A 134,345-nucleotide genomic window follows, 5' to 3' on the forward strand; every position below is an offset into this window, starting at 1 on the left:
GCATCCCAGACCGTCTAGTTTCTGCTAGGAGACACCCAAGGAAGGAGAGCCTGGTGGACCAGGCTCTTGGTTCCACTGTCAAGCTGCTCTCACCGGTAGAATGTTTTTTCTCACTTTCACTCAAAATCCTGCCTGCATGTCACTTAAATCCATTATTTCCTGTAGTATGGAACCAAAAAATAACAGGCCTTGACCTTCTGTGTGACGTTCCCTCAGGTATATGAAGTAAAACACATGCTCTGAATTTAGAAGTTCATCTCAGCTGCCATTCCAGATAGGGCTGTGCTGAAAAATCTCCTGCCCAGAACCCCAGACAGTCCATGCCATCAGTGCAGGGTGGGATGGACCAACAGCCTCAGGCTATTTCCAGTGTTTCCACCAGCCAGTCTAATCTTTCATCCTGGTTTAGCTGATGGGGACAAAAGCCACAGACAGTTTGGAGCAGCTTCTTCTTCACAGCTTCCCAGAGATGGATTCTCAGACACACATCCTCTCACAATTTACCGCTCCGTCTTTTCTATTCATTTGGCCTACTTTAAAATGTTTTAAATTGCACACTTCTTTTGGGAAAGGAACAAACTGATATGATTGTACTCTGGGCCACAAGAGACTCTAATATGCTACAGGAAAGACTGTGTTTCTATCCTTGGCTACAAATGTCCTTGTCTTGCCTGCTTGCTCTTGTGCTTTTAAATGACAAACAAAGCCATGATGCTGAGGATGCTGCGTGCTGCTGCAGCTAAAAGCCGCAGTGTCAAGTTAGGGAAAGCTGGTATAATGCAGAGAAATCAGTAGGGAAAGCTGTTCGTAATGTGGTGGTAAGCATTCTCTTCTGCTGCGGTTGTGGATCATTAAAAACACCATGACAGGGGCTGGAGAAAGCTGTCAAATGGCAGCCCCATGGAGAAAAAAAGACTTGATTGGCATGGTTTTATTTTATTGTTACTAAGCAACAGTACTAAAATAGCTAAAGTAATTCTACCACAAATAGAAAGCTGAGTTGTAGCATACACCATTGCAAGGCACAATCTATCTATAATAGAAACATTGGTAAACATTATCTGATCTTTTTAAAATTTATTTTTGTCTGTTGGTTGAAACTGCATCCATAAAAATTCCATAATAGAGTTCTTTCACATTGCTGAGATAAGTTTTTCTGCAATTTGTTGGATGGAGGATTAAGATGGAGGTGTCCTCCGTGCACATAGAGTGGGGCAAAAAAGTATTTAGTCAGCCACCAATTGTGCAAGTTCTCCCACTTAAAAAGATGAGAGAGGCCTGTAATTTTCATCATAGGTATACCTCAACTATGAGAGACAAAATGGGGAAAAAATCCAGAAAATCACATTGTCTGATTTTTAAAGAATTTATTTGCAAATCATGGTGGAAAATAAGTATTTGGTCAATATCAAAAGTTCATCTCAATACTTTGTTATATATCCTTTGTTGGCAATGACAGAGGTCAAACGTTTTCTGTAAGTCTTCACAAGGTTTTCACACACTGTTGCTGGTATTTTGGCCCATTCCTCTATGCAGTTCTCCTCTAGAGCAGTGATCTTTTGGGGCTGTCGCTGGGCAACACAGACTTTCAACTCCCTCCAAAGGTTTTCCGTGGGGTTGAGATCTGGAGACTGGCTAGGCCACTCCAGGACCTTGAAATGCTTCTTACGAACCCACTCCTTCATTGCCCAGGCGGTGTGTTTGGGATCGTCATGCTGAAAGACCCAGCCACGTTTCATCTTCAATGCCCTTGCTGATGGAAGGAGGTGTTCACTCAAAATCTCACGATACATGGCCCCATTCATTCTTTCCTTTACACGGATCAGTCGTCCTGGTCCCTTTGCAGAAAAACAGCCCCAAAGCATGATGTTTCCACCCCCATGCTTCACAGTAGGTATGGTGTTCTTTGGATGCAACTCAGCATTCTCTCTCCTCCAAACACGACGAGTTGAGTTTAGACCAAAACGTTCTACTTTGGTTTCATCTGACCATATGACATTCTCCCAATCCTCTTCTGGATCATCCAAATGCTCTCTAGCAAACTTCAGACAGGCCCGAACATGTACTGGCTTAAGCAGGGGGACACGTCTGGCACTGCAGGATTTGAATCCCTGGTGGCATAGTGTGTTACTGATGGTAGCCTTTGTTACTTTGGTCCCAGCTCTCTGCAGGTCATTCACTAGGTCCCCCGTGTGGTTCTGGGACTTTTGCCCACCGTTCTTGTGATCATTTTGACCCCACGGGGTGAGATCTTGCGTGGAGCCCCAGATCGAGGGAGATTATCAGTGGTCTTATATGTCTTCCATTTTCTAATTATTGCTCCCACAGTTGATTTCTTCACACCAAGCTGCTTGTCTATTGCAGATTCAGTCTTCCCAGCCTGGTGCAGGTCTACAATTTTGTTTCTGGTGTCCTTCAACAGCTCTTTGGTCTTGGCCATAGTGGAGTTTGGAGTGTGACTGTTTGAGGTTGTGGACAGGTGTCTTTTATACTGATAACAAGGTCAAACAGGTGCCATTACTACAGGTAACGAGTGGAGGACAGAGGAGCCTCTGAAAGAAGTAGTTACAGGTCTGTGAGAGCCAGACATCTTGCTTGTTTGTAGGTGACCAAATACTTATTTTCCACCATGATTTGCAAATAAATTCTTTAAAAATCAGACAATGTGATTTTCTGGATTTTTCCCCCCATTTTGTCTCAGTTGAGGTATACCTATGATGAAAATTACAGGCCTCTCTCATCTTTTTAAGTGGGAGAACTTGCACAATTGGTGGCTGACTAAATACTTTTTTGCCCCACTGTAAAACTTCTCTTTATTATTGAACAATAATGGTTTTTATGGCCATGGTCCTCCTAAAATGTTTATATATATATATAAGTCCTATTCTGCAAAGGTTTCCCATTACTGTTAATTAAAGATTTCCTTATTTCCAATTAATTCTATTTTACTTCTTCCTAATTAACACAAGTGTATTTTTAATAGTCCCGTAAAGAGCTTCTCCTCTTTGCCCCCAAATCAGTTTCTACTACTGAATGTTTTGTCTTGTCTTGCAGAAGTAGTCTGTCCTTCCTTCCTTCCTTCCTTCCTTCCTTCCTTCCTTCCTTCCTTCCTTCCTTCCTTCCTTCCTTCCTTCCTTCCTTCCTTCCTTCCTCTAAAAAAGGTGATTTATGCCTCCTCCTCACTATAGGATTGGAACTGGTATGGAAACAAGGATAAGCTGCTCTCCAGCAGGCACTTAACAGGCTGTTCACCCTACACATTCTCACCAGCCTCATCAGGAAGAGTTTAATTAAAGGGAACTCTGGAAGGTTTCTGTGCCTCTCCACAAAGGTGCTGCAATTGTGTTTTCTTAGCATAAAAATAATCATAGACCAGATAGAGAAAAAAACCACACAGAAAACATTGGAGTTAAGTAAACTGACAACATTAATGATGGATACTTCGTTACATCTTAGTGAATAAAGTTAATACTTTCCTGTATAGGTGTGACACTGAAAGTAAGCTTTTTGGTTTAAAAAAATCAAGTGGAAAGTGAAGTATGAGATCTGCTGGGACTTTAGAGGGTTACTGCCAATTATAATAATGTTAACTATGGAATTGATAGGGAAATAGTCTGACATGACATTGGGCAAATTCTTAAGCTTTTCTCACCTTGTAGGCAGCAAAGGAAATGAATGAAAGAAAGAATAAATGAATGAATAAGGAGGAATGAAAGGAAATGTGAGTGCTTTGTTTGGAAGGGTTGGGGGTTCCCTTTGCACAAGCATCCTGCCCTGAAAACAACAATGCAGGACTGATATTTTGTAAGCATTTGATAGGAATCCATGCCAAAAGCTAGGAAGATTTCCCCTCTGAGAAATGCACATCCATGCCACATTTGGTACACCAGGAATTCTTCTGGGACCAGCAGCCTCAATCCCAGGTGCGGAAAATGTTCCACTCAGAGGATCAAATTGAACAGCATACTGGTTCCCTCAATCTTGCCATCATTACACCCCTAGTTCTCTTTTAACAGGCCTTTCAGTCATTTATGGACTGGGCAATGTGACCCTTTGAAATGGCAGAAACTGGAGAATCATCTGTGATTTTCCTGATCCACAGGTATGCAGTAAAAAAGTCTTTTCAACACTGATGCAAAGGTGGCATTCAATTTGGCAATGTGTTGCTCTAGAGAGGCCCTGCTAATATTTGTCTATATATGTACCACTTGTCCTAGATTTGTACAGTACAGGCACACATGGCTTCTGAAGCATTCTTAAAAATAACAGAATGTCACAGAGGAGAAGAATCCATTTCTAATCACTAACCATGTCATAGTCCAGTATTTAACAGGAACACTTGATATTAACAATCGCAAGTGTACTGCATACAGCATTCTCAACCAATAGACGTCAATGATTCCAGCACCAAATAATTTCTGTTGGAATTCTGGCATGCAGAACATTTCTCATACTGTAAAACTGTTAGCTTAAAGGACAGAAATCTGGATCCAGGCCAACACATGGACAACACTGCAATGTAGTAAATTTTAAAACAATTTTAAAATATTGGGAAAAGCCCAGAATTTACCTCTTAGACCTCTACCCTGACACTTCCCCACACTCCCATTTTCTGTGATTATGGAGGAGTTGTATGATGTGAAATGAAATATTTGATCTAGTTATTCTCTGCTAAAGATGTGAAGCCTGTGAAAGTTACAGATCTGATCTCCCATTGTGGTTTTTCTTGAACAAAATGACTCCATGGTTTTGCAGTAGTTACCACTCTGGAAAAGGGAGCCCTTTTACCACTTCTTATTGCCAACATTTCCTTGAGGGTTTGTGGAAGAGCAGGCTGCTTACCAAAATTGCAGGCCCCTGTGCTGCCTCCTTCCCCTCCTATTGGAGCTTTTCCCCAGAGGCAGCACAGCAGAAGTGCCCATAAAGCTCCAGCCTTGAAACGGGTGTGGGAGGAGATGTGTGTTTTGGAAGCCCTGCAGGCACCAGCAAACAGAGTAAAGTAGCTGAACAAAAGAAGGTGTTTTTCCTTCAAAGGGAGAGAATGGTCCAGAGGGGGAAAAAGTATAGAGGCACAGCATGGAAAAGTGCAAGTATAAAACTACAACGTGGAAAGTTGCAACTACTCTGCATGCTGGCCAGTAACGGAGAAGAAAAAAAGCAGAAGAAATTCCAGAGAGAGAGGAATTAAAGCAGAACAGTGTTTGCAAAAAGAAAACATTGTTATATTATTATACAGTATTGTAATAGTAATAGAATGGTAATAGAGTATAGTAATTATAATTGTTATAGTAATTGTAATTAATTAGTGCAGTAATATAGAAATAATAGTAATAGAATAGAATATAGGATAGAGGCAATAGAAAACATTCACATGTAAATTTCATATTTCACTTTTGTATCTTGGTTTTTGCAAAATAAAACATCTCCCCAACCCTTATAGGGAGATACAAAAACCTACCTGTCCAAGGGCCCAGTGTTTTTGTGGATCTTTTAAGTCTGTGTCAATCTAATTGGGTACAGCTTTAAAAAAGAACCCGTGACAGTGTTTAGTGTGTTTTATGACAAAGATCTAGAGACAAAAAGTAAATACAGTAATATACGGTGGGGCTAGCTGTCCACCTCATGCAAATTCTAGCCAACCACCACCAGAAGAAAAGAATTAATATTTTTGGAATCTACTTGCTGCCCTCTAGCGGTCATCTAGAATTTGCCGTCCAGACCTGATAGCCCTAAGCATTAGAGACCTAAGCCATGTGTGCAGTGCCAGGTTGCCCTTTCATGACCATGGACCACCAACCATTTGAGGGCAGGAACAGACTACACCATTCTCTATGGGCCTCAGCTCAATATGAATGCGATCTCCAACTCATGTTTTCCTGCTCTGTATTGAAAGTAGTATCTTCCAGTATTTCCATAATTTTTGTGCTGGGTAAAGCATTGCTGTCCAGTTTGCCAGGAGTGATTCGATTGGCTATTGTGCATCCTTTCATCTGGTCAGTAGTTGCTGCTATGAAGCACTAATCTCTGCTACAGCCACCATTACCAGTGATGGTCCAGTAGCACGGTTGTTATTTGCCTAACATGCAAAAAGTCACTAACTGGAAACTTGATACACATTTTTTTTTAGAATAGTATATTTTCCCCTTAAGTTACCCACTTTTTCACTGGGCTTTATAAATCTAGAGTTTTCTTTTCTTTTTTATTCAGCTCCCAAATAGCCCAGATTGAAACTGCAGTACTTATTCATTTGATCTGTTTGGTAGGTGGTGTGAAATTGTTCTACCTCAAGTGATAGGAAAAACAATGAAATGGTGCACCATTGAACTTGTTAAAAGACACACACACACACATATACCCTGTAAGGTCCATCCACAGAATTATTAAAATTCTGATGGGTGCCAGGAATCCATGTCTGGAGCCATCTTAGTTATGAAATACATTATTCAGAATGGTCCTGCTTGATATTTAACTTTTTTTTCTTGCCATCTTGCCTGGCTTTAATACTGCTGTGCTTTGGATTTCTTCCATTTGATTTTAATCTAAAGTTGTTAAATTAAACACTTTGGAAAAATAATTTTTATACCAGGGTATAAAGGATGAAAAGAAATGTTATGAAGAAGTGCCCCTGTAGGACTGCAGTGCCTAGCCCACTTTGGCTGTTCTTAAAAGCTTAAGTAAGGTTAGGCCTGGTTAGTATCACCAGGAAATACTCAGCCCATAGGGTGCACTGGGAAGTAAAAAAAAATCCCAGAAGAAGGAAATAATCAGATGCTTCTGTATGGTTGCCACTAGTTCTACTTATACATGTCCTTGAAGTCACCAGAGCCAAGCCTGACTTGAAGGTGACATGCTGTTATGAAGAAATGAGAGACCTGGTACAACTGCTTGTGTACAGCTATATCCTTGGCTTCATTTCCCTTACCTGGTTTCTCTACTTCATCCCAACATGAGTGGGGGTTCCACATCTTGGAAGAATGAATGTTGATTTCGTGGCTCTCCATGCTTTCTGCCAGCCTCCCTGGGGAGCCAGGGGGGAAGGGCTCAAGGTCAGGACCGACAGTGGGGAACAAACGCGCTCTAGGATTCAGGTTCGTCTGTAAAACTATAGAGAAAGAAATGCTTATTTAAGAAACCACATCTCCCAAATGGCAGGATCTTCTTTGTGTATCATTTGTGAGATTATCTATGGCACTCTTCAAAGAAAGACGCAGGAAAAACCTACTGTGCCATCCCATGGAGAGCCAGTACCAGCTCCTGTTGGAACTGCTGCGATACTTATACCTCTGAAGCCATGTTGCTTTAGCTATGTTCAAAAGTAGGCTTCAAGGCAGCTCTACAGGAGACCCCAGGTATCTATAGAGGAACCACCTCCCACAACCACTCTTTGAGGACAAAAAAAGCATGGAAGATTCATTGAACAAAAAAGAGAGTAACACCCAGCTGTCCCAAGAATACAAGGAAAGACATGAAGAAAGTGAAGAAAAGAAAAAAGAAAAGGGGCAGAACTTCAGCTGCAATGCTCAGGGATCGAACAAGACTCTTGAGCTGAGTACCTTGGAGGCTATGGCAGAAGGAAAAAGGTGGTGCCTGCAAGACTCTTCCTCCTCCTGTGGATTGAAAGCATTGCCCTGGATTTTCTCTCCCGTAAGGTAGCATCATAGCTGCCAGCTGAAACAGACATCCCCAATGATAAACATGAGGCTTGTTTCAAGGGAATTCCAGATGCTACCCTATGTTCAGCAGCCAGGAGGCCATAGATCTTAATCATTTATCCAGGCTAACAGATAATTATTGCAGATAGTTGCATATCTACTGCTTCCAACTATATTCTTATTGCCATTGGGGCTATACCTAAATTGCAAGGGGGGTTCTGTAGGTGGGATTGCATTGTGACTAGACAGTGCTACCTTAGCCAGAAGGTCAGAAGGGTTTAGCTGGGCTGGATAATAATTAATATAATAAAACTCTGCCTGCTGTGATAAAGGCATTTTTCATCCTAAGGAAATCCCCTGGGCTGATTCAGCGTTAGGCTTAAGAAGCTGAAGCCTCTGGTCCTGTTTCCAAGTCTGCTGAAGCCTAGGACCCTGGTGCTACTCCAGGCTCTTGTCCCTATGTGTTCCCTTACCTGCTGCAGGTGAGAAAATCAGGGGAACATCACAAGGTCACAGGCTATGTCCACAGTTCCCTTGCAGGCAAATTGAATGAAGAAACTCTATGTCCTTTATACACCAGACAAGAGCAAAGTCTAAAGAGCTGTGTGCTGCCCCTTACATCAATTACACAGTCCCCCCACCCCCTTCTCAAAATTCCTTTAGTTAATTGCTAACTTCTACATCATCCAGAGTTATGGAATAAAATGATCTGCTTGCCATGTTGGTAAGGTACAAGCTGGGTCCAAACTGCCCAGGATACTAATCTGGTCCTGGCTGTAGGACGCTCAAACTACCTTTCTAAGTGTAAGCATGCTTAAGCCTCAGAAATGAGCCTTGTTGTTGCTTCTCAAAGGAACCCATGTCAGGTGGGCTTTGGAGATCTAACAAAGTATTTCTGCTTAATTTTCAACACAGTAAAGCAGTGGCAAGGAACCTTTTTTGGCCGCTGGCTCACTTGAAATGTTGATAGCATTTGTGGTGGGTTCACAGAATAGCAGTATAGAAGGCATGGCCAGTGATAAAATGTCCATCTACCAGACAGCAAACCAGCACTCTAGTATACTCTAAAGGATCTAGAGGACCTTTGTGGGGCTTATAAGCAGTCCTGCAAATATATAGCATGCTAGAGGTTGATGTTTTGTTTTTTATCATGTAATCTTCCCATTTTAATGATTTTGTAGCAAAATAATTTTTAAAAACCCAAGAAGACATGGAGCTTGATAACACCAAGAAATGCGTCTGGAGTAAATTTAGTGCCTGCAAGGACAACATAAGCTATTCCTGAGATAGTGATTTTAATGGTACGTTATACAGAATCAGGATAACAGTTTGCTTTATATACCAGGTGTACACACTAGGAATGGTCTGGCCTAATAATAGGAAACAAACAGATGTAGATGAAATTCATGTAAACATATATAAAATCTATCCAGTATGGCATGTCCTATGGTGAAGCGGGCCACAGACATTGCCATACAAGGTAGAGACTGTTAAGACAATATAAATAAGAATATTTTTTCTCACTACTTTGTACAATGTTTCTCTTTTGGTATTTGCATTTACCTACTATTTTAAAAAATTATTATTATTATTTCTGATCAAAACAGAGCTCTTTTGTCTTTAAGCTATGTAGCAAAGAACTGCAGTTTGTTGGGTTTTTAAAATCACATGAAAATTGGAAGGAGAGTTAACTCAGTAGCCAAGAAAGGACTTCAAGCTTAATATTCACCCACCTGGCGCCCTTCACAAAGGACAGGGAATTTATTCTGGACATTTAAAGACTGCCAAGACAAAGACATCTGCTCTGTCAAAGTAACACAGATTCCATTTAGATCAGAAGTTGGCAAGCAGTAGCCTGCCATTTGATATTATAACCCTACTATTCCCTTGCCTTGTTCATTGGCATGGATTATTTCTTTTAACTAGTCTGTTTTTGTATCTTTAATAACAGCTGTAATCTGCTGTTTAAGGTTAAACATTAAATATGTTTAATATGCAGAAATGAAGACAGTTCTTCCAAGTCATTGCTTGCCTGCATTTAAGAAATACCTTGTAAGGTTGCTCCTTGTTGTGAGCTCCAAGTGGTGTGGAGTTTGGCTGTAAGGCATACCTACTTTAGCTTTCCAATAGCTTTCCTAGATAAATCAATTCAAGGAAGTTGCTTAGCAAAATTAGACCAATTACATGTCTTTGTTCCATTGGAGAAGAAGCAAAGTACAAGCAGGAAAGAACATATAGATTGGCCTTGCATGATAGAATATCAGTGGGCAATAGGTGGTTAGGCTGCAGCTCCAAATTTTCTCAGTATTGGCCATGCTGGCTAGAGCTGATGGGACCTGGAGTCAAAGAACATCTGGAGAGTCACCTCTTCCCTACATTTAGAATGGCTTTGCATGAATGGCCCACTTCTTACACAAATGATTTTAACATCGGTTTTGGCTTAGCAGTTGTTGAATTCAGCTACTATGATTTATAAGCTATGGCTTCTAGATAATTGTGATGAGTGAACCTAGTCCATTGTGGTTGTTTAGCAAATCGTGGTTCCATGGAGTGCCAACTCAAGGGTATATGGTGTGCTCAGGCCACATTGACTGATGGCACCACTTCCTGTTGACGAGATTTGCATTTTTAGAAAGATTCAGTACAGTGTTTCTTAAAGTTGTGGTCCTAGGACCCTTGGGGGTTCCCCAAGACCCTCTCAGGGGTCCGCAAAATCAAAATTATTTGCCAGCCTATGTTGAAAAATAATACAATATTAAAATCCATCCAACAATCATGAGAAGTAGTAGCAGCAGCAAACACATCAATTTTAATTTTTAATACAGTAAATATCAGTAAATATAACCCATACAAACAAAAGCTCTTTTAGGGCCCTGAGAGAAAAAAAAAAACTTTTAAAGGGGGAAGGGGTCCTGAGAGAAAAAAAAATTAAGAAACACTGATTCAGAAGAATGGGCAGCATTGGCACCCATTAAGCTTTGGTTTGTGCACTGGATCTGTCTGGGATCATGCAACCCCATCCAGAATTAAAACAGTAAATTCCCAGATCCTGGTGGCCCCAAAACCCAAAGTCACTCAGTCTTGTCAGGGTTGAGCCAAAGCCCACCCAAACTCCTACAGCCTCCAAGCACTGAGACAGGATATCAACAGCACTGCTTACTTCACCAGGGGTGGAGATATACGGATGGGTATAATCAGGATATTGATGATACCCCACTCCATGGCTATGGGCACCTCACCCAGTGTGATGGAATGGAATTATGAAGGCCAGACTCAGGGAGAAAAACATTTTCTTTCATCTCCTGAAGCGAGAGGGAGAGATAAGAGGATGAGGCTAGCACCTCCCTGAGGAATTCACAATGTTGTGGCTGGCATTACTTGGGAACTGGGGTTTCAGTCTGGGAAGATTCTTGCTAGAGGTTGTAGCTATTAAACATTGCTGGACTGAATTTACATGGTCTTTGGAGTTCCTCGGGCTAGGCCTGACATCAATCTTTATCAGGATAGCTTCCCCAGGCATGGCCATCTCCCAGCCTCCTTTGCAACACCCAGGAGAAGTTCAGAAAGGGCTGCTGCATGACCAAACATCTTTGACTGTGCATTGCTAGTGCATAGGGATAACTTGACTAGCCCAGGAAGCACCAGTCTGCCAGTCCTGTCCACTAAGTGAGAGGGCACATTCCATGCTGTTGCCTCTCAGGAGCCTAAAAAGCAGATTGTGGCAATTTATACTAACTATAATGCTAAGTATAGAATGAATGGTGTGCGTTCCTTCCTGGCCATTTGGAGTAGAGCATTCCTTGCTGGCCATTTTATCTGAAAATAGATATGGCAGAGCTACAAAGAATGCAAAGGAAGTCAGCTAAAATGATGAAGAATAACTTCCTTATCAAGGAAGATTAAAGTGTTTGGTGCTGCTTAATATTGGGAGTTTATAATTTACGATACGATACGATACGATACGATACGATACGATACGATACGATACGATATGATATGATATAGAGAGCCAGTTTGGTGTAGTGGTTAAGGCATCAGGCTGGAAATTGGGAGACCATGAGTTCTAGTCCTCCTTTAGGCACAAAGCCAGCTGGGAGACCTTGGACCAGTCACTCTCTCAGAGCCCTAGGAAGGAAGCAATGGCAACCACTTCTGAAAAAATCTTGCCAAGAAAACTGCAGGGACTTGTCCAGGCAGCCTCCAAGAATTGGACACCATTGAATGTATTGAAAAAAAAGTTGGGAAACAAAAGAAAAAGTGTTAGGCATATTAGAGATGTGTAACTTTATTTTAAAAACAGACAGTGGGATGGCTGGTGTGGGTCTTCCGGGCTGTGTGGCCGTGTTCTGGAAGTTTTGTTTCCTAACGTTTCGCCAGCACCTGTGACTGGCATCTTCAGAGTGCAGGAGCACAGACAGGAGCAGTTCTCTCTGTGCCCAGCTGGGCACAGAGAGAACTGCTCCTGTCTGTGCTCCTGCACTCTGAAGATGCCAGTCACAGGTGCTGGCGAAACGTTAGGAAACAAAACTTCCAGAACACGGCCACACAGCCCGGAAGACCCACACCAGCCATCATATGCCGGCCGTGAAAGCCTTCGACAATACACAGACAGTGGGATATTCCCCCTTTTCCATACAAGAATTACTCACTGAGTAATTGCGAGTAGATGTTGCCATTGTTTTTTCTGCACTGGTGCCATCCCTTTTCTTCCTTCCTTAGATTTAGGGCAGGCCAAAGAAAGTACTTTCAACAGTTCGCAGTTATGAAATTCCCTGGTGCAAAAGATGGTATAGACAGTGGCTTCAGCACGATTTATTTAAAGAACACTAAACAAGCTCAGTGCTTGCAGAACAAACAGAATCTCCATGTTCAGAGGCAGTCTACATAGGAATATCAACCGTGGGGGCGGGTGGTTATCTTCAAGTGCTAAGAGAGGGGTTCCAGATACATCTCGTTGCTCCCTGTAGGAGTAGGAAATAGCTTTCCCCAACCTGGTGCCCTCCAAGCATATAGCAACTATTCCTTCTAGATTATCCAGTCACAGCATGGCTATGCGGGCTAAGGATGCGGCACAGGCACAGTTGGGGAAAGCTAACTTTGATTCTTGATCTGATTCAATGGGGCTTTTGTGGTTTTCATCCTTATCATGTTCTCCACTCTTGTGTACTAAAAACAGGTGGTTTTGTTTGTGGAAATGGAAACCAGCAAGCTGGGTACACATCATTTTACAGACCTGCAGGTAGAACCCAGTCAATTTTATTAGATCTGGAAGCAATTCCAGTGGTTACAGTGTGAGGGAATTCTCCAGAAGACATTTTCTTATAAACATCAGCTAATAATCTTGGTTATGTCATTTAGGATTAAAACTTCATCTGAAAATCAATATAAATCCTAAATATGTTTTCTAGAGGATTTCCTTCATCCGGCTTAATCCAGTGGGTTTTGGAAGATTCAGATATAGAAGCCAACACAGGGCTATGCAAAAATCCAGACCACTAAATTGGCACAGAAAGATACAGAAAACTATAACTCAGATGTCCAGATTTTTGCAGTCCAGATCTGGTAGCCCTCTAAAAAGAGAAAAAAAATGAACTCACCACTTATTTTTCTAACAAATGGACTGAAAGCAAAAAACCATACACACACACACACACACACACACACACCATATATAAAAACAAACAGCTGGGAGTTGGGGGGAATCCCTCCTCCTCCCATCACTTAGCTGATAATCCATCCAGTGAATGTCTTCAGTGTTGCCCCTGAAAGTATTAAACCCCCCAAATCTCCCTGAAGTGCATGCTTTGAAAACACCCTCCCTTTAATTGATCATTATCTTCAATCTCTACTCTGACAGAAAATTTTCCATCCACGTGAGAAGCTCGAAATCAGCAACTAAGATTGACTGACTGCTAAAACTGACAGCTAATGGTATAGATATTCTATGTAGTCATATTGTATGTATATATGCTTCCAAACACTTAATCTCTTTTGCAAAAAAAAAAAAAAAGGCACACACCCTATATTTTTATATAAATGAAAATATTTCTAAAAGGAGATTTGGGTTAAACTGGGCTAAAACCTAAAACCTATAGCTAAATTAAAAATAATTGGGGGGAGTGGGCATATTATAAAAAATGAAAAAAGGAAATCTAGCATATGGAAAGCATAACAAGGTTCCTAAATTAGCAAGCTCTTCAGATAAATATTTCATTATATTATTATTTTTTAAAATTTTCTTCCTTTTTTTTTTTTTTTTTTGGTGCCTTCGAGTCAATCTTGACTCCTGGCAACTGCTTGAAGAAGTCCCTGCAGTTTTCTTGGCAAGGTTTTTCAGAAGTGGTTTGTCCTTGTCTCCTTCTTAGGGCTGAGAGAGTTGGGCCTAAAGGGGGTCTAGAACTCACAGTCTCCTGGTTTCTAACCTGATGTCTTAACCACTGCACCAAACTGACTCTTCTTCCCTTTTAAATATCCTTTAGTTAGGGCTACCAGATCTGGGGTGCGTAGCTTGGCTGAGAAGTGGCTAAAAATACAGCTAAAACACACTAAATAAAACAGCACTTGAAATACATGTAAGAAGTGTGCATTTGCACATATATTAAATTCCTTTTTATCACATTATTCCATGGTTTATGTTATCTGTGTGCATGATTTTGGAAATATCCTATTCTTTATCTGGTTTATATCACATATGCTTCATTATTCCATAATTGGATTGTTCTTTAGATTTTGGAGGCAATTTTAGGCTTTGATCTGTTCTCAGATGCAGTTACCTAACTAGACACATGCCTATTTAATTCACAGCTTTCTTCGCAGGAATAAGCAGCATCTGAAAAAAAAAATATGAAAACCATCTTGAAAAGATAGTCTCACTGAGTCTGTGAAATAAATGGCTGTGTGCAAAATTAGAAATAAACAAAAGACTTCAGGAAGAGGCATCTGGTAAATATGTAGGCATAAAGACAGAATGTGTGAACTGAATCATGATGCTTTATTCAACAAACCATATTCAAAACCATTTATGGCTTAGTGTGATATTTGAACCCAGGGAGGAAAGAAGAACTTCTGTATATATCCAATTGATACAATCTACCACCATGGGCTACATAAAGATACTTTTTCCTACTTAAATTATTCTAGACATTGCTGATAGGTAATTATGGCTAATGGGAAAGACTGGATCCAGTGGCATGGGGTGGGGTCAAACCAATCAGTCTGACGAAAGTGATGTCCCACTTTCTCAGTGTAAGCCCCACCCCTTTTGTACACGCATTGTGATTCTGCATGCACACCCAAAAGGGTTGCAATGCTGCTTTCATTACTTTGACAAATATCGACTGGATCTTCAGAGAAGTCGTGCTTAGAAATATTCAGGCTTACCCCATGTAGAGGTTTTGAACAATTACTATAAGTGCACCATCCATAACAGAGCTATGAATCAAAGTTTTGTATTCCATGTTGACACCCATGTGAGATTCTTCAAATTGCTCCAACCATCACAATAATAATGAATAATGATGTATTTCTGTAGAGGTTTCAAGACACTGGCATGTGGTGGCACTTGGAGGATGTCAGAAGCCTCGCAATCAATTAGCCTATCCTGCTAGCTTGCTTGCTTCATTTCTGCCATTACAAGAGAAAGGGGGTGTGGGGAGAGATGAAGAGTCTCTGAGCTTTCGCCTTATCTTTCCCTTTTGTCCTTAATAGGTCCATAAGCAGAACGGCGACCTGAGCAAAGTTGGGAGAAAGAGGCTTTTGCTGTGACGTGGGCGTTGTCAACGTGGAGATATCTGCTAGAAGGGTCGCCTCACCCATTTGAAGTTTGGACTGATCATAAATACTTAGAAACCTTATGATCCCCGAGGAAATGGTCTCCAAAGCAAGTCAGATGGACTCAGTTTTTCAGCTGGTTTAACTTTACGCTGAAATATATTCCCAGGAGAAAAAACTTCCTACTTGATGCCCTCTCTAGATTGCCTCAGCACAACAGCCAGCGGGAAGAGGTGGTGGCTGCGGTTTTTCCCAGCTCCAACCAGGGGTGGTAGCTATCACTAGATCGCAAAGCAAGCAGCAGAGGGAAGAGCCTGAGGGGAAACTATTAAATGAACTGAACTGTAGTTTAGAGAAAGATGAATGGTTTCAAAAGAATAGAGAATCTTTAACAAATGAGAAAGGGGCGTGGTGGCTAGGAGACAAATTGTATGTCCCTGCTGATTCCAGAAAGGTGATCCTAGAGCGTGGCCACGACAGCAAAACAGCCGGGCATTTTGGATTTGTAAAAACGTTACATCTCCTGTGGAGACAATTCTGGTGGCCATTCATGAGAAAGGACATAGCGGACTATGTATCCACTTGCCCCATGTGTGCAATGGCCAAAAGACAAGGGGGCAAACCGATGGGTTTGTTACAACCAGTAGCAGATCCTGAAAGGCCCTGGAAGCAAACTGCTATGAACTTTATTGTTGAATTACCCAAGAGTAAAAAGAAAACGGTGATTTGGGTGGTTACAGACTTCTTTTCAAAACAAGCACATTTTGTAGCATGCACATCGATTCCTTCAGCAGGGAAGCTGGCCAAAATGTTTATACAACACGTCTATAGACCACATGGGGTCCCTGACAAGGTCATTAGTGATCGCAGAACCCAGTTCACCTCAAAGTTCTGGAGAGCGTTCCTGAAATTGATTGGGTCAAGCCAGGCTCTGAGTTCAAGTCACCAACCCCCAGACAGACGGAGCCAGTGAACGCCTGAACTCTGTGTTAGAACAATATTTAAGGTGCTTTGTTAATTACAGTGGTACCTTGGTTTACGAACTTAATTCGTTCCATGACTCTGGTCGCGCCCCGAATTGGTCGCAACCCGAAGGAAATTTCCCCATAAGGTTCAATGTAATTACCGTTAATCCGTTCTGGCGTGGAGGACAGGGAGGCGGCTATTGCTTGGAGGGAGAGTCCCCCTCCCTATGACCACATGTCAGGGGCGGAAAATGGCCACAGACCACGTGTCAGGGGCGGAAAAATGGCCGCGGACCACGTGTCAGGGGCGGAAAATGGCCGCGGACGTGTCAGGGGCAGAAAAATGGCTGCGGACCACATGTCAGGGGCAGAAAATGGCCGCAGACCACGTGTCAGGGGCAGAAAAGTGGCCGCGGACCGTGTCACGGGGGGAAAATGGCCGCATATCCTGTTCGTACCCCGAGGCGGAGTTCGCAAACCGAGGTAAATGTTTGTGGCTGGAGCTGGTCGTAACCCGAAAAGTTCGTTAACAGAGGGGTTCATAACCCAAGGTACCACTGTACCAGCAAGACAACTGGGCAGACCTCCTGCCATTTGCTGAGGTGGCGTATAACAACGCTGTGCATCAAAGCACCGGGTTTACCCCATTCAAAATTGCTACCGGCCAGGATTTTGTACCAATCCCAGAACTTCCCCAAAAACTTACTCAGGTGACTTCAGCAGATGAGTGGATTAAACAAATGGCAGATATATGGCCAGAAATTAACAAGGCATTACAGGAGGCAAGAAAGGACTATAAAAAATATGCTGATCGCAAGCGATCACCTGAAAAGGACTAGAAAGTGGGGGACAAAGCATATTTATCTACTAAACACCTCAAGTCATCACAGCCTTCAAAGAAGCTAGGACCAACATTTGTGGGGCCATTCACCATAGAAAAAGTCATCAGTCCTTTTAACCTTTAACCTTTCGGCTAAGCCTACCAAAAAATCTCAAGAGAATTCATCCAGAGTTTCACTGTAACCTCCTAAAACCCTGCAAGGAATCATCACAATGGCAGCCCACCCCACCACCTCCTGACCCCATGATGATTGAGGGGGAGCAACACTTTGAAATAAAAGAAATATTAGATGCCAGAAGACATATTGGAAACATTTTCCTAAATCTCAATGTGAATGGGTAGCAAAGAAACATGTGAGAGCACCATAGCTGCTTAAGGACTTTAACAAGAAATACCTGAACAAACCAAAGTAGCTAGTGTGTAAAAACTGTATGCGTATGCATATACTGTATCTTCTCTCTCTCTCTCTCTATTCTGTTTCAGGTCCTCAGTTCCGGACAGTGAACCTGATCCTTTTTTCCAGAGGGGTGGCATGTCAGAAGCCTTGCAATCAATTAACCTATCCTGCCAGCTGGCTTGCTTCGTTTCTGCCATTACAAGAGAAAGTGGGGGGGTAGAGATGAAGAGGCGCAGATGGACTATTATCAGTTTCCCAGGAATGCCTGAGGTCATACCAACATGAGACCATGAGAAACTCAGGGGCATGTGCAAGAACGGTTATGGGACGTCAAGTGGGGAGGTGGAAGGAAAAGGGGGTAAAGCTAAGTTTGGCGCACGCAGGCTCTTTAGTCTCAGCAATGCTTACAACTGTACACTAATCTCTCAATAAATGAATTCTTCTTTCAGCCTTAAACAGTTTCAATTGGAATTGTTTTCACTGGGATCTGAGTCTTGCAGTTTCTTACAGAGGACTTTATAAACTAGCAGGAGGAGTCTGGCCAAGAGAGCTATGTTTCCCTGCCAGCAACAGTCACAATCATTAATCCACCCATCACTCATTGACTGGGCCAGACTAAAGTCCTCTCCTAGAATGGAAGGCTGCACAGACCCTTCAGACATTGTCTTCTACCCACCCCCAGCATGCTGAGTCAAGGGGTTCTGGGAGGACAGCTGTGCCAGTCTTTGCTGCATAATGTCTTCGTGTATTCTTTTAGGCTCGATGGCATTCAACTATCACATGTTTTGTTTGCATTGTTCTTGGCATAAATATAATCGGGAAGGGATGTGGTAGTCCTTTCATAAAACAATATCCCTTCCAAATGCAGGTGGGAAGTTGCACAGCCCTTTGTTTCTGCAGGAAGAAAGATAATTTTCCACTTCCAGTCTTTGAGGGGTGATTCTTTACATGCATCTGGAGGTAGCACACATTCATGAAATGTCTGTCCATGTCTCTACTTAGCTCTGAAAGGGATTGGTGTAGGATTGGTGCAGTGTTCAGCACTGTCTATCAGAAGCAAAACTGCCAAGGGATGAGCAAAGCTAAGCTTAATCCACAAAGTGGTGAGAGCAGGTGGTGCTCTGCACATATGAGGGAAACCAACATACCCAGGAGAAGGAACTCCAAAATCACACTTGGAAGAAAGCAGTGGCAACCCACTCCTGAATTGTTGCCAGGAAAACTGTATAGACATGGCTGAAACATTTAGGTAAGTTTGGATACTAACTGTTGAGACTACTATTGGAAAGCACTCTTCTAGTTACTGGAGAAGAACACTGAATTTTGATGAGTAGATCTCAAGGTGATGAAGTGACCAGACCAAAGCCACAAGGAAGTCTGGTCCCTGATGGTTCCAATATTTACAGAAGAACTCCTCATTTTTCAAGTATACATGTAACTGAGGCATGGAATATGACAAGCATGAACCAAGAGACACTTGAAATTCTTAAGGGAAAAATTAGTGTGCTAAATTGGATGTTTTAAGTAAAAGCAAACATAGATGCACCAGAATGGGCCATTTTAAGTTAGATGATTGCACAATATACTTACTATTCAGGACATAAGGCCATATGAAGAAATGGAATGGCAAAGATAAAATTAGATCGCTCCACTCCCAGCAACTGATGGACCCGGATGGGTTTCAGAGGGAGCTGGGGATTATTCCTGATGATCTGCTTCATGGTCTGGCTGAGTGCTTAGCCATTGCCTGGAATGAAAGGGCAGCCAAGGCTTTAGATCAGAGCATGCCCATGCAACCTCTCCCCTCTCATGGATCCCGTCACTCTCCATGGTTTACTTAGGGAGGAGCTTAGGGAGATGAAACGGTAGAAGAGATATCTAGAGCGTCAGTGACGGCTGACGTGGGATGAACTCGACTAACCATGGGTGAGAGCCGCTATTAAGGCCTGGCTTGTGGCGGTAAGGGCAGTGAAGCATCAATACTTCTCTGCCCTTATTGCGCCCACAGAAAGCCACCCAGAAGCCTTGTTTAAGGTGACCCAAGCCCTCCTGGGAAAGGAGAACTCAGGTTTACTTGCAAGGCCATGCAGAGGAATGTGCAGAGCATCTGATGGACAAAATCGCTCAGATTCATTCCAAGCTGGACTCCAGCATTAATACAGGTCCAGTAGAGGTGCCCAGGGCAGAGTCTTGCCCTGTTCTGGGAATGGTTTGATCCTATTGGGCCTGAGGAAGTGGACAGGGTCCTAGGGACTATGAGTTTAGCCACCTACTCCTTAGATCCATGCCCATCCTGGCTAGTTAAGTCTACCCAGAGGGTGTCATGTGGCTGAATCCTAGCAATGGTGAATTCTTCTATGACAGAGGGGGTTGTTCCATTGTTTCTTAAGAAGACAATGGTTTGCCCCCTCCTCAAGAAGCCATTGCTGGATCCAACTGTGCTGGACATTTTTGTCCAGTGTCTAACCTCCCTTTTTGGGGGAAGGTTGTGGAGAAGGTGGTTGCGCAGCAGCTTCAATGGGCTCTGGATGAAGTAGATTATTTGGACCCCTTTCAGTCAGGTTTCAGGCCTGGGTATGGGACGGAGACAGCATTGGTCACACTTTTGGATGATCTCTGCCAGGAGAGGGACAGGGGTTGTCCTGGCTCTTCTTGACCACTTGGCAGCTTTCAGTACCATTGACCATGGTATCCTTCTGGATCAGCTCCGTGGACTGGGAGTGGGTGGCACAGTATTGTGCTGGTTCACTTCCTTTCTGTGGGGTTGGCACCAGTCAGTGTTGGTTGGGAGTGGCAGATCCTGCCCTTGGCTTCTACTTTGTGGGGTTCCGCAGGGTTTGGTACTCTCTCCGCTCCTATTTAACATCTTTATGAAGCTGTTGGGTGAGATCATCCATTGCCAAGGGTTGAGGTATCATCAGTATGCTGATGATACCCAGTTATATATCTCCACCCCAGGCGAATTAAGTGATGCTGATGACATCTTGTCCCAGTGCCTGGAGGCTGTAGGGATCTGGATGGGGAACAACAGGCTTCAGCTGAACCCTAGCCAGACTGAGTGGCTCTGGGTTTTGGGGCCTTCTGGATCTGGGGTTTTACCACTTTTGGTTCTGGATGGGGTTGCACTGCCCAAGACAGACCTAGTGCCCAATATGGAGGTCCTTCTAGACTTGCGGCTCCTGCTCGAGGAGCAGGTGGCAGTCGTGGCTAGGAGGGCCTTTGCGCAACTTTGTGTGTGCGCCAGTTGCGCCCTTTCCTGGACTATGAGGCTCTACTCACAGTTACTCATGCCCTGATCACCTCTGGAATGGATTGCTGTAATGCACTTTACATGGGGCTGCCCTTGAACAGTATCCAGAAGCTTCAGCTGATGCAGAATGTGGCTGCATGGACAGTTATGTGCACCCCTAGGATGGCATACATTATGTCTCCACGAGCTGCATTGGTTGCCAGTTTGCTTCTGGGTGCAATTCAAGGTGCTGGTTTTGACCTTTAAAGCCCTACATGTCAAGGGACCAGGTTATTTGAGGGACTGCCTCTTCCCAGTTATATCCACCTATCCCATCTGGTTGAGCAGGAGGGGTATGCTGCAGGTCCATCTACTAAGGAGTTACAACTGATGGGACCCGGGCAGTGTGCTGCTGTGGCCCCCGCCCTCTGGAACATCATTCCCCCCAAGGTGAGATTGGTCCCATCCCTACTTGCCTTCTAGAGAGCCCTCAACACAGTTTTTCTATCAACCTTGGGGGTCTCATGGTGAGCCCGCAAAATGTTTGTGTGATGTTACGTGACGGTTGTCTCTCCCACTATCTTGAGGGTTTTTTTCCCTGTTTTTGTTAGTGTTTTATGTTTATTGCTTTTTTATGTATTGTACACCACCCAGAGTCACATTTTGTGAGATGGCGGCTACATACATTTGTTAAATATATAAATAAATAAATAGGCAAGAAATATGCAAATTACTGAAGGACTGTGGGAATCCTCCTGCAGCCAACGTTCCTTCTTACAAAGGAAAATAGAGTCATTTATGGAGAGATGCCAAATGAATAGGTTGGTTTCAAAAAGACAGAGGGCACAAGATAAGATGAATAATAGAGAGTAAGAAAATATATGAAATTATATTTGCATTATTGACTGTGTGAATAAGTCATGCCAAAATTGTAGTATTTTAAGTTAAGTTAATGAGTATATTAGAATGCCTGATTACTTTTCTGAGGAATCTTTACATTGAATAGGAAGCAGCTATAAGAACTGAGTTGGGAGAAACAGTGTTTAGAACAGTTAAGGGAGTTAGAGGAAGCATGATGTCTCCACATTTGTTAAACCTGTAAAATGAATACAGTATATTAAAAGCAAGATTGACAAAGATGACAGCTGGAATCAACACTGAAGGGCAAACCAGAAACAACTTAAGATATTTTGGCAATGCCACTTGATTAGCCTGAAAGTAAATAAGTCTTGAAAAAGTGCATTGTGAAAGCAAACATGGGTTAATAGTAAATATTAAAAAGGCAACGCTAAGGTCAGCCTGCAGGCTAAGCAAACTTATAGTTTACCATGAAGAAATCAAGGTGCTAGATTAATTTTGTTTCTTAGGTTCAAGAATCCGTTAAGATGGACAGGGTGCTGTGAAAGTAAAGAGAAAATTCATCCTAGGAAGTAAGGCAATAAGACAAGAAGTGTAAGGATATTTCAATACAATGAGAGTAACAGAAGATCAGGATAGTTAAAGTGTGAAAGCTGAACTCTGAGAAAGGGTAAATCCACACAGCCTTCTTGCCCACTAATCATGTCCAAAAGCCACTGTCTGTACTCATCGCCTACCTGCAGGGGAGGTAGCCCAAGGATGTCTTTAGGAATTCCACCCTGGAAGTGGTATTTTCCTTCTGATCCCACCTCCAGACACTGGGTGGGCAATGCTGGCCATGTTGATGTGCATGAAATGATGCTATTTCTCAGTAAACTTGTGGCTTCAATCTCCTTGGCTGGGAGAAAGACCAGCAGTCTGGCTTCCACAGAAGCCACTTTTTTGCCTTTTTTAAATGGGTTGGCCCACCCAGAGAGTACAAGACCCTGAAACTGAATAGCCTGGTGTTGGCTCCAGGCATGTAATTGGAAGGGTAGCTTCTGCAGCCTGCCCAGCACAGAATTCTTTCCCCTGCTGCGGCTTCCAAGAGCCCTGCCTCCACACTTCCTTTCCTTGGGTCATGCTCCTAGGGAAGTTTATAGCCCCCATGCTGATCCTCACAGCTAGCCTCCTTTTTTCAAATTCCAGTTCTTCAGTAGCCCACACTGAGCAACTGCACAAATCCAGAGAACCACTTGATGGCAGCCAAAGATGATGGCATCTTTGCTGCCATCTAATGATCAATAGACTGAATGGCTAACTCATACTTTCAAAGATTTTTTTTAAAAAGTTCAATGGGTTGACAATATAACAGGAAAGAGAACAAAATGCAGTGCATGGAATAGCCAGAGTATGTTATATGCCTATAATCCATCTTTTCATGTGCTGGATTATGTTGGGCGGGGTTGGGACTTCAGATGAGGGAGACACCGATTGGGGCCCTTAGAAGGCTGCATGTTAAAGATGTGTGGAGAGCATCAGAGCACTAAGGGTGCATTGTGGACCCAGCAAAAGGTAGGGCAACATCATTTTCTTCTGGCTCAGGATGGGAGAGGAACACAACAAAGCAGCTCTGTGGATATAGCCCAAGAGAAAGAAGACAGATGCCTCCAAATTATGGATTTGGAGATGTTAGTAAGAATACTAAGAAGAACCAATCAATGGGTCCTAGATGAAATAAAGATTGACTGCTCCCTTGATGTGATGATTACTGGGCAGAAACTCACATACTTTGGGCTTGCAATGAGAGCAAGGGGGAGAGAAGAAAAGCAACTATACTTGGTAAGGCTGAGACAAGTAGAAGGAAAAGACAATAGATAAGGTGGATGGACGGGTCAAAGAGATTGTAGAGATGTCCTTGGAAGAAAAGGTGGATGCCAAGATGGCGGGTATCTGTCCATGCAGTCTCCAGGTTTTGAGTCTCTCTCAGTGGAAAACTAACTTGCAATTAATAAGTCATGAGTCATTACTCATTAACTATGAGGAATTTAAGGATCCTTCTCTCCAAACACACCCCAGATACACATGTAATCACTATTTGATAATCCCACAGCCTTCTTTGCAGAGACACTTGTGATATCCATCAGCATATTATATATGAAAGGCAAGGTCCTTGAACAAATTTAGTTCCTATTTCTGCTCTTTATTTCAAGGAGCTGTCATCATACAAGCAGCACCTGCATACCTACAACAACTAAGAATAAAAGATGTTCAAACAAACTTTATTTACCCAGATCTCATTCCACTGACAGGACAAACAGTTAAACACTGACAGCTGGACAGATGGAACCATGCTGATAGCCATGAGGACATGAAGTTTGAGCAATAACACAAAGCCAAGGAGCAGCACAACTCCACATTTTGTTATAGGCCACACAAGCAGTTCCTGCTCCTCAGATCTGCTCCTGCTGAGAGGCATCGGATGGTGGGACAGAACAGGAGTCCTGAGGAGCACAGCAAAATGGGACAGATTTAGAGGCAGGAAAAGCAATTCAGAAATCTCCACCATCAGCCTCTCAATCACCCGACAAAGTGAATATTTTGCATAAAAACTTACGTGACAGTAAATGTGCACTTGCTAAAGTATTTTCAATGATGATCACGTCAGACATTTTTTCTTGATATGAGCATCTGTATATCACAGGGAGGAGAGCAAAGACCACCTAGAAGCTTGCTTAGGTGGAACGTTCCACCCCACCCCATGCCGGGAATTACCACCCACTGTTGTCTGGGAAGGATCTCTGAAGCAAGAGGGAAGGAGGCAGGTCTCCCAAGGCTATTTCAGAAGCTTGCTCAGGTGGATTCTTTCATCCTCCTCAGAAGACCATTATAGTCACTTTCCTATGGAAAGGATCCTAGAAGTGTGCTTGTTTATTTATTTTTAATATGTATTTTTATTTAATACATAATTTATCACTTATAATTGTTTATACTGCTTTTTGTTATCCTGAAAAGCAGGATAATACATAACTATAATAAACCCATTTGTGGGTTTCACAAATGTCTGCTAGCATGGAAACCTGAAACATCACTCTCCTACGACTTATTAAATTCCTCCTCCCATATTCATTCTCCGATGGTTTTTGAATCCTTAAGCTGCCTTCTTAAGGACTATCCCAAATGCTCATAAGTTGCTCATCTAGATGCTGAAAAATTCTTCTTCAGAGCCAAGATGTGGCTCTTGTGTGCCTCCATTTTTGTCAGAATCACATGCCAAATTAAAAATAGATGCTTGAGACTTCTACAAAAGGCAAAGAAGTCAACCTTGGCACATGAACCTGTATCAGGCTGGAGATGAGCAGATTCTAATGACTTGATGACAAACATACCCTGGACTCATCTCTATCCGTCTCATTGGGCAATGACTTCTGGGGAGTGTGGATGGCCTGTAAAGAGAATCAAAACTGAGTGGATAAAGCAGCCTTGATTGACACTATGTGAATAAGTGCAAAACTTTCCCATCAAACTATACAGGATAATGGGGATAGCATCTTCCTGTGCCAGCCAGCCCCAGCCTGGCATTCTCCAAAAGTGCTGGGATTGCAACTCTCAAAGGTTTGGGCCATGTTCCGGATGTTATTGAGGGCATCAAGTTGGAGAAGCTTCTATTGTACAGTTTTGTTTTGAAAATATGTTCTGGACTGCATTTCTGAATGCCCAATTGCTTTCAATTGCAGTATGTGACACGGCCATATTTTGTAAACCAATCTGAGATGTGATTGTATGGAAAGCAGCATCTGTCAAATAAATAAATAAGCAACCAAGCATATACAGATTCATCAGCTGCTACTGATTCTTTTTAACCGGAAACCCTTGCAGGCATGGATCCCAAACTGTTCTGAATCTGAGTGGGCAACCAGATGCTTGCGGACATCAATGTGCTCATAGGCCTCTCCCATAGCAGCAGCTATCTATCCCACCTGACTTAATTTTTCAAACGATTTTTAACTGAAAATGGAATCAAAAGGAAGCAAGCATGCTGCAAAGCAAAGCATAATTTTCAAGCACCATCTTTATTTCTAAGTGTGTCTCTTGACCCTGTGTAAACCCCACAGGCCTTTTGGCTCAATGGAAATGGTGAGCAGTTGCAGCTCATTCTAAGGTTTGAAAGTGCATTTCTACCTGTGCGAAAAGAAGGCAATGGTAAGCTGGGGTTATAGAAAGCACTCTGGGTAGCTAGAAGGTTTGATGGCTAGCTTTTTGCTAAATGGACATTTTTTTTACTGGCCAGGCCCACCATGGAAGCCATTATATGACTGGGAAAATTCTTTCCATGGCAGCCACTTTGTGAAAATGGCTTTAAAATTTCCAAATGAGCCCACTGGCACAAAAGGCTTAGGTATGGCTGTGTTAAATGCAAAGCTTTGGATCCTTTCCATTCTTTGAGCTTCCCCCTCCCCAAAGAAGAGAGGTTCAGGGCCTCAAGGGACAGAGACTTACCATGTAATTCCTCACTTTGGCCTCTGACACCAGTGGCCACAGGCATCTCCCCCCTGGCCCAAAAGCAAATGGGTAGCCCAAAGGGGGCTGACTGCCCCACTGTCCTGACAAATAGGTCCTAGTTGCACAGGGTCAAGAGATACTGAGTTCAGGATCAGGGCTGTTGTCACTGATGGGGAGGAGAATGGCACAGCTTGAGTATAGTGTGCAAGACCACCAATCCAGCAGGCTCAGTTAACCCAGTTGCTGGGCTTGTTAACGGGTGTCATCCTTGCCAACTGAATCTGTGGACTCTGCACATCCCTTGGACCCAGCCAACCTCACCTGAAATTCTGCTTCTCTCTTGGCTTAATAGGTTCCCCCAGTGAAACATGCCTGCTTTCAGACAGCCAAAGGGCCACCTGTGAATCTCACCAGGCATGGCGGGCTCTTGGCCCAAGGGGACTGACTGGTACAGTTACCTTCTTGGCAGGCTGGATCTCCTCTGTGGATTTGGACTGAGCTTTCACTCCCGGCTTCTGAGGGGAGCTGGACTGCTCCTGGAGCACATCCCAGGGGGGAAATGTACTGTTAATAATGTCATCTTCCTGCGCTGAAATCTGCATAATGCCTGATTCAGTACAGCCACTTCTGAAAAGGTTGAGGACGTCATCACTGGTGTCCCTCTGCTGAAGCCACTTCTATACAGCCTGACTCTGCACCACTGCATAGGAATCATATTAGGAAAGGCTATCTTTGTGGGTCTACCCTATTTTTAGTTAATGGCCTAGAAAGTGAGAGATTCACACCATGCCCACATAATTCCAGGGTTCAGATGAATACCATAGTAACATAAAATCCTGCCACATGGAGCCATCTCCTAAGCCACACACAATACAAGTGAATAGGATTAGCAGCGTTGGCTTTACTGCACTGGAATTTCTCACGAAAGCTTGGGTTAGCATGGTCTCTCTTGAATTGCCATATAAGGTGACCTGCTGTAATGTGGCTCCTGACAAGCAGCCTTTCAGCTCAGTGTGAATGACAGCAGCAGTTAGGTACATGTAATCTCTAAGGTGACTTGCACAAACACATGTAGCATTACAGAGAACACTGGAGCACATCTCTCAGCTTGCACAATATTTAACTGGTGGACACCATGTCCAAACTGTGTCCTGAGTCCCAGGAACCCTGATCATTACATAAAGAAAATTGGGATATGACTAATGGTTCACATTTTGGAGGTATCTGAGGCAGCCTCTGCATGGAAACAATTGTATCATCTAGTAGATAGGAACTGAAGGCTGAAGAACTGTAGATGACTTGACAGAAAGTCCAACAAGTGGAACTCAACACTCCATTAGTCCTTGTCAGTGTCCTTGCTCCTATACTTAGCTGATTAAAATTTAGCAATGCAAGCTTCCTAGGCCATCCAACTATAGTCCTAGTTTTCAAAGACAGCACCAATAAATTAATCTTATTTCTGTTTGATGCATGAAGTTTTAGCTCATCTAGCTCCAACATGGGAGAGGCTCCATGTCCTCATTATTTTTAAATTATTTTTTCTCTAAAGCTGTAAGGTTAGTATGCTGCGATGCAGAGCACCTTCTCTATTTCCAAAAACACCTCTGGATGACCGTAATTTTGGAGATGGCTGCATTTTAGATATGGCTGTTGCCTACTATGACATTTGGAAGCATGCTCAGAAAAAAAAATGGGGACAGCAAACAGCATTCTGGGAAAGGAGATGGAAAGCAAGGAAGTGACTTGCTTGTGTTACCTTTGATGGAATGTGTATTTGTGCTCTGTTTGTATCTGTTTAATTGGTTTGCTTGTTAAGTTTTCATATCTGCTGGTTTGTTTTATGGGTGTGTAGTTTTTCTTAAAATCACCAGTTTGCTTTCTGTGAACCATCTATGTGATTTGGCCACCTATGCCTTGTACTCAATTTCTTTGGCCAAGTTACTTGGCCAAGCTCAACATTTCCCTTTTATTAAATGCGCATTGGGAACAGAAAACAATTTAGTTTTTATGCTTTGGAGCTTAAAAGCTTAAGCCGACTGTTGGGTCAGCTGCAGTGTTAGATAGAAATACCTAGAACACTATCTGTATTCCAAATATGTCCATTAACCTAAAAATGTGGGAGGTCATATTTTACCTTGGTTGGCAATGGACTTTTAAAGCCCAAGGAAGTGATCTATGCCAACCCTCATGTGTGAGATCATATTTTACTAGTGACACTTGAGATTTAACCTAGGAACTTTGGCATGTTAATCACATTTACTCTTTCGCTGAGTTCAACTGCTTCCCAAATGCACTGAAACATGGAATTGATCCAATTATAATGGTTTTTGAACAAGACAGTAGCTCCCTAGTAGATTACACTGAGTAGGAGCATGTTACACAGCTAATGACAATAACCCATCTTTGGAAAAGACAACTGGGGATCTATCTTTTTAGATATAGCTTGTGGCATCAGTGAGACCTGATGAATATCTACAGTGTTGGCAATACAGGAGCAGTGGCTGTGATGGGAAGATTTATCCTGAAACATAATTTTAGGCCTCCCAAGTATCACATCTTTCCTGAAATACCTTTGAGTTCAGTTCCATGGCTCTTCCCTGGTAGATAATTTTAAGATCTCTCTCTGATCAGACAGAAAATTCTGCAAAGAAGAGGCAAACCATTGGAGACATCATCATTTTCCATGATCTATCTTGCTTTCAGGGACAGGCACAACGCACTTAGGAGGGGAATTAGCCTTGTGGCTAATTGGAATGTTAGCAGAAGAGGAAATAGAAATTAAACTGCCTATTTTCTCAGCCAACTTCTGTGCATTGTGAGTCTGGAGAATGCCATTTCCATACAACGGAAGTGCCACTTTAGGTAAGCTCACTCATAACACTTCAGTGCACAGCTCAGTGCTCATCACAAACCAGTTGTGCTGTGACTAAGACACCTTTTCTGTCACCTCTTGGAGAGTGAGGTTTGCCTTACATTGCCAAACCGGGTAATGGGGAAGACATAAAAGGAGACTTTTACTGCATATTCATATACATTATTCATCTGAACATGTACTTTTGTTTTAAAAGAAGGAACTGACCGCTTGCCAAGTAATAAGGTTGAGCTTTTAAAAAGCCACATTTAGTGTGTGACCCAGCCAGGAATCAGTCATGTATGTCCCATTGGTTTATAATATAAACATACATGCCATATTAATTTGTATGGGAAAGTTAAACACAGAGTTAGCTCCCAGTGGGGGGGGGGGGAGGCTTAATTTTGATTAATATTTCTACCACTGTAAACTCTGCCGCCTTCTTTATCCACGAGTCTTTTAATTAAAAAAGAGGTTTTCATGACAGAATGGGAGGGAGGAAAACTTATTGATAGCAAGCCCTCAGTGGAAAATCAGAGAGAGAGAGGGAAGGAGGGAGGGAGGGAGAGAGAGAGAGACACTGCCCTATCTTTAGAGTGTTCAAATATGAGGAGGAACTTAAACAGGCTACTTAACCACCCATCATGCAGTTGCATGATTCCCTGGCTGGGAATATGTTTTGAAATCAAGCATCCAGTCGTTCAAAATACTGTCTTTTGGAGGGTCGTCATGATGGCATCAAGGCCGTGAATGCATCTCTAGGCCCTGCAGTTCTGCGCACGGCCTGACTCCTCAGGCAGAAGCTCGCTCGCTCCTACGTTCTTCCTCTTTCCCATTCGTTTTCTTCCTATGCCAACTGCTCCTACAGGAGCTTCCCTCTGTCAGTGCTGTTTGTGCCTGGGGATGGTGGTACGGTAGTTGCACCCCAACATCCGGACAGCCCCACCTGGGAAAGCTGCAACAGAAGGAAAAGTCTAAGTCTTCTTCCGTTGGCCGCGGGGAGGAGGAAGAATCGCGTTAGAAAGGGGCCGGACAGCAAGACCTCCACAGGGAAGCGAAACCCCACCGAGACACGGGGCTGTCCCGAGGCTCCCAGTAGCCCAGTAGTTAAATACAATCCAGTAATTAAGACGTCGGGCTAATGACAGCAGCACGGGACTCCATGATGCGGAACAGGGGTCCAGTCAACCAACCCGCCCGGCAGCAGGCAGCGCCGCTCTGGGTAACGAAGCCGCTTCGTGGACTCGTAACCTTGCCCCAAGCAGAAATCCCCGCCATCTGGGTGCCGCGGCGCCCCCTAGTGCTGAACTGCAGAAGCGTCAGCGCACTGGAGCTCTGCACTTTACAAACTCAGCGCCCCCTACCACGCAGCGCTCGGCTTGCACGGTGAGCGGTGCTAACTCTCGAGAGCACGAATGAATGGCCCTCCCCCTTACAAGCAAATGTGAGGCCCGCGGCAGCCATCCCACCCTTGCTTACCTGCCTGAATGCCTGCTGCAGCTTTCAGCGGCTCCCGCCGCCCAGGACACAATCTGCAGTGGCTTCTCCCGCGCCCCCGCCCCCATTCAGATGTTGAGGAGCCGACATAAGCGGTTAGGGGCAGCCAATGGGGAAACAGCTGCTTCCGCCGCCGTTCTAGGCATGCGAAGCAGCCCCTCCTCCAGCAGTTCAGTCTTCAGTGGGCAAAGGGGTAGTTGGACGGTTCGGATCCCGCTCCTTTTTCCCCCCCAATCTATTTCAAGTTCAGTTCAGAACATCCCCGTGGTTCAAGGATAGAGTAAAGGATCCAGGGGTGTGTGTGTGTGTGCAGCCAACCACAAGGGTGGTGCTTCCAACCTATTGCTCACAATATCCAAAATGACTTTTAAAATGATTACTCACAGCTCTTTCCATACCCTGAATCAAGATTTAACAGAGATCCTTGTGTCTGTTTCAGAAAGAATAATTTGCAAGTTCTACAAAGCAAAGCTTACCTAGGCCACCTTGAACTTGGTAGATGTGGATTCCTATTCATATGTATTAAAATATATGAATTTGGAAGCTAATGCTATTTGGGACTCAAAGTTCCATTGCCTCAAGAGGAAGCATGGATTCCACAAAACCTGCGTCCTTACAATTGAACAGAAAATTGTGTCTCCCTTGTGGGTTTGTATGTTTATGCCAAACCATACCATACCTTCCACCACCAGCTGAAACCCCAAAACACAAAAACTCAGGACTGAATCAGCAGCGTATCTTACATTTTACAGAGACCGAAAATTACAAACTATATACAGGCAGCATCACCACTAGCCACAGGGTTGCAGTTGCCACTGGAGCAGCCATTGGCAGTTGTTTTACAACACAGAGCAACACCATACAATAGTTTGGTACAGCAAGTGAGCAATACTGGCGCTTCACTGCCCAGCCAGCATGGGCAGTTCCACGGAGTGAGAGTCGGCCAGAACATTAGGAGCACACATGTCCATTCCTGAAGACGGCCCGAGGATCCCAAGAGCTAGATGGGGTCTAGCTAGGCTTCAACCTAGACCAGGGGAGAAGTCTGTGAGAGGCAGATCATGATACTACAACAGATATTGAACAGGAAAGGCCTGGCTTCACTGCAAAAAACATACAACTGAGGGACTAGGATGGGGTGGGATTCTCATGGAGTAGATCACAGGGCAGATTTCCCAGCAGCACCTGCTGATGATGAACTTGATATTTGCAGCTGTGAAGAAGGAGAAACCTGGGGTTGTGACTGCTCCTGGGTCTGACACTGAGAGGTATCAGCATCTGCCGCCTTGAGTGTGCAATTCTCAGTGGCAGGGCTGGATGGGGAGTGGATTGTGCAGGAGACACCAACTTGTTCAGGCACCTGAAGGAAATCAGGCAGTATTAGATCCTCCTTGGACAGTAGCCCACGCTGGTCATTGACCCTGCAGTTCTGTGCACGGTTCAGCAGCTCCATTAGCCCTAGGAGAAGAGAAGTAATTCACTGTATCTAAAAACTTAATACCATGGTAAGAGGCCATGTACCCTTCTGGATGTTGCTGATCTGCAATTTAAATCATTCCTCATTATGAACCTGGAATTGAACAACATCTGGACACCCATGTGATACCCAGCCATTCTTCGTACTGTCACTCTACAAAGTCAGCATTTAGCTCTTTTAATTTTACTACTATCATAAAACTTATATTAATTGCTTATGCCTTTAATAGTCATGGTTTCCCTACAGGAATCCTGAAGAGGATGCTAAAGACATGGCCAGGTGCTGACTGTGGAACAAATCACAAAGTGCTCATGTGCAAGTTCTAAGTTAAGCTAAAAAAGAAGAAAGCCAACCAGTTTCCACAATATAATCTTGAGCATACACCCAACACTTTCAAGGAGGACATCAGGAGGCCAGTGCCAAGAAAGACAAAAATCTCAGGAAGGAACTTAACAAACAGTTTCAGAGAGCTGTTAGAAGAGATAAGAAGCAGTATAAATAATATCTGTAGACATGAAAGATGGAAACAGACATGGAAAAACAAGGAAAGTCTTCCAAAAGATATCTGAACTCAGAAGGAGGTTCCAACCTTGAATTGGTAGGCTAAAGGACACCAATGGACAGATAGTAACTGATTCAAAAAAGTTCAAACAAAGATGGAAGGAGTATACTGAAATACTGTACAGTCCAGATGTACAGTATAGATACAGAGATGTCAACATCCAAGATGCCTAAGAAGACATGTCCTACTTAAAAGAACCTCTAGTACTAGAAGATGAAGTTAGATCAGCACTCCAATCATTACCAAGTCAGAAGGCTACAGGAACTGATAGAATACCCACAGAAATATGGCATGCTACAGGGAAGACTCAATAAAAGTTCTAACCAAGCTAAGCTAGCAAACGTGGAGAACTACACAGTAGCCAACAGATTGGAAGAGCCCAATATACATTCCAATATCAAAAAAGGAGACTTAACAGGGTAAGCAAACTGTCATACAATATCCTTAATTTCACATGGTAGCAAAATAATGTCTAGGTTCATCCAATTCAGATTAGAGCCCTTCATGGAAAAGGAGATGCCGGATGTTTAAGCTGCTTTAGAAAAGGCCAAGGACACAAGATATTGCTGATGCATGCTGGATAATTGAGAAAGCCAAAGAATACCAAAAAGAAGTCAGTATATGCTTCATCAATTATAGAAAGGCCTTTGATTGTGTTGATCACATCAAGCTGTGAAATGTGCTTATAAAAATGGGAATCCCAGAACATCTCATTGTGCTTGTGTGAAATCTATATACAGGTCAGGAAGCCACAGTACAGACAGAATATGGTGAAACAAACTGGCTCCAGGTTGGCAAAGGAGTGAGACAAGGCTGTATACTCTCCCCTTATTTATTCAACCTATATGCTGAATATATATTAAGGGAAACTGGATTGGAAGAAGATGAGTATGGTTTTAAAACTGGAGGAAGAAACATCAATAACCTGCACTATGCTGATGACGTTATTCTAATAACCAAAAATGCAAAGGATTTGCAAACGCTAGTAATAAAAATCAAGAGCACAGTGAAAAATGGAACTAAGGTTAAATATAAGGAAGACCAAACTAATTACAACAGGTACCACAACCAGCCTTAGAATTGACAATGAAGATACAGTATTGACGTAGTGGATACCTTCTGCCTTTTAGGATCAACTATCAATAGTAAAGGAACAAGCAGTCAAGAAATACACCGCAGATTAGCACTTGGAAAAGTAGCCACTTAGAAAAATTATTCAGATACTATGATGTGTCTATACTTACGAAGATCAGAATAGTGCAGGCAATGGTATTCCCCATGATACTCTATGGAAGCGAAAGTTGGACTTTGAAAAATCAGGATAGAAAGAGTATTGACACTTCTGAAATTTGATGTTGGAAAAAATTCCTGAGAATATTGTACCATGAAAACAAATGGATCATCGAACAAATCAATCCAGAGTTCTCACTTGAAGCACAATGACCAGGCTCAAATTATCCTACTTAGGACACATTGTACAAAGACCTAACTATCCAGAGAAGGCTCTAATGCTGGGAAAAGTAGAAAGAAAGAGAAGAGGACGACCAACAGCAAAGTGGATGGACTCAATTACACTGGCAATGGGTCCATCATTAGAAGACCTGAAAGACTAGATTGGGGACAGATTGTCATGAAGAAAAACTATCTATATGGTTGCTGAAAGTTGACACTGACTTGATGGCACATAATCAGTGATATTTAATAAATTTTGAATATTAAAAAAGCGGGGGTATTAACTTGTGTGCCAACAGTGGCCCTGGGACAGGAAATAACAATTAAAATTAGTTTGGTGGCAATTTAATCTGTATGACACCTCCATTTTTCTTTCCATTTCTTTCCTGCCTTTCTGACCATCTATTTCTCAATAGGCAATGTGATGGTTAGTACTGAACTTGAATTAGGGAGATGTAAGTTTAAATTCCAATTTAGACATTAATTTCACTCTGTGGCATGAACGAGTCATTGCATGTCAGTTTAACTTTGCTAACAACAACCAAGTCCATCCTCCACTTTTTATTTTTCAGCCCACCTCTTCTTCAACAGTAAGACCTTCAAACCAGAGATCTGATGTGAAAAAACAAGCTGGAAAATGCTCAAGATTATTCACCTCATCCAAGAATTTGCTTACTCTTAGCAAGCATTATGCTGTATGGAGAAAGGCAAGGAGTAATACAGGATATTGAAAATCTGACTTCCTGACACTAGAAAATTGGGTCTTCTCTTTGGCTTCTGAGATTTCCTAGACATTGCTTTAAAGGCTGTACTTATAGCCATTAAAACTTTTTAAAGGAAAACTGAGGTTCCCAGGATGTTAAATTAGGTCTTGAATTCCAAACTTAGGATTGGATCATGTGAATGAGGTAAATACCAATGTGGCTGAAAACCCATTTTTTCAACAAACCTGGAACTTTATCTTAGGACCCCTTTCTTGCATTTGCACAACTCAGTGGAGAATATCTGACCATTCCTGGCATCTCTCTCTTATCTAGACAATGTTGCTTCTGCTTATATGTCACTAAACAGCAGTAGTATAAATAGCCCTGTTTGTGTTACTGATTGACATTTTCTTTCTTTTACAAGCAATAGACACATCTGATCCTTTGAGTGTAGCCTAGTCAGAATTAACTTCCAAAGGATCTGAGAATCTGATGCCAAATTGACCTCTACCTTTTATAAGGAGTCTTTACCTTTTAAAGTCTCCTTTGAATTGAGCTCACCTCCTGGTGACTTAATAGACGTGGCTGTGCCATTTTTTGAATAACAGTATAGAAGTAATTTGCCTCTGTCTTTTTCCAGGATGTTCTCCAACCTCCCAGTGTGGGCTACAACCCTAGTATTATTGCCTGACAGTCTTTTGGCCACATTTAACTAGTGCCAATCCAGTTTACCTTCCAAGCCACCTGCTTATCTAGAATTATCTACCTATTACTTACCTACTCCTTATCTACCTATGATTAAAACTTTAAACTCAGTGGAAATGTGTAGATTCATACCCATATACATAAACAATACAATGTGCTACGGATTCTGGTTTATTAAACCTAGGTTTTGAGGTCAGTCCCACGTGTGCTACCTGAACAGCAAGCAGTACCACAGCATCCATATGTGATGGGGGAATGGAGATGGGAAACTATGGTGCCTATTAGTAGCTGTCCAATTTATGACAGCATGTGTTCCTTTACAAGTGCAAAATAATCTCTCTCACACACACTGATCCAGGATAAATGGTTAGTCTAATACTGGAGAGGGGAAATACACAAGCCTTGAAATCAAAAGATTTCAAAGCATTTCATATTGGCTGACTCATGGTGAATAATTCTAAAATCATAATGCCATTCAAAGTTGCATACATTCATAGTCAAATAAAGATTCTTCTGGCATCTGAGTGATTAGCCAATTTATCGTCCCATAAGTTTTCACAAGAAAGCTTCAGAGACTCTGGGCTGCTCACAAAGCACCTGTTTGTGGCCTTTGGCAGGATAACGGAGCTCTCCTATTCAGCTGCAGCTTAGGAAAGGACATGTTTGCTTTAGGGAGTTCTCAAGGCACTATGTGCAGACCCCTCTATATTTGCCTTCCAAACTAAAGTGCTCCACAGCTCGACTCTTTGTTAATTTGCTGCTAGCAACTGTACTTTATAAAAATATACCCAAATTAGCATGGCTTGGTTCTGCTTTATTTCCTAGAGCTACTAATTTTCTAGAGAGCCATTTTGCTGTAATGGTTAAGGCACCAGACTAGAACCCGAGAGACTTCTAGTCCTGCCTTGGGCATGAAGACAACTGGGTGACCTTGGGCCAGTCACTCTCTCTCAGCCCTGGGAAGCAGGCAATGGCAAGCTACTTCTGAAAAAAACTTGCCAGGAAAACTGCAGAGACTAGTTCAGGCAGTCCCCAGGAGTCAACACTGACTTGAAAGGTGCGCGCGCACACACACACACACACACATCCTAATCTGTAAGCAGCATCCCCTTGACTTCCCCAACTTTATTAGGTTACATGCAGAGACAGAGATGATTTACCTTCCATATCATATGTGTGGCGGTTCTGATTACTCTTGAAAGGCTTGGTAAAAGAACAGGACGTCTCTGGGAATGGGTCACTTTTGGATTCTGTCTCCACAGTAATGTCATCCTAGAACCATAGTGGGAGAAAGCCAGACTCAGAAAATGATCCATTTGTACTCAGGTCACAACTACAACCTAGGCATAGTGTATCACAAAGGGAATGGCAACATCATTCCTAGCCTGGGATAATTAGCATTATCAAGAAGAATGCTAGAGTAGGAATAGAGTTGTTGTATGCATTGATGTATTTTAAAAATTATGGAACAGTCATAAGATTCCCCCTGAAGCATGAACCAACCCTATTTAGTAAAAACTTTATTGCCTTTGTGGTCAGTGCTCACCTCAATCTGCTCATAAGAAGCATCTACTACCCCATCAGGTTTTACTTCTGCAATAAAAGAGATGGCTGTTAGAATCTCTGGAGGAAAGAAAGTTGCTTCAGGTGGCTGCATGAAAGATGCTGATCTATGACTTAAAGGACAGCACCAGTCAACAGAAGGAAACATTGTATATGCCAGCATAGCCGAGACCAGGAAAATTGTGGATTAGGAGTACCAAGTGGGAGGAAGGAAAGAAAAGCAGAGTTACCATTTTTATTCCACCAAGATTCCCTTGTATGAACCCATTCAGCAGGTCTACCATCTTCCATCACATTTTCTCTTTTCTTCCATTCAGCTTTTATAAGCATACATTTTTAAAACTATCTTGTTTTCTGTCAGAAAAGTAGGTAACAATCTCTGTGGTCAGGGTCTCTATGATGTGAGACTGGGGGTTATTAATTAGGGTGAACATGGAAGAGGGAGGAGGATGGCAGGATATCCAGTGGAATTTTCCTCCATAGGAGCCGTGATCATTATGGCAAACTTCCCAGCATGTAAGCAAATGAATGCCACACACAGGGAAGATGCCTCTTGTGCTTATACCAGTTGACCTGCTTATGTCAAATGGTCTACACCTAATTTTCTCCAGAAACAACATCACTCTGCACTCAACACTGAGCAGATTAATAGGGTAAGTTGCACAACATTTTAACCATTGCTTATGGTGAATAAATAAGAGCACCTATTCACTAATACTGGTGGGAAAGAAAAAGTTACAAAGAATATGTAGTCATCCCTTCTTGGGAACCATCTTCAAATCATTCTCCCTAGGGAAAAAAAGTTCTGTCTCTAGCTGTCTACAGTAGAATTAATCAGGCTTAGGTGTTACAATTCTGCATAAGTAACTATGTCCCTTTGAGCATTACATACCTGCATCTGAATCCAGCACAAGCTTCTGAGCAGCCACTGCGCTAACCTTCTCTTCCATCTTCACAGTTTGGAGTTCACCAGACTGCAGGGAGAGAGCAGAGTTAACAGATAAAAAAGGCCAGGCTTGCCCAGGGGGAAGGAGAAGAACAGGCCCTCCAGGGAATGGATAGCCCAAACAGTGGTATACACATGTCCTGCTAGAGTGGGTACTGCTTTTCAACAAGAAGCTCTACAAAAATAGTTGTCTGGAAGTAGTACCTCATTAAAAAACACGGACTCAGAGAGCTTGGGCATTTTCTTCTAACCTAGAGAACAGAAGCCTACCAAGAACCACAGCCTAGGTAGCCGTCTTTTTAGTTTCATAGCTCTTACTCCTGATAAACTAGAAGCACTGTCTTTAATGCAGACCAAGAAATGCAGAAAGCAACTGGGAGCAAGCTGACGATTCAAAAGTAGGCTGCGATGTCATATTGACAAATCCCAGCTAAGATTAGTCAAGCACTATTTACACCCCCCATTTCAGGATTGTTCTCACCCGTCTGAGTGACACCCGTCTAACATCTAGGCTGTACTTCTCCAAAATGGGCTGCAACGCTTCTTGCAAGTTTTTACTCGATTTTGCCAGAATGCGGACTGTCTTATTGATAGGTGTAATTTGCAGCCTGTAAAAACGAAGGATCAGGTTGAGGACAGATTGTCCTGGAGAAAAATCTATCTATGTGATTGCTAAGAGTCAACATCAGTTTGATGGTACATCATCATAATTAAAAAAGAAATCACACTGTAACTATATTAAATGGGCATAACACACTACATATGTGATAGCCAAATTGTAGCCATCTTGAGCATCTCCTCAATCCTTCCTGAATTCTACATGCTTATTTACAAACCGTGGTAAGTACAAAGGAAAATGAGAAAACAGCATAGGAAGGGGGCAGAATGGCATCTCTAATTTCAGGTGTATATATGAGCACAGCAGGAAGAAAAACCCTCATGTAGATCCGCTGGAATGCAACTGCCTGAACTGAAAAGGGTATGACTGTTCCTGGATTGTGATCTCTGACGTATTTATAGTGACACAGACATTGATGCTAAAATGATCACAAACTCAGGGAGAAATAGCTTCTCATAGAGTAGCATAGTTAGTAGCTTTCTATGCTGTCAATTTCCAACCACTAAAAGCTTTTCTAATTTGCACCTACCAGAAATGTGAGCATCCCCTGGTGTGGGTCCTCAATCCACGTGTGAGACATCTTAAGTTATTCCTAGCTGTGATGCCTATTGGTCACTTGAAGCTGGTGAGGGCACAACCCTTCCCTCCAGTCCCCAAGCACTCTTCTGCACCACTATTCTTTTTCCCCCCTCTTCCCTGTGGAAAGTATTGGGAGGTACACATTTTCTTATTTTATAAACACAGGTTCATTCCTTTTTTAAAGCTATGTACCTCCATAAGTCTGTCTGCTGTTCTTTAGGCTTGGAAGTTGGAGAACAGACCTATACTCTCCTGCTTTGCCAGGCACAGTAAAGAGGAGAGGCAAGTCAAGGCATCTGCCTTGTCCCAAAGCCCCATCCCTATGCCAGCCTTATATGCCATGCTGTGATTGGTAGATGGCTTCCTGCTGACTTCTGTGCGTGAGAGGGCATCAGAATCAGTGGGTTTAAGCAACCACTTTGCTTAACATGCCCTACACACCTGAAATCAGGACACCATCATTTGTTGGCAAGCCAAAACAGAGATAATAGATGCGTGATAGAGATTGGCAATGGGAATAGAAAATTTTATGCTAGTAGTACAGGGTGGGGTTTTTTTGGCCAACTCAAGAACAAGTGGATAGCACTTTAATTTAGCAGTCAGGGAAGACTCTAAATCTACTTACTCAACCATCAGTACCAACATGAAGGATAGGCAACTTAATTCAGCTTTTAGCTCAGCCAATTATACAATCAGTAATGACTACTATTGAACGATGTATGCCCCCAGACAGCAAGGGAGAGAATTTGTTTTATTCTGAGTTGTAAGTACAAATGGGTCACTCTTCTGGGGTAGGAATTCCCAGCCTCATCTTAAGGAAGTTGAAGCAAAGTCAACCCAGAACAGAAGGAGTCCTCAGAGAACACACTCACTCAAAGCTGACCCTGGTCTCCAGCTTCACCTCCTGGTCCATCAGTACTGAACTGTCCTGGTTCAGTGCTAGTGGCTTCTGTGAAAAGCCAAGGAAATACAGTTACATCAGTACAGTGCAAAGAAAGAACACTCCTGTAAGAATGTGCACAGATATGCTTGCTGATGTATGATACGATTCTGTAATACCCACAGAATAAGAAAATACACTATTAAGCTATTAAGACCAAAGATGCAATTCTGGGAAGAGAGCTCTGAAAACAATCTGCAAATTATCCAGGGGAGAGATTTTTTTTTTTTTATCGTGGTGGGATGGAAATGTGCATAAACAACAAAGAAATAAATAAAATATTCTTAACCAGGAATATTTTGATACTACAGTAATATTCTTTGAAAACTGAAATTGCCTAAGCTGATTTCACCTAATATATGCACATTCTGTAATCAGTTGTGAACTGAAAATTATTTGCCCAATATAAATATGCCTTGGAAAAACTTTATGTACAATCAGCATGGATATCTGAACTATACCTTTGGATATCTAGATAAATATATTTTTCTCTAACACTTTGCAAAGAGGAAAAACAATAAAGTGTAGCAAATTAATCCTAGACAAAACCAAGATTCCTCCTGAAATGAATTCAGTTTGATTTGGAGGATGTTTATTTGTTTTGCTTGTTAACAATGTGGGATATGAAAATGCTTAGAAAATACTAGACAACCTGTGATCCATTGGGTCATAGTTTCTGAGATATTTCGTTACCTAAACAGAGAAACAGAATGACCAAGGGCAAAAAAGCAGTGGGAGTGGGAGCGACCTCTGGCTTCCTGCCGGCTTCCCCACTGACTTTCCTTGTGGGAAGCTGGCAGGGAGCATTGGAAATCACCATCACTTAACTACAGCTGACTGTGGCAGTCTGTGGGTCATCTCTGCAGAGATAGCTCCTTACCTAAACACAGTTATCATGAAAATTAGGGGCCTCAATGTTTTTAATTACTTGTTTATCATTATAAAGAATATGCTTAAATTATTAGCCTTTTTTTTGTACTTTGGATATTTTTAATGGAAAAATGGATTTGGCCTTTGTAAACTAAATGACAATTTGATTTTAAACTTGATTCAGTATTGCGGCTTTGATTATAACTATCCCCTCTCCTGCTTTCTTGGATTATATCCAAAATATTTCACATCCAGCTTTTGACTTGTCTTTTCTGCACATCTGATTTTCCCTTCTACCGTACATACAGAGGTACAAAATGCTGTGGGTAAATGAACTGAATTCATCAAGGCCTTGAAATCCAGGCAAAACTTTAAATATAATACTGAAGTGAGAGGAAGAGACTGAGATAGCAAGTGTGGACCCACACACAGATAGACATATGTATGCTAAATTGTTTATACAAAGTTACTTATTTTATTCATTTGCATTAATATTAAATGTGTACATTAAAAAACCCCAGAAAGCTAAAGGTAGTAATTTGTCTAATGTTTCTAATTAAATTCTATGGTAGAACTGGAACTTAAAAAAAAAAACTTGCTTTATTCCTCCAAAAGAGAGAATTGTTGAGTGACTTAAAATATTAGAAGCATATACAATAATCAGTCCAATGAAGAAAAAATATATTAAATTTGTAGATTTGAATATAGGATTTGGGCTACAGTATTAGTGGCATATTTGAAAACTATGTTCATTATACTTAAAGTTTAAATCCTGAATAGCAGAAATAAACTGTTAGAATTCATACAAACTGTTCCTACAAATGCTGTCTGTATGATCTAATAAACCTGTAACCACTTTTCCATAAATTCCATCAAATTCAGTGAAATCCACTTCTGAATATTTATCTTGCTTATTTAAAACATTTTTATCATTCATGCTAATTTTTACAGAATTCCTGGAATGGCTTAGTCCACACACCCCTTTTTAAAGAAAAATTATCTGATTTCTGCCTTTTTCAGCTCCTCTGACTAAAAAAAACTGTTGCTGTTTACAGTACAGCAATTGAAAGGCTAAAACTTTAATTTTCCAGTTTTAATATTTCTGTTTTCTTAATCATTGTTATAAATATATAGTATATGCCATTAAATGCCATTCCCTTTCTCTCTGAGGCACACACTCAGTTATGTTGTCAATCATATTTGTATTCTGCCCTTGAGTTTGGCTTGGTGTGATGTGCAGATACTTCTGCTGAGGGGGTGCCACGGGGGGGTGGGGAAGGAAGTGGAGGAAGTCCCAGGTAAGGAGCGCAGGGGTGCTGCACAGGGGTGGGGAAGACCCTGGCAGGCTGCCTGCAAGTTGGTGGATGGGTTGCATGTGGGGAAAGAAGTGTAGGGTGCGTGTGAGTGTAGTGAGGCCCAGAAAGGAGGTGCTGGTGGGTGTGTGCATGAGTGTGGGAGCGCAGGAAGGCTGGGGAAAGAGGTAACAGAGAGGTCCAGAAAGGAGAGTGCTGGTGTGTGTGTGCATGAGTGCAAGTGCAGAGAGGCCTGGGAAGGAAGGGGTGGGATGTGTGGGTGTGGGGGTGTGTGTGTGAGAGCACAGGAAGACCAGGGAAAGAGGTTGCAGGGTGTGTGTGAGCACAGAGAGGCCCAGAAAGGAGGGTGGGTGGGTGGGTGCATGTTTGTAAGTGCAGGAGGGCACGGGAAGGAGTGCACGGGGGCATGCATGTGTGTGTGTGTGAATGCAGGAAGGTCTGGGAGGGCAGTGTGTGTGTGTGTGTGTGTGTGTGTGTGTGTGTGTGGACAAGCACAGGGAGGCCCAGGAAAAAGGGCACTGGTGGGTGCCCATGTGTGCATGTGCAGGGAGGCCTGGAAAGGAGATGCGACCTTCCCTACTGGCTTCCCCACTGACTGTGGGAAGCTGTCAGGGAGCATTGGAAATGAGGTTCAGGTGACCATGGCTGATTGCGGCAGTGTGGGGCACTGAAGCAGCAGCAGCGTAGCAGCACCGAAGCAGCCACAACTTTTCCAAATTTATTCCCACTGGAGTAATGGATTCTGGCATTCTGTAAGTTAGCCCGTTTGAGGTATCTTGCTTCAAAAATTGTTGACCTATGACACACCCTTTCACCCAATTGAAGGTTACAAACAGATAAACAGACATGAGAGTTCTAGCAGTATATAGACACAATATCTCTAGTTAAAAGGGGCTCCGGTGACCAATCTTCACAAGCCAACTGGGCAATTAGAAGCTACAGCACAGATACTGCTGAACGAAAACACCCTACTACTCCCAACTAGCATGGCCAACGGTGAGGTATACTAGAAGTTGTAATTAACAATCACTGAGGGCCACACATTTGTTAGCCCTATTGTATAGGACTAGAAAATAGAATTTGCTGGGAAGCTCATCCAACAACCAGGTGAATTCCCAAGCCAACAGAGAATAATCAAACCCAAATCCCAATTTCTGCTCAATTAAATTAGATAAAGTAGGTAAATATTGCATTTGGAGATTGAGATTAAGAGTGCACTAGCTTAAAGTGAGTTTGTAGCCACAGTAGATTTTCTGTTTAGAACTTTTGAAATCATGACTTTAATTATGTTACCTTGCTATATATTGAGAGAGATTACAGATGCCTCAATCTAAATTTTACCTAGAAAAATCCCTTTTTCTTAGGCTTCTGAAGTACTATTCTTTCAATAATGTTTCCCTTTTATCTAAAATAAATTGGACCTACCTTTTCATTTCCCATAAGGTAGATCTTTACTTCAGGCAAATTGAGGCCACGGCGCTGACAAACTCCAGCCAGCACCTCCTGGATAGAGAGGCCAGAACGTACTGGAGCCAGAGATGCAGTCCCATCAGGCAGGTAAATACAACAATACTTTTTGGGATGGTTCTGATTGTCAGATTCTGAGCCAGTCAGACTCTTCCTGTGATTCTGCAGAGAAAAGACTTAATACATTCAGTGTCACAGTCTGAAAGCTCAGTCTCCACAACAGAAGGTTACTTGAGACCAAAGATCAGTAATATTCTATATGTGTCAATGCATGCGCTTATGGTAGATGTCAGTGTGCATGTGTGAATTTGCTGAGGCTTTTTCTTTTCTTCCTGTTCAGTTGGAAGACCTGAAAGATCAAGTTAGGGACAGATCATCATGGAGAAAATCTATCTATGTGGTTGCTAAGAGCCGACAACAATTTGATGGTACATAATCAGTCAAAACTCTTCTCTCAGTTGTTCTATATAGAGAGAGAAAATGAGATGACGGTAGGACTTTGGGCCACAAAAAAGGTACATTTTTAAAGAATATTCGTAGGTGGATTTTTGGTGACTTAAAGCAACACAATGTAGAAAACTTGCACATCAAGAAGGAAATCTGATATTATAGAAAGCCTGATGTATCGAAAGAAAAGTCCAGATATCCCTGCTTTGCATAGTGACCAATAACCTTGCTTGAAAGAACTCAATAAGCATGCAGGGAATTCTTTCCTATTACTTCTCAGCTATGATAAGTACTAAAAGCAAATAATACTGAGAACACTTGTATCAGCCGACAGATAATAATTCCTTTATAAAGCCATTTAAGCCAGCAGCTGGCACCAAATCTTGAGGCAATGAATCTCATGGTAATTGTGCTTTATGCAAAGATGTACGATTTTTCCCTTTGTTTTGAGAACAGAATTCATATATATGCTCCTTTCTTTCCACCAGCTTGAAGTAATTGAAGTAATTATCACTTTGCGTGAGATGGGCAGCTATAAAAATACTATAAATAAATAAATAAATAATTCTGCCAGAATTCTGCCAACTCAACCTACTGTATCTCTTGCTGTAAAAACTGTAGAACTGTCAGAAGATCTGCTTATTAGCTAGGCAATCAGAAGCATTTGTTTTCACCTTCAAGAGCTGCCCCACTCTGTAGGCAAACTTATTACTATGAGCTTCCGTGAGCCTAGAGTTGGGGATGTGAGTAGAATGTTTCTTCATTTGCATGGTACACACATTCACATTTACTGTACATATACATGCTTCTAAAAAAAAACAACCCACAGCCAAAGAGCATATTCTTTTGTTCCTAAGGAGCTATTTATTTGGAAAAGGTCTTGATAGTGTACAAGGCTCCACCTGGCATCTTTGGCCATTCCAGAAACAGCTTTGGACCTGCCTCACTACATAAAATTAATATGCTTGGAAAGCAGAGTCAGCATCTTTCTTGCTCCAAAATGCATTTATGTTTTTTCTGAAACTGGAACAATGCTAAAACAACAACAACAACAACAACAACAACTCCTCCTACTCCTCCTCCTCCTCCCCCCATTGCAGCATATGGATAGCCTTTTTTCTGCCATACCTCCTGGGGCTCAGGGAACAAGCAGGGTGAACAAGTAGCAAAGAAATCACTGGCAGAAGCAGGAGTTGCAGCCACAGAACCTGGGAAGTACATCTTACCTTGGGGTGGGGGAGGGAACAAGTGGACTGAGCGGATGACAGAAGAAGCTGCTAATCAAGAAAGATGGGGTGGGACCTGCAGGAATACAGGCAGCACCTGGCAACCATGCCCCTGTCCTGCCACATGCCCTTTTGCCATCTGACACTGTGACAGTGAAAGTGCTACCACTGCTGCATCCTTCTTCCTTGCCTACCTGGAGCATGGATTTGTGGATGGCTGCTTGGCTGGGATAACAGCAGAACCATTCAGGTCCAGGCTGACCCCCTTCCTGCCACTGCTCCCACCTCCCTCCATTCATTGGGGCCTGACTGTAGAAAATCTGTGGGTATATAATTTCATTTGGGAGAGGGAGCCAGGGAAATTTCCCGTCATAACAGGAGCACAGAATTTTGGGCAACTGACTAGAATGCACAAAACATGTGCTAGAAACATGGAGGTACTGTCTGTGTGTATGTGTGTGTGCGCACGCATGTGTGCATGAAGGAATTGTTATTATGGGAAAAGCTGCAATAGCTCAGGGCAGAGTACTGACTGAATGATGATTAGCACCCTCCTAATAATCAACTGGAGGGAACACTGACTGATTTATGGTGATCTCTGTGTCCCCCTCAGTATTTCAAGGTCAGCAACTGATAGTCAGTTTCCCGATGATGTGGAGGGATTGGGTTGGGAAACAGAGTGGGAAGATGCTATGTCAAAGAGCCCAAAGTATTCTCCCCTGGATAATTTCATTCTCCACTCTTATTTTATTGGCCATGATGTTCAGAAGGAAGGGCTGCTTTCCCACCAGTTGAAAAGCAACAACTTTTCAACAGTTTCAAGGCAGGGCAACCTTTCAAGAGGCTACAGCCATGAAAATACCAGTATGCTTTCAGTAGCAATCACAGAGATTTCTACATTGTAGAGAACTCCTCCACACAGCACAGTCATAGCCTATTATAGATAGAGTGTGGGGGCTGGGTAGAACCTATGGTGTAACAGTCATGGCATACTGTTAAGCAAGAGCCAAGCGCCCACATTGCAACAAACAGAGCAGAGAATATTTTTACAAGCTGCAGCTCAAATTCTAGCTAAACTCCAGAACCACTCACCTCTGCCTGCAAGCCACTGGTTGCATAAGATGATAGGAAGCCCAGGTCCAGGCTAGCTGAGGAATTCAAAGAGCCTTGGGACTCACGCCAGGGGGATGGCCCCTCACCACCATTTCTCTCCTCTAAAACAGGTAGTTAGCAAGGAGTTAGGACTTTGGAGAATACTTGGCCAGTTATTAATTATTCCTGTTCTGTCAACCTTCTTCATTAAATTGATCAACTGTATCCCTACTTTCAACTTTGAACTCACCTCCCCAGGGACGGTCCCTCCGGTCTCCTTTTCGAAAGGATCTCCGAGGACTCCTCCCAGCCATGTTACCGGCTACTTCCACTCCTAATGGCAGCGATTTCCCTGCTTTTAGTTTTGTTTTCTAAAAGAAAACCAGAGAGTACAAGAGCTCTAGATCCATTGGACCTGCTTAAGGGGCATTCCTAAATTCCTCCAAATCACACTATATTCTACACTGGAAGTAAAGGCTTCCCACCTTGCTATGTTCAGTGGGTGGGCTGCCAGTCTGAGAGCTGGACTTCAGTTCTGGCAAGGGCTGCCCTTGGCTTTCTGCCTTTGCACATGCTTGATACAATGGAGACTTGACAAAACGTGCATAGCTGTCAAATTTCATCAGGTTGAAGATCTGAAAGAAGCAAAGTTCAGTATCATTAGTGTTTCAACAGCAGAGCCCCCTTGGCTCTTAGGTGAGTTCGCCCAAAAGGAATCAAATATTCTGAATAAGAAGAATACTTAATTACTAATTGGGGAGCAAATTTACTATACTACCATACATATTATGTCCCTTATAATGGCATATCAGCTAGCAGAAGTGGGCTCTTCTCACCTGAAGTTGTTGAACATGAAACATGTCAGGAGTGGGAGTAGACAACATTTCCTCACCAATCCAGGCCTGTTTGTCAATGTTCACTGGGTTCACTGAATGACTTGACAGAAACTCATCATAAATCTTCCTAGCCTCCTGGGCCAGCTACGAAGAAAGTATGCAGAATGAGAATCACAACACCATTATAGCGAAGAACAGAAATATCTAGAGCAGCTGCAGTAATCAACATTGCTTGTATTTTCTCCCTAAGCACAAGATACAGGGAGAGAGCCATCTGGGTGCTCTATTCATCTCATAGGTTGGTGTGTTTTCAGTGGTTCTAAACGAACAATAGACAAATATGAATGCTATTCATTTGGGTGAAGAGTTAAGTGAGAGTCCCTTCCTTCCTTCCTTCCTTCCTTCCTTCCTTCCTTCCTTCCTTCCTTCCTTCCTTCCTTCCATCCATCCATCTCTCCCATGCTTTAAAAAAAGGCAATATTTGAGCCCATATGGATATGCCAATAAATTTGAAAATATGGGGGCAATAAAAATATCTGTAAATCCAAGACAACTTAAGTAGGATTTCCAATAACAACAGGGAGAAATTTTAATACTCTGCACTGTATCCCCCCAATGATAAGGAAAAGGAAAAAAATAGTTAAAACATTGAGGTTTCAGTAATGCATATATCTTACAGAATTTTTTTTCTTGGTGAAGAATATGACTTCCCTAAATAAAAAATTATATAATCATCACTATGGTCTTCCTCCTCCTCTTTATTTTTGCTATTTATATAAAGTTCTGCTCTATATAGTTGGAGGCTATGGGGCATTCTATTATTCCTTGACACCTTGCTGTCTCTCATGAAACCCAGGGAATTGTAAATTGTACACAAAATTTGGTTTTATACGAAACAGTCTTCATTTTAGAAATTATATTCTAAATCTCATAATATAAAGATCAAACAGACCTCATACATTTGTTCAGATTACATATATTTTCTTAGCACACAATGAGTCCACTTATAGTGCAAAATTTGGTCTTCTCCTGGTTAACCTACATATGGCAGAATTCTTACCTTTTGGGTGCTCTTAGCTGGGATCTGCTGAAATTGTTCACAGGCTTGCCAAAAATATACATTCTCAGCGCTAAATTCCTTTTTCAGGAACTCCTGGAAAGAAGGAAATAAGGATAATTCCCTATCTATGGCAACATTGTCACAAACCAGAACCCTAGGACAGCCAAGGGGGAATCAAGGGATTCAGGCAACATTAAGCCAAGCCTAATTATTATCTTTGCCAAAAGTGCAAGATCACCAGGCAACATACAGTAAGTTGTGTTGGCTAGCAATATAGCCATCAGTGAATTCAGCAAACAGCTGTACTGCCTAGCAAACCAGGAGAGAAGGTCTGTTTCAAGGTTGGAGAGGAGAGAGACGGCTACACAGTTTCAGATTGGTATAAAAGATATAGGTCTAAATAGCTCCAGATATGTGCCATCTCAGAAGGGGGATAAAAAGAAATAATAGTAAAAACAGAAGAATGTGCAGTGAAAAATCAAAGGAAACAGAAAGGTGATATGGAACTCACAGTGAAGTATGCAACACCATGTTGGTCCTGTAGCAGCGTCTCAAAGGATTCAGCCCAGCGGGCCACAGAATGCCCCAGGGAAGGAGTAACACTCTGAGTGCATGGTAGACTGTTCACACTGTTACTACTACCCCGGTTGCCAGAGCTGTTTAATTCTGTGAAGCAGAGAGAGGTTTCAGGTCTTTCAGAGGCCTCATATGTGGAATGATGCTATGAATCTGGGTCTGCCTAACATGGCAATTACTGAAGTCCAGGGTCAGCCAAAATGTTTTTCTATCTGAAATGGCACCAGCTCACCCCGTGGACAAAGCCAGTCAGACTACTAGCTGACTCTTAATTCAATACTGGTTATGGGACAGTGTCCCTGAGTGGGATCTTTGGAAACATAGATAAAGTAGTGAGGCATTTCTCTTGCTGGGGACACTGAATGCAGATAGTTAATTTCCCAATGTTGGAAATCAGATATTTTAAGTAGAATCTCTGAGAGGCAAGATGCCTTGTCTCCCATCTACCAGGGAGCTGCTCAAAATCACCAGTTCTACCTGCTAATAGTAGCAAGGAATTAGCATCCTGAAGGAACCTCACGGATGAAGGAGAAAATGACAAGGTACCTCCATTTCTCCCAGAAACTATGTTTGCAGTTAGCTGATTTCCCACAAGTAAACAAGTAATTTTGAACAGAATAACTGGGAGAAGGGAAACCTTATCCTTGTCCCTCCCAGCAACACTGTGCAGAGCACTGGTTTATTCTTATCACTAGTGGTTTGTTCATTCTGATCAGCTCATTACAAAAACAAATTTCTAGCTTGATAGCTTCCTATTGCTAATGGCAGTAGGAAACCAGGGGTCTGTTCCCCAGTCAAACATCCTAGGATAGTTTGGCCAAACATTTGTTTTACCATCCAATCCCTGAATATTGTTTTGTATAGTTTAAAGTGCTGACATCAGCTACTATGAGGTGGTATAATGGGTAATTCCCTCTGTTATTGTATTTATCAACCTCCACATCAAACATATCCCCTATTAGCCAGCAAAATCCTGTGGTCATGATTATACACTGTCTCCATAATTCTAATACCATTCCCCAAGTCACATGTCCCACCTACCTCCATCTGATACAGCCAGGCCCTGCAAAAGAAGGATGAAAGTGATCAGAGTATTATTTCAGAGACAGAGATGAACTCAAAAAAGGCACCATCCTTATCCTCACTGTCATTATGATATTTACATCCAGGCTTTCTGCTTGTATAAGCACACCATGTAGTTAACAATGTCAAAACAAAATACATTTAAATCACAGCAATAAAATCAATACAATTAAAATCACAATTAAAATCAGGACAATTAAAATCAGTTTAAAGCTTGATGAAATAAAGCATTTTGGCCATTCTCCAAAATATTGAACCAGTGGAGGCCAAATTCTCCTCCCTCAGAGAGAACATTCCAAAGGAGAAGGCCCTTTCCTGCTTACCAGATAGTCAAGCTTCCCACAGAAAGGGCACCTTCAAAAGGGCCATTTCTGCTGATCTAAGTCATTGGACAGGTTAATAGCAAGAGGTGTGGCCCCTCACAAAATCAGACCCCAAGCTATCTAAGACTGAAGGTAAACACCTTAAATTGTGCCCTGAAGGTCACTGGCACCCACTGCAGAACCTTCAATGCAAGCATCATGTCATCATCGTACCTTGCAATTCTTATTTTGTTTATTTATTACTTATTGTATTCCATTTATGTGGTGCCTGTTTGCCAAGCAACTCTGAGTAGCTAATATAAAAATCCAGTAAAGGAAAAAAAAAATAACACAAGTAAACCACATATAAACACCTATAGTGCTGGGGTCAAAATCTGCCTCACACATTCTGATGGCTCACACGTGAGCCACTGATGGCCCAGTTCCTGAGGAAACTCAATTAACAGTCTGGATGCCACATTTTGCACCAATGGTGGTATCCAAAATGCATATAGTTTCTGTTCCAGTATGAGATACCTTACATATTAGTTAGCTAGATACAGATGCAAATATAGGACAACCATCTGTTCTGTCAAAGAACAGCCTAACCATGCCTCATTCCATCTCCCAGGTACATGTTTCTAATATGGAAATCTTCTATAGTTAGGAGAGTCTCCTACAAGCAGTATAAAATGGGTAAGACGGAAGGAATGACATAAGCAAAAGAGGGTCTCTTCCCAACTTTATTTGAAAAAATAACCCACAGACTTCATTTTACTCCATTTTTTCCTGACTCACCTCAAGTGAAATTAATGCAGATCCAGTGGAAATCTCAGCCCAGATTTTCTTTTATATCAGGGACTTTTGTGTGAAAGGGCCATGCACAAGAATGAGAGTCTCCACAAGAATTTGACAGGCTGTGGCCAGAATTACAGTTCCACAGCCTAGTCCAAGGTACAAAACCTCTGCCTATTGGTGGCTGTACTGTATTCCTTTAGGAATAAACTATACATATAAGGGAGGGAGGGTCACCTTTTTCTTTAGTTATTTCTTCCAAACTCTGTTCTGCTTTCCTACGCAGTGTGCAACCACAGAAAGAACATATCAGTTTTGCCAAAGGCTGAACCAATAGGTTGCAGATTACTAAACTGGGTGTATTTTCTTGGATCTAGTGGACTATGAATGATTATCAAATCCTATTAAAGCAAAAATCAAACTCTGATTTAAAGAAACCGTAATGAATACCTTTTACTTCAACTGGATATATTCAGTGGAAGATAGATGAGAGCTGAAGGAAAGTACCATAAACAGCTGCCAATGGCAGAAAGAAGGCTGGATGTCCCACATAATTGAATAGCACTATAAAAGCTATAAAGATTAGCTATTCTTTTGGAAGATGCTGTAGCATCTAGGATAGTTCTTTACCTCTAATTAAAATTAAAATATATAAAGCTAATTAAGATTAGGGGAAAAGATCAAAAAAAGTTTTTTTTTAATTGAGATGAAACTAAAAAGCAAGAAAAAGTGTTCCTTTATTCCTCTCATACCTATGTTAGTTTGAAACTTTGCCATAGAAAGTCTTTCTTTGATGGGAAATTGATAGTAGTTTGATTTTAAATATCTTTTTGAAAGTAAGATTTATTTCTGATGATGAATAAGCATTGCCCCTATAATTTGCTTCATTATAAGTTATTATATCAGAAAATTATTTCCAATTATTTCTTAATTAGTTTGTTCCTTTACTTGTACCGGGATGAACTGAAAGGTTTGTGTGTTTTTTTCTGATGCTTTTGGTGTGCTTATTTCCCTACAAGAGAAACCATTTCTCTTTCAAATGTCCTCCTTCAGTCATTTCTCTGGAACCAGACCTTTGGTTGCTCTTTTTAAAATGTGCATTTCAGAGATAAATTCATCACTTGTCTTGTTGACAACTTTCTCCTTTACATTCTGAGGGCACAAGAGGATCAAGAATGCTTGATTTAGTTGAGGAAATATAAGAAGAGAGAAGGTGACCATCTAATGCTGGAATTCCTGATTTTAAGGAAACTAAAACTGAGGGTAGTAAAATGTGTATCATGGACTTTTTAAAAAGGGATTTTAATACACTTTAATGATAAGTAGCACCCCATGGCTGGAGAAGTTAATAGGAAAAGGTATTTTTAGTATCAAAAAAATACTAAAATTGAAGAGAGTAGAAAAAAATAATAAAAAGCTTTCTAAAGATTTGAAAAGAAATAAGGAGACATTAAAAAAAAGAAAGAAGAAGGGGAGGGGAGGGGAGGGGAGGAGGGAAGGGAAGGGAAGGGAAGGGAAGGGAAGGGAAGGGAAGGGAAGGGAAGGGAAGGGAAGGGAAGGGAAGGGAAGGGAAGGGAAGGGAAGGGAAGGGAAAAGAAAATTACAGACAGTTATCTCAGAACTGTTGATCTGAGGACAGGGAAGCCACATGAGCTGAATTTAGCAAAGGATGCTAAGGGGTTTTTTTGGTGAAGTTCAAAATAAAAGGAAAAGAATTGGCACGCCAGCCATTCCAAGGTAATTCTGTTTTCTCCCACAAAAAAGTATGTGGTCAAGTAGAGAGGAATGGGCTCCCTTTCACTGGATGTATTCAAGTGAAACTAGATAACCATCTGCCTAGGAGACATTAATTTGTAATATATTTCTGTTGCGGTCTTGATTTGGAATATGTCAGCTGCCAAAATTGGTGTTATACCAATTTACGTTGTAATATATTTTCTTTTTTCATCATTTAAACTTTTCATTAATATAATCAGTTGCATGTTTAATATATTTCCATCGATTATCATTTGTAATCATTACAATGCATATTCTTTTATTATCATTTCCAGCAGGGGTCCCAAACTCGCAGCCCGTGGGCCTTATGTGCCACTCCCAGTCATTTTTTGTACCCAGTAACAATCTTTTGTTTGTAGGCACTGAGGAGGCTGCCCAGCAAGGCCAAGGTGCTAGGTGGCACGAAGACTCCCCGGCTGGGCCACAGGAAATGCCACTCCAGGCAAAGAAGCAGCATGGCAGTGCCACATGCCTCCCAGCAACAGGGCTCCTGTTCAGCTGGCCCACGCAGTTGGCACTTCTCACACCACCCGCTGGGAACCCCCACCTGCTCTCATGCTGCATGGCAGGGGCTATTTCTGAGGTGGCACTGGGGTCTTTGGGCAAGGGCTATGGGGAGGCAAGGCATGGCCAGGGGAGAAGGGCTGGGAAGGTATGGCTGCCCAAAGGAGAGAAGGAAGAGGCAGCTGAGAAGGAGGGTTGCTTCTGGCTGCCCTGCCACAAGGGTCTTTTTGCTAGGCAAAGACAGCAAACAAAGAAGCAAGATCCCTCTGCTTGGGCAAAGGAAGGAACAAAGGACTGCCAGGCAAGAAAGAGCAAGTCGAAAAAGACTGAGGCAGAAGAAAAAAAAATAGCAGGATTTTGGCAGCTCCAGGATGAGATTCCTAGATTGTATAATCTCAGATATGATCTTGAACAAAAGATTATGTATAAACGCAGTATTAAAACCAAATATAGGTGTTCTCATTAATGAAAAATGCCACCACTTAAATGACCAAAGTGTAATGGCTCTGTTGCACGGCTGTGTCTTATATAGCTTTGTTTCATGATAAAGTTGTTTTTAATTCAAGATACTCCTTCTTCTTTATTTTAAGTAAAAAATGAAGAAGAAGGAGTATTACATATGTCATTAAATATAAATATATTAATGACATACGTGATACTCCTTCATTTTAGACTCACTAGAAATGTTAGTGTCAGTGTATGAAAAAGCTTCTGTGTTGCAGCCCTTGGGCTAATGAACTGTCCTCATGTGGCGCTTGTGATGACTTTAAGACTCCTGCTTTAAGGTGATCTTATGGGAACTGTCTGATTTGCTATGCTTTAAACGTTCTGTATATAACTTTTGGGGGGGGGTCTTTTACAATAATGTTTAATTGCTATTTCAATAGATTTTTATTTATTTTCTTTTTGAGCAATCCTGCTTTACTGGTCACCCTCTATGTAATCACATGAGCAAACAGAAATAGAAGGAACACAGAATCCATATTATGCAGAGGATTACCCAAAACCTAGCCTAAGGACATAGGTTCCCCACCCCTGACCCATGCTAAAAATATTCTAGTTTGTTAACAATGCTGCTGACATAATTTGCACAAGTCATCACAAGATTCCTAATAGTTAGACTTCTGTGGAGGCATTTCTTGGCCACATACAGTATTTCTAAAAATGATTAATGGAAGCTGCATAGATGGGACAAGATTAGTATCTGGACTGCAAAGATCTGAATTACCACTAGATGGTAGTGAAGAAATGCAGAGAATACTAACTCCTTATTGCCATCTAGTGGTCTTCTAGATTTCTGCAGCCCAAATATGGTAGGTAGGCCTAGTGATATCCTTGTCAGCGCCAAGGAATCCAAACTGGAACTTGAAGTTACACTTCCATTGAAGCTCAAAGCTGTCTTTGCAGGAACTGCCCTGAATCTGACCTAACACTAAATGTTCATGGACATTCTCCAGAACAAACTATATGATAGAACTCCTTATTTTGATCTCAGTCCAATAAATCTGTGCACGAACCATGCCAGAGAAATTTCCGTAATATAACACCATGTGAACATTATTGGTCATGCTTCTTCCTATTTAGCCCAGCCAAAGGCAATACAGTACTATTTTCCAAATAGGAATCTGATTTCGTGAGATTAATTTACAGTAATTTCCATCTAAAAGGAGTCATCATTGCACAAGAGGGTCCCCAGACAAGTCAGCCTAACCTGCAGCAGCTTCTGCTTTGCTCACAGCCAGAGGCTCCTGCATTCCATGAGGTCGGTCCATCTAATCATCTGATTATATTCCTCCTTTCCTTTTTTGGCTGCCAGTCATACTTAGTTGTGCAACCTGATAACAGAAGAGTCACGCCTGCCAGGTTCTGCTTCCACAGCAGATTGCGCGGTGTAACCTGGCAAGTTTGAAAGGCACTGTGATTTCACAGGAACCCCTCAACGTGACAAAAGCACGCCCCAGCTGGAGCAAAGCAACAGCTGCTAAGGTCTCACCCTGAAAGAGCCTTTTCTCTCTCACATAGTTTACAAAGAAGGGGGCAAGAGCACGGGGCAACAAACACAAGAGTAGCCCACCCTCCCTACCACCGCAGTGGTACAATCGAGCTAAATGCCTCCCTCACAAATCTTCCTACACCTTGGGGAACCATGAAAATCAGAAAAGGTCTCTGGAAGCTGCAGCTGGCCTACGCTTCCCCCTGGAAGGAAAGAGCACCCAAATGCCAGGAGCAGATTTTAGGAAGGAGCCCTTTTCATCAGGAAGAGAAGAGCAGCCCCAAACCTCTCTCTCTGATTCGAGCTGCAGCTGCTGGCCTCGCCATCCCCCAGTAGTGGCTGAAGTATGCTCACTCACCATTCGGCCATTTTGGACACCCAGATGTTTGGGTTTTCCCAGCATGCCTCTCGTGCAGATGTCACAGGTAATCTTTTAAACCCAGGACCATCAGGCTGGGAGCAGCCCCTCCCTGAGGCTGCAGCACGGCCTTCAGAGCATCCCCGGCAGGGAGAGAAAGAAGGACTGGAGCTGCCTCTGCCACGCTCACAGTGCAGCATTCACTACTACCTCTTTTCTCTGCCACAGGAAGTGTCACCATGGAAACCAAAACCACAGCTCAAAATGGGGTTTGGAAGAAAGAGACTCCTTCCTCGTGAGCACAGCCCCACCGACACCTCCAGACCAAAGCTTTGAAAACGGTCCAAGGCTGCAGCCAAAGTCTCCTTAAAGGATCCCACGCCCTGATAAGGGACCAGGAGCATCAGGGGCTGGAGCCAAGGAATTTTTCTGGCACCCCCAGACACAGCCCTCGGGGGATGCAACGGACAAAGGCAAGCTCCAGCAGACACATTGAAGGCGGAGGAAAGCGCGAAGGCAATCGGCTGACAGGAACCGTGGCACTGTCCAAAGTCAACACTCCCGAAGATGAGCGTCTCCTATTGTTCTTCAGAGGCTGCAACTATGATGCACACAGGACAACCCTGTTGGAACAAAATTAAGGCCCTAGGTGGAGCCCCTAGTCTAGTTTGTGAAAAAGGAGTGGCTGACTTTTGTTACAATGTCAGGTTTTATGTATTACATTTTTATTATCTCTTCCTCTAAAGAGTGCAGCGTGGCTTAGGTGGTGTCCCCCCATTCATTTATCCTTATAACAACCCTGGCAAGTTAATTAGACTCAAGAAAAAAAGTGAGCCAGGTTTCATGGTTGAATAAAGATTGGCACCTAATCCCCGAAGTCCTAGTCCAGTGGGTGGCCCAGTGCCGCAGTAGGTCTCACTGGGAAAGCTGCCAATCTTCAAGCTAGTTTTGAAACCAGGTGCAATTTTATCTGGCTTCTGCTACAATTCAAATTAAAGCTAACATAAAGAGAACAAGCTTTGCCTAGTTTTACTTGTGATAATATTTGTATGTACTTCATATAAATGTTAATGAATTATTATCTCATGCACTTTCTGAAAAAACAACTATTTGTTTGCATCCATTTATTCCTCAGAGCCAAGAAGAAAAGTCACGATCTCATCAAGCTGCACCTAATCAAGCTGTACCTAATGCTGGCCTGGTATCAGAAGAATGTTGCAATTTCCAAGAGTATAAAAGCTGAGGCATCCCAGCTTTTGTGGGCATCCATAATCCAATGCAAGATTGTGAAATGAATGAGACTATCTGAATATGCTGCAAATTCTGCTGTGCAGCAAAGGTTGATCAACATTACACCTATCTGGGGCAAATCAAAAACGATGCCTCTAAAAAATTACAATCACATCCAAATGATGACATATATATTGTGACATCATTGCGCAAATGGTATAACTATGGAGTGATGTCATGATACCTGATGCAAGTACATACGTAATTTGTACAATGAAGTCATTTGTTCCTTTGCTCCCCTGTGCAGATACCATGCAAATAGCATTGCAGGTCAGAGCATACAGAGGAAGGTATTGTACTGTGAACAACTCAGGATGGCCTGCAGTGTATAAAAAGAAAAACATTGTTTTCAATGGCTAAACTTCTAAAATCAAACTGATCATGGGCAACCACTGTTTAAATACAGAACAGAATCCACTAATGCCATATTAGTTCCCTATGGTAAGAGATATTGTCCAATAGGAAACAAGAGGCTGCTGTTCATGCATCCACCAACACAGATGGGTTTCACCTATGCATTATAGTATCACTGGACAGAGCAGGCGGTATAAGAAAGACTGATCCATTTTAACTGAAAGTGCTTTCATAAGCTTGGGGTGGCTGCAGCCTAAGGTAGACTCTGTGATTATATGGTTCATGCTCTTAGCCTATTTATTTCCCTCTATTCTTGTCACATCTGCTGCAAACAGATGCCACTTGATCCCAAATGGGTACACTAAAACCATTCCCAAACAATCAGAGAAAGAAACAGCAGCAGGAATTAATTCACTAACAAATTTGTCTGAATTTTTAAAGGTTTGGACAATGATTGTGGGTGGTTCTCTCTCACTTGGCTATGTGTTGTACCTATATATAGTCCTTCAGCAAGCACTTAGTATTCATGCTTGATATTCCAGCAAATGTTTAGAGTATGTACTGAATTCATTTTTAGAACTGAAGCAATCAAGTGTTTTTTTTTCATTATTTTAGTTTCATTATATTTTCTGAACCTATTAACTTGGATTACATCTTCCACAGAATATCAGAGCCTATATGCATGTTTGTGTGTGTATTTGTGACCTTCTCAACACACTTCACAGTGTGCTATTTAGAGTCTTACCAGATGAATGAAGATCTTTGAAGTGTGATCGTTGTGCTTAGTGAATTACCCATGTAATGAAAGGCCATTTGTTGTGAAGATTTAACAATGATTACCCATGTGTTACAGGTTTACTCTGGATCGCACCTCCTGTTGTTTGGGAAAGGTGTCCTTCTATATTCATAAACTGAGGTAGTGAAAAAATATGATATTCAGTCAACATGACTGTTGTTTGAAAATGGGCATTAAATCATGTTACTATTTTTATCATGCCTATGATGTAACAGCTATTTTATAAGCAGTAGCCTCCCTTCTATTTTTTAAAAAAATATGGCAGCAAGTAGGATTCCTTTCCTTTATACTGTAAAGTATACACTATATTGTATACTGAGAAAGAGAAGAGGTTGTCCTAATTTCAGGAAGGGCATGCCAGTGGCTGGCTGAGAACAAGATCAAGTAACTAGTAGTTACTATTAGCATGTAGTTCCCTCCCAAGGATTATAAACACAGGGTATTTTCACCATGGAAAGCTGCCTGTTTTTTTTTTTTTTTTTTAATAAAGATCAGCTACTCCTGAATACACTATAAACATTATTTTGTATAAAAGAAACAGGTTGGTTGAAACATAACTACATACCATAGAATACTCTTACCCAAATCAGTGCTTTACCAATTTTTTGGATCTCAACTCTCATACTCTATTCAATTTTCAGAGATAGCCCTAAAAACTCACTTTCCTGGCCTCTTCCTCTCTATCACACTTAACATTTGCAATCTACTGTGTGTTGTGCTTACAGGTAGTCCTTGACTTACAACCACAATTGGGACTGGAACTTCTGTCGCTAAGTGATACAGTCATTAAGTGAGTCGTGCCCGATTTTACAACCTTTTTGGTGTGGTCATTAAGTGACTCACTGCAGTTATTAAGCAAATCACATGGTCATTAAGTGAATCTGATTTCCCCCATTGTCTTTGTTTATTGGAAGCCCCCTGGGAAGGTTGCAAATGGTGATCATATGACCCCAGGACGCTGTAACTGTCATAGATGCATGCTGGTTGCCAAGCACTCGAATTTTGATCACATGACTGTGGGATTGCTGCGATGGTCGTAAGTGTGAGGACCAGTCGTAAGTCACTTTTTCAGTGCTGTCGTAACTTTAAACAGTCGTTAAACGAATGGTTGTAAGTCGAGGACTACCTGTATAACAATCTCATCTTGCCCCTTCCAGATGGGGGTGAAATATATTTTCCAATAATATCCTTTTAAAAAACAATTAATCTGCATCAAGAAAAAAATAGTTAACCAATTAATTTCCATGGAAACCATCAGAGGAATCTTCCAATCTATTATCATTCCATTTGCCAATCTGAAGCTTCTGACCAAATTTTTCAGAATAAGGAACTCTAGGGTCATTTCATATTCACAGAAATTTAACAGCAGAATTTACTATAATTTATCAGAGATATATTGTTCTGTCATGCAAATGGAAAAAGATAGCCACCTTTCTAGATTTTTATGTAGTCAAGAGATTATGATCTGCATTTTCATGCCATTTCAATTTGTGTATCTATTCTTTCTTTAGTATTTTTACCATATAAATATCAAAATTCAGACCACTATCACTTTGCAGCCATAATCATGACACTTCCTAATTAATCATCAGAAGTTTAAGCTGCATTTGGTAGTCTATCCATTTCTCTTTCTGCCTCAATTATTTATGTAAGCATGAAAATTAAAATGCTTACTTAATTATTATAAGGTAGAAATAATATTGGCTAAACAATGTACTGAAATCTGGAGTGTAAGTTGCACCATTATTGCTAGCATTGCTAGCACTGGTTTAGGGCTATCTAAGTGGAGAATTCCTTCCTTCCTTCCTTCCTTCCTTCCTTCCTTCCTTCCTTCCTTCCTTCCTTCCTTCCTTCCTTCCTTTTTTCTTTTTCCAGCTAGTAATAAAAGAGAGAGAGAGAGAAGTTGGAAGCAGATTCTTGTTCTTCAAGAGACAAGGGCTTCTGGAGAGTCTAATTGTACTTCCTGTCCATATTCTGCTTGTTTCTCAATGTGTACCTCTGCAAAAAACAGCCATGCAGCTGTTGCCACCACTTCCTTCAGCCATTCATTTCTGATTCTTTCTCTTTACAGGATAAAATGCTGCCCAGGAAAAAGCTTCTTGCGTAGGGTTGGGGGGTGGGGATAATGAATTGCAGCACCACTTGAATTACAGAGCTAGGAAGGTAAGTCAGGCCAGCCATTTTACCTTCCCCATCATCCCACTTTATTATTCCTGTAGAAGTTTCGGGAAGCCTGAATTGTACTTTCCACTCCCACAGCTGCTTCCATGCTTAGAGCTCTCTCTGCCATACCTCTCTGTGCCTAGACCCTGGCTGAGGAAAGCAGCCTAGTCTCCAGCTCTGGATGCCAGAGCACAGAGTTCATCCACAATGTCCCGTAGAAAAAGTCTCTTATTCTTAGGAATTACTAGGGCACTATAAAACAAAGCTGTTTCCTATAAAGCAAAGGAGACAAAAACATGTGCATGATGCACCAAGTAAAGATTACTTAACACAAAAGTTGACTGAAATATAGTGAAACTTACTCAGGAAATACTTCCTGGTCTTCCATGAATTCAGATCTCCAAAATCTGGTAGATTGTAACCTAAAGTACTGAAGGAATTTGCACTGATGATTTGGCCAAATTGCTATCCATTATCTTTGAGAAATCCTGGAGAATGGGTGCATCGCCACATGTCTAGAGGAGAGCAAAGGTGGTCTGTATCTTCAAATATGGTCAAAAAGAGGATCCAAGAATTACTGAGCAATCAGTTTTGCAATAATATCTAGGAAAATTCTAGAGCAAATTATAACACAATGAATTTGTCAGCACTTTGAAAACAATGTAGTGATTACTAGAAGTCTACATAGATATGTGAAGAACAGATGTTGTTTGACCGATTTCTCATTTTTAATTGGGGAACTTCCTTAGTATCTTGTCAGAATGTTGTGGACATAATATATATGAGTATATATATGATATCAAATACTTAGCTAGAGTGTTCATAACCTTCTGATCAGCAATCTAGTTAAACAGGGGCTGGGTGGCATGTCTATATAAGCATGTTATACACACAAAACAGGGTGGGACAGTTAATTTAGAAGACAAAAACAAAAGAAAATTTATTTTGGTTAAAGAAGTAGGCTAAACTTAACAAATTGAAATGTAATAGATATAAAAGCAAAGTTCATTTAGAAAAAAAAACTAAATGCACAGATATAGGATGGGGGATACCAGACTTTGTAATAGTAAGTGTAAATACTGTTCTGAATATGAGTCAGCAGTGTGTCATAGCCACTAAAAAGGCAAATACAGTTTTAAACTGCATCGGTAGAATGATAGTTTCCCAACCACAGGAAGTTACAGTTACACAATATTATGTATTAGCCAGACTCTCCCTTGAGACCTGTGTCCAGTTCCGATCACAACTTTCAAGAAATTCAGACGAACTGGACCAAATTCATAGGACAACAAGAATGATCAAGGAACTGGAAATTACATCCTACAAAGAAAGCTGAAGGAACTGGGGATGTTTAACTGTCAGAAGAGGACTGAAGGGTCTATGACAGCACTGGAAAGATGTTATGCAGAAGAACATTGCCTAGAATATTGGAGTGGGATCTAAAACTTTAAATAAATAAATAAATAAATAAATAAATATTACAGTTATTTTCTTATCATTGCAGAGAGCAAGGCATGATATAACAGTTTTAAATTACTAGAAGGCAGATTCCAACTAAACCAGATATTAGGAAATCATCTTAGCGTGCTTTAATTTTGAATTCCTGTGCTGAGCTGTGAGCTGGGCTCAGTGATCTAAGGGGCCCCTTCCAACTCCAGGAGTCAGTGAAAAAGAGCCAGAGCATGGGCTGGCTACAGCAGTTTTCCTCCGTCTTGCCTTCCCCAGAAATCTTGGATTACACCTTTCAAGATAAACAATGCACATCGATGGCATCCGGACAGAATTTTAATTACAGTTCAACATATGTAACCTAGCTTGGGGAGAGAGATCTTAAATATGGAGACCCAAGTTGGTTAATCCCCACTGATCCCTGAAAGCACTGGGTGAATGTGGCCCAATCACTGTTTCTCAGGCTTCCCTACCTCGCAGGATTGTTGTGAGGGGAAAAAATCGGGGAAACATGGAAACTCCCCTACACTCCTTGGAAGGAAGGCCCTATGCAATTTTTAAAAATGAGCATGCTTTCACAAGGAACAGGGCTGCAAATGCAACCCCTTCCATCCATCACTGCAAAACTCTGAACAAAGTAGAAAGCTGAGGCGGTGCTATTCGCGGCTTGGTCAGAACCAGCACGAGTTCCGGATCCGTAGCCGCGGCTGCCGGTTGAGGCACACCGCGGCCTCACGACTCCAAATCGCTGCCGAAAGACAGCGCGCTGAGATTAACTCCCCCCCCCCCCTCGCTTCACTTCATTTCCATGGCGACAGGCGCAGGAAGTAAACGAGACTTGAAGCTAACTCCGAGTCCCCAGGCGCCGCCACCGACTGAAACGCCCAAGAACTCTTCGCTCGGTTCTCCCGGCATATCTGGGCAAGTCTGGGGGGGGGGGCGGCTGGGGGGTCAGAACAGTTTACAGGAGGGCAGCTGAGTCATTCTCAAGGAACCGGGACGGGAGACACGCTGCAAGCAGCCTTAGGAAAAGCTGGGAAGTTGTGTGGTAAATCCCGTACACGAAGAATGACGTTTGTAGACAATGCAACTTTTTTTTTCGGGAGGAAAAACTTAGTTTGCTGGCCTTCAATTTCTACACAGTGGTTAAAGGTGCTGGATGTTTGCTGGTCTTTTCTTTTTTCTTTTCTGGAAAACCTGTGCCAGCAACGTTGTTCGTTGTCGAATTTTTATGTCTAGATATTTCCAAAGAAAACTCTGGAATTTATTACCATTCAGGGTATTTAGTTGTTATGCTGAGATAATGTTGAAGCGAGGCTGAGAGGATGTGGAGGAGAAGAGGGATAAGAGAACTTCCTTTTTCCAAGACATGAATTATCTTAATTCATGTTGAGATAGATTGAAGTTTTAAGAGATGCCACTTTCCCTTTGCTGGCTGCTACAGACTAACATGGCCCCCCTTCCACAAATGATTGCATATACTGTGCTTTTAAGGGAGTGGGTGCCATCCGAGCTCTCTCGGACTGCGCTGCACAGTTGCATCCATCTTTTGTCATCTGTTGTGTTGCCTGCCATTCAGGGCTCAGCCAGAAGCCTTCTCCTTTGCTTTATCACCCTTCTCTTTATATCAGATTGATTCACACACACTTTTGCAGTGAGTTAAATGCAGCGCAGTAGGAAAACACTACAGCACACATCAACATTCAGCCTATTAGACAACTTTTTAAAAAGCTGTTTTAAATTATGTCACGTGTATTTGTTAAAATTTAAAATTTCACACACACACGTGTGCGCATACGCACACACACTGCTCTCACCTCATCCTTGTGCTTATGCAGCCTTCATAGGCCTTCCAAAATAAATTCCTCCTCTGCCCCCTGCCTCTGCCTATGCTATATTCAGCTCTACCTTTGGAAGGAACATGGCTGTTGGTCTGAAAAATATGAGACTGAACATTCAGTATTTCCCTGGAGGGGTGACCTCATTCTAATCCCTGTTCTTCATGCCATCCTTCATTTGGTTGCAACTATAGATATGGCTATGCAGGAGCACCTGCGAATAAAGGAACGTCACCGCTGTTCCATAACAGCTCTTGGCTACCATACAGCTCGACGGGAATGTCTCACTGGGTTTGAAGGTGAGCCCATCCTGGGAAGGAACACTTTTCTGGGGCGCTAACTTTAAATGCTTACATTTAACTCCACTCCTGTGCCAGCTTCCTGAATCTGTCATGCTGTGGCCAATTATGTCTGAATGGTAGATAATTATATCAGTACAGCAGAAGCTCTAATTTCTATAAAACAAAGAGGAGACCAAAATGTAACTTTCTATATGTACCAGGAGATTGCTTTTCTGTTCTATTTATGCATTTTCAACATATATTTCTATGTCCAAATACTAATTCATGCTTTGAGTTTAAGAACAGTGTTGGCATAATACACTCAGTCAAAACTGCATGGTTCTTTCTGGGAAATTTCTCCTTGAATAAGACGGGAAAATAATGAATTCCAGGTTCTTCCTGAAGTGAACTCCTGTCCGCATAAGTGGCATGTCATCTTTATTACTTTGATAGATGGAGTGATCAAATGGTGGGACATGGAAAGTGGCCACCTGTCCTTGTGCACCAAAGAACATGCTGGCTGGGTCACCCACTTCCTTTCCTGGACACAGGCACGGCTCCTCTTCTCTGCTTCCAATGACAGCTCTGTGCTGGTGTGGGCTCCAGGTGGTACAGTGCTTGACCGTATTCTGGTAAGAGTGGTACCTCATGACACCCTAGGACTAGGAATCCAGTCATAATAAGAACAATAATAAGTTTTCTGAAATTACAAGCTATTGTACAGAAATGAGGCCAAGGAGCTATCCCCAACCTTGTGCTCACCAGTGATGTACTCACTTAGTATTCACCATACTCAACAGCATGTTTGCCACGTTGCTGGAGGTGATTGGAGTTGCACTGCATGGCAAACAGGATGTTGTAAGGTTATAGAATGATTATCTTAGGTTCTTGCCATTCAAGGGTATCTCAGTCTTGAGGATGACACCCTGGGGATTTTGGGGCACTAAAATTATCTTAGAAATCTGCCTTGGCAAGCATTTTGAAGCCATCAAGATTATGAAAACTTCTTTTTGTCTCTGAGCCATTCCTTCAACAAGACAGAACTAATCTTCTAGCTCTCCTGTAAAACTCAAGTGTTTGCTGGTCAGTCTCGGAAAATTCCCAAGTCCTTCCACTGAGACTAAATTGTGTTTAGATTGTGCTGTGGCAGTGATGCCTTCCTCAGCCCTATAACTCTGTCCTTTACATACACCTGCCCATTTTTCTCTACAGTTGGGCTACCCCATCTTCAGCTTGGCAATCAGCCTGGCTCGGCATCTCCTTCTTTGTGGCAGCAAAGGACGCCTGACTGCTTTCCCCTTGGATGAAAAAAGAGAATCTGGGCACATAGTCAACATAACCCAAAGTTTTTCTGAATGGACTCACAAAGACATTGTGTCCTGCATCACCTGTCTTGATAACCACATTTACACTGCTGGGTGAGTTTGGAAGTGGGGATAGAATGGTCTTCCCATTTAGCCAGGTTCAGAACCTAAATATTTTGTGATACCAATGATAGTTACTACCATTGGTACACCTGTCTTCCACAATCTGGTAATCTCCAGATTTTTAAGATAGGACTCCCCCAAGTTCCTGTGAGCACTTCAACAATCATATTGGCTGGAAGTTATGGGAACCATGGACAATATATGTTGGAGAAGATCAGAGTAAGTACTTTGTGATTTGACATTCTGTGTCCACTGCTGACGTTACAATCAGAGACTTATCAAAAGGGCCCCAGAACAGCTCTCATAAAAAGTAGTCTCGTGGCTACTGGATCACTATGAAGGACAATGCTGTGAGTTTCAGCACTTTTCTGAAAATAGAAGCCACATTTTGCCTGTGCCCATAAAACGCTCTGGTATGCTTCAAGGTGATTGCTGAAAAGTTTAAATGAAGCCTACTGAATCCAAGTTCATCTTCAGTTGATCATTTCTCCCCACCATTTCCAGGTATGACAAGAAATTGCTGATCTTTGACACCTACCAGACCCCAGGAAGAAAAGGCCTGACAAAGAAGCAGTGCATCTTACGTGCCCACAATGCAGCTATCACCCATTTGCTTCTGGTACGCCAGCAAGAAACCACAAGGTACAAGCAAAATGAAGGGCTTTGCCTTTTGCATATGGCCTTTTTTGGATCCTTTTGCATGTGCACATGCTTTTTGTGGGAACTTTGCCCCTGTTACTGGGAAAGTGCGGGTAGAAGGAGTTGCCTTTTCCTCTGAATGGTGTTGTCATAATGGTTGGACTACAACAAATGAAAGAGGTAGAGGTTTGGGGAAGGAAGGTGTTTACCACAAAGAGGAAATGAACAATTCAGGGTATAAATAGAACTGCTGGCAGGGAAAAAACAACTTAAAGGTATTACAATAATCTGAGAACCTTTGACACAAAAAGATTCTCCCCTGGTTCTAACAATACTGGAAATGCAGCATTTGTTAAGTGTGGGGTATAAACCAGTTGTTTGGAAAGTCCACTGACCCTTCATTCACTGTAATTCCCTGCTTCCTCGAATCACTGACCTGAATTCATTTGCAGGGTGCTTTCGGGCTCTTTTGACCAGACTGTTGGCATCTGGTCCCAGGATGGCAAGCTGATCCAGCGCCTTGGCCCCTTCATCAGTAACATAACTGGACTGTGCTATGTGGCACCCATTGGCGTCATTTGGATTACTAGTGGCGCTTCCCAGCCCACCCTTTATGAGCCACAGTCTGGAGAAATAGTGAGTGACACAAGGGTATTTGATGCAATTCTGCCAATCAGCACTAACTTATAGGCTGTGTTCAATGGATTTGTGATTACAAGGAGCCCTCTACTGGCAATGTTTGATATTACAATTGATAGAGGAAAAAAGAATAAAGAAGGGAAACTGCGGGCACTTCCCACACCATTTCACTCTCCAAATCTTCAGAAACAGTCAAGGCAATCCATGATTGTCTTCACTTCTGCCACTGTGAAGTGCTGGGATAAAAAAAGGCAAGTTTCCCTTGAGTTGAGCTTGAATCCTTGGTAACATGTCATTGCCTTCCATGGGATTTTTCCCCCTTTACTTTCTAGTCCTCAGTCCTTCAGGTCATTCATCCAAACCTTAACCAAGTCCAGCCCTGCTTAGTTTAAAAAAAAACAACAGTCACATTTGGCTAGATGCTGTCATGTGCTATAGATGAAGTGCTGAGTACAAAGAGCAAATATTACTGCCCCACCAGAAGCTGCAGCAACAAAAATCCCCTGATTCTCTACAAGACAAGACAAGGCAAGAAAGACAAGAACCCTGTCACCCAGCACTGTGAGTGCTGGCTCCTCCCTGACGCAGAGAAAAGAGGAAATGACAAAACTCTTTATCAGTTTCAAGTCTGCTTGTTATGTCTTGCCCCTTGACGGAAAGCTGCCAAGCCCTTAAGTTTGCATTTCCTTAGAGCAGTGTTTCTCAACCTTGGCAATTTTAAGATGTGTGGATTTCAACTCCCAGAATTCCCCAACCAGCATGGCTGGCTGGGGAATTCTGGGACTTGAAGTCCACACATCTTAAAGTTGGCAAGGTTGAGAAACACTGCCTTAGAGGAAGTTGAGGAGTCGGAGGGAGAGATGAGGCAAGATTTCTCTCCAATGTAGAAATGGCCACTCTACCTGCACTGCAACCAAACAGGAAATGAATTATTGGAACTGACCTGCACTACTCGAGTTGTTTTCCAACAAGTCCAGAACTTGTGTGTGAAAGTGGCCTGCCTCAATATCTTCCCACACAGAAAGATTTTGTAGACTAATCTTGGCCAGTTTGCTTTCAGAAGTCATATTTACAACATAAAACAATAGTTGCTCAAATCTGGGGGATATGCAAATAATTCCCAAATGTTTTGTTAAATTTATGGGGTGAAGTAGTATGAGATATAGACAAACATCTAGCAGGCAAAAAATGTCTGCCAGTTTGGAACCCACTTACAAACACTTTGGGCTTGTCAGGCTGCAGTAGTTCTGACCTGGATGATCCTGCAGGTCATTCTTAAACATATTGATAAGTGCCACTAAGGGATTTCCTGAGGTCAGAGGCCATTGCTGAATGATATATTGCATGCAAGAGGCTCCCAGATTAAGTTCTGGCCATGCCAATGAAAAGGATGTCAGGTATTAGATGTTTTAAAGACCTTTATCTGCCTGAATCCTGACTTTTGGTCCAAACTGGCAACGTGGGGCTAAGCGAACACATAGTCTGATCCAGTACAAGGCAGCCTTTTTTCTTAGTAGTTGTTCAGCAGGATTTTTCTGTGAAGGTTGCCCATCCTTAGGGGGCAAAATTCCACACATTAATAACTTCATCTCACTGTTTGTGAAGGATGTTTCTTGTAACAAGCATGTTTCTTGCCTCTTCTTGACAGTTGAGACCATTTTGCCAGATTGATGGTACCATATACTGTAGATGACATAAAGACTGTACAGAACCATTTTATATTGAAACATTATGATCTTCTTTCAATTGTCAGTGGCAGGTATAATTAAGATTAAATTAAACTGCCCAAGTTGTGGCTTAGCTGTTGTTCCTTTCCATTATGTTGGCTTCCTGAACAGTGTATTTTTCATTTGCTGTTTCTATTGAGTAGGTGTTTCAAGGGCTGCTTGGACCATTTGCATTGTCTTTCAGGATCTTCCAATTGCTCCAAGACATGTTGAAAGAACACTTAAAAAAAAAAAGTTAGCAATCAGAAGTATCACTTACCTTTCTGGGGTTCTCTATAGCTGTGCAACTTCATTTGACAACAGCTTTTCAGAGCATTGCCACAAATTTATTGTTTTCATTTGCTCACAGATAAAAATAGTTTTTTGCCATAGATAAACAGTAAAAGGAAGGAAAACCCATATTAAATAGCCACCTTTCTTTCAGGTTTCACAGTTCATATCCACGTTCCAGGGTAATCAGAAGGATGGGTTGGTTCTCGAGAAGCTCCTCAGCCTGCCAGACTCAAGGTATGTGATAGGTGAGTACCCCAGCAAAACACTGATACCCTCTTCCCTCAGATCTGCAAATCAAGATCCCATCTGGGCTCCCAAACCTCTTACCGTGGATTCTGGCTTCACATCCTATAGACCAATCCTTTCATGTTCTTAACATAAAATTATGTTTGTAAAAGAGACTTAAGTTGAGGAAGACTTGATGTAATGAGTAAACCAGTTCACCTGAATCTGGAACTTTCCAGATGTGCTAGAAATGGATCTCCCACAATTCCTTGTGAGCAGAGACAAGCTGGCTGGGTATTCTGGGAGTTACAGCTTCATCATATCTAGAGTGCATCAAGTTTCAGAAGGTTAGGTTAGAGTATTGTATGAAATCTGCTGGAAATCTAGTGCAAGGCATTCAGCAATAATGTTTGATGATCTTGAGTCTGTTCCTCTTTCTCACCCTAACAGTTCCTATAGTTACCTTATAGAATTAATGTGAGGATAGTATGAAGACTACATGGACTGTAAGGTCCATGGAGGAAAAGCAAGCAGAATACAATTCACTTAATCAATTAATTTAGCAGAAATTAACTTGGAGAAGAATTTTCTCAAAAGGCAGGGCTACTAAGTTGAACCATGATTCTAGTATTCAGTCTCAGCTTTGGAATGATATTCAAGATTTGGCAGTGCAAATCCAGGCTAGTTTCTCTTCTCCAGCTGAATGAATATTTCTCCATTCACTTGGTTGCAGGGATAAAAAGTGGCTGGGAGGATAAACATGAGTGGAAACCCTCCTCCACTGACCACCCTATAAACCCACTTCAGCTGACTGGGAGTTCTGCTCCTAATTCTAGGAGTTGTAGTCCCAACAGAAGAGGAGGGCACCAGGTTGAGGAAAACTATACCAAGTTTCATATGTTTAATTTGTCACATCAACAAACTCCCATGTTCCATATTTTTCCAGTCAGATAGAGGTTTCTGTTCTGCATGAATATGAGTTGAACTGATGCATTCTTTTTTTTTTTTAAAGTAAAGTAGAAAATTTCCAGTCACGCCCTTTCTCTTTCTCAAGGTATTATATGGCCTGGCGGATGGTAAGACCTTTTAGAGTAATCCGAATAACCTTAAGCAATCCCCAAAAAGGTTATTTTAGGTAGAACACACAAAATGTTGTTCTCTTCTCCTTTGAGGCATAGCAAAGCCGCAGCAAGTGGTGGTTTGGCGCTACAGTGAGTTGGGATGCTTAACACTGCTGCCTTGCAAACACTCCCTGGAGTGCCTTGCCTATGGTAAGTGGCCACGCATAACTGTAACTCTGCATCTGCTCAGCCCCAACCTGCAATAGATCAGGGAGTTTAAGCTTCATCAGGTGGGTGGGATGCCATAGCTCATAGCCAAAATAACCTTACCTAAGTGAGTCAAGCTAGCGAGTGAGTGTTTGGGCTGATCTTTACATCATATGTTTAGCAGTAAACTCTGTCTGGTTTACCAAGTCCAAGTTGCCTCTGGTTTTTCACTGTTATCTTTATTAGCCAAGAAGGACCCCATTTTGCTCTTCAGTGGGGACAGCAGTGGAATGTTGCAGAAATGGGAAAGAAGCTACATATCTCCCTTCATCTACAGGTAAAGGTTTATCACAACATCCAGGAAATACCTGCAGGCACTGATATAATTGGTTCAGAGATTTCCATTGCCCAGCACTAGTGATGTAATTAGTTATATGCTGAGTCCTGCAAGCTGCTGCTGCTAAGAAGAGGAAACACAGTCCTTAGTGATGAGATGCTTAGCCTATGTAATGCTGTGTTTTTGCTAATTTTCAGATTTATGTGGTTAAATTGCTAAACATTCTACCTTCATTTGATCATTATGATGCTCATACTTTTAGCTTCAAGAGCATTTATCCTTGAAAGAGACACAAGACTACAGTGCACTATGATCTGCAAAGAATCTCACTTCCATCTCTCACTTAGATGAGTCTGTCTCATTCATTTGCATTATATAAAAAGTAGATGGTTGCAGACAAGCTATTTCTGCTTGTCATATGCATCCTCTTTCCTGTCTCCTCATGTTCTGCCTGCTCTAGTCATACAGCCACTCAGCCTTACACCTATCACCCATCTCCTAGCTTCCACAGCAATGTCTGTGGTCTTTCCTCTCTTGTGGCTATGTTCACACAATAAAGCTAACCTTGTTACTGAATTAGTCTATTCTGTGGGTTTGGAAAATATGTTGAACTATAAGCTAAATGAATAGTTGGGTTCACACATTATGCTAAGCCATAAAGCATCTAACCACCATTAATACTAAATTTAGCAGGTTGTACAAATGCATTTGCTAGTTTTTTAAAGGATCTGATTAAGTACATTGTGTAAACACAGGTTGTGTGTCTGTTTCATTCAGCAGGGAGTCCTTCCACATAGATGAAGCCCACCTGGAGCGACGAGGACCTTTGGCTGATCAAGTAGAGAAAGGCCATCAGGAAGAATCAGAACCTTGTCCAGATTCCACACAAAAATGGAGCACTTGTAGTAGGCTCCGAAGTTGTTACAGCAGATCACAGATCACAGCCAAAGGCGCAGGAGAAGAAAAAACAGGCTTCACTAGGTAACTATCAGGATGCGGTCTCTCTGGGTACAGGCTACTGTAGCAGGGAGGCCATAGCAAAACTAACTGTAAAAAAATTAGATTGAGCTGTTTCTGCCTTCTCCCTGGAGATGAGGCAGGCCTTCTCCATCTGCTTTATTATTATTTTTTAATCCACCCAATCATGTCTGATTCTCGGAGACTGCCTGGACAAGTCCCTGCAGTTTTCTCGGCAAGGGTTTTCAGAAGTGGTTTGCCACTGCCTCCTTCCTAGGGCTGAGAGAGAGTGACTGGCCCAAGGTCACTCAGCTGGCTTCATGCCTAGGCGGGACTAGCACTCACCGTCTCCTGGTTTTTAGTCTGACGCCTTAACTGCTACACCGAACTGGCTCTCATCTGCTTTATAACTTAGTGCTACTTGAAGCCCTTTTCCTCTTTCCTATGCCAGATAGGATCGTCAAAGGGATAGTAACTACAATACAGTACCCGCACACATACAAGGCTGTATATACAGCTTGGGATCAAAGCTTGCTATTTAAAGTTGTCTGGTGACATTTGCCAAGCACCATTAAAAAGTGTCTGCATCTTCTAAGCTGGAGAAAATGTATGTGCAAGAAAAAACCGGGAAAGGTTGGATTTTGGTTTTAAGATCAGAGCTTGAAGATTGAATTAGGACTGCAGCATTGATAACCAAACCCTGGGCCTTGACAGGGTCATCTTTGCTGAACAACTGGATATTCTGGTGATGTCAGCAACCAACGGGAACATTTATCTCTGGGAATTTGAGACCTTCATCCCAGATGCTGAGCCCATTGTCCAGGTAACAGCAAACTCTTGTCCCAGTCTTCTTCCCATGATTGGATGAAAGGCGGCCAAAATCACATCCTTGTAGGTCATCTTCAAGGCGTGAATGACCTTTGCCTTCCTACATAGGAAAGCTACATCAGCTACCCAGACACATAGCTTTAGGGGAAAAAACAGTTGACTCTGAACAATGGGATGGTAATCAGGAGTATGTGGCCTATTTTTAACACAAGGCCCACTCTGACTGGCAAAAATTCCAACTTCCATTCCAATATTGGCAACCTTGAATTAAAAAAAAAAAGATATTTCTCCTAAAAAAAAAGCCAGAAGTCTTTGTGTAGGATGCAGTCATTTTCATTCTTGCCCAGTGATTAAAAACTGGTGAATTTCCACCCAGCCTTGGGTATATAACAGGGGGATAGCCAGACATATATGTCAGTTACGTTTGATGCACAATTTAAGTTACAGATGTAGACTATCTTGAACTACATGTAGTCCTTATTTAGCAACTGCCTCATTTAGCAACCGTTCGGAGTTATGATGGTGATGAAGAAGTTACTTTGCGACCAATCCCCCTATTTATGACCTTTGCAGGTCTGTAAAGCAAAAGAAAACTGGAGTAAGATCATAAGCATGGTCATGGTTTCACTTAGCAATGGCTTCCCTTAACAACTGAGTTGCAGGTCCCAATTGTGGTCACAAAACAAGGACTACCTGTAGTTTCACTGTGTCCAGCAGTGTCTGTGTCAGCAGTGATATGGCAATATACCACAAAAGAGCTGAGGCTTGTGTTGCAACATCACAACATGCTTGCATCACTTTGATCCCCCTTGCCCCCCCCCGCAGATACAGCTATCTATTGCCCTCCAAAAGTTTCTGAACTCTCAGAAATCCTATCAAACATGGCCAGCATTGAGGAATGCTGAGAGATGTTGTTCAATAACATGTGGAAAACCTTAAATCCTGACTGCTGTTAGAATGACTGCTCCCAGAGTACCCTTTCTGAGAATTCTTAGTGTCCTAGGTTCTCCACTGAACTTCAGTTCCCATGGTCTCTGATTGGAAGTCCTACAGTCAACAGAGCAATCTTTATCTTCTTTCTCTGAGTGCTGCACTGAAGTCTCAAAAATTTCTAAACTTCTGTTGAGGTCATGTGAAGACATTATAGAGGAAAGGCGCTTTCATTTTCCTTTCCTGGCTTGTTTGTTTGTTTATATTTTTAAACAAAACAAAAATTCCCCCACTGTAAATAATGGGGCTGAGTAAAATTATGCACGCTCCAGGACATGCATAGCTATGTTGGATGCCAGAAAGATTCTAGGTCTAGTGTATTCATTAATTTTCCTGGGATCTTACCAATTCCAGGATCCCTTCTTTCACTTCCCTCCAATGTCATAATAATCAGCTTTGGAAACTGATAGAACAGATAAAAGTTTTTTTAAACTCAGATTTCTTCTCCTCAGAGGTAGAAATCTAGAAAATCCAATGGTCCCTTGGACACTCTCCCAGGGACCACAGGCTGTTTATTTTAACATCTATGGCACTGACAAGCCTTCCCTAATTTGATAATCTCCATACATCTTAGACTTCAATTCCTACATTTCCTAGTTATTATAGAAATGCTGCCTACTAGCTAGGAATTGTAGGAGTTTAAGTCCAACAAATCTAGTAATTCACTAGATTGGGGAAGGCTGAAATAAATTCATAGGTGCACAATAGCAATATCCAGGTGGAAGATTTATTGCAAAACAGGATTCAGGAAAGTTTTCTTTACTATTTGATCTTTTTCTCCGTGCTATAGCAAAATATGTCTGCATTGGATCAAGACTCCAAAACACTACCAGAAGATTGTGTCCAAGATGAGATGGCTTGGAACCCTTCAAATAGCTGTATCTCAGGTAAAAATGATTCAGAATGTGTTAGAAATTTCAGACATATCCCAAAATAAGCATTTAATGATCTATAGCTATTCAAAGGCATTTTTCTTTAGTGGAAGAAACTGAAGCCTTGTAAAATTGGGTCGTTATCAGTTGTCTGAGGTGAGCCAAGGAGTCATGAAACAAACCAGAAGTTTGAATGAAAAGCAGAACAGAATCAAAAGACAAACCAGGGCTGAAGAATAAACCAGGAGGCACGAACAAAAAAAACCCAAGAACACAGGACCTCCAAAAGACCTTACCGTTTTAGCTAGACTGATCAAACAGATCTAGTGGCTAAATTAGATGATGGTGTCAGAGTTGGACTTGATGAGACTTCTCTAATTAGTCAGTTACCTGCAGTTTATTGGGTTAGTACATGAAGAGGCTTCACTGAGTTTTAGCAGTTCCTGGCAATCTTAGGCAATGTGCTGTGACCCAAAGAATCACAACATACAGTACTATAGGCTACAGTGTTGTTCATCTAAGTCCCACTGAAAAACGCCTTTGAAATGTATGCCAGTACAACTTTCTTTTATATGCACCTTCTCTTCATTGGTGTCTACCTCCTGTTTATCTTGGAAATGAATTCAGCAGGTTGTCACTGTCAAGCTGACATTTCTGCATTTTAAAAAAAGGCCTATCGGTGGAAAAGTAGAATATAAATCAAATTAATAACTGTTGTAATAAGGGTATCACTTCAGATTCATCATGGTGAAGTGATCCCTTCTTTCTCTTTTCCATCCAATCACTGTCTCCCATACCACTATTACCTTAACTAGATCTCACATGCAGAATAGTGCTGTGTGGACACACTGGCATGATTACAGCACTTGCACTGGTGAAGAGTGAGAATGGTAGTCATGTCCCTTATCTGGTAAGTGAATGGGCTGGGAAAAGATGATATAGGGTAGGTGCTTATGTGTGACCCATGAAAAGAGAATAAGATGATATAAACTTATATACAATTTACACAGGTAAATGAAATTAATAGTTTATATCAGTTAAGTGTACTATATCAGAAAAACTGATTGGGTGACTGAATCCAAGTGTTAACTGTAGATGTAAAGTTTCATTGTTCCTGCTGGTCTCCCACTTTATGGACCTTTTAACCTTAAAATGGGCTTGAACTAGATATCCTTTTCATAAAGGATACTTACCAAGCAGTATTTTGTTCTCTGCAAAGTGGGACCCATAGCCCTCTAAGGCTCTTTCCAGCCATCTCTTCATTTGGTGAGAAGGGAGAGAGCGGGAGCAGAGACAGCCTTCAAGGTATGAAGGTATGGAGAAGGGGGGAAAAGAGGACTAAAGGGACCAGAGCACTGAGAAGCGGGTGCCAACCTTGCCACCTTTCATTGTAGCTCAGTGGGGGATGGGATGGAAGGCTGTGCCTTTGGAATCTTCACAACCGTTCCTTGCAAAATGCCTTCTCCAGTCTGCCTGGGGATAATGGGCCTATCCTGGATGTGGCCTACTCCCAAAATAGGTGGGTAAACCCTTCTGTGTTCATCTGACAAATGAAACAGCCTCAGAATGCTCTCAGACAGGAAATTTCATCAGAAGATGCTAAATTGTATGGAAGAATGGAGGGTTGATAAGCATCTCTCTTGGCAATATGGACAGTAGCAAACATAAGAAGTACAAGTCCCTACTAGAGGGACTTTATCACTAATAATCTGAGTTTGCCAAGGTTCTGTTATCCCTCCATTCACAGTCCACACCCTCCTGCTCCTGAAAGGAGGGAATTTGCCTTCTCTTCCAGCACTGGGGTTTTCATCTGTGCTTTCAGTCCTGATTGTGCTGATCTGGAGCTCCTGGCTGAACTTTGTAGGCACAAAACCACTGTCATAGCCTTGGCCTGGCACCCACAAGAAAACAAATGGGTCACTGGTGCTGAAGATGGCACCATTCAGCTGTGGGTAAGTAACTTCATTCCCTATTTCATGTTAAGTATAATGATAGGTAGACAGTAGGAAAATAGATTAGCCCTTACAGACCCAGAATTATTTTCTGACCAAATATAAAGAGCTCTGCATCATGATTATTAAAGAATCAAATGTCAGGATAGAATTTCACAAGTTATATTTGTATAGTGAGATATATTGAGGAAGTTAGGGTACAGTGTTTTTTTATTTGGTTCACCCAGACTGAAGATGGTGGATGTTGCGTGCAGGACATGAAAGCCCCTAGAGGAATCACTTGCATTTGCATTGACCAGATCAACGGATGTATCATTGCAGGAGACCATGATACTATCAGGTAGCCACAGGATAAGGCACTTGGTAATGGGGGAAGAGGAAACAAAAAAGGATAGCCTATCTTTGAATAGGTTTGTAACTGCCCTTTTCTTTTTCCAGGATTTATGACCCAAACTCTGGAGCACTGGTGCAAAGTTACACAGGACATCAAGATTCTATTAAGGGTCTCATCCATGTCCCAGAAATGAAGCAGGTATGAGAGCCTGGGGCCACCTCCTTGAAGCACTGACAATCTGAATCCAGGCTGGGGCCACTGATTCCTCTTTGGCCTACAATTGGATGGGAGACTAATATAATCTGAAAACTCATGAGGCAAAGATTGTGGGCAATCAGTATGCTTTATCCAGTTCTTGGAGCCTTGTATAGAGTGCTGCCACTGCCACTCCTAACTCACTTTCTTTTTTGATTTTCTGCAGTATGTGTCCGTTTCACTGGATGGCACAGCACGCATGTGGAAGGCCTACCATCAAGGGGGATAGTCCAAGTCCCAGTCAACTGGCAACTTTATTATTATCCTACATGCCACCAGAATCTGGATTGTCAAACCTTTATTACAGCTTTTGGGCCAGAGAACACAATAATAAAATGCATAAACCTGTAATTATTAATAAAACTTAAGAAAAATATAAAATGAAATCACATAAAACACATTATTATAGTAACTATAGTACAGATGACAGTGGCAATCACCAAAATTTGTGCTAAACGTCAACCGTAGGTAGGACAGATAAAACAAATGGTAGCACAAAATCGGGTAAACTGGAAAGATATGTCAGGGTCCTGGTCAGATAGAAGTAGTGAAGATGGGCATTGCGCTCTCTATCAGGATTGTTCTTTAAAATGGGACAATATATATCTTCCTTGATTCCCTATGGACAGAGCAACAAAGGAGCATATGGCTAAGAGTTTCCACAGAGCCATCTCCACATGGGCAGAAGCACTGCTGAAAACGGATGTTTTTATACTACTCACAGAGAACGGCAGAGGGTACTGCATCCAACCTGGCCAAGGCGAAAGCCCGATGAAATTTCAGAATTAGAACTGAAGAGAGATACTGCCCATCTGAGAGGAATCCATAAACTGTAGGGTTGGATACTAGGCTTAAACTGGTTTGAAAATCAATATCCCAGATATGTTATTTAAGATGACTCCTGGCATTTTCAAACCCTAATGGACAGAGATTTTCCAAAGAGAGTCCTAAGGACTAGAGTTTGCTATTAGCTTTTGTTAGCCAGGTTGATTTAAAATGGTCTCTGACAGCAATGGAGCCAGACCCACAGGAGAAAACCCCCCAATCTATATGCTAAGAAAACTCTCACGTCTATCTGTCTGTAACCTTTAACTAGGCAAAACAGTGTGTCATAGGCCAACCATTTTTGAACAAAGGTACTTCAAATGGGCTAACTTACAGAATGCATCCAAAATCCAGGACCCATGACTCCTGTGGAATTGAAATTTGGCAAATTTGTAAAACATTTTATGACATAATACAAAATGTCATAAAACATTTCCTGTGGTCAGCTCCTGATGTTTGTGCTATACAGTTCAATATAAATGACATGGGCTATTTTCAAGGCAGATACATCTCTGAATATCTCCCTGAATTTTAAAGAATTTTTCCAGTGAAGGCAGTTCATTAGCAGCTCTGCCATTGTTGAAGGCATTGGGGAATCTAGTAAGGAAATATCTCTGAAACACTGACACAACGGATCATGGGTTGTCTAGTTTCAAGTAGAAATTAAGGAAATGGAACCAGGCTCTGGCACCCACAGAAACCAAACCTGTCTCTAACCATAAAACATTCTTGATGCATCTTGGAACTGCAAGTATTGCTCTTATAAATTTAGACTGGACTGCTTCCAGGATATTAAACTTTATAAAAATGCAAATTGGAATACTATAAAAAAGCTGAGAGATGAAAACCTTGCAAGCTGTAGGAATAAAATGTGCCCCTTTGAATAGAAGAATCCTAAGACAGCTGTGGAGCTATGTTGGGCCACACTTGCCTGATAAGAGAAATGTGCACTCCAAGATAAGGAAGCCTGGACCTGCACCCCAAGATATTTATCAGAACGTACCTGCTCTATTGGGGTCCCATGATTTGATTCGATTCTGTGAATTTTAACAAATACAAGCCTACTTGATACCTGGGAGAGGGTTTCAGATTTTGCCTCTACAATGTTTCTTGTCGCTCCCAAGTCCTTATTCTTGATCTCTCCTCTTTCCCTTTTTCTATCTTTACTATCTACACAGAAAACAAATTAAGTATTTCTGAAAAACCAACCTTTGTAGTGAAAATAAACTAAGTAATTACATGAAAAAAACTCTGTGGATATTGTGACCTGGATAATTAGTGTTGAACTTTGCCCAAGACCATGTTCTCCAGGACAAAATCAGATCTGAACTTAAAGGAGATGAACAATTTGTACACTCTTCAAGGCTGAGGGAGGAACTTCAAAGAGCCAGTCATAGCTTGATTAGGTATTCTCAGCTAGTCTGAAGCTTTGCTGTATGTATTCATGTCACTGAGCTATCTCAGGGTGTGATCATATTCTAAGAAACAGTAGAGCCTAGCTAGGAAAAAAATGTATAAAGCAGCATTTGAACTGAAGGACCATTTTTGCGACAACGATGTATAGCACCACCCAGCAACGCTGTGGTGATATAAAGCCTGCCTTCATTAGTGATAGCTGAGTGATGCTATAAAATGGTATTACACGGTCAGAATGTTTTGTGCAGTAAAAAGTGTTACTGTACTATTAGCCATTTGCTATACAAAATCCAGGCAAACCTCCCTCCAAGATGTGCTTTGCTTTCACAGAGATATATTTCCCATACTTAGATGTGCTTTACTTTCTATGCAAGAAAATTATTTTCTTCAAGGTAGCACACTAGCACATTTACTAGTAATGTAATTATTCATAATAGTATATAATTATACAAGCGTCATGGGAACCCAATGACTATTATCTATGATTGGAATGATGATGGGCAATTCCATCAATTTTAAATTTTATTAAATTTTATTACAAAGCTTTTTGCAAATTTTCACCCAGCACTGAAATAGCTCTTTACATTGAGACTGATTGTTAGTAATCTCTTTGAAACGTTTACCTTTGACATCTGCCCTGCTTTCCATGTTATCAGTATCATTATGTTCTTGTTTTCAGAACTATTTATTCATTTTTGAGAGCTGCATTCTGGCATTCAGTGTCATATCCTTATTGGGAAGTTTCCATTTGGATTATTTTGAGAACAGAGCTAACTCTGGAGTATTCAGGGAACATTACATAGCCTTTGTGACAAACTGAAAGCTGCACACTAAGAAAAATGATTACCAGCATGTATTGGAGATTTCATGTTCGTGCTTATTGGTGCTAGTCCTACAAATTGTATTAATGCTTACAACTAAGTTTCTTGGTTACCTTTCAAAGTTCTATGAGCAATGAAATACAGTACTATGATTCTAGCTCAGGTAGAATTATTAAATACAGTAAAACCTTGGTTTGCGAGCATAATTCGTTCCGGAAACATGCTTGTAATCCAAAGCACTTGTATATCAAAGTGAATTTCCCCATAAGAAATAATGGAAACTCAGATGATTCGTTCCACAACCAAAAAATATTCATATAAAAATGATTACAATACTGTAATATAATACAAAATAATAAAGAAAATACAAAATATAAAGAAAAATAAAACAAATTAACCTGCACTTACCTTTGAAAACCTTTGTGGCCGGTGTGAGGGAGACAAGAGAGAGGAGGCTTATTGTGTAGGACTTTCACTATCACTAACGGAATCACTGCTATCTATTGGCTCAATGGAATCTTTTTCTTTTCGTGCAACTTTAACCTATCCAATGACGCTTGCTTTTGCCTCCTTTTGAGGATTTCGCAGAAATGTGACACTGCATTGTCGTTAAACAGATTCATCGCCCGCACTGCTACAGCCTTATTCGGGTGGTGCTTTTCTACAAAATTTTGCACTGTTTCCCACATTTTACACATCTCCCTAATCTCATTTGAAGTGAGGGATTCCTCCGCCTTTTTCTCCTCCTCCTCTGCAGATGAGATCTCCTCCATAACCTCTTCTTGTTGCTCGCGATGCAGATCCATCAGTTCGTCGGTGGTCAGCTCCTGGCCATGTTCCTCCACCAGCTCTTGAATGTCATCCTCATTCACCTCCAGTCCCATGGTCTTCCCCAAGGACACAATTTCATCATCCGAACTCGCAGCCTCTCTGTGCCTCACAACACTATGGATGCCACTTCTCCTCTTAAAGTTATCAAACCATCCCCTGCTTGCCTTGAAGCCTTCTTCGTTTTCTGTTGATGTACCTGGCAGTTTACTTACGAGATCGGTGTATAAGGCCCTTGCCTTTTCGCAGATAAAGTTCTCGGTCACAGTATCACCTGCTAGTTGCTTCTCGTTTATCCAAACCAGAAGCAACTTTTCTCCATCTTCCAGAACACGTGGCCGTTGCTTTGATATTCTCGTGACTCCTTCTGCTGCATCTAGCCCCCTTATTTCTTCTTTTTTCTTTAATATTGTGCAAATGGTCGACGTAGACTTTTTATAAAATCTTGCAATTTCGGCCACTCGCATACCTCGTTCGTACTTCTCGATTATTTCCTTCTTAACTTCCACTGTAATCATCTCCTTCTTCTTACCGCCTTTCTTTTCAACCTTTTTCTGCATGGGGGCCATTGTATACGCTCACACGGATGTTGACTACAGTACAATATTAATAAACTCTTGTCATACACTGTATTTAATGTAACTGGCAATAAAGCAGCAGAGGAAAGGGTCTATATCTGCAGGCAGCCTGACCTAGAATGAAGCAAAGCATTCCTAAGCTTACTCTGGTATGGAAAAGCAAAGGACTGTCCATAGGTGCTTTGAAGTGACAAAAAATACAGTACACAAGTGCCAGTTGTGGGCACCTTCCAACGTTCTGAAAAATCACTGATTTCTGCCAAACACCGCAGCCTGAGACTGAGCATCCAAGCATGGGAGACGATCACCCACAATCCCGCAGCGAGAGAATCACCATTGGCTCAGTTGTGATCATGTGACGTTCAGCGTCACATACTACTTGTATTGCAAGACATCGCTCGTTTATCAAGTTAAAATTTATTAGAAATGTTTGCTCATCTTGCAGAACACTCGCAGAACAAGTTACTCACAATCCAAGGTTTTACTGTAAACCTACCCTTCTCTTTTCACAATTTTGAGTAGCAGAGCCTTTTATCACTGACCTGGACTTTAAACTTCAGGGACTGAATTTATTAAGTGACTTTCAGGAAGAGTTCCCTTCTTCTTAAAAACTGCCAGAGTTGTTGGTTAGCTAGCCTCACCACCATTCATTGTTTGACACTTACATCTTTGGTCTCTTGAAAAGAAAAAAAAAAGACGGAGAAGTAAATATTTCTTAATATATAGCAAGCCCTTAATGCACTGCTAAGCAGGACCTGCCACCTAACCTTACACATTATCAGTGAAGAACATGTTTTTCCTCTGAGCAGATGGCAAGACAGTTCTAGTTTCTCTTTGTAGAAATTATGCAACAGCCAACATGTCTGCTATGAAAGAATTCACTGTTCAATTTGTTGCTTTTATTTTTAATTTGTAAAACTTTTACATTTTTTCCCCCAGCAATGACATTAAATTATATGTCAGAATTTTATGCTATTGTTAAGGGCACTTGAGTTCTGTCCTCCCTTAAGCTTTGCCTTCTTTTGAAAAAAAAATATAAGATGTATGAATATTCTCAGAATCCACAAATATTGTCCAATCTTACCCATCATATTGTCAATTTCCAGATTTGGATCCCACCAATATTATTTTCTTTTGTGACTAGAGACAAATTTTCTTACCTTCCCATCTCTCTCTCCAAAAACAATAATCAAAACATCTGGAAAGAGATGAATGTCTCTTCGATTTTGAAGGTTGTGAGATGGTATTCCAGGTATGGGAAAACCTGGCATCTTTTCCCTGTAATTTCAACAGGGAATACTAAGTAGATCAAGCTAGAATAACAGGTAATGGAAAGTTTTACCCCTAGTGTATTACTGAAACCCGGAAAAAATGAGTAATTGGAATTATAACTGTCCTTTTCTCTGCTGGAACCAAGCCATGTCAATCATGCAGCTGGGACCAAACCACTGGCCTAGAGCTTGCAGAAAACATGACGAGTGAAACAGAGAATATGAGTAAATTAAGAACTTGTTATAAACAGTGTATGCATACACTGACTTGGTGCCCACTTTTGGCCATGTTACTAAACTACTCCTAGAATGTCATTCTCCATAGTACAGAGTTGCATACCTGTAACAAGTGAGTCTTCCAGCAAAATGTTCTGGTTGTTTGACCTAGTACATTATCCAGGTCTTTCTACTCAATGTTCCTTTCTATTTCCCTTCCCACCTGATTTCCTCTCCAGGTTTAGGGTCTCTCAGCTGTATTTTTCTTACAGCACTGTACTTCTACAAAATTTTGGTATTGTTGTTTTGCCAATCTTCAAGTGGTACTTGCATCAAATTTTAAAAAAAATAACATAACCAAAACCAGGGAAATATACAGGTAGTCCCCAGTTTAAGAACAAGTTTGAGTTCATTACAGGTGTTCTTAACCCAGGGACTACCTGTAGTCAAGTTACATGTAGTTACTAATGAAGAGAACAGGCACTAATATTTGAGACATTTAAATCCACTCCTGTAGCTGGTAAAGTTGGGATCTGAATACTCAATTCTGAATTCTTACACTGTCATCTGATGGGGCGCCAAATGACAGTATAACAAAGTTCAGAAGACATATTGTCTTTATAGAAAGCAACAATTAAGAGCATCCTGTTGTCCTACTGTAAGACACTAAATTGATCCTTGTCACTATGTTATACACAAAAATAAAAATTGCAGTCATTAAGCCTTCCATTTTGCACCTCAGGAGCTTCTTTCAGGAATCCAAAAGTTAAATGGTTGTAAATAACAGAAGCTGCAGATCATTCTACTATGGCAATGTGATTAATACATACATACATAAAAGGTACTTATGGGCTTTTGCACACTACAGCTGTAAGCTGCTTGACTCCCATACATAAACTGGCTGCAAGTGCAGCTGTCTCAGGAAATCCCTTTCTAGAGTTCAACCCCTTCATCTGCTTTGGCCACACTGATGGCCTGATGTTTTGTCCAGACCATATTTACCACAGCCTTTGATGGGTTGATTCTTTGGCTTCTTTAGCTCTCTGGACTAATAAAAAAACCCTAAATTTTACTTCATGTTACAATTTTTCCCATCACTTGGGCTAGAAGGGCAAAGGGGCAGAACTCTTGCCAATTTTACCTGGTTGAAAAAAAGAAAAAGACAGGTCCATCCATTGTTTTATCAGCTTGTAAAAAAACAAAAACAAAAAACTCAGTTTTTCACCAGTCCACTAGTGAATCTGATATATGGTATTTTAAAGAAGGTATATTACCAAACAAACAAAAAAGGAAACAAGGATAAAAGAGTAAAGTAAAATGAATCACCCAGAGTCAAGAGGCATACAAGTTTAATAAATTATTATTATTAAAATACAAATGAGTAAGCAAAGAATTTACAGATGTCATGGAAGGTATAGTTTATGACCATATCATTAGTTAATTGCGAATAACTGAATATATTATATTGTTTTTAAAGACAGAAAATCATTTTTAAACTCTGAGCAAAGCATGCATATTAGAACCCAAGAGCAGCACAACATAAATCCCAGATGAGATTCTTGGCTACAATAAATTCTATCCATATTATGAGTCTGTTCTGATTTAGAAATCCTAAAAAAACTGAAATATACTTTATGCATAGAGAAACCCAAAAGCTGAGTGTGGCACAAATCCATGTATTAATTTTGTAATCTAAGAATGGTTTTCAGTTTGAATTAAATTCTGTGTCAGATTTATCTAGACATCCTAGACCTCGAAGCATACTCCTAAAGCCCAATCATGAACTTGTAAAAACAAATGTTCATGTAAGGAACTGACAGGGGACCAGAGGGAAGAGGGCATTCTTGCTACTGTGCACAGTAGCCAACTGGAGGGAAGCAATTTGTCTACAATGAAATGAAGTTCATTGTACGCAAGTTGAACAGCACTGCTTGAGCCAGTACAAGTCAGAAAACACTATTTTTGACACATGGCAGAAAAATGGGCAGATATTGCCTTTTCAATGGGCTGGGTGCAGGCAGAGGACAATTGTGCACATCTGCCCTTGATAAATGGTCATTAGCCCATTCTTATGCTGGATCAGCCTAAATATCAGGCAACAGGGTATGTCAGCATTATTACCCATATGAGTAAATATCAAGGCAAAAAGAAAATCAGTATTAAGGGATCAAAAATTAGTTGGATAACTAGTTTTAAAAGGTCTTAAAGTAGCAGACCAGAAAGAGGATTCTAACCAGCAACTTATGGTCCTTTCAGTTATTCCTTCTTTAATCTCTTCAGGCCAACAGGAGACCCTTGACCATAATAAAGTCATTAATGCCCTATGCAAGTAATTTTGGGGGTAACTTAGGACATTGGCATGAAAGAGTAAATGTATCCAATTAAAAAACCTGATTAAAATGCAAGTTATTCAGGCTCTCGCATCAAGATACAAAAGGGCCAAAGCTGCCTCAGTGGGGGTGAAGAATGCCTACTCACAGAAGCACACTTCTCTACTGAAAATCATTGTTTTCTCTTAATATTCTTTTCTGAGAAATAGAAGCTGCAGGGTTATTTTTATTGTACCCAGAATCATATAAACAACAGCCTAATATTCCATTTTGATCAGAAACAGGTGCTGCTAAGTAGGGCAACTGGGATCAGAGAAGTAGCAAAGTGTGAGGGAGGGAGAGAAAAAGGCCTCTTTCTTGACACTTCTGTTTCAGCTGCTTCTATAGGGAGAAATTACTCCTCATCTAAACAAGCTATCAGGTAGATGATGATGATTTTCTGTGTAATCTAATTTAAACTGAACTATTTACGGACAGATCAATATAGCAGGTTTCACCAACATGAATGTTCTCCAGAGGTAACGGACTACAGTTATCATCATCCCATTCAATTGGTCAATGGCCGTGCTATGAGAGAATAGTTGGATTTGCAGGACAACACACTTGGAGAGCAGTAGGCAAGAGAAGGCTTTTAAGCACTCCTACTTGGAAGTAAGTCCCATTGAATTCAGTAAATCTTTCAAGTAGAAATATGTAAGATTGCATAGTAAATCCCACTGAAATCTGTGGGACATATTTTAAGTAAACCTGCATGATATAATGTTGCAAGTTGTATTCTTTTATTATCTAGCTATATTGGCCTTGCTGTAAGAGATCATATTTTAAAGGTTGTTTTTACCAGAGTACTATCAAGCAGCATCATTTGACTTATCTCAGAAAAATGATATGGTGCACAATCAGATGACAACTGTAATTTATTATACTACTATTTTTCTAGAAACACTGTGGGTGTGAACTACACTTGCCCTTTTCTTTCAAAGAAAATAAAATAAAAAAGTTTGAGCCATCTTAATTAAAGACCTTTAGTCTTTAATAAAATGTATTACCTATCAACAGGAGCTAGTAAGAAAAGGAGAGACTCAAAGGGATAATGGAGAGCTGAAAGCAATTTCTTTTGTTATTGCTAGAGATCAATGCTGTTGGCAGTTCTGACCAGAACACTTTGTGGAGGCAGGGCAGATAAGGCTGATAGCTCCCAAGTGCCACAACTCTATCCTATCCTATAATAAAAATTCAGGAGACCATCATATGGATTGCAGAGCTCTGTTATATTACCTGGATTGCAATGCTTGGTTTCTCTAGGAATGGAGGGCCTTTGGGTTAGAAATGCTGTCAATAATAACATAGCCTAATCACAGAGTCAAATGTCCTGAGTTCTTTTCTTTAGGACTTAACCTCACACCTCTCCGCCTTCCATAGTCCACTGGGTACAGAAAGTACATGACCATCGGTTGCCACCATATGAACTTGAAATTGCGCTAAGCATAGAACTTCAGAGTACTCTCATGAACAAAGGATGATAAAGAAAGGTAATGTACAACTGGCAGTACAATCATCCTTCCTTTGGCTTGAGTACCTTCTGATAAATCAGATTAGAAACAATTATCTCTCTCTCTTTTGATAGCAGTTGTCAGAACTGGTAGAAAAGAAGAATCTTGTCATGGCGTCTCTTTATTGATATGTACTAATAAATAGGATCTAGAATTACCATCCTCTGCAGCAGAGTAGGACTGGGCAGAGCTTAGGATTTGAAGGTGAAATGGTGCATCAGAACAGTCTCTCTCAACCTCAGCAACTTGTGTGGACTTCATCTCTCAGAATTCCCCTGGGGAATTCTGGGAGATGAAGTCCACACATCTTAAAGTTGCTGAGGTTGAGAGATACACTGCTTCAGAGCACGCAAGGGCACTCATAAAGCACTTGTCTGAATTCCTTTCACCACATGCAGCTACATTAAGGAGTTGAACATAGGTAAATCCCTTTGTCTTTGTAAGTGCTTCATAGCCTTACAGCAGAAAATTGCTGAAGGGTTGAACCTGCAGAGATATCAAGAGTGGTCATGGCAACTGTTGAAGGAGTTCAGATGTATGTGCATGTATGCATGTGCTGGTGGGTGGATGCATGCTTTAGAGAAAGAAAGTGAATCATATCCCAACAACTATGGCTGTTTCAGAGCTCTCACTGATATGGTAAGTGCTAGTAAGTGGCACCTAGTGATGCCAATGTGTCCAGAAACACCCCTGTTCGCTCAAGAGTTCTGTCTTGAGTGAATTTTTATGCTGTTAAAAAGTGTTTTAATTAAAATAGGAAAGCCTATGTGCTGCAAAACAGCCACATCTTGAGTTTCTAAGATACCTGTGAGCTCTAAATGGGCCTAGTAATCTTTTTTGAGATAAAAACAATGAATAAATACAACCCAGTGCTTGTTTGGAAGTATACCAGTTGCCCCCAAACTGGACAAAGATAACCAAAGATAATAAATTTATTTTGAGGGGAGGCTACAATAGCTCTGAAACTGGTTATGTCTACGTTCATTTGGTGAATGTGCAAGCCCCACAAGCAGCTATTTTGAGCCATATTCCCCAAATTTAAAATATATCCACCAGCTCCCCCGCCACCAAAGAAGGGGATTGATATATAGAATCAGGCAATAAAAACACCTGCTTATTGGATTTGTGGATGTAGTTAGTGCTGTATGTACTGCAATGAATATATTTTTTATAAAAACAATCCTTAATTGGAAAAAACAGTCTATGGACATTTTTCTCTTGCTATAAATAAGTCAAAAATATGCACATTAATCCATGCTACTACTATTTATTAAAAAAAGGGCATAGAGTACTTTTTAAGTACTCTTGTGTTCCTTAAACATGTGGGCTTTCCAACAATCACACAAATGTTTAAGTTTTTTTTTAAATGCATAAAACAAACTAGTTGGAAAACAAAAACAAAAATTTAGCAGCAATTTCACAACATAATCTGATACATAGTTATCAAAAGTAAACTAAATAAAAGTTCAGATTTCAATGGAAAAGAAGTTAATGTTAAAAATAACTCTTCAGATACACTTGCTTTCTACAGCTTTGGGGTTTCCTGTTAGTATTGTATATTCCCCCACCCACGCACCCACTCATAGGATACGACGGCTGTCGGTGGATACCCATTTCGAAATAGAGAAGATTATAACTTCTTCAAAAGAGAATGGTTTAAAAAGTTTACAACGCAGCTTACTGTTTTTAGCCCCATTTACGAAAGGTGCAGCAAGGAGAAAGTGGCTTTCCAAAAATCTTAATGTTCTTATGCCAGAAACTGGGGAGGCAGGATACGAAAAAGTGAACGAGAACAATTTTGCATTGCCCAGTCAGTGCTGCTCACCCCATACGAAGGTCCAGGGAAGAGCCAAAGTAAATCAGGCGGGGTGACTTCTCACACCATGACTCTGTCCACTTAGGTACCGACACGCGGTGCTCGCAGCAGAATGCAAAATATCGGAACCAAGGGCACGCCCGCTCCTCTTTCCTTTTCCTATCTCGTAACCACCAAGAGACCAGGTGGCGTGGAGCTATTGCTTCACAGCCCTCAACGTTTACTTCCGGGCGACGGGTCAACCGGAAGGAGGAAGAAGCGCCGAGGGGATAGGAGGGTAGAGCGTCCGGGAGGTGGTAGATGCCCTCGGTGCCTGCGGGGGGTTGGCGACCAGCATGGTGCTGTCACCCCTGCTGTTTCTTCCGTTCCTCCTGGCCGGGACCGCGCCGCGGGGAGCCGCAGAGCTCACAGATGGCAACAACGAGCACCTAAAGCGGGAGCACTCGCTTATCAAGCCTTATCAGGGTGCGTGGGGAGGGCAGGGCTGTTACCCTGCCGATTCGTTCGCTCTCTCCTCTCCCGTGCTCTCACTTGAGCCCGTTGGTCGTCGGCCTCTCCTGTGTTAAAGGCCCGTCTGTGTGGGTCCAAGGGATGGGCTTGGTTTTGCCCCTTCATGAAGGGGGAGGAACGGGGATAGTACTGCCCGTTTACACACACCTTCTCAAAGATACCTCGCCCGTAAAACTTCACAAGCCTTTTTTGCCCAAAGCAGACCTATCCATCAGTAATAATAATGGTAATAACGAACAGCAACTGAAGCTGTGCTTTATATATTTTAAATTATATAAATCTCACCAGTTTTGAAGAAAATCCTGGTGGCAATAAATAAGATTCAGTTTCTATCAAGAGGCCTCCACAGAACAGTAGCAGAAGGAGAAAGAGAAAAGAACACAATTCCCACTTCTGAGGAAATCAAGCCTAGTTAAAATATTCTGTTTCCCTGCCTACTTCATCGCTTGTAACTTCAAATGTCCTCTAATATAAAAAAAACACTGTACTCCACAGCTCATTACTTCTATAGTATCCTCTATTTTAGGGGTTGGTTCCAGTTCAATGCCTCTCTGGGATTTTCAAGGGAGTACAATGTTGACTAGCCAGTATGTTCGACTGACCCCTGATGAGCGCAGCAAGGAAGGTTCTATCTGGAACCGGGTGGTGAGTGCTATTTCTACATGGGGTCAAATCCTGAAGGATATTGCCTAGATGTAATTTGCAGCATGCATGCTGTCCATGTTGGATTTTCTGAAAAGCTGTTTAGGGCTGTTCTATTTTGTCTTCTAGCCCTGCTTTCTGAAGGATTGGGAGCTTCATGTCCATTTCAAGATTCATGGAGCAGGGAAGAAGAATCTCCATGGAGATGGTTTTGCCCTGTGGTACACTCGGGAGCGCCTTACTGCAGGTACTGTGCTCAGCCTAATAATTTGAAATATATCCCATTATCATGGGTTGGGGCTTTTAATATAGGTAAATAGATTTCTGTTCCACTTGCTGCAATCAGCATGGCAGAATGATAGGATTATAATCCAGTACAATGCAGAATAAGTCCCATTAATTTCAGATACCCTACCTAAGCATTTACAGAGTTAAAGCCTTTGGCATATTTCCAAATGCCAGCTTTGTTTGTGGGAGACAGATTGCAACACCTATTTCTTGACGTTGTATAGTAATCTACATACAATATTTATTGGGCAAAATGGGAACATCCTGCAAGATGGAGCCGCTTTGGGTTCAGAAACCAACTGATTCTGGGACAATGCCAACTTTACTTCTGAGCAGAGTAGTGCTCTCTGAGAAAGAGCTGATGTACAACCTGAGGGTGCTTCTGCTAATATAGCAGGTGGAAGATGTTCTTTTGTAGATCCAGCGAAACATCCTTTTCTAAGTCATTCTCTTGGCCTGTCAGTTGTAAATCCACTTTCGATGCCATCTCTATCTTGTCAGATAAAATTTGCTTGACATCTGTCATTTCTTCAATAACATCTTTTGGACATAGTCTATCCATAGAAGCAGACATTATTACTGACATTGTTGATATTGTGGCTACTATTTTCTGATTCCATTCTTCAAAAGTCTCCTTCAAAAGTATTTTTATTGTTCTGTTTTTCATCATTTTACAGACTTGTAAATTTTTCCTCTACGTTAAAACTTTAGTTCACTCTAGTGTCCAGTTTTTGAAATCATGAAATTGCTTATCTTTGTTATGTCTTGCAAAAACCAAAACAGAATCTATTTCCTGTGAGAGGCTGTTTGTCTCTAATCTCAGGGGGAACAGTTTTCCATTAGGCATGGGCAGCAACCAAAAAGGCCTGCGTTGTGGGTCCCTCAAGATGACATTCTTTAATTAACTGGATGTGCAATATGCCTCTCCTGCTAGATCTAACGGGACAGGTAGAAACAATCAAGGAGAGGCAGTCTGGCAAATAACCTGGTCCTGTGCCATGAAATAGTGGGTTATCCACTGGCGGAATATTGGCTGATAATCTCCAAATGCTTTCATTGGAATGGCTTTGCTACGTGGGTAGCATTTGCTCTGGTTAGCAAGCAGTATTTATTTGTTTGTTCATTATACATATTTATATGCCAGATGGCTTCATGTCAAAATGTTTAAATTGACCTTCAGTGTTCTGCTTGATAATTGGGTGATTTTAGCTGTTTAAAGGCATATGGACCCCTTGTTCATCTTTCTCTGTTTTATCACCCTCAGGCCCTGTCTTTGGCAGTAAAGACAATTTCCATGGATTGGCCATTTTTCTGGATACTTATCCCAATGAGGAAACTACTGAGGTAAGTAATAATAGCTTCTATTTGAAGGCTAAACCTGGGTATTGCTTTTCCTGCAGGAACAGTCACATATAAGTAGGGATTCTGTATGTAGATGGATTTCAAAATATTTAGGATGTGAGTTTTGTGCATCGTGGTGAAGAGTTTGATTCAGATTTATTTTATTCTGCAGCGTGTATTTCCTTACATTTCCGCCATGGTGAACAATGGATCCCTGACCTATGACCATAGTAAAGATGGTCGCTGGACAGAGCTGGCAGGCTGCACAGCTGACATTCGTAATCAGAATCATGACACTTTTTTGGCTGTCCGATATTCTCGGGGGCGTCTGACGGTAAGGCTGATGTGGGGTGCTAGGATGCACGAATTACATGACATTCTTCCATGTTACACAAATAACTCAAACAAATGCCCATGAGTGTTTCATAATAACTTAGAATGAATATGTTGTGTCATTTTTGCTACTGCTGTACTCAGTGAAATACAAAAAGTGAAAATGAATATAGTAAATCCTGACAATGTAAGTCTGAGTTGGCCAATTTCTGTATTTCAGAATTGAAGCTCTGCTATATTTCTATAGGATTTTTCAACTGTCTGAGAAGTGTGAAAGCTAAGTTGTCCTTAATGTCCAAGATTACTTTTATGTTGCAGGTGATGACTGATGTGGAGGATAAGAATGAATGGAAAAACTGCTTTGATGTTGCAGGAGTTCGGTTACCCACTGGTTATTTCTTTGGGGCTTCTGCTGGTACAGGAGATCTATCTGGTGAGAAATACTTGCTAGTGAGTTAAAAGTGGCTGGGTTCCTTGCATGTGCTCTTTCACATAGAGACAGTGTTTGGTAAAGTGCACTGGATATTCACTTATCACCTGAATCAGTATTCACTATTTGTCAGTTCCCTATATTGCTGAAATCTTAGGAGAAGTTTTTAAAATAAGAAACCTTTAGTTAGAGTAAGGTCTTCTGTCACTATGGAGATCAAATTTTAATCAGCTGTACAGTACAGTGAACATAACTTAATTTTTTTCCCCAGATAATCATGACATCATTTCAATGAAGCTGTTTCAGCTGATGGTGGAACATCCCCCAGAGGAAGAAAACATTGATTGGACAAAGATTGAGCCTAGCGTCAGTCTTTTCAAGTCACCCAAAGGTGATTTATTAATGCTTCTGCCCTGAATGTTCTGTGAGGCCAATGGAAGATCAGTTTCCCACAGGAGCAAGCATCACTTTCCATAAAAGTACTTAACTTTTGAAGCAGTAGACCAATGACGACAACCTCTTTGGTTTAGCACCAGGTGATAAAGCGAATATAAGCTGGTTATTTATTTATTGGATTTATAGGGATACCCAACTTAAACAGTGTGACTCTGGGTGTCATACAACACAAGAAACAAACAAAAAATCAAAAGAACTACATAACATTAAAACATATCCAATATATAAAATAGCAACCAAACACAATAATGTTTGCCTGTAAGATTGTCAAACTTCTGCACTTGCCATGTTCACTGCTTTCTTATTTTAAATTTGTGAACAACTAATTATATATGGTAAGTATGCATTCAGATTTGCAGAAAGATGTTCTGTTTAACTTTGAACCAAGTAGACATTGTGTGGGCTTCTGTTTACTTACAAATTTATTTAAATACACAATTTGACCAAGCGTGCCTCAACTTTTGCCTGCAATTGCATATGCTGTATTAGAACTGCTAGGGAGAAGTTAAGGCTTCACCATGGGGTCTCAGCTGGACCAGGATCTTAGAGGGCAGGGTTAAAAATTCTCTTCCAGATAATTTCTCCTCATTACTTAGCTTATGACTGTTAATTAGTTATGCTGCAAAGAAAGTTGGAAGGGTTTGCACAGGCTCTGGAGGATACAATCAGGACAGCTATTCTGTGCAATTCTGAATTATGCTAATCTATATTAAGCTGTTCTTTATGTAGCAAAAGGATGTAATATGTGCTGTAAATCATGTTTCTAAGCTTTTTTTTTTTTCCCCTCCTTTAGATAATGTGGATGATCCAACAGGAAACTTCCGTAGTGGGCCCTTGACAGGCTGGAAAGTGTTCTTACTGTTACTATGTTCTCTACTTGGCATCATTGTATGTGCTGTGGTGGGGGCTGTGGTTTTCCAGAAACGCCAGGAGCGGAACAAACGATTTTACTAAGGTGCAGGAGGCCCAAATTCAGGGCAGCTGGGAATATTTTTTACAGGGGGGAGGGAGAATTGTATAGACTCTGATTTCTAAAAGGCTCTTTCAGAGAAATGTATGGAATATTTTCATATCCCTTTTTTTCTTGGCAAAAATAGTCAGGCAATTGTGTCAAACAATCAGGAATGTAGGTTGTACTATACTTGGGAGCCTGCCATTTCTCTTTCTGAAAGCTGTTTAGAACCTTCAGTCCCTCTTTAAAATCTTTTTTATGGAAAACAGGCAAATAACAGTATGGTTCAAACTTAGAAAATGTTTCTTCTCTGAGGGGCATATTTTGCACTTCAGATAGTATTTCCAGTTACTTTTTAAGAGGATATTTCCATAGTTCAGCTGTGTGGAGGGTGGTTTTCTTGCTGTGGCCTATAAACTTAATTCAAGAAGGTTATTTTTTGAACTGAATGTATTTTATAGTTTCACTTATTCCAAAACCTCCTTTTAACACCAGCTATTTCTATTTTGCTGGGAGTGAAACTAACTTACACCAAAACAACTGGCATCCATGAAATGTGATACCTGTGAATGCATTGGCTTAGGAGAGAGGGGGCTTGATTTTTCTAGACAATATGGAGTATGCGCCCCATTTCATTAAACATCTAAACTAGTTGATTCTAATGGCAGAATTGAACTATATCATAGCCACATTGCTATGTGTGCATTTGGAAGATGGTAAATTGAAGAAAGACAATGTGAAATAAAATGGAAAATTAATCCTGGTGGTCTGTCTTAATTTGATGGTTAGTAAGCGCGAAAAACCGCGCGCGCCCGAAAAGGGTGCGAAGCAATGGAAACCCCGCCTCCTGCGCTTGCCAACTGGGCTCTGCCCTAGGAAGGAGGCTCTGGCAAACCACTTCCGAAACAATTGCTTTGAAAACTGCAAGGCCTCGTCCAAGCAGTCACTGCAGAGTCAGTAACGACTGAGCGCAGATTAAAAAAAAAAAAAAGTGAAACAGAATGGTGGATGGGCTCTATTTGGTATTACTGGATTAATGGGGTAGGAAGCAAATTCCATGCTGGGAAATTTTAGGAATCAAAAAGGATTAATGATGGAGGAATTCAGATTTTTTTAAAAAAACATTTTTTCACATGGACATATTTTTATAGTTTGCAATAGGGCTGTTCAATTAGGAGACCATGAGTTCTAGTCCTGCCTTAAGCATGAAACCAGCTGGGTGACCTTGGGCACTAACTCTCTATGGGTCCTAGGAAAGAGGAGGCAAGGGCAAACCACGTCAGAAAATCTTGCCAAGAAAACTGCAGGGACTACTCCAGGCAGTCACAAGGAGTCAACACTGACTCAAAGACATAAAATAAAACAGGCACATAGTATGAAGGTGGGTTTTTTATGTGAGAACAATTTTGAAACTCCGTACACGTATCTTTCAATTCTTTCATCTTCATAATATGCAAAATCGAATTTCATAGCTGGTACAAGTCAGTAGAATGCAATTCTGGAATGGTAGGACAACCCCGGGCTCAGTTATTTGCGGGTCGGGCAGAAGCGGGCCCGCCGAGAACGCAGGTCTGGGGTTGCTCCACAATTTCCCAGCCTTCAACACGCCGTACCAGCCACTAATCATAGCGGCGCTTCCACTGGCTAGGAAAGGGGAAGCTCTCCAATCCGCGCTCGAGGCTTCCCCCACTTCCTTCCCGATTGTCTCTGGGAGTTGTAGTCTCTCGGGCTGTACCGGCGCGGGACCTACCCTTCGCTGTACAGCGATTACGTGGCGCGAGAGCGGAGGCAGGACGCAAGTGCGGCATCATGGCGGCTCCCGGTGGTTGGTCTAGTGTGCTCTTGTTGCTGCTTGTGGCGGGGATCGCACCCCCTGCGTGGGGCCTCTACTTCCACCTGGGCGAAACGGAACGCAAATGCTTCATCGAGGAGATCCCGGACGAGACCATGGTCATCGGTGCGCGGGGGGAGATGGGGGAGTTGCTTCTATTAGAGAGGAAGCTCTGAAAAGGCTGCTGACTGGCGGGGTGACGCGAGGGGCGACCGAGCAGGAGGAGTCATGTGCCGAGGCTTGTGGTGGGAGTGGGGGTGCTGTGGGAAGCGTGTGTGGATGGGACGTGATGGTGGGCTTTGGGAATGAGCGGTTGAGCTGTTCAAGGCCAACTTCCCCCTCTGCCACACAGGGAATTACCGGACGCAGTTGTATGATAAGCAGCGAGAGGAGTACCTTCCCGCCACTCCCGGCCTGGGCATGTTTGTGGAAGTGAAGGACCCCGATGAAAAGGTACATTAGCGCATGGTCTGTGGGTTTTCAGATACACTCCTCACTCGGAGAGCCCTGTCACGTGTAGACCATTCAGGAGAAGCTCTTTTAAAGACTCAACTCACCAACCAGAACCAAGTGCTGCAAAGTAATGGATTGAGTGAGTGTAAACAGGCACACGTGCTGAGCCTGGGAATTTGACCAGTACCATATGTAACCAACAAATTCCTTCATGCCCAGATCTGTACTTTTCTCACATCTATTCTATTCCATTGCTATACTTAGGCAATTTACTGTATCTTTGCAAAGCTAAACAAATCATCTGGCCACCTTTCTGATCATATGTGAGTAAAAGAGACATTCCTTTTTGAGCTGTAAAAAAACAACAAAAAACTTCAGTTGCAGTTTCCTGTTTGGAATATAGATACAAATTAATCTGCAATGAAAAAAATACAGAATGGCATTTGTGGTCCTTTATTCCCTCTTTTATTTTATCTTTGATTACTCAAGTATGTAAGGCTCATAATAACACAAATAAGTTAAATAACATGAGTTACCTAGCAAATACATGAAGAAGTAAAAGAAAACAAATCATATTTTCCCTAATAAGAAACAGGGTTGTACAGCATGTAGGATGAACTATACAAAAATTCCATACTGTTTGTCCCTTACTCTCCCCAGATAAGTACATTGACTGTTTCAAGCACCATTTTTCAAATAATGGATTTCATTCCCATACTTAATATCATATGTTTCATAATTTAATAAGTGGACTACAGTTTTGATGCCAAAGTATATACTATGAAATCCTGAGTATTGAACCATGCCCTAAAAATAGACTGCGCTTAGAACATTTAATACCTGCTACATGATAAGAAGGATTGCAAGAAAATGTCCAGTCTTATTCAGACTGAAACTCCAGATACATATCTTTTTCATCTGCTGAGTTTTCTTATGTGCTCTGTCATGCATCTGTTCCATTTATAGGTGGTATTGTCCCGGCAGTATGGCTCAGAGGGCAGATTCACTTTTACTTCACACACCCCAGGAGAGCATCAGATTTGCCTGCACTCCAATTCCACAAAGTTTTCCCTTTTTGCAGGAGGCATGCTGGTAAGAATATTTTTTAGACTAACAAGATTTTTTTTCTTATGCTTGCTTGTCACATCAGCTATTAAGGCATCTTGCTATGATTGATATTTGCACCTCAGAAGTTTTACTGTTATTTTAATTTTGTTGCAGAGGGTCCATCTTGACATCCAAGTTGGGGAACATGCCAATGATTATGCTGAGATTGCAGCTAAGGACAAGCTGAGTGAGCTGCAGTTGCGTGTTCGCCAGCTTCTGGAGCAGATAGAACAGATCCAGAAAGAACAAAACTACCAAAGGGTAAGACAGGCAGGACTATGGCTCTGTGGTAGTGCGACCTGCCACATGTGCAGACTGCATGTGGACTTTTAACCATTTAAAGGACTAGGCAACAGACAACAAGGAAATCTTCTTTTCCTGAAATATAGGATATAAAAATATAGAACTAGCCCTGCTGAATCAGGCCAAGGCCCATCTTAGTCTAGCATTTGGATTGTCACACAAGCCAGCAGACGTCAAGCAGGAGGTGTGGATCTCTGTACTGTCCTTGTTCCTCTACAAGTGACGTTTAAAGGCATACTGTTCCCGCAATTTATATTTTAACACTGAGTTTTCAAAACTGATGGCCCTTGATATACCTGTTTCTATGAATTTTCCAGTTTCCTTTTAAAGCAATCCAAGTTAGGGCCATCGTCTTGTGGTAATTAATTGCATAAGTTTATTATACACTATATGAAAAAAAAAGACTTTTTTTCACCTGTTTTAAATCAGCTTGATTGGACAACTCTGATCCTAATGTTTCCCTAGACTATGCATGATTTTATATATTTTGATCATATTCCCTATCAGCTGCCATTTTTCTACACTGAAGTGTCCCAAATGTTTTAGCTTTTTTGGTAAGAAAAGTGTTTGAGCTCCTGATCTTGGTTGCCGTCTTATGCACTTTTTTTTCAACAACATCCTTTTTCAAATATGGCAGCCAGAACTTTCTACAGTATTCAGGATGCCGACATAAAATAGTATGTCTGTAATTTGTCTTTTCCACAGTTACTGCATACTCTTCGGACTCAAAGTCTGAAGAGAACTATCCACTATGACCCTGAGATTTTTTTTCAGGTTAGTTACAGATAGCTCAGATCACATCTATGTACAGTGGTACATAAAAGTTTGTGAACCCTCTTGAATTTTCAATATTTCTGCATAAGTGTGACCTAAAATGTGATCTGTTCTCCACACAAGTCCTAAAACTAAATAAAGAGAACCCAATTAAACAAATGAGTCAAAAACATATTTGTTCATTGATTGAGGAAAAATATCCAAAGCTACGTATTTGTGTGTGGCAAAAGTATGTGAACTTTTGCCTTCAGTAACTGCCGTACCCCCCCTTAGGCAGCAATAACTGCCACTAAATGTTTACAATAACCATTGATCAGTCCTGCACATTGGCTTGGAGGAATTTTAGTCCATTCTTCCTTACAGAACAGCTTCAGTTCAGGGATGTTGGTGAGCTTCCTCAGATGAACTACCTGCTTCAGATTCTTCACAACATTTCTATAGGATTAAGGTCAGGACTTTGACTTGGCCATTCCAAAACCTTACCTTTCTTCTGCTTTAACCATTCTTTGGTCATACAACTTGCATGTTTTGGGTATTGTCTTGCTGCATGACCCACTTTCTCTTGAACTTCAGTTCATGTACAGATACCCTGATATTTTCTTGTAGAATTTGCTGGTACAATTCAGAATTCATAGTTCCCTCAATGGTGGGAAGCTGTCCTGGCCCAGAGGGAGCAAAGCAGGCCCAAACTATGATATTGACACCATCATGTTTCCCAGATAGGATAAGGTTCTTATGCTGGAATGCAATTTTTGCCTTTCACCAAACATAATGCTTTTCATTCAAGCCAACAAGTTCTATTTTGGTCTCATCTGTCCACAAAACATTCTTCCAATAGCCTTCTGACTTATCCACATGGTCTTTTGCAAACTGCAGATGGGCAGCAGTGTTCTTTTTGGAGAGTAGTGGCTTCTTGCAACCCTGCCATGCACACCATTGTTGTTCAGTGTTCTAATGGCGGTCTCATGAACACTGACATTCGCCAATGCAAGAGAGGCCTTTAGTTCCTTAGAATGAATTTTTGATTCATTTATTTAATTGGGTTCTCTTTACCAAGTTTTAGGACTTGAGTGGAGAACAGATCACATTTTAGGTCATATTCATGCAGAAATATTGAAAATTGAAAAGGGTTCATAAACTTTAAAGCACCACTCTAAATGTGAAATTAGGGTGCTTTGTCCAGATGTATATTGTTTTACACTTATTTAAATTGAACCATATTTCTATTGGGTTGACCAATCATCCAGTTAAAAAGATCGGTCTGAGCTCTTCATAAATCATGTTTGGATTTCACCACTACCCTTACTAATTTGATATCATCTGCAAACCTGGCCAATTCTCTGCTTACCCTAAGTCACGGTTGTCATGAACAAATTAAAAGGCATCAGTCCCAACATAGATCTTTGTGTGTCTTGCGACTCTTACACTTATTCTGACTGTTTGGTTTTGCTAATTCTCAAAAGGACGTGTTCCCTCATTTCATGACCATTAAGTTTACTCAGGAATCTTTGAAGAGGAGCTTTTGACAAGGCTTCTTGAAAGTTAAAGTTTTAACTAGAGAACTCTTCCAGTCAAGAGATAGTACTGGGCTAGATGGATAAATAGTCTGACTTGGCATAAAGGAGCTTCCTAGTTCCTCAGAAGCCCTGTGGAAATCTTCAGTAGCTTCTCTGGAATGTACAGCTGGGGTGGGAAGTTGCCATTGTGCACATGCACCACAGACCATAAAGTGCTGATGTGGGGGAAAGGCCATAAAAGGGAACAGGTCAGCCCACATGCCTTACTGTTATTAGGGTATTGCTGAAGGTATACACAGCTTTCTATATTTTGCTGTTTACCAAAATCTGTCCATAAAATGTATCCCATTGGATTTTAATGTTGTTTTGTTAATGTATTTTTCCCTTTCTTTTCTCAGTGGCGAGAGGAGCGCTTCCGGCAAACCAGTGAAAGCACAAACCAGCGGGTTCTCTGGTGGTCCATAGTCCAGACTCTCATTCTTGTAGTCATTGGAGTTTGGCAAATGAGGCACCTCAAGAGTTTCTTTGAAGCCAAGAAGCTGGTATAAAAAGGAAGTAATATCAGCCCAAAGCCTGCATTTCTCCCATGAGCAGTTCCTGGCACTTCAGGTGTCTGCGTTGATCCTCTCTTCTCTCATTGGCTCTTTCCACCAGACTGGTTACTTGCCAGGATTTGTGCCATCTACCTCCCACTGCCTCAGCTCTTCTTCCCCCTTCAACATCTCAGCCTGTGGTGATTTTAGTGCAGTGTTTTGGCCCCAGGAAGTTGCTGCCTTCTTTCCAGATAGTCAAGACCAGCCCACCCCTCCTTCTCTTCCTACTCTTTAGCTCTGTATGAAGAGTTGTTTTGTTTTGTCTTTGCAGAGAGAGGAGAAAGGCATTGTGTCTTCAATTTTTTTTCTGGCTAAATATGTTCTTCAAAATTAGACTGTCTTCTGAAACGTGATTGGAACTTTGTATAGCCAGCATCACAATATATCAAAGCCAAGAAAACTGTTGCTGTTTTTAGCTGTGTTATATATGTACTAGCACTGATTTCTAAATACCACCAGTGCATTGCTCAGGAGAATGTTTTGAATGAGAAGATCTGAAGGCTGTCCTTGCATTTCTCCTGTTCTATATATTTGTCATAGATGAGATTCAGTTTGATTTGGGGATTAGCTTCTGTGGAATTAATAGATGGACCATATTAGGATTCTTTCTGAAATAAATCTGTGTTGCAGGGTTAATATGCTGATCACTGGGCTACTAATAAGGGATAAATAAGTATTGAAATTTACTTATGCTCTCCTCCTATAGTTTGTTAGAATTAAATTAATTTTTCCTGTATACATCTAATCACCATTTTCTGGCAGATAGGATACTTCATTTTCTCATTACTGTGAATGTATAAGCAGTTGCAAAGTTGCTTTTACAGCAATGCAACTCTTAAAGTAGCAGCATTCAATGGCATATTTGCAACGGTATCTGCAGCAAACCACAGTGAATCCAAAATTATGGCATATGTCACCTACTTGCATCCCAGTGTGTGATATTTGTATATAGTCAAGGCATTTGCATGGCAGTATCACACACATTTTGTTATCTCCCCTGTCCTTGTAGATGCCCAGGTATCCATGTGTCTGCTGCTCTGCCAACAAAATCCTAATTACATTTACTTGGAAGAAAATTCTACTGATTTCATTGGAACTTCCAAATAAAGTTGCTAATATTTGTAGCTTAAGTCTCCTTTGGGTTTCTTTTGCCAAATTCCTGGGTATCTAGCAAATTCTACATAGTTATTCTTTCAAAATTAGGGAAGCACTCCCTTGTTATCTCTTCAGCATCTAAATATGGGGATGCAATTTTGGGAGGAGGAAAGAGAAAAAATGGCTTTGATCAGACATTAAAATTTGTGGCCAGTAAACCATATTCTATTATATTAGTGAAAGAATTAACTGCCTAAATTTTGCTTCTCCCCTTGTGCATCTGGTTATAATTCTTTATATTCTAGATAGTTACATGTCATATTCTAACAGGCAGTGCTTCTAAGCTGCAAAGTTTAAGCCACAGTTTCTTAGTTTGGAACTCAAGGGAAACTGAACAAGGTCAAGGCCTCAAATATGGGTATACAAAAGAGAGTGGCAAAATGATGGGAATGTTTTGTGTTGTCAGAATATTCATTTTGCACTCAGATTGTTTTGTCTGAACCTGGCCATTATTTATGGAGAACTAGAGTGAAGGTTCTGTTACTGCTTTATGTTTGTAAATACTAGTTCTGAATAAGCTTGAAGCATTGTCTGTTGGCTTATGTTGACCATCTGATTTGCTTTTTTTCTTTTAATGGAGAGTATGGCAGGATTGGTAGAATGAATGCAAGTGCTGTTATTGTGCTCTGTTCATCCCATTGCCTATCCACACCTCCTTTTCACTATAAAAATCTGAAAGTGTTATTTTTAGTTTTTGTGAAGAGTGAGCATAAAACCTATGTGGATGGTGTGTTATTTGGCCAGCATATGTTTGACAGTTAATATATAAATTTTTTCTACATGGGTATGCATAAGATTTGCTTTCCTAAATGCTAACGATAAAGTTTATTACCTGAGCAGACTGCAGAACTCTCTGTAAGACAGGGAACTAGAAGCAACTGCAGTGAGTTCTGTGATTCAGATGATACTAAATGAGTCTAATAAACCTTGTTTGTACATGGCATGAATGTGTTGTGTACCTGGTTTAATAAAACAGGTGGGATAGTGATTTTATTGCTGAAATACCTGAGGATGAACTTAAAGTGTTAAGAAACTTGAGTCAGACAAATTCACTCCAACTTGTTTCCAATTATCCAATATACTAGAAGTCACAAACAATGTTGAGGAATAGAAGTCCACTCAAAATAATTGTTTGTGGGCATTCAGTTGTATCTGAATCTTGAGTGGACTATATGACATGCCAAGATTGATTCCGAAAGAAACCTTGATGTATTGGGAAAATGGGAGCTTTTTAGAAGGATTCTTGTATTGTTACCCTGTTCTTAGAATGTGGTGTGTTGAAAAGGAGGCCTTTGGAATTGTTTTCAGTTTTGTAATAACCTAAACATTTTAGAATGACACCACCAAACTTTCGCACACTGGTACACTCAAGGTATGATGGACTATAATCCAAATTATGAGTCAGCATAGCCATTCATGGGCATATCCAAGATATCAAAAAGGCACTAAATTAGTATGTCTATACAATCCAGTTGAAAAGTTTAAGATTCTAGCCACCTTACTTTTACTGCTATACTTGAAACAAGTTATCATTTAAGTGGGAGAAGAAATAGCTAAAGCTTTTAGGGGAGAGAGGGTAATTTTAATAAATGATCTGTCCTTGATTTTGTTTTTTGAGGCTACTTAACTCTGGTTGCTATTGTAATGAGAGAAATTAAAAATGGTTCTTTCCTTCTAAAATGTGTACTATCTTTATTACATTCTACATTCTGTGCCAGAGGGCAACTAGATAGGCGTTTTAGCACTATATGCTTAATACGTGGTTAAAGACTTTAATTCAATACATTTAAAAATTCCATCCAACAAAAGCTGAAATGTTAATAAATGAACGTAAATCAATGAGCCCTTCTCCCGGCGCTGCTTAAAAGTTCGCCATGCCTTTTGATTTCTGCTTTCTAGCATTCTGAAGCGATTCACGTTGCTTGTCCTTAAGCAACGAGCTTATTTTCGACTAGGAACAAAAGTTAGACGGAACAGCTGGTAAGGAGCGCGTTTCTGGAGGGGTGCTATAATTGTTGGACCTGGTGTCCTAGCCAACGTGTCCCGAGTGGGGTGTTGACCGGCAAGTCGGTAGGATGTTCCTTTCTCGACGCAAGCCGACTATGTATCGCCGGGCGGGCGGCGGCGGCGGGTAAGTGTCATGAAATATGAGCGAGAGGAATCATACAGAGATCGGACGAGAAGATATTTGGGAGATGCTGTTGTAGAAGCAAGCCTCAATGGTTCCGCTTCTCTCGGGGCTCTGGCGGTTCGTTTTAATTTATGAAGTATCCTATCCATCCTCCCAGATTTTTAAAATGACCATGAACCAGACTATGACACGGCTTGCACGCTGTTAGATATTTAAATCATAAAAGCGCTTAATGGTTCGGGAACCAATGGTATGCCGAATGGATGAATTTTTTTTTGCCTACATAATAGCTTATTCTAGTGAAGGAATGAATGAAAAAGCTGCAACGGGGACTATGAGAGCTAGTGCCAGAGGCATTTCATAAGGGGAGGATTGAGAGAGGAGGACTAGAGTGTCCCCTACTCCCCGGCCCCCGTTTCAAAACTTTGTAAGCATATTACTAAACAAGAACTAAAAAAACTGCCGGTTGTGCAAAGTTTGTTTCCCAAATTAACCTAAGCTCTGCTGCAAATGTGAAGTTACAAGAGGAAGAGTTTGCAGATTGTAGGGTTGAAACACTGGCAGGCTTGAGGCCTAGAATCCTGGACCTCATGCATGTCCCTGTGAAAAGAGCTAATTTCAGATGATTATGAAGGAATAGGTTGGACCATGATGATTGGTTTTGCAGTATGCATATTTATCTAGCTGTAGGTGGAGTACAGTAAGTCTTATAGCTTGAGAAAGCATGCATTTGGTCTTACTCCCATATAGATAGCATGTACAGTTACAACTCATGAATGCGATCTGACCTGAACAATCTGTGATTCAAAAGCAGGTAATTTAGGCAAGCTACCGATGGCGTTCACAGATAGTGTTATGACATACATGAAACTGATGTACTGTATTGAATAAATCATAGTGGCTAGATTCATACAACACCTAAACCAACATCCTGGCAAGACTGTGTGGCTTTGGGTTTTAGGGCCTTCTGAATCTGGGACTTTACTATCTTTGGTACTGGATGGGGTGGCACTACCCCAGACAGACCCGGATTGCAATTTGGAGGTCCTTCTTGATTTGATTTGATCTGCCATGGCACCCACCCTCTGGAACATCCTCCCAACGTGAGGTTAGCCCCAGCCCTTATTGCTTTCTTAAAGCCCTTGAAACATGTTTTTTTCAACAGGCCTGGGGATCCCCTGGTGGTAGGAAACCCACCTGTTGGCTGTATTATGTGTGATATTCTCCCGCTTGTGATTTTGTTTTTATCTATGTTTACTGTTTTAATTCTTTTTAATTGGTTTTGTAGTATGTTTTAATAGTAGGTTTTATTGTATGCTGCCCAGAGTCACTTCACATGAGATGGGCAGCCATATAAATTTGACAAATAAATAAATTACCATATTGTGTGAACTTAGCCATTATTTGGTTTTGGCTTAATGCATATATAATGAATATATATATTTGTCTGCGCTCAGTCATTGCTGACCCTGCAGTGACTAAACCATGATTAAAGCAAAACATGGATCTGTAAATGCTTATCTCCCCATAGCTTTCCCAAATCTTTCTCTATTTTGGACTTGAATTCCATTCACAACTTTTACAGGCCATACTTACTCTGGAAAAGCCTGTGGAAGCTTGTTTTATCTTCCCTTCTTTTTTTACTTGGAATAGCCCATCTTCTTTCACAGTGTTGTATTGCTTTTTTTGATTTTGCTTCAGGTTTTGCCGGCTGCTGGGCATTCTACCCTGGAAATGCTCTCTCTTTCAGCTCTTCTTTATTGTGCTATTGCTGGGTTTTCTCTCCCTGTTGTGGCTGCAATTCAGTTGCTCAGGGGATGAGTCTAGAAGTCAAACAGCTGAGGTAACGGTGCCTCAGAAACCCTGTGTATTTGAGCCTCTACCTCAGACACCTGATGATCCATCATGGGGACTACATCACTTGGCGGTGTTAGTTCCCTTCCGAGAGCGTTTTGAGGAGCTGCTGACCTTTGTACCTCATATGCATCGCTTCCTCAGCAGGAAGAAAATTCGTCATCATATCTTCATACTCAACCAGGTGGATCATTACAGGTACTTTAAGATATGGGTGATTTAGAATCCTATCCTCATGCTTTTTTCTCTTTGCCAGCCTTCCAAAGTGATGCCTTCTGGATGTGTTGAACAACTCCCATAATCCACAGGCCAGTTCATGCTTATTGGGAATTACAGGAGTTATTGCCAAACACATCCAGAAAGAATCTGTCTCTGCAACTTATTCTGTACTCTGGATTTCATACATTCCCTTTTCAAAATGGTTTGGGTCTGACATTGAAATGAAAGAGCCAGAAACTGGTCATCTGTTTTACTGGAAAGAAAACATTTGTACTTCTTAACACAAGGGAGCTGTGTAAGTTGGGGATCAAGCTTGAAATCATTATCTCTCTTTCTGTCTCCCAGTAATTACTGGATGTTATCAAATATCCCCAATCCCAAAATAGCATTCAGTATTTTTTTCTGATATTCTAATTACAACAGAATACCCATTCTCTGTGTATGACACTGTACAATTTTAATTTTTTAGAAGATGAGCATTATTTTTACACCAAAAAGTGAAAATAGCAGCTGGCCTTTTATTTTAAACTAGTATTTCTTCAGCTATATGCTGTTAAGAATGCCACAGTGGTTTTTTTTTTCCAGTCATGTTGTTTATTACTCCAGTAGAGGCTTTCAGACCAGGGTTTGGTTTATGTCTGAAACTGGTTCTGGTACTCATGTTAAAAGTCTTCCCTTTGTTTTTCTGAAACTATAACAATGTAAGGAATTAGCTACAGATTGATATGTTTAGGTACATATCAGGAAGATATGCATATCACTTTTCCAATTTAATATTTAATTTCCTTTTTTTTTCTTTCCTACAAATAATTTATTTAAAGTATTTTTAAACCATTTTTACTGGTTACATTTAAGTGAATGATCAGAACTAATCACAAGAAAATATAAACAATAATATGATAAACTGATTTCAAAACAATAGATGCCCGAACATACAAAAAAATTACATACTTTTAAAAGTATTTATTATAGGCAAAAAAGAAGAAAAAGCACAAAAGCATACATCTCGTACGTACATAGTCCTGTTGTGTTGCACAGTTATCAATATTTAAATCAACAGTAGGAAAAATTAGAATGTAAGCATATTAAGTAGTGTTTGCAGTTCAAATTTCTAGTCTCCAAACAGAATTCTGGCAATAATGTTCCCATTCAGATACATAGAAAGAATTGAGTTCTTCAGACCATTGTTTCACTGATGGACAATGGATGTCCTTTCAGTCTTGTACTATTACTTTTTTGTGACCATAATGTCATGCAATATCTATTTTTCTTGTCTTCCATTACGTCTCCAAATTGCACATATATAATTCAGAATAAGCATTTCCAAAAGCCAGTGAGTCTTCAGGATCAAAATTAATATGTAAATAACTTCTGTCCAAAAGGGAGCCATTACTGTATAGCAGACAATTGCAGTTTGAGTACCACATCTCCAGCAATAATTGTCTTTTTAGTTTCAGTTGATTTTCTCCTATGTTAAATATTCTGTATGCCTGTTAGGTATATTGTAGATTAAAGATTTGCCAATGATAATAAATAAAGCATAGTAATGGCCAGATGCTACCTATATTGAGCAATTCTGGCAGGGAGGTAATTCAGCCTGCCTGGGTAGAATTTTGTGACTTAGGTCCACTCTTCTCACATTGATCTCTTGGGCAGATTTAACCGAGCATCTCTGATCAACGTGGGTTTTCTGGAAAGTGGCAATGACACAGACTACATTGCCATGCATGATGTGGATTTGTTACCTCTCAATGAGGAATTGGACTATAGCTTCCCAGCTGCTGGTCCTTTTCACGTGGCATCACCTGAGCTGCACCCTCTCTATCATTATAGCACCTATGTTGGGGGCATCTTGCTGCTCACCAAGCAACACTATCGAATGGTAAGTTACCACTTCTTTCTTACAGAAGAGATTCCTGGACTTTTTGCAAAAGAGAAGACCTTGCTAATTATGCTCCATCTAAAGGAACACTGGCATCATATTTTGTCTACTTGCTAGACAAAAAAAATTTTTGTAGATAAAAGGCCCATAATCCTGGAAATGAAGTGTTGAGAGAATAGCGCTGTTTATGCCTCAGAACCACACATTTTCTAATCTTTCAAGTCCCAAATATTATTAAAAGGAAAATAATTTTGGGATTAACTGCCTTATTATTGTTTCAGTGTAATGGAATGTCCAACCGTTTCTGGGGTTGGGGCCGGGAAGATGATGAATTTTATCGCCGCATCAGAGCAGCTGGACTTCAAGTGAGGATGAATCATGTTTGTAGCGGGAGTTGGGACCTTGGGATTCAAGTGCTCAGTGTGATCTGGGCCTGCTCTGAACCTCTTTCCCCAATTCCCAAAGTATGATGCTGTTTAGTTGAACAGAGATTTCTGTCCTCAGACAAGTGGCTCACATAGGCTCCATCATTCTTCATTTCAGCTCTTCCGACCCTTAGGTATTACAAGTGGATATAAGACATTCCAGCATCTGCATGATCCAGCTTGGCGCAAAAGGGATCAGAAGCGTATTGCTTCCCAGAAACAGGTGGAGTTTCTTATTTGAGAAATGGATAAAAGGTGTATCTTGGAGTTGGAAAATGTTGTCTTTAGACTGTAGTAAGCTAAATTCTCCTCTTAATCGGTTACCTGTCACCTACAAGAAGTGGGCAAATCTGCATCTCCAAATGTCATTCAGCATTCAGCTTCCATTAGCTGCAGCAACCATGGCCAGTAGTAAGATGTAAAGTCGTAGTCCCCTAAGGGCTGCACATTGCCCATTCTCCAGCCAACTTTCCTTAATCCTATACCTCCCTATTGTTGTATTAGGGGTAGGAGGGGGGCTATTTTAGAAACATACTGAGTCAGGAAGTCATGAAATAAAGACTCCAATGTCTTTATTTCAGTACGGTGGAAATTGTAATTCTGACTTCTTAACACATTGAATGGAACACACATTTATGGCTTTAATAAAGCAAATAATATTAGCATTAGAGACAAATAGGTATGTTTTTTTACAATGAATATCACTTCCCATTATGCCCTTTCATCTGAAGTCTGTTTCTCTCCAATGTTCTCTCTAGTGTGCCATTAATAAGTGAGTTCCATCTTTAAAATATTTGAATTCATGCTTTGTGATCAAAACAAACCATGCATATGATGTAAACCTAGCAAATATTTGTTTTCCTAAGTAAAATAGTTAATGGGAAAATCAAGGTGCTTTTAGCTAAGGACTAAGATAAATGTTCTCTAATAAACTGTATTGTTACAGAAAAATATTTATGGGGAGCATTAATTGTTTTCACATATTTATTAGCATTTGCAAGCCATTGCTGCTGTTTCTGCACCATCTTTTTATATTAAAGCTGGTCTTATCCCTAACAGAAAGAATATGTATCTATATATGTGTGGATGTATACCCTCCCCCCACATATTTGTGTGTGTGTGTGTGTATGTGTGAAAACACACACACACACAGCTTGAATGTTAGATATTGCAATAAAAAGCAGGTATTGTGATGTGTTTTAAGAAGTACCTTCTCCGTGCAACACTAACCATGGACAAAATGTCCAAAAGTCTGTGTCACAGTTAAAAAGAAAATACTAACAATTAGTGCAAACAGAATTTCCATGAAGGTAAGGAATACCTCCTCCATTCCCCTTTTCTCCCTCTGTTTTGGTGAAAAAGTATACCTATTATTTTTAACCACAAAATCTGGAAATTTGCAAGTTTGTGATTTCACTGTGAAATAGTGAATTTAGTCCTGTTTAAAAAAAAATTAGTTACAGAGACAGTTCAAAAGCAGCAATGATACGTTTTACTAAAATGACCTCTAAAATGGGATTCTAGTATTTAGAAATCAAACCTTCCTAAATTGATGCAAATTTCTCCTTTCTAGTTCTTTATAAAAGGATTGCTAAACTTGCTAAATTGCTAAACTTGATAAGTTCTCCATACAGTGTATGTGATATATGTAAACTAATTTATAGAGAGCTTGCATAATTTGCAGCCTTGGAGCTTTTGATGCCATAATTCTAGTATTTTTAGTGTCAAATTCCATAGCTTTTGTTATGAATATTCTAAATGTTGATCAAAATTCACGTGATTGAATGATACCATGTTGGTATCATTTTCTATTGTTGACTTTTTTGTATAACATGACATTTTTCTTTTCACAGGAGCAGTTCAAGGTAGACCGTACTGGAGGTTTGACTAACCTAGAATACAGAATAGAATCACGCACCTCATTGAGTGTGGCTGGAGCACCCTGCACAGTTCTCAATATCTTGCTAGAATGCGACTCCAGTGAGACTCCCTGGTGCACATTTGGCTGATGTGCCTACTGTACAGATTGTCTGTCTTGTTTGCTGCTGTAGCAGCTCATGGCCAGAATTGCAGCTCAGCTCTCAGATGGCAGTTCCTTCTATAGGAACCAACAACTCGGCATAGCTGCCAGGATAAAGTGGTTAAAAAAAGAACTGAGGATCCACATAGTTGATAAAGCAAATGCAGGGCATTATTTCTTCCACATGGATACTGCAAGGTGGCAACAAATGCATGGTGATGGAAACATTAAATAAGCCGAGTGCCTTTCTGTCAGTTAGAAGGATATTGTCTTGGGTACCTTCATCTCAACAATCTGAAGAAACTGTGAACTAAGAGGCACTACAGGGACTAAATCATGGTTTCTCTACCAGCCAGCACTTGGAGATTTCTTTATCCAGGCTAATACTCAAAGGACTGTTAGACATTTGCTTCTCTTGTAATAAGATACGCATAAATATCTGCTATAAATTATCCTTATACCCCATTCTTTTTCTGGTACCTCTTGATAGTGCATACCTTGCTTTATGACACCAGGAAGTCATGGCCGACCATCTTAATTCATCCCATTTTCAGATCTTTGGAACTATAAAGGCTGTTGTCTGATTGAAATACAGCTATTGAACAAATGGATTGAAAGGATATTACAACTGGGATGTGTGTGAATGATGTTTTCAAGTTTAGGCATTGCTACTAATAGTACCAAATTTTCTAATTCTGTAGTAATGGAATTCTGACTTAAACCCACCTTTCTCTTTTAAGATGACTCTTTAATTTTTTCCCAACACTCCTTAATGTGAAAGAAACTAGATGCCAGAACATACACATATATTATCTGAATATGATGCATTTGTATATTTCTGGATACGGAGGTACATTTTTTTCACTGAGAGAGATAGAGACAGAGTTAATATGATATGGTCAAGACCCCACTCCAAAACATCTACGACAGAACTGATAACTCCTATGCAGCTGTATTCGGCATCTGTGGAAGCGGCTGGTCACAGAGCTGGCTGGAGCAATATTAGTGGTCTGTGAAAGATTCACTGTAGAGAGATGGAGGGTCTGAGCCCTTGGGGGAATATCACTGTGTCCTATAGTATGAAGGGGTGGAAGAGATGCTTGCCAGGGTTCCATAGAAATGCCTGCTGCCTCTGGACTTCTTTCCTCTTTCAGGGGTTTCGATTTCTTCTTGGGCTGTTGACTAAAGATGCTACTGAACTGTTCCAAGGTACTTGGATGTTCAGACTGTGTTGTATTCATAACATCGGAGGGAAGTTCTTTGTAGTTACATGAGATGAGCTTCTGCAGTTGGGGTTTGGATATAGATTTCTTTCCAACAGAGCTTGCTGTACAGGATAAGGTAGAAGTAAAAGGGTTACAGAGTTGTGATATCCTAAGCCTCCCAAAGAGTGTTCATCTTTTAAAAATATATATATATTTAGCTTGTGACTGAGGGGTATTTCATAGATGCTGTATCAGGAGTTGGGAATCTTTTCAGGCAGTAGGGACCATTTTGGGGTTTTGCCTAACAGAATATGGTTGTATATAAAATGTAAACAAAATGGCCAAAACCTCATGAGATCTCATGAAAGTATACATAGGTCTTACGAGATTTGCTTCTGACTTTTTAAAAATATATAAATGGAAGTCAGATAATTTAATGGCCTAGCAGGTTTGATGGCATCCATAAGCACTGTGTTGCCATGCTACATTGCAGATCTGTAGGGAAAAAAGGCTCCCATAAGATGGGGCAGAGATTTTCCAGGAGCCACCTTCCTATATTTTCTACTCATTACAGAATCTGGAAACTTGAATTTAAGAACAATGTATTTGCCTTAACAAGAAACTCTTAGATGCTAAGAAATCAAAATGGGGTTCAGTAGGTCTCTGTTTTCCCCTGTCCTGTAAGTTTTTGTACCTGCCTCTTGTCTCACATTCTTATTTTTTTTTTCCCCATGCCAGTATGGTCCTTATTCAGATCTTCCAGATTTGGGGGAAAATATAGAGTGCAATCAGTTAATATAGTTCAAGCAAATTGCATGATATATTCAAAGGGACAAGCCTAAGTTCCCTTGGCAAAAACAGTATCTTGCATTTCTTGGAGCCATAGGGTGTGAGTCTGCGGCCACACAAATTGGGACATAAGGGACCAGTGGACAGCGCAAGGTCTTTGGCAGTCTGGAATGGAATGGAATGGAATGGAATGGAATGGATATCCAAGAAATGGACACTGATAGGAATAACAGTGGAGAGGTGAGCTTTAAACAGAGCAGCAGTGAGAAGGATCTATCACTTAACTTGCTATTGATGTATACTGAACTTCTGACTGATCCAGGTTTGCTCCTCATGGGAAAATGCTTTGTGCATATGTGTTGCATGATTCTTTCTTTAGTTTTTTTTTTACTTTGAAATATGTCTTTATTGTTAAAATAGTATAATATAAATGAAAGAAATCTATATTAGTGACAATAGAATAGAACAAAGAGAAGCTACACTAAGCAAATAAAAACATGGGAGAACTCTCTAGTAACACATTCTCTTCTTCCCTACCATTTCCCCAACCACTGACCACAACCTAGATATTTATTCTTTACATTGGACATTGAAGATTATTGGTAGTTTCTGTTTAAGTTCTCTCATCTGTTATTTTTTGTCCCCTAATGTATTTCCTTGAAACCATATTCCAAATGTCTAAATTTGCCCTGCTGTGTAACGTGTAGTATATATGGGATAGATTCTTACTTAAATTTGGTTAGACTTCTATTATAGGTGCACACTAAATTTTGCCATTGCTGCACATTCTCCACTTGTGGCCTCCCAATCTGATATTGTCGGCAAAGTTCCTCTTTTCCAGCATTATGCCACATTGTGCTTGCAGCTGTCAGCATCTATCTTAGTAAATTGTGATATTTTTCATTTATGTTTTCTGAGATTGTACCCAATAAAAATATTTGTGGTTTCAGTTCAAATTTTATTCTTAGGATTTTCTGAATATTTTGATGTATTTCTTTCCAGAGTTTTTGAAGGTTTTTTTACATATCCACTGCATGGTTCCTTCTTTGTTATGATGTTTCCAGTGTTTATTGTTATGTGATTTCTCTATCTTGGTCATTATTATCTGTAAATCATTTTTGTACCAATTTTCCCTTAAATTATAATGTGGAGTAAATTTTATTGATTCTTTTCCATAACTCTTCCCATTGTTGTACTGTGATTATATCTTTGAAATTTTACATCCACTTTATCATTCAGTTTTTGATTTGTTTTATCTCCATGTCATAATTCAATCACAATTTATATATTGTAGATGTCTTAATAAGTGATATTGGTTTTGTATGTGTTTCAAATTCTTTCTCAAAGTCCCCTCTTCTTTCTTGAGATCATTTTTTATTCTTCCATATTTTTATCAAACTTTGTTTTATAATACATTCCTTCAAATTCATTTATTCTTTTGTTTCTTTATAACATTTTCTTTATAACATAGATATCTATGAAGTCCATTGGCTAAGCCAGCTCCTATGATTAATATTCTGCTATTTGGGGATTTTATCCATTGTTATCCATGATGGACAAAAATATGATTTAAAGTTAGGGAATGCAAGGCTACCTTTTTCTTTTGAATCTTGCAAAATTTTAAGTCTTACTCTCATTTTTTTTCCTGCTCCATATATACAGTACTGTGCAAAAGTTTTAGGCAGGTATGAAAAAATGCTGTAAAGTAAGAATGCTTTCAAAAATATATATTGTAATTGTTTATGTTTATCAATTTACAAAATGCAAAGTGAGCGAACAGAAGAGAAATCCCAATCAAATCAATATTTGGTGTCACCACCCTTAGCCTTCCAAACAGCATCAATTCTTCTAGGTACACTTGCACAGAGTTTTTGAAGGAACTTGGCAGATAGGTTGTTCCAAACATCTTGGAGAACTAACCACAGATCTCCTGTGGATGTCGGCTGCCTCAAATCCTCCTGTCTCTTCATGTAATCCCAGACAGACTCAATGATGTTGAGATCAGGGCTCTGTGGGGGCAAAACCATCACTTCCAGGATTCTTTGTTCTTTATGCTGAAGATAGTTCTTAATGACGTTGACTGTATGTTTGGGGTTGTTGTCCTGCTGCAGAATAAATTTGGGGCCAATCACACGCCTCCCTGATGGTATGGCATGATGGATAAGTATCTGCCTGTATTTCTCAGCATTGAGGACACCATTGATCCTGACCAAATCTCCAACTCCATTTGCAGAAATGCAGCCCCAAACTTGCAAGGAACCTCCACCATGCTTCACTGTTGCCTGCAGACACTCATTCTTCTACCGCTGTCCAGCCCTTCAGCAAACAAACTGTCTCCTGCTACAGCCAAATATTTCAAATTTTGACTCATCAGTCCAGAGCACCTGCTGTCATTTTTCTGCACCCCAGTTCTATGTTTTTGTGCGTAGTTGAGTCGTTTAGCCTTGTTTCCACGTCGGAGGTATGGCTTTTTGGCCGCAATTCTTCCATGAAGACCACTTCTGGCCAGACTTCTCTGGACAGTAGATGGGTGTACCTGGGTCCCACTGGTTTCCATCAGTTCTGTGCTGATGGCACTGCTGGACGTCTTCTGATGTCAAAGAGGAGTAAGCATGATGCATCTGCTTCATTACTTACTTCATTACTTCATTCATTACTTCCATCTGCTGCATTAAGTTTCCTTGGCCAGCCACTGCGTCTACGGTCCTCAATCTTGCCCATTTCTTTGTGCTTCAGAAGAGCTTGAACAGCACATCTTGAAACCCCAGTCTGCTTTGAAATGTTTGCCTGGGAGAGACCTTGCTGATGCAATATAACTACCTTGTGTCTTGTTGCTGTGCTCAGTCTTGCCATGGTGGATGACCTGTGAAATGAAACTGTCTTCCACAACCTCACCTTAGTAACAGAGTTTGGCTGTTCCTCACCCCGTTTTAAGTCTCCACAGCTGTTTCTGTTTCAGCTAATGACTGTGTTTCAACCTACATATGAAACTGATGATCATTAGCACCTGCTTGGTATAATTGGTTAATCATACACCTGACTCTAATCCTACAAGATCCCTGACTTTCTGCAAGGGTACAAAGTGTGCAAGTGTAAGAATTGATGCTGGTTTGAAGCCAAAGGGTAGTCACACCAAATATCGATTTGATTTAGATTTCTCTTTTGTTCACTCACTTTGCATTTTGTAAATTGATAAACATAAACAATTACAATATATATTTTTGAAAGCATTCTTACTTTACAGCATTTTTTCACACCTGCCTAAAACTTTTGCACAGTACTGTATCTCTTGCCATTCTTTGCCAATCCTGTAAGGTTTTGTCTGAGATTGGAATTTATGCCATTTGAAATAAATTTATCTTGGGTAGTATATTCATTTTTATTGCCCTGATAAGTCCTAGCCCAGAATGTTTTAGATCTTTCCACCTTTCAATTTTTTTTAAAATTTCTTTCCATAATTTATCATAATTGTTCTGAAAGATGTCTTTATTGCATCCTGTCAGACAAAGTCTGAAATAATTCACTGGGTTTTTTTTTAACAAATAAAACAATCTCACAACCAGATTTTTTAAAAAAAAAGTCTTCTGGAGTTAAATATCTTGTTATCTTTGATTTTGTATCTGGAGAATTCACCAAAGTATTTTCATCAGCTGTCTGATTGCATAATGTACAGTGGTACCTCTACTTACGAACGCCCCTACTTACGAATTTTTCGAGATGCAACCAGTTCTGGCCCCAAAAATTTACCTCTACTTACGAACTCACCTCTACTTACGAACCGGATCCGCGGCCATTTTCCGCCCATTCCACGTGGTCCGCGGCCATTTTCCGCCCATTCCACGTGGTCCGCAGCCATTTTTATGCCCATTCCACGTGGTCTGCGGCCGTTTTTCCACCCTGCCGCGTGGTCCGTGGCCATTTTCCACCCGTTCCACGTGGTCCGCGGCCATTTTTCCGCCTGTTCCACGTGGTCTGCGGCCATTTTCCACCCGTTCCACGTAGTCCGTGGCCATTTTTCCGCCCCTGACACGTGGTCCGCGGCCATTTTTCCGCCCTGCCACGTGGTCAGCGGCCGTTTTTCTGCCCCGATGCGTGGTGCGTGGACACCGGAATGGATTAACGGTAATTACATTGAACCTTATGGGAAAATTTACTTCAACTTGCGACCAGCTTGACTTGCGATCAGAGTCACGGAACGGATTAAGTTCGTAAGTAGAGGTACCACTGTAGTTACCATCTGCACGGCATTTCAACTTGTATTCTTCTCCCTGAATTTGACCGAAATATTTGTCTGTCTTTCTGGATCTTGTCTGCCAAACTTCTAAAGCAATTACAAATAATAAGGAACAAAGTGGGCATCCTTGCCTGGTGCCTTTGTTTATTGGAAAACTTGTAGAGAGTATACCACTTGCTGTTTGCCATTGATATATACTCTTCACTCAAGTTTTAAATTCTTGTCCTGTATTAATTTTGCTTAATACTGCTAATGACTACTCCAAGTTGTCAAAGGCTTTTTCTGCATCTAAAAATATTACTACTGCCTTCTTTTTCTTATTGCTGAGATATTCTAATGCATTTATTATAAATCTATTACTGTATTGTCCTTCATTTTCCTCTTGGGAATATAGCCTGTTTGATCTGTAGGTATCATTTCAGAAATACACTACCTCAAATGTTCAGCTAGTACTTTAGTATTAAATGTTCTATAATCAACATTATAATTGGTCTATACAACTGAGGTTTCTCTGGATCGTTCCTTTCTTTGTAAATCAAAGTTATATATGTTTCTTCCCATGTATTTGGCACTGTTTCTGTCTCTTTAATTTCATTCATTGTCCTTACCAATGTTTCCAGCAGTTCTTCCTCTAACATTTTACAGCACTGGGCTGCCAGCCCATATGGGCCTGACAATTGTCAATCTTAGATGTTTTTGTTTTTATTGCTTCTTGAATAGTTAATGAATTTTCTTAACATTTGGCTATGTTATTCGTTAAATTCTTTGTACACTAAATAATCAATATATGTGTTCAAATCTTTGTTGATATTGTGCCTAGAATATAATTTCTTGAAAAATTCTGCAAGTTCTTCTGTGATTTCTGATCTTATATATATAACAATTTGCTCCCTTTCTTTATTGTTTTTTTTTCTTTTCTAATTTGGTATGCTAAAAGTTTTCCTCAAATATTTGCATTCTCAAAATGATTTTGTTTGACACATTTTATCTTTGGGGTTCTTTCATTCCTAATAAGTCTAATTGTATAACTTTATACAATTATCTTAATACCTGTCAGTTTGGATTTGTTCTAGTTTTTTATTTTTTCTTCTAATTGTGATTTCCGTCTGTTGTATTTTTTCTTCAGAATTGTTGCAAATCTCATAATAATTTCTCATAAGCTTTACTTGTCTCCCATGTGGCTGTCTCCGGCATTCCTGAAGTTGTACTTATTTTAAAAAGAACTATAGTTATTTTTTACATTCCTATAACAACAACTTGTTATTCATCTTCCATTTAAAAAGTGGTTTTTCCTTCTTATGTTTGCTGAATGTTTGCCCAGTAGTGAAAAGTGGGCCAATCTTCTGTACCTATTTTTATCCAAATTGCCCCATAATGCAAAAGAGCAACTTTTTTTACGACTCTGGGACTGTAGAAAACAGTTCTCTAATCATGAGTTTCCAGGTCATAATGTTCAGCAATGTGAACCTGTCAGACCTGATGGTTCCTAAAGCAAAGGAGCCAGTGTGATGGGGTAATTAAAAGCTGTATACTCTTGACATTCACCTCTCTGGTTCTTTAAGTTACATTTTATTATCAAAGTAATGAAAGGTACTGTTGAGTCAATGAGCTGTAGTCACTGCTAGCTGAATATAAAATAATTAGGATCTTACAATTAATAGCATCTAGTGTGTATTTTTAAATCTGTTTAGAGATACAGTAGCTTTGAGGAATAATGACAGCTCTGAAGTTAGGATGGAATTAGCACTTGCCAGTGATATGAACTATCAGAGCCTTCTTTAGCCTTATGCCCTCAAGTTATATTAGGCAGTAGATCAGCCAAAAGCAAGGGGAAAGAACCGATTAATTGAAGAAAGGGTTTTTAACTCCCTTCAGTTGCTGAGGGCATTTTGCAAAGCTGCTTTGTACAGCTGGCATAGTTCCTTAATTATTCACCTGTTGCCATATGCAAGGAACTGCCAAGACTGGCTCCAGGTTTCTCTGCTGAAGCCTCCAGCTCAGTGCTGATGCTCGAAGATGACGAATCTTCATTGTTAGCCTGGATAAAAGAAGCATACAGTACATGAACATTGCAGCCATCTCAGAGTTACATTGTGTTTGTATGTGCAATACATATACTGTATATTGAGTTTATGCTCCCTGTTTAATTGTGATTTCCTCAAAGAGGATCATTGCCCAGTGCCCAGTTGGTTATAATGTACACAGTGAGATACATGCTAAGAATAGGCTAAACTGGGATTAGCTGGCTTGTGATTCAGTCTATTTGTGGAAACTCAGCAATTATCAGTATCATGTATGAACCAAACCACCCCATTAAGTCATAACAGGATTTATTTATTGGATATAGCATGTTATTTGGACACTGCAATCAGGTTTCCTTAAGCCTTAAAGCAGTTAGCATTTCAACTGGGTTACAGAATTGCTTTATAATAGAAACTGAGGGAGAAGGGAAATAACGTTTCTCCTGTAGATTATATTTTATTTGCTGATTCACACAGCTCAAGAAGTCTTTATCTCAAGACTGGAAAATGCAGGGCTCTTTAGCTGCTGTTGAAGTGCAACTCCCATTACACATGACTATTAGCTACAGTGGTTCAGGCTGATGGGAATTAGAGTTAAATAACAGCTGGAGAACCAAAGAATATCTTGCCCTTGATCTGTGTTACTGAACTTGGGCAATAAAATTCTCTACCAAATTAGCACATATTTAAACCAAGATTACTAGATTTATTTAGACCAATGCTGTTTTTAGCTGTGATTCTAAGACCACCTCCAGTCCTTTAGGAACTTTGTTAACATGGGATGGAAATAGAAGATAATTATTTCTAATTATTTATATATATTCTGACCAACAAAGGCTTTGCATTGAAATTATAGATGTAGGAAAAGCAAAATTACTTTGTCATATGTTAAAAATGCCTTTGTCTTCTCAGATTTTCCTTTCAGTGCTTACATATTCAGAAGAAAACAAAAGCAGCAGCAGCAGGTTGGACTATTGCAATGCACTCTACTTGGGGCTGCCCTTGAAGACTATCTGGAAGCCGCAACTGATCTGAAATGCAGCAGTGTGAGTAATTATGGGAGCACCATGGTATGTCCATGTAACACCACTGCTTTACTAAGTGAAATGACTCTTAGTAGGCTTTCAGGTGCAATTCAAGATGCTGGTTACCACCTATAAAGCCCTTCATGGCATAAGGCTGGGTTACTAATGGAACTACCCATCTCCAACTGGATCTGTCCATCCCGTGACATCCAACAATAGGCATGTTCCAGGTCCCCTCTATAAAATGGTGTCATCTGGGGAGACCCAGGAGACATTCCTTCTCTATTGCAGTGCCCATCCTCTGGAACATCATACCCCTGAGATTTGGATGGTTCCGGTCCTGTTGGCCTTCCTTGAAAATCTGGATTTTCTCCTGTCATTGGATCAGGGTGGTGAATTGAATAATTGTGGGTTGGCCTTGGTTATGTTCTCCTTTTCAGGGTTTTTGTTTTTTTTTAATCTTGATGGTGCTGTTCTGATTTTTAATCCTACGTTAGCTGCCCAGAGTTGCAGTTTGTGAGTTGTGCATCATTCAAATTGATTTAAATAAATAAGCAAGCAAGTAAAATGAGCTTAAACATTTTTCAACATAAATGAAAATGCTTAAATGTTTTCTCAGTTTACATTTGCAGAAGAAAACAAAAGAAGTTCCATCCTGTTGGACATACCAAGCTAGATGACTGAGATGGAGTTTCTTTGTATACTTTGTACTTCCTGCCCTTCTTGCTTCCACAGAATCTGGTGAAGAAGGTCCAAGTTCCAGGAGAGTTCAGTGCTGGCTCACTGGTTGGTGATGAGATCTGTAAGAATTGGATATCAAGCTGCAACTGTCCTCTGATTTTCTCTTTCTTTCCAGGTCGAGATTGCAACACAAACCACCTGCAGAAGAAAATGCAATTACCTTTACTGCTGGAGTCTTACTATTCTTCTCTTCAGTGCTACTGCCATTTCAAGCAGTTTCTTGATGTTTTTAAACGACCCTGTAAAAAGGGGGGGGTAGTCTTTTTTCTCAGCCATGGACAATACTTAAGTTATTGAATTGCATACAAAGGACCATGGGCCAAAAGGTAGTGGATGTGACCAGGACAAAAACTAAATTTAAATGTATTTACAATTAATTCAAATTAAATATAGCTAATATTATTACTTTTTAGTCATGAATATAATAGTTTTCCTCTTCTCCCTTTTTAAAAGTGACAAGTTGGTAAAAATGTTTGAGGGTCTCTGTCCCTAAATTTTCAGGGGCAGTATGCAGCCCTAGAAACTCAGGTTCTTCATCTGTGTTATAGGGCATTGTTTAATGGCATGTTGCTGGTGAATGTTGGTGATAATTAGTACTAGCCTACTACGTGTGTGTTATCATATTATAAACAGATAATCTGTATCAGCCTGTCAAGTGCTAAGAATGATTCTGTTCCATTTTCCAAGATTGTAAATGAGACAGGAGTAGTTCGATACCCAACATTTAACAAGGTCTGATGGCCTGCAAAGTTTCTGTTTTGACTTTGCTGCTGCTATCAAATACAATTCACTGAATATTTTTATCCATTTATGTGCCCTATCATGAAGTTCAGACTGTAAAATGTCCAGTTTGCTGCACATAGAGCCAGGCAAATCGTGCATCTGGGTTTCCCATTTTCCACAGCTTGATAACTACTTGTTGAGTGTATGATCTTTTTGTTAGCCCATTCCCTTTCCATCCAGTACCTACTAGTATTCCTGCCAAAATTAGGCACATCATTCTAACTTCTTAATGTATGTGCAGCATTTAAAGAAACTAAGTGGTGAATGTTGCCTTTGCTTATAGTTGGTTTTCCTTACTGCCTGATTGCATATTGACAGAGCGTATGAAGCATTCGTGTGGCAGTCCCTGGTTGTATAATTCTTTCCTGAATTGTCTCCTGTGGTGTTGTCCACTTCTCTAAGGCTAGGCAAATTCAGGGCCATCACTTCCATGTTGTATCCTCCCATACCTTCTCCCCTGATCCTATTCTGTGGCTCAGATAGGTAAAGTCTGCTTATTTCTCCTAAACTGATACAGGACTGGTTGTGCTCACTCGTTTCTCCTCTTTGTTTTGTCCTGAAAAAGTTGGGCAAGAGGCAAATTGACCCTGCCTAGGAATTGGTTGAAGTGATGAACAGACTGGTGCATGACAGTAAGGATAAGCCCATGTTCTTCTGAGTCATCCAGCACAGAAGGCAGCTGTAATGTACACTCTTCATGCCATTCAGGGCTCAGGTTGTGTGGTGCTACAGATGTCCTAAATTTCTGCTTTTGCAGCTGAATCACAACATAAGGGTTGCTGGTGCCCATGCTTCCCTTCGGGCGCAGGGAGCAGGCACGCAGAACTGTCAGTTGCAGATGGGTAGGATGCCAGGCCTTCTCTTTCTCCAGGTCCTCATCAACCCTACAAAGACATCATCGATCATCATCATTATACTGAGTTTAGGAAACTGGGGAAAGTCATTGATATAGCTGAAGTTAACTGGGTTAATATTATTTTGTGGAAAAATAAGAAAACAACATGGTAAGTGGCAGAAAACTAACTTCTGTCTCTGGCAGCATTTTTGTTTGCAGTAGCCAATCAGGAATATAGGAATTGGTAACCAGGTTATCTTTCTACAGCAGATATGCAAAAAGTAGATGCTACATGAAAGTGGGCATGGCTAAACCCTAATTCCAAAAGTAATGCGAGAGCTATGTTCTTCAAGGAAGAGAAGGCTGTACCCATACCCTGGAGAAATTGATTTAGTCTGGAATGAGAGAACAGGTGGAAGAACTCCAAGGTCAATCCTGTATCTGGATAACAGAGAAGGAAGGGCATGAGAAGGGAAAGAAGACGCACAGTGAAAAAGCCCAGTAGGAGGGCACTTCCATAGGGCAGAGATCAGCCAACAAACATAGGTCCACTCTTAAGTCTAATCCCTTTCTATCTGTTGAAGCCAACACAGCAGGGTCGCTCTAAGGATAAAGGAGGAACGGTGATTGAGCCAATCTGAAAAAAGGGTAGCAAACAAATATAATTAATAATAACTGGTATTCTTAAGGGGAGCCAGGAGCTAAATATATGTTGAGCAACTCTACCTAACCACTGGCAAGGACCTTGTCCCTCCTTGATTTATGTGCAGCTCCATCTTATCAACCCCTCCACCTCAAAGCTGTTCTCTGAATGACACCATTCTAGAACATGGAAGCTGCTTGGGTGGACAATCAGTGGGTGGGTTCCTGGTTAACTCCACCCATCTATTCAACAAGACCCCACCTCTTACTAAATCCAGGTTTGTTGGGTAGCAGTATCTAGATTAGCATTACAGGAATGGCTTTGGGAATGGAGAACCTAACTTGCAAGAAAGAAAAAAAGAAAAAAGAAAAGAAAAAAAAAAAAAAGAAAAAAGAAAAGAAAAGAAAAGAAAAGAAAAAACCTTGGCCACCCCAAACTTCAATTAAGCTGCCTCTGCTAAGGTTCTTCCCTCTTCTTCCTATCCAGCTGCAGGAGGGTTTTCCTTTTCTGTCTAGTTACCCTCTGCAGTGATCAAAGACAAATTATACCTGATTCAGACTTGATGATTGCATTAACATAATGTCAAAAATATATATTAAAAAAAAAAATTCCCCTCTCACCCCTATGGGTGGTATGTGTCTTCCTCAATCTTGGGTCCTCTACCAGAGGGCTGGGAATTTGAGGGTTCTGTGCAGTATTTTAGCTGTTCCTATCACTGCACTCTTCTGGTCAGAGAGCTCTGATGTTGTTCCTGGGATCTGTTGGAGCCACTCTCCCAGCTTAGGAGTCACTGCCCCGAGTGCTCCTTACCACCACTGGGACCGCTTTGGCCTTTACTTTCCACATCCTCTCTAGTTCCTCCTTTGGGCCCTGGTACTTCTCCAGCTTCTCATGCTCCTTTTTCCTGATGTTGCTGTCACTTGGCACTGCTACATCTATCACTACCGCTGTCTTCTGGTCTTTGTCTTCTACCATGATGTCTGGTTGATTGGCTAGTACCTGCCTGTCCATCTGGATCTGGAAGTCCCACACAATCTTAGCCCTGTTATTCTCCACGACCTTCTGTGGAATCTCCCATCTGGACTGGGGGGGGTCTAGCCCATACACTGTGCAGATGTTCCTGTGTGCCAGCTACTTGGTTGTGCCATTCAGTATATCCTGTTCCTGCACATATACATACATACATACATACATACATACCGTACATATTTCTATGACTTCCCAAGGGAAAGTGTTCTCTTTTCCTTTGAGGTTGTCTCCTTATTCAAATCCTACAGAAGCTCATAAATACTTCAAACACCCTGTAGCCACATAATGTTGTGTATTGTTATTGTTGTTCATCTGTTATAATGCCTGCAAGCATGCCTCAGCTCCCCAAAGTGTACAGCTTGAACTGGATACTGCTGTGGACAAAAACAAAGCAGAAGACATATGGTCCTTCCTTCTGCACATTCACATTCAAATGGAAACCCTGGATCTTGTACATTGAATTGGTTTGCATATGTTAAGCTATTTTTACCCACTCAGAAACAAAAATGAATGCCAAGGTGCCTGAAGAGCTTGTGTGCACTTTTATTTAAAGACTCAAAATTACATTTGGGAAAGGGCTAAAAGGTGGTAGATTTTCTTCTTTAATGTGTACATATGCAGCAGAACAATCATGAGAATTAAATAGCCATGGAACATGACTTGGGGTAGAGTCATCTATTGTCACTTTTTGTTTAGTGGGCTCAGAGTTAATGCTCTTTTTAAGGTTAGGTGGAGGTTGGCAGTAACATCACTGTTGCTCTAGAGGGTGCTCGGCCTCCAAACTCATGTGCAGTTGGAAGGATTTTATTTATTTATTTATTTATTTATGTATTTATTTATTTATTTATTTATTTATCTAATTTAAAAGATGTATATGGCTGCCATCTTAGAGCAGAATTTTGACCAGCTCACAACAACAATAAAACCACAAAAACCAAAACCTGGCACTTCAGTAATCACCTCCCGGGGTGCTCCAACAAACCATCCACAAGCTGCCATCTCTCTCTACTCCAGGACCTGAGGGAAGAGCCAGCTCTTTATGGCCTCTGGAAGGCTAAAAGGGTGGGAGCCTGCTGGGTCTCCAGGAGGGATCCTTATTCCACAGAGTAGGGGCCACCACAGAAAAGGCCCGCTTACCAGGTCCCACTAGAAGGCAATATTTAAGGGACAGGACCTGGGTTGCTTAAAAAAAACAACCTATTAAGCCGTTCATCTAATTCCACTGTCAAAATGCAAGAAAACTGCACTACTGATTTTTGGCACTTGGACTGCCACATTTCAGCAGCACAGTTTCAGGGAGCTCCAAGAGCCCCCACTAAAAAAAGTAGGAGTTAGGAGGCTCAGGTTAACCCCTGGAGTTGTTATTTCTAAGAACCAATCTTACTTAAAATTGAGGGTGTTGGATCAGTATCCCACTAAAACCATTTTCCTTCTTAAGAAATGCATTTGCTTGTTTGTTAGATCTATATACTGTCTTTCCTTGGGAGCTCAGGGCAGCATATGTAGCACTTCCTCTTTCCATTTTCCCTCACAACATCTCTGTGAGGTAGGCTGGACTGCAGAGACTGACTGGCCCAAAGTCACTCAGTGAGTCTCCATGGCTAATAGTGGACTTGAACCTGGGTCTCCCCATTCCACAAGAGCCAGTTTGGTGTAGTGGTTAAGACATCAGGCTAGAAATCGGGAGGCCTGGTTTCTGGTCCTGCCTTGGGGACAAAGCAGTCCGGGTGACCTTGGGCCGGTCACTCTCTCTCAGCCCTAGAAAAGAGACCAGGGCAAACCACTTCTGAAATCTTGCCAAGGAAACTGCAGGGACTAGCCCAGCCAGTCGCCAGGAATCAACAGTGACTCAGAGGCACAAAAAAGAAAGAAAAAAAAGGAACCATCTGGATGGTACCTGCACCTTGCTTCAATGCTGCTGATGGGATAACTCCTCCATGGCTCTTGAGCCAACAGGCTTGCTGGGAGTAGCCCTGGATTAATCATTAAGCAAAATAAGCATGTACTTAGGGCACCAAGGGAAGGGGGGACCACAGTTTTCCCCCTAACCTTAACTCTTTCACTGGCACACTCAACTTTAGTCAGGTTTTTTTTTGCCATTGACCTTATCTGCTGTGTTCAACTTTAATCTGCATTGTTTCTTTGGCACAGTGAGTGACTAAAGTTTAAAGGTTTGATTTGAAGGTGTCGTCACATTTGTTTCTATCTTATGGCACGAGAGTTTCATAGGGGCCCCGTTATTGGGTTTTGCTTAGGACATTGGTTGGCCTTAATCTGGCCCTGGTTGGGAGATTCTGTTCTCCACAAAAGGGAAGAGTCAGAAACTTCAGTCATCACAGATGAAGGCTACTATCACCATTGCCTTCCCAAATGGTCTTGGAGCTCTCTCTAATGAAAGGGCTACTTGGAGGTTCCTGGGATGGGAAAATAATTACCTCTGCTCCTTGAGCCCCTCTTTCGCATCTGGCTCTCCCTCTCTCCTCCCCCCCCCCCCCAGTGCCAATCCTCACATCCATATTCTGCAACCCCTGCTATGATGTCATTGTCTGGTAATACCAACAGGTTCATTAAGAGCCATTTATACTCCATTCTGTGCTAGGTTTTGTTCAAATTCCCCCCAAGATACAGTATAGCTAGATGACTTAATCTCGTGAGGAGGTCCATGGTGAGCTGTTGTTGGGAAAAGTGAAGGTATTGTTAGCCTGCACACCTAGGAAAAGTATAATTTAAATTAATGTATATTCAGGTGAGAGATTATCAAGATAAAGGAGAGCACCAGGGCAACTCTCCTAGAATGCATTTCTCACTGAAGTGCCTCCCATTGGTGAAAGAAGAGCATCAAGCCTTTTAAAAAATGTGCTTTTTGCAGTTTTCTCCTATTTTTTGAGTGTGCGCTGTTATATGCTCTGCTTCTTCAACTTCTGCTAGGTCAGTTCTCATGGACTTTCACTTTTGGCAGTCAGAAATCATGGGGAAGCAGCACAGTTGCAGCCAAATTAGCTCTTCTGTTTAGTTGCTTTATTTATTTGATTACTTTACATTTGGTCTGTTCAGTCACCAAACAAGTGTCAGCAAATTAACAATAAAGCAATAATCATAAGATTAAAGCAAGATAAAACCAGCAGCTGAGCACATTAAAACAAAAAATAAATAGAAATCAGCAGTAGGAATGAAACAGTCAGAAACCAAAAAGATATTTATCTGGCACTAGAATTACCATACTGTAGAATTCAAATGAGCCTCTTTTGGGAGGTCATCCCTCAGATGCTATCACTACTAAAAAGTTATTTTTCTTGTGGCCAGCCCCAGCCCAAATAAAAATAAACAAATGGCAAAGTACTGGCATAATGTGATTGACCAATCCCCATTAACAACTTAGCAGAACAGTTTTCAAAGGTAGCTCCACATGTAATGCACAATAAGGATTCCCTGAACATGAATAAAACTTTCCCAAGGCATCACTATGTACGTCACTGAACTCAGGCAATTGGGTACCTTCCAGCTGTTTTGGATTACACCTCCCAGAATGCTTTGCCATTCATTAATGGCCTTGCTGTCTGGGACTTGTGAGAGTTGTAGTCCAAAAATACCTGGAGGACACCAGGCTGCTCATTTTGGCCTAGTCTAATAAAAGGGACTTGATTCCACTAAGATCTCATGTGCCTCTAGTGACAGCAGTGGATCTAAGAGCATTCCATATGTGTGCCTCTGACCCTTTAGTGGGAGTGGAGTTCTCAGCCTAACAGATTAATCATCCACAAATAATACTCCTGTCTTCTGAATCAACTCTCAGTTTATTAACCTTCATCCAGTCCATTATGCTATTCAACCAGGGCCTCTGCACTGATGATTCAAGGGAATGGTATGACCTCATAGCCCAGTTTTCATCTTGCCATTTCTGGAGGGCAGAAATAGGCAACCTGCAACCTTAGGGCCATATGCAACTCTTGGACTGATTTCATATATTCCTCAGTATAATTTCAGAAACCCTTGGCAAGAACAATCTGTCTTTTTCCTGGCAGACTGTTATGTGAGAAGGGAAAGAGGAAGAGGATGCTGCAAAAAGAGAAAATGGGTGGCCCCAAACATTTTTGGCTCTGGTCCACCCACAGCTTACTTCAGTTCCACCCATCACTGGCAAGGAATGAGGCCCCCAGTAGATTACTTCTCCAAGAATGCCACCCCAGCAGAAGAGTTGCATACTCCTTCAGTGTGGAGGACACACCATATGTAGAGAATGCTAGACCCATTTGTGCTTTTTGGGTATATTATTTCATAGCACTTGGCTGTCGATCTGTAAATATAGATTGCACCGGTGACAACAAGAGGCAAGAGCCTGTAGTATGCCTGAACAGGAAGGCTTGGCAGGCAAACCTGCACTTTCTGTGTCTTGCCTTATGGCTATCTGATACTTCACTTGGGACAATAAAAGGCAAAACTACACTGACTCAGTGACCGCAAGTGTGGCAGCAATGTGCACCACAGGGGCACTATCTCTTTACAACAGACAGGATTTGTGGCATAACCGCAAGTATATGGAGACCACAGGATTATAGAGTTGGAAGAGGCCACTGAAACCAGTGATGTTAGCTTCTATTTGGCATGAATGTGGAAAACAATTCAAGGGGTGCTTCACAAAGGATGTTGTCATGAGAGAAGTTCCAAACTGCTGAAGCCACCATGTCCTGCAGAAAGCTCAGCATGTCAGCTTTGTGGGTTTTCCCAGCTTTTCTGTGCATGTGTGTAAAACTGGTTCAGTTTGTTAAACAGAAGCAGCTGGGCCTGCACATGCATGGGGAGACAATCTGTGAAACCCCTCAGAATAGTAGAAGACACCTTTGCCTGAAAGCGTCAAAGAAGGGGGTCTAACGCCCCCTTGGAGCACTTGGCACAGCCCTGATATTTCTGTCACCATCGATGACCAAAATATGGGACAGCAAAGATATTGAGAAGATCTAACTGGACAGATGTATGGGTGAGTGTTAGAGAAAATTATCTGCAAAGTACTGGGAAAAAATACCCCCACGCAGAAATTGCCTGATAGGCTGGGACAGAGAAGATCACAGGGAGGAATGTGGGGCACTGTCCTTTGTGGAGAGAGGATTATAGCTTAGGTCTGGAATCTGTGCCTGGAAATATGCAGGAGGCTAAGGAGAAATGTGGAGTTTGTCATATATAACTGAAGAAGAACACACCCAGCGCAGAGCATGTGTTAGGAGCACAGTGTGTAATTACCAAGCCAGAAGGTGCTTTGCCCGGGTTCCTGTTTTGAGCTGAACTGCGGTGTTGCTGGCATCTCTCCCAGGTGTAACCATCACACCCAGCCAGGAGGCTCCCTGACAACCCGCCCCCAATTCCTGCCTCATGAGCCCATGACAGCTGGGGAGGGATGGAAAGTAACAAAACCCCAGAATGTGGCTAGGAGGGAGCAAGACTGAGTCACCGCCATTCCACTATGTCATATCTCATTTGCATAATAGGATGGCAAGGCAGCAGAGCTGCCAAGCCAAATTCAGTTGTATGCCTGCCCAAAGACTTAAGCTTCTTGGGATCCCACTGCAAACCTGGTAATTTGTGTGTGCAGCAGGCTGGGAACACTTGACTTAGGTTCCAGGATGATCAACTTGTTATTTGAAATACCGAACTTACGAAGTAGGCTTTTATTGTTCACTTAAACAGCATTAGCTTACTCCCCCAAATTCTCTTAGACTTCCAGCTGATGATAATCTAGCTCTCTCCATAGGATCCTGAACAATTAAGTTCTGAATGTTATCAACTCAATGGGCTTAGCATAGCTAATTCACAGAGTCATGGAATGAAGAGTTGGAAGGTACCTTGAGGACCATCTAGCCCAACCCCTTGCCCAGTGCAAGAACCCACAATGGCGGCCCTTCCACCCAACCGCTGTTTAAACACAGCCAACAAAGGAGAGCCCACCTTCTCCCAAGGCAGTCTGTTCCATTGTTGAACAACTGTTACTGTGGGGAATTTTTTTCTAACATCCATTCAGAATCTACCTCTTTGTAATTTATTCTGTTTTTCTTGTCCTGTTTTCTGGAACAACTCTGAACAATTCTGCCCTTCAGACAACTATCATGTCTCCCCACAGTCATTCTTCTCCATTAAACATACCCAATGCCTCCAAACATTCCTCATAATTTCTTTCCTTCCAGGCTTCTTTCATTCTTGGCTGCTTTCCTCTGGACATATTCTAGTTTATCAATTTCCTTCTTCAAAATTTGCTGCCTGGAATTGGATGCAATATTCTAGGTGCAGTCTGACCAAAGCAGAATAGACGTGCAATGACTTGAACCTGATAAGAATGGCATCTGTGCTGTTATAAAGACCATCTCTATCTCGAGTGCAAAAACAACTGAAATTAAGGTTGGAAGCAGATGCAGATTTGCTGAGAGAAGCTGACATTTTGCTCAGTAGCAGGATTTCCTTCTAAATAAACATGTGAAAGGTCATGTTGCATGATAACGATGCTAAGCATACTGCACTTACTTGGAATCACCAGAACTAATTTCTGTGTAAAGGATAGAGCAGTACACCTCATTAATTTATTGTCATTATAATGAATAAAGGGAAGTCTGCATCTAGTTACCTTTAACTCTTCCATTAATACTGAAAATGTCTATTTGATGTGAGATGGTTAAAATGAGAAAGTGCCCATTTTAGACAATTGCTCTAAATACTGTATCTTTTTCCAGGTGATTTGTTTAAATGAAGGTTTTGTGAAAAACCTTCAAGCATTGTGTTTGCATCCTGAACCACACATTTTTATGATTTATTAACTTCGGGGCATCATGAGCCACCTCCTCAACATAGTTCTCTGAGTGATTTAGCTCTGAAGAAACTCTTGACATCATTCAGGAAATCCAGATTCTGCTGCCATTATAGGCCTGTTATCAACTCGCCCACTAATTTTCTGTAGCCAAGACTTCCATGGAGAACTGACATGAGAGTGGGGAGGGGGAAAGCAATCAGCTTTGTCCGGAGTGAATAGTCTTTAGAAGTGAAGAAGATTCCTGCCGAAGCCCCCCGCCGTTGCATTATTTGGAGCCACTAATTGCTCCAAAAGCTGCAGCTCAAGCCGTGCTGGAGTGATTGCATCAGAGTCAGAGCTGGAATCCTAGGCAGCTTTCCAGACTCTGACCTGCAAGTGGCTGGGAATTTAAGATGCTTCATCATACAGTCAAATCGTTTCATCTGTAGCCAATTCTGTTTCCTGTTATTGGTTTTAGTAGGTTTCACAAGCTGACTCACAGCGATATATATCAGGGGGTTGTTGTGTTAGCTATAGGGTTGTGTGCTTGACAAGTCGTGGCAAATCTGAGCCTCTGCAGAACAACAGTTCCTACAACGATTAATCATAGTGAAGCAAACCGCTGCTCTTGCAGCAATTTGATCTGTCCTCTGACAAGGCCATTCATAGCTGAGCTATCACATTCCACACGCTTGGACAATCCAGGATGAGGATTCTGCCACAGACTGGACTGCCAATGCATTGTTACACGACCATCCCAGTGTAGTAAGACTGACCTTCCAACTGGAACAGTCACTGGATATAACTGATTATTTGTCTGGAAGCAGAAATTCAGATTGGTTGTACATCGGAGTTGAATGAGATCTATTTGTTATTTGGAGATCTGTTTTGGAATTATTCTTGCAAGACAACTGGGTTGCAAGATGAAATGCTCAAACAGCCTTCCCAATGGGGAGATAAGGAAAAAAAGGAAGCAACGTAATTACACCTCTGTTCCTTGGGAGGACTAAATTTTCTCAGAGCCACAGTAATAATTAACATTTTTTTTCCAGCAAAAATACAGAATTATAGATCAGATTGGGAGATGAGGCCATGTAGATTGATATAATCACTTCTAATATAAAAAGTTTACAAACTACAAGCCAAACTGGATGTTATGAAAGAATCATGGGGCACAGTTTAGCTATTCCTGAGGCTAAGCTAAAGGCTGAGGAAGGGGTTTTTTAGTCTCTCACTCATGCACCATTTAAATATTTTTCATATTCCCTTCTCCAGTCAGAACTCCCATTGCAAAGACTGAGCTATTGGGCAGGGAGGAATTAAGCACTTCTCCCTCCTGCACAGAGAACCTTCCCTATAAATAAAGGGTCTTTCACATATTCCCCTCTCCAGTCAGAACTCCCATTGGAAAGACTGAGCTATTGGGCAGGGAGGAATTAAGCACTTCTCCCTCCTGCACAGGGAACCTTCCCTATAAATAAAGGGTCTTTCACATGCATGATCCATTATTTTGGCAAATGGGGAGCTATAACCATACACATAATACTGAGATCATGTCTAACTTTTAGCCCTTCCAACAGTAGAGGAAAATAACTGTCCTTAATTTTGTGCAAGCCCTCAGCACTGATTCAGCCTGGTGACAGTCTGTTCCCTGTGGATGTCAGACAACTGTAACTGCAAGACAACCCACCCAATTCTCACAATTCCAGGGAAATTGTTTATAAGAATTTAACGTTAGGATCGTCCAGCTGAATTGTAGGCTTGCATACCTTTATTGGCTATGAGACTATGTGCACTTATATTTACAGATTATCCCTTAACTGGCATATGAATTGGCTTATTTTAAAAATAAGCTAATGCTCATTATGCTTCATGGTGTATTGTACATAATAGGAGTTTCCAGGCTATTCCTCCCTTTTTCATGTGATGTTGGGACAACCATAACATATGCTGGGCTGTATGTTATATGCACCAAAATATTCTTGAGTGAACTTCTAAGGACAATCACCCACTACCACAAATTTTGTCTATCAATCTGGATTAGCTTCTTGGTGAATTTATTGCTGAGCAATTGCATGGTGAGGATCATCAACAAAAAATGGTGGAAACAGAAATGGTTATGTTTCTTCACAGCTGGGAATCTCTAAGCATCCTTGGGAATAGAATACCTATCAAAGTGGGGCTGAAGCACATTTTAGCGTGAGAGAGGGGAAAGAAAAAATCTGGATCTAGTTTCAAAGTTTAGATAAAAAAAGAGGGAATCAGTTAAATAATTAGGGTTTCATGAAGTAAAAATAATTTCCCCACTAGTGATACAGTATAGTGATATACAGTGATATAATCATTGTTGTGTCAGAATCAAAGTAATGAGGATAGGCTTTATATCACTTCAATGATGGCTGGGTGAGCCTATGAAGATGCTTCAAGTCACAAGTAGAGTAGGGAAATGGCCATCATTGAGGGAGAGAAGCAAAGCCTTTTTGAATCTAAGGGCAGATCAAACACTTGCTACTTATTGCAAAAGCTGCTTACTGTATTGTGTATTTGCAAATCAAGCAAGCATTTCTAAAGCTCAGCCACGCAAACATCCACACACATCCATGTGCTTTCCTCCCACCCGCAAGAATGGAGGAAGGCATGGCATTTGGATGAACTGCTGTCCCCACAGGGTTCCTCTTGTTGTTGTTGTTGTTGTTGTTGTTGTTCAGTCATTAAGTCGTGTCTGACTCTTCGTGACCCCACGCTGTCAGGAAAGGTGAGGAAATTGAGAGGAACATGGAAGAGGAAGGGGCTAAGCATGGATCTTTCCAGAGAGGTGGTTAGCCGCCACCGCTGCTGCTGTGCTTCTAACAAAGCAGTCTTTTTACAACCATGTGGTGGTCTAGCCATATGGAGCCCATACCGAAGCCTCACCAGCAGCACCAGCAGCATCAGCAACAGGGCTGGCAATAGAAACTCATTTTCTCCTGCCTGCTGGTGCAGTGGTCGGTAGCCATTTTTCCCACCTGACCCTAATCCTTGTCTTTGGTACTTGACAATTTAGGGAACTTTCTAATACTGTAGTTCCTCCCCAGCTGGAACTTACTTATCCATGAGATTTATTTATTTATTTATTTATCAAATTTATATGGCCACCCATTTCACAGAAAGTGACTCTGGGCGATGTACGACAGTCCAATAAAACAAATATATAAACAATCATTACATAAACCATGATATAGTAATTATTAAAAACATTAAAAACTATAAAAACAGAACCAAAACAGAAAAGGAAAATAATAGGCGAAGGGATGTTAATAATAGAGCCACCTTGTGGATCAAACAAAGAAAAGAAAAAGTTCTTGGGTGGTAACCGCCTGATAGCCGAAGTAGACATGGCCATGGAGGAACAGAACTCTGTGGCCAGATGGAAGAGGGAAGTCCCTCAGCAGGCTGATTGGAGCCCAGCAGGTCACTGATCCTGTAAAGGTGACTCCTACATATGACACAGAATGTCTGCATTGGTTCCCTCCCATTTCCCAATGGAAAACACCACTTGTGGGCCAGGTCCCCTTCAGCCTTCCTCAGCAGAGGGATGGCCCTCAGATGTGGATGTGTACTAAGGAACAGCAAGTGGGCCATTTTGGAGCAAGAGTCTATGCGAGGGAGCCCTTACATTGGCTTTTGGTATCTTCATTACCATGCGTCTCTTAACCCTCCATTTGGATCACAGGGTCGCTGATATGTTTGGCTCAGGTATGGAGAAATACTTCCATGTATACATCTGCAGACAATAATCTGTTTTATTTTAAAACACATTTTACCCACAAGCTCCAATGTACTGTATATATTTAATTTCTCCCCATTTTGAATTTTGCTTCCAGGGCGGGGGTTCTCTGATTGCCAGGATCTAGTTGATGCTTCTCCTCCAGCTCACAATCACATGCCTTCCTTGTGGCAATTACTTTCCCACGTAAAGCAACACTGTCACATCAGGGGAGTGTTTAGTATATTTTTAGCTTTTTAAAATGTGATTTAGCAGCTGGAAATGAGGGGAGAATTATAGTCAAAAGGTAACAACTGTGGGAACTCATGGCTAGGGAGGAGGGGGCAGCTGGGTTTCAGCTGTGCAGATTGAAATCACAACATGCTCTCCGGGCAAAGTGAGGAGGCTGGGAAAATGCAGATGCAAAAGTGGAATGAGCTCGATTAGAAGAACATAGCTGAGTCTGACCTTGCCTTGGCCAAGATGGGGAATGGAGAAACCTCCAGAGTCCCAGTTTGTGAGTTGGATGGTTATATAAATCAACTAAATAAATAAACACATTTCTCCTTTGTGGGACTCATCTGGAGGTGAAGGTCACACTTTGCATTTAAAAAATCTAATTCCTCCGTGATATGTTTAATTTTCTGACAACTTGCCTCCCAGGGCAAACAACAATTTCCAGAGGGTAATTTTAATTGGGAGCCACAATGGGTGCAGGGAGAGAAAAAATTAAGGTCCTTGTGAATCTGGACATGACAAGGTTGCTTTTTCGGCAGTGTCTGCTTAAACAGCACTGCTCTGTTAAATGAGAATACACAACTAACTTAGCATGTGATTCGGTCGTTTGCTTCAGGGACTCAAGTTGGAGCAAACGGTAGCTCCGGTTTTCTCATAGTGTTGAAATCTATTACTCTGAAAGGCTCCACTGGCTTCAGTAGGACTTTGGGGTTGGTCTTAGACTGCAGCCTTTGCCCCAAG

The 134,345-nt window shown here is 41.2% G+C and overlaps 8 protein-coding genes and 1 long non-coding RNA gene across 19 annotated transcripts in view; 4 read left to right on the top strand and 5 right to left on the bottom strand.

The window, feature by feature from the left end:
• SLC34A1 (solute carrier family 34 member 1) overlaps nt 1-7,097 on the bottom strand; it is a 22,419-nt gene extending 15,322 nt beyond the window's left edge. Inside the window, exon 1 of the mRNA XM_025164592.2 lies at nt 6,923-7,097. Coding sequence (XP_025020360.1) covers nt 6,923-7,001 — 79 coding nt within the window. The 5' untranslated portion in view covers nt 7,002-7,097. The remainder of the gene's footprint in view (nt 1-6,922) is intronic.
• Nucleotides 7,098-23,893: 16,796 nt separating this feature from the next.
• LOC112540257 (uncharacterized) lies at nt 23,894-30,660 on the bottom strand. 7 transcript variants are annotated; one of them, XR_003084324.2, is made up of 7 exons: nt 30,525-30,660; nt 29,682-30,000; nt 28,765-28,835; nt 26,653-26,730; nt 25,081-25,137; nt 24,309-24,382; nt 23,894-24,195 (listed from the first exon to the last, which is right to left on the bottom strand). It is a non-coding gene; the product is annotated as an uncharacterized LOC112540257 (long non-coding RNA). The 7 variants fall into 7 exon arrangements; XR_015794822.1 differs by lacking the exon at nt 26,653-26,730; XR_015794819.1 differs by having other exon boundaries at nt 28,765-30,000.
• A 617-nt stretch (nt 30,661-31,277) lies between these two features.
• On the bottom strand, nt 31,278-56,262 carry RGS14 (regulator of G protein signaling 14). Of its 2 annotated transcripts, XM_025164497.2 has the most exons (16): nt 55,788-56,262; nt 50,018-50,039; nt 48,912-49,066; nt 48,401-48,493; nt 47,341-47,484; nt 46,990-47,139; nt 46,755-46,875; nt 46,505-46,626; nt 43,698-43,901; nt 40,022-40,098; nt 38,433-38,559; nt 37,898-37,979; nt 36,989-37,035; nt 36,603-36,714; nt 31,903-32,000; nt 31,278-31,569 (listed from the first exon to the last, which is right to left on the bottom strand). In XM_025164497.2, the coding sequence occupies exons 1-16, from the start codon at nt 55,830-55,832 to the stop codon at nt 31,558-31,560; spliced, it is 1,611 nt and encodes a 536-aa protein (XP_025020265.1). In that variant the 5' UTR covers nt 55,833-56,262; the 3' UTR covers nt 31,278-31,557. The 2 variants fall into 2 exon arrangements, with proteins under 2 accessions (XP_025020265.1, XP_007420381.1); XM_007420319.3 differs by having other exon boundaries at nt 31,278-32,000; nt 55,788-56,260.
• A 6,398-nt stretch (nt 56,263-62,660) lies between these two features.
• On the top strand, nt 62,661-77,428 carry LOC103050984 (uncharacterized). 2 transcript variants are annotated; one of them, XM_088133947.1, is made up of 18 exons: nt 62,661-62,760; nt 63,872-63,976; nt 64,412-64,590; nt 65,171-65,376; nt 65,890-66,027; nt 66,477-66,660; nt 68,815-68,908; nt 70,061-70,159; nt 70,403-70,493; nt 71,271-71,474; nt 72,165-72,273; nt 74,059-74,155; nt 74,956-75,050; nt 75,535-75,659; nt 75,888-76,092; nt 76,320-76,432; nt 76,531-76,624; nt 76,848-77,428. In XM_088133947.1, the coding sequence occupies exons 2-18, from the start codon at nt 63,874-63,876 to the stop codon at nt 76,908-76,910; spliced, it is 2,199 nt and encodes a 732-aa protein (XP_087990073.1). In that variant the 5' UTR covers nt 62,661-62,760; nt 63,872-63,873; the 3' UTR covers nt 76,911-77,428. The 2 variants fall into 2 exon arrangements, with proteins under 2 accessions (XP_087990073.1, XP_087990074.1); XM_088133948.1 differs by having other exon boundaries at nt 75,936-76,092.
• Nucleotides 77,429-78,944: 1,516 nt separating this feature from the next.
• Nucleotides 78,945-88,559, bottom strand: LOC112540259 (putative CENPB DNA-binding domain-containing protein 1). Of its 2 annotated transcripts, XM_088133949.1 has the most exons (3): nt 88,342-88,559; nt 82,310-82,427; nt 78,945-81,825 (listed from the first exon to the last, which is right to left on the bottom strand). In XM_088133949.1, exon 3 carries the CDS (start codon nt 81,138-81,140, stop codon nt 80,244-80,246), a length of 897 nt encoding a protein of 298 aa, XP_087990075.1. In that variant the 5' UTR covers nt 81,141-81,825; nt 82,310-82,427; nt 88,342-88,559; the 3' UTR covers nt 78,945-80,243. The 2 variants fall into 2 exon arrangements, with proteins under 2 accessions (XP_087990075.1, XP_087990076.1); XM_088133950.1 differs by lacking the exon at nt 82,310-82,427.
• Nucleotides 88,560-88,567: 8 nt separating this feature from the next.
• On the top strand, nt 88,568-94,042 carry LMAN2 (lectin, mannose binding 2). Its single transcript, XM_007420321.4, has 8 exons — nt 88,568-88,797; nt 89,369-89,487; nt 89,614-89,731; nt 91,037-91,116; nt 91,286-91,447; nt 91,765-91,879; nt 92,148-92,267; nt 93,126-94,042. The coding sequence occupies exons 1-8, from the start codon at nt 88,668-88,670 to the stop codon at nt 93,284-93,286; spliced, it is 1,005 nt and encodes a 334-aa protein (XP_007420383.1). The 5' UTR covers nt 88,568-88,667; the 3' UTR covers nt 93,287-94,042.
• A 689-nt stretch (nt 94,043-94,731) lies between these two features.
• Nucleotides 94,732-102,695, top strand: TMED9 (transmembrane p24 trafficking protein 9). The gene is made up of 5 exons (XM_007420322.4): nt 94,732-95,241; nt 95,468-95,568; nt 96,535-96,660; nt 96,790-96,936; nt 99,668-102,695. The coding sequence occupies exons 1-5, from the start codon at nt 95,094-95,096 to the stop codon at nt 99,815-99,817; spliced, it is 672 nt and encodes a 223-aa protein (XP_007420384.1). The 5' UTR covers nt 94,732-95,093; the 3' UTR covers nt 99,818-102,695.
• A 365-nt stretch (nt 102,696-103,060) lies between these two features.
• B4GALT7 (beta-1,4-galactosyltransferase 7) lies at nt 103,061-118,817 on the top strand. Of its 2 annotated transcripts, XR_015794826.1 has the most exons (7): nt 103,061-103,148; nt 104,850-105,200; nt 106,878-107,103; nt 107,385-107,468; nt 107,647-107,751; nt 109,382-111,782; nt 118,710-118,817. XR_015794826.1 is itself a non-coding variant. In XM_007420347.4 (6 exons), exons 1-6 carry the CDS (start codon nt 103,093-103,095, stop codon nt 109,535-109,537), a joined length of 978 nt encoding a protein of 325 aa, XP_007420409.1. In that variant the 5' UTR covers nt 103,061-103,092; the 3' UTR covers nt 109,538-112,720. The 2 variants fall into 2 exon arrangements, 1 of the variants encoding a protein (XP_007420409.1); XM_007420347.4 differs by lacking the exon at nt 118,710-118,817 and having other exon boundaries at nt 109,382-112,720.
• On the bottom strand, nt 110,448-121,235 carry LOC112540281 (uncharacterized; the record flags this gene model as incomplete). The annotated part of the gene is made up of 4 exons (XM_025164621.2): nt 110,448-110,875; nt 117,712-117,814; nt 119,491-119,701; nt 120,880-121,235. Coding segments are annotated over 4 exons (1,098 nt in total), but the record flags the coding sequence as incomplete, so codon positions are not given.
• Nucleotides 121,236-134,345: the final 13,110 nt, after the last annotated feature.

This window comes from Python bivittatus, unplaced genomic scaffold, assembly GCF_059951505.1.
Source record: "Python bivittatus isolate LINGU-HERP-01145 unplaced genomic scaffold, Pbiv_v1 ctg000080_np1212, whole genome shotgun sequence".
NCBI classification, from domain to species: Eukaryota; Metazoa; Chordata; class Lepidosauria; order Squamata; family Pythonidae; genus Python; species Python bivittatus.

Coding starts and splice junctions, on each gene's coding strand:
- LOC103050984 (XM_088133947.1), top strand. CDS start 63,874: ATGGCTATGCAGGAGCACCTGCGAATAAAGGAACGTCACCGCTGTTCC. Junction 64,591..65,170: donor CAGTGCTTGACCGTATTCTG/GTAAGAGTGGTA, acceptor TTTTCTCTACAG/TTGGGCTACCCCATCTTCAG. Junction 70,494..71,270: donor ATATCTCCCTTCATCTACAG/GTAAAGGTTTAT, acceptor TGTTTCATTCAG/CAGGGAGTCCTTCCACATAG.
- RGS14 (XM_007420319.3), bottom strand. CDS start 55,832: ATGCTGGGAAAACCCAAACATCTGGGTGTCCAAAATGGCCGAATG. Junction 48,494..48,911: donor ATGGTGTTGCATACTTCACT/GTGAGTTCCATA, acceptor CCTTCTTTCCAG/GAGTTCCTGAAAAAGGAATT. Junction 46,876..46,989: donor CACCCACTGAACATAGCAAG/GTGGGAAGCCTT, acceptor GTTTTCTTTTAG/AAAACAAAACTAAAAGCAGG.
- LOC112540259 (XM_088133950.1), bottom strand. CDS start 81,140: ATGGCCCCCATGCAGAAAAAGGTTGAAAAGAAAGGCGGTAAGAAGAAG.
- TMED9 (XM_007420322.4), top strand. CDS start 95,094: ATGGCGGCTCCCGGTGGTTGGTCTAGTGTGCTCTTGTTGCTGCTTGTG. Junction 95,242..95,467: donor GGACGAGACCATGGTCATCG/GTGCGCGGGGGG, acceptor TCTGCCACACAG/GGAATTACCGGACGCAGTTG. Junction 96,937..99,667: donor AAGAACAAAACTACCAAAGG/GTAAGACAGGCA, acceptor TTCTTTTCTCAG/TGGCGAGAGGAGCGCTTCCG.
- LMAN2 (XM_007420321.4), top strand. CDS start 88,668: ATGGTGCTGTCACCCCTGCTGTTTCTTCCGTTCCTCCTGGCCGGGACC. Junction 89,732..91,036: donor TCGGGAGCGCCTTACTGCAG/GTACTGTGCTCA, acceptor TATCACCCTCAG/GCCCTGTCTTTGGCAGTAAA. Junction 91,117..91,285: donor CCAATGAGGAAACTACTGAG/GTAAGTAATAAT, acceptor TTTATTCTGCAG/CGTGTATTTCCTTACATTTC.
- B4GALT7 (XM_007420347.4), top strand. CDS start 103,093: ATGTTCCTTTCTCGACGCAAGCCGACTATGTATCGCCGGGCGGGCGGC. Junction 105,201..106,877: donor AACCAGGTGGATCATTACAG/GTACTTTAAGAT, acceptor TCTCTTGGGCAG/ATTTAACCGAGCATCTCTGA. Junction 107,752..109,381: donor GTATTGCTTCCCAGAAACAG/GTGGAGTTTCTT, acceptor TTCTTTTCACAG/GAGCAGTTCAAGGTAGACCG.